Source organism: Rhyacophila brunnea, unplaced genomic scaffold (genome assembly GCF_057557595.1).
Source record: "Rhyacophila brunnea isolate RB1 unplaced genomic scaffold, BYU_Rbru_1.0 scaffold_15, whole genome shotgun sequence".
In the NCBI taxonomy this organism is placed as follows: Eukaryota; Metazoa; Arthropoda; class Insecta; order Trichoptera; family Rhyacophilidae; genus Rhyacophila; species Rhyacophila brunnea.
In genome coordinates, this window is record NW_028232806.1 from 4,361,747 (window position 1) to 4,505,925 (window position 144,179).

General features: G+C 34.7%; 3 protein-coding genes and 1 non-coding gene across 4 annotated transcripts; 2 read left to right on the top strand and 2 right to left on the bottom strand.

Moving 5' to 3' along the window:
* Positions 1-6,623: 6,623 nt before the first annotated feature.
* On the bottom strand, positions 6,624-10,438 carry LOC147074825 (SOSS complex subunit B homolog). The gene is made up of 3 exons (XM_085942755.1): positions 10,250-10,438; positions 9,052-9,268; positions 6,624-7,117 (listed from the first exon to the last, which is right to left on the bottom strand). Exons 1-3 carry the CDS (start codon positions 10,370-10,372, stop codon positions 7,089-7,091), a joined length of 369 nt encoding a protein of 122 aa, XP_085798881.1. The 5' UTR covers positions 10,373-10,438; the 3' UTR covers positions 6,624-7,088.
* Positions 10,439-13,213: 2,775 nt separating this feature from the next.
* On the top strand, positions 13,214-55,925 carry LOC147074826 (uncharacterized). The gene is made up of 23 exons (XM_085942887.1): positions 13,214-13,368; positions 15,002-15,166; positions 15,730-17,319; positions 17,673-17,776; positions 18,344-18,805; positions 28,591-28,801; positions 30,399-30,545; positions 32,312-32,473; positions 32,854-32,971; positions 33,478-33,633; positions 35,109-35,640; positions 38,000-38,140; positions 39,479-39,791; positions 41,179-41,286; positions 42,170-42,296; positions 42,516-42,631; positions 44,128-44,196; positions 46,170-46,285; positions 47,266-47,332; positions 47,880-47,960; positions 50,101-50,271; positions 51,130-51,304; positions 54,307-55,925. Exons 2-23 carry the CDS (start codon positions 15,069-15,071, stop codon positions 55,108-55,110), a joined length of 5,868 nt encoding a protein of 1,955 aa, XP_085799013.1. The 5' UTR covers positions 13,214-13,368; positions 15,002-15,068; the 3' UTR covers positions 55,111-55,925.
* On the top strand, positions 52,353-52,446 carry TRNAY-GUA (transfer RNA tyrosine (anticodon GUA)). Its single transcript has 2 exons — positions 52,353-52,389; positions 52,411-52,446. It is a non-coding gene; the product is annotated as a tRNA-Tyr (tRNA).
* Positions 55,926-64,983: 9,058 nt separating the features above from the next.
* Positions 64,984-115,774, bottom strand: LOC147074828 (prostasin). Its single transcript, XM_085943255.1, has 10 exons — positions 115,591-115,774; positions 73,678-73,906; positions 71,605-71,725; positions 70,953-71,066; positions 70,457-70,595; positions 69,763-69,883; positions 68,506-68,639; positions 67,775-67,888; positions 66,152-66,259; positions 64,984-65,141 (listed from the first exon to the last, which is right to left on the bottom strand). The coding sequence occupies exons 1-10, from the start codon at positions 115,772-115,774 to the stop codon at positions 64,984-64,986; spliced, it is 1,422 nt and encodes a 473-aa protein (XP_085799381.1).
* Between the last annotated feature and the right edge of the window lie 28,405 nt (positions 115,775-144,179).

Here is a 144,179-nt window from a genome sequence, read left to right on the forward strand (position 1 = left end):
TTGATAGGTAATAAAGAAATCCTGAATCCCGAGAAAAGATTCTCGAGATCCGGGATTTCCCGAAATGTTAAAAATTTCAATTCTCGAGATTCAGGATGGAAAATCTCAAAAATTTCTCCCAACCCAACTCTATACCCGCCTAAGTACGGTTCTGCATGGCACTCTTAGGCCGGGAATATACGGGCAACTTCGTGTTGCTGCTGCTGGCAGCAAACGAGCAGCCGACCAAGGTAACTCATGTTGCTGTGCTTGGCAGCAAATGTGTCAGCGGGGCTGGAGTTTACGAACGAATGTCGACTCATATCCAAAATGAATGTTGAAGGAGAAGCTGTTTTGTTTATGAAAGTGTTGTGCTTTGTGCTTTTAGTACGTAAAAGAAGACGTAGAAAAATTCGCAGATTTTGGATACATCCTATCATGTCTCAAAGGGCTGGACATGGTGAATTTCATACTCTATTTATGCAACTACGGCACATTTTACAAATAAATCACATTTTAGATTACAAATGCACTCATAGTTTTTTATGTCACTTATAAAAGCGCCCGTGTCAAAATTATTGTCGTCCATATTTGGCAAAAACTCGGACTGGAATGACGGTGCGCATTACTAGGCGCCAGGCGGTGAGAGAGGTAGGAGGGGCTGAGTTGCTATACTGGGCAGCCAGCGCTGCCGAGTGTATGTTTGACGCGGCGACAAATTAACTGCCGCAACTCGGCGGTTCCGGGCAGCGCGTCGACTGCAGCTGCCGAGGTCGGCAGCAGTGAGTTGCTGTGTGTGCGTCCATTATGAGTTTTGTATGAAAAATTGGGGTTCTCCGAGTTGCCACTGCCGGCAGCAGCAACACGAAGTTGCACGTATATTCCCGGCGTATTCAGTGCGTACAAAATGTGTATTGCCCAAGGGCAGCCGAATGCCAGTAAATATTTTTATTTTAGGGTTTTTAAAGAAATTTAATTATTAAAGAAATAGGTACTTACCTACCCTTGTTGATTGTTTTTCCCTTGTGCTTTTTTGAATATCATTGAAAATGGGGTGGATTTTTGAATTTCGAACTGGGTAGGCCCTGATTTCCCAACCCATAGAAAACTATCGCTTTCATATGAGGTCACGTTGCATAGTCAGAATTTTGATATTTTGGACAGTTTTTTAGTTATGTCGACATAGTTTTAGAGTCTATATTATAATAAATGGTAAAATGTCAAGATCCTTAGTTTGAGAAGGCCTTCCCACGGCAAAGTGCCTGTTTACAATCACGCCTACGGGCGAACGAACAGAGAGCTTTAGGTTCAGAGCGATTTTTTATTATTAATATTTCTCAACAAACAAATAATAATAAAAATCATTTTTTCTTCTTAAAAAATGTATTTCTCTTAATGAACATCAAACGGCGGCACTCATCTAAAAAATGTAATTATTAAGTAACAATATGAAGCCCTGTAGAAATATTAATTGCGCCCAAATCTTGTTTTTTTCACTTCTGTGATATTAAAACACCCACATAATTTCATATAATATATACCTATACATATGTATATAGCTGTGTGAGTCAGTGGCCCATGGCCCCCACCAGGGAACTCAGAAATAATGGGAACCGAAATACACAACGGGTAAGGCGATAGCAGGTAACCGACTCGAGTAATAGAATCCGGGTTAAACTTACTTAACTAAATTAAACACTCGTGTCTAGAATACGTTTTACGTCGAATACTGAAAACTGCTCTCGGTTTATGCATTTCCGCTCATTTAATGTTGGTGTATTACACACACTATTGCACGTGCATAATGCGTGCTTCATTTTCGTAGGACACTCACACATTCAAAAGCCTGCTTCACCATGCGGCGTATTGAATATAGCCTATTGGTATTCTATTTATTATCTGTTCTGTGGCCCCCACAAAGGGGGGGCTGACAGGGCTCTGGCCTGGGGGCCCGGCGTGGCGAATCGACCAAATAAGTGATTTAAACACACATCACAAATTCTCTCGAATAGTAAAAAAAAAGTCGCCTGCGGAGTTATTTATCTTCAATATTATTATTATTTAAAATTATGTAGTTGTACGATACAATTTTTAATTGTGTATCGATACTCAACAACTCCATAATTCAAATATACAAAAAACACTAAATGTACACATTAATTTTACCGAGTACACCATTTAGAAAACGCTACTGTAGAGTGTCACAATACCTTTATCTTTAGCGATAGGTAGGGGATCCGTCAAAGATCCTAGCCTGGGGGCCCGCTTCAGGATGTGGGGGCCATGGAGTGGCCCATAGATGTTGTCGATACAAAGCAGGCGCGCATACAAAAATGGTTTGGGGTGGGGTCCATTTCGAGGCGGCGGAGTTAACAATTAGTCAGGTTAATCAGGTGAAATTGACTTCCGAATTTACCCTGCCTACGTATAGATTCTCGTCGCTTCAGCCGCGGACCTTTGCACTTTTCCGGGTACATTCCCTATACCCAGACACTCCGAACTTTTGAGTAGGTATGTATAGTGATTAAGATCTGACTTGCGGTTATAACTACGAGTTAGTGTAGTGTTAAATAAAATTTATGCTGGATTGTGGTTTTTAAACATCCTACCTCCCCCCCCACTTTCCTAAAGCACATACTTTTACATTTATTTAGATGGATAGCGAATGAGTAGACTTCTCAACTTCTCACAAGTGTTGACCCCTCTCCTCTCGGCATTCAATGACAGTAACACGCAGGGCCTGTGTAAATATAAGACCTGGGTTCTCATGAATTGGTGTAATCATCATTCTCGTGGTGCAGTGGGTAAGGCGCTCGCCTTCCACCCGAGAGTTCCTGGGTTCGATTCCCGGTCATGACAAAAACATTTATGTGTTTTTCTCAAAGCCTGGGTGTTTGTGATTGTTCAAAATTACTAACAAACCATCTTGTACGAAAAAGCAAGGACATGGTTATTAATAATTCAAAAAAAAAAAAAAAAATCATCATTGCCATCTAATGTTTTCTTTAACCTTCTGACGTGATATGTCAAAAAGGCAAACAATACACACGGACAATAACGATCCTAATAATAATTATAACCGGGCCATGCACATTCGATAACCACTTGTAAATGCTACAAGTCGAAATAAATCGTAGGTGAGTACCCATAGTTCAATGGCAACCGCTAGATTTTCTATTGCCGCCATAACAAATCACTAATAAAATACTATTTTTTATGTTACAGATAACGAAAATTATTTTTTAAGATGATTGTGATGAAATTTTAACTCACTTTCACCAAATTTGCTATTAAATCATACCTACACAATTTCAGATATTTTATAGATAGAAGAATATTTCTTATCTAATACTTATGGTTTCGCTTCGGCAGGGTTTGATTAAATTTTACAAACTAACCAACAAGATCTAACTAACACCACTTGTAATATGACATTCTTAATTGAATAAAAACAAATAAGTATGACTGAAAAAGTGTGCACTATTTTTGTCAGATCGCCAATAGCATACGTAAACTATTATGGTTTGGTTGGGCAGGTTTTCATTGAATTTAAAAAAATAACCCGCACCATCTGCAAATTGTATTCTTAGTTCAATGAAAACAACAAAGTTTAGTGTGTACTATTTATGTCGGATCTCCAAAGCCTACCTCCACCTTTGCTACTTTAATGCAAGGTTCGAATCCTACTGTATTCTAGGATTTAGTATTTAAAAATTATGATAATCTTATACATTGGCGGCTTAATCCGGAAAAACCTAGCAGGTCAATTTTGAATATATTATTTTAATTTGCCTTTTCGTTGTATACTGAAAAGACGTATTGCAAATTGACTTTTTATACATTATAGAATAAGTGCTAGAAATTGTTATAGGTCGGTACCTACTAACCCTTCAAAAAATGTCCGTTTTTCATAACGCCAACCCATCGTTAACCGAAATTGCACACAACGCGTTTTATTTTTTGTAAATCAGGTCCACTTTTCTTTCTTTGCTTTTTGAAAAATCATCAATCACACGATTATAAAAATTGTCTATTTTTCCCACATATTTTTTTTCAATACTGAGCATTGCAAGAGCGGTCAGTCTATCCTGGCCCTATTGCGTAGAAAGGTTTTTATTCTTTTGAGAGTGGAAAAACATCTTTCACTTTCAACTGTTGTCATTGGTATGACGCAAATAAATTGGAGAACTTTGATCGACTCGGAAAATGTTTCGTTGAAATTATTGCTGAGTAAAAAATGTAGAAGAGAAACTGCACTAATAGCGCCATGCAAATCATCTCGTTGATAAAACACCAATAATTCATTTTTTAACTTGATTATGTTTATTTCTTCTAACAGTTTTACCAAATTTACTTGACGTGTGGGAAAATTATTTTTAAAATCAGTGTAATTTTCTTTATTGAACAAATCGGATATAATGAGATGATCGTTGGATGCAAATCGTGCTTCCATTTCCATTATAATTGTATCACAGACTTCAATTGCTACTGCGTGCGTACTAACTGCTTCACAAAAATGTTATAAATCACCAAAAACTCCTTATATATTATTAAAATAACCAAAGGCATTCGTCAAAACCTGTCAACGAATCCGAACCGCATACACAGTTGCGTCTTGAGACCAATTATCTAGTCAGTATTATCATTCTGTTTCATTTAATTAGGTGAAAAAATCTTTTGTCTCACACTCGGGCATTGCCGATATTACAGTAATTCACGCACCGTTACAAGCTTCGATCTCGTATTTTGTGTTATATCGATCTCTGTCTTATGTATGAGAAACGAGAGAGAAAATTTTATAAAAATATTCAATTTGGGTCAATTTTCAGACTGCCGGCGAACACAATATTTTTGTTCGGGGAATTATCGCCCAAACAAAAAAAGCCCAATATACTGGGTTGACACAATATCGCGCGCCCTATAATTTCAAATCCACCGATTATTATTAATATTATTATATATGACATTGCACATATTATTAATATTATTATGTCGATTGTAATGCCGGGCCCACACCGAAAACAAGTCGCGCGACAACTCGTTAAATTTTACGATAAGCATGATAATTATCGTAAAATTTCTTAAGCAATTATGATAATTATCGTAAAATTTAACGAGTTGTCGCGCGACTTGTTGCCGGTGTGGCCGCACTTTTAGGTATTTATTTTGGCAGGTCAATGACCGAATGACCTATAGAGGGAGCCGCCAGTGATCTTATATATATTGTAGGTACTCTAAAATCTAGTGTGTATTTTGTATCGAATAAAAAAGAATAATTGAATAAATTGTTTGATAGTATATAATGACGGCATATCAGTGGCGAGGGGTGGAGGTAGGCTGTTAAGATTCGACATAAATAGTGCACACTGAACTTTGTCGGTCATACTTATTTGTCTTCATTGAACTAAGAATACAATTTGCAGATGGTACAGAGTAGTTTTTAAAATTCAATGAAACCCTGCCTAAACCAAACCATTCTTCAACAAATATTCTTCTATCTACAAAATATCCAAAATTATGTATGGTTTAATGGTATAGTTTTATATTATATTTTATAGATAAACAAATATTTTTTGACTAGTATCTACTATGGCTGGGTTTAATTGAATTTTAAAAACTAACGAATCCTATCTACACATTGTAGTATTTCTTCAATGAAAACAAATACGTTTAACTGACAAAGTTTAGTGTGCATTATTTATGTCAGATCTACACCCTTCGCTATTGTGGCATTAATATAAAATTCGTGTTAATAATACCATTATCTATTTATTTAATAGCCTCTACAATCCAATATGGATCTTGACCGCCTCACGAAGAGGTTTTTTAACAAATTTTTGTGCTTCCACTGCGTCTTCTTCCTCCTTCTTTTCTTGACATTTTTGGGCGCATTGCAGATTTCTTGAGAATGACAGAGAGAGAGAGAGAGAGAGATTGAGATTTTTTCTCATATGCTTGTTTTCCAGGATGCTGGCATGACCTGACAAGATGCACATATACTGGCTAGCAATAGGGATTCTTGAAGACATCACATGTTGCCCACATGCTATAGCTAAGGAATGGGAAACAACTCAAAATTTGAAGGTTTTGACTAATGCCAGTCAATGTAGAAAGGTCTTTTCTTTATAATTCAACAAAAAAAATAATCAACAATTTCTTCAGCGGGTCATAAAATCGAATAACCCTTTCTAGGATTAATCATTAATTCAATTATAAACAGGAATGTCTGAGTTGATTATTTGTTAAACTGTGTGTATTGCTAAGTTCAATTGAACTAAATAAAAAATAAACACATTTACTGAACGACAAAATCTAGGCGATAACCGGTAGTCGCTGTAGTCGAAGTGTGATTAACTAAATAGGAGGGGCTTGTTAGTTGACAGTTTTAACACGTGGACAACTCTTCGATAACCGGACTTCATTGCAGTCGAAGTGCGGTTAAAAGTGGGAAGGGCTTATTAGTTCACAATTTTAACATGTTGACAAGAAGATCTTGTTAAACAGTACCTAAAAAATCAAGGTTTTAACATTGAAATGAGAATTTGTACAAAATTTTCAAATGCTATTGCTATATCTAGAATAAGGTATTTTGAGTTGTTTCCCTATAACAGTTGAGTATCGATGGTCAAAGAAAAAGAAGAATATTTTCTCAAGGTTTTTCAAAATGATTTATTTTCAAATAATATGTGTATCAGATTTTATTGATTTTGTCCTAATTTCTGTAAATTTCAAACATTGAAGAAATAACCAACACTTAGATACAAAATATGAAGTGTAATTATTAATATTTTTAAGATGTAAGTACTAATACTAATATTCAGTCAATATCGACAATTTATAAGGTACGATTCGGCTGTGGTGTTTGCACTTGTCGAATGAACACGAGTATCAATGTCCAGTAACCATATTACAAACTTAAGTCTTGCTAAAACCGATATCAAGTCATCTTGCAAGAGTGATAATTCATAAGTTACAATGTAAAATATCCGCATTTAAACGCCGATAGACAAACACAACCGATACCCGTAAGTGTAAGTCACCAAAAGGTTTTTTCTTCTGTCTTCCAAGATGTCAGTGGTGTATTACTTGAACAGACTTTCCGAATTGATTTAAGTTACCGGGAACATGTGGCCATTTACTGAAAGAATAATAAACACATTAATTTTGTTAAATTTTAAAATCGCTTAATTTTAAGCGGACAACAGCTATACCGAATCAAGGATCTACGAAACCTTGGGGTTCCCAGAAAAGTTTGCAAAAAAAAGTCGATACCGTAATAGGTATAACAAATATATGACGCGTCTAATTACAAAAAGCGACAAGTCCACAATTCAATATTTTCGGGAAACAACGTTTTTATGTTTCAAGCTTCAAATATTTGTTTTAACGTGAGATTATTTTTTTCGTTGTATTCTATGTCTAAATTAGAACCAAATGGCAATTTGTTTTAGCCGATAAACTCTTAAATGTAATAAATATAGGCAACATAAAATTGGACATAGCGCTACTTGTACCTCACTTTTTATTTTATTGCGCATAAGGCATATATTTCCGTGGCACTGTCATGAGTTTACCAGATGCTACAGTATGGGAGACGCGATTTCCAATATTGAACGTTTTCTTATTGGTTGACTTACGCGCGAAATCAACCAAGCTTTAAATAATATGAAACACGGACTTAGTACTTTTTGTAATAAATCGAGATTTAAAATATTTTTTTTCGTAGGGTTATGTCGCGTTTTGGAATTTATAGGATTAATACATATTGTGTAAAATTATACAAAGAATACGTGCGTATTTTTTTCTCGATTTTCACCAAATGCGGACTTATCGCTTTTTGGAATTCTTTTTCTTTCGACCATGTCCGATCCTAATAGGATGAAATGGGCCTCCACAGAGTAGAGGTTTGTATTAACAGATTTTGTTTTTTACGAGAAATGGATGTCAGCCACTTGCTCAACCTATTAGGTCCATACCCTGACTCGCACACAAATTGAAAAACAATATGTGCACTTGCCAGACCCAGGATTCGAACCTGGGACCCACGGCGTGATAGTCCAACGCTTAAGCCGCGTGGCCACTGTGGGCATTAAATTAATTAATTAATAATTTTTGGAATTAGACGCCTCATATAGTTTTTATAAAAACATGTTTTGATTTGCATTTGGGCTAGTATAGAATACTTATTTTTATGATTGATTTACTTATTGATTACGGTGGTACCGGAGAAGTAAAACGCATGGACCCCGTGAAGAAATTATGGTTGCTGAGAGCAGGGCCGGTTCTAGGAAGTGCGAGACCTCTAACTATGTGGTACGTATATTATTTTCTCCTCAATAGGGGTCGTATGCATGAGATTCCCAAAAACCTTATAGGCTATAAACTGCACGTTTGTATGCATGAGTACAAACGTAATTCGTTGTTTAGTGACGTCATCATGTGTCATGGTGTCCGTATAATGGCAATCTTATAAAATTTCATTACCCGATCAATAATTCAAAATTTTGAAATTGTAATCATTTATACCAATCACCGTATGACACTAATGATGTATCCAGTGTATTTGAGAGTTGTGCCTTGATTATTACAGTTATCTTACAATAATTAACTAGGTAGGTAGGTACCATAATATTTTTAAGAATGCAGAATGCTTCCAATTGCATATTTTAATGCCAGATACAGCAGTAGGTACCTATTTTTGCGGTCGTTTAGCGGAGATATTTTATCGTAATCTTACGTAAATCCATCTTATCTCTCCATGAGAAATATTGCGCTTTGTAAGCGAAATAGGTACGAGGCATTGTATCAGTTACCTACTAAAATGACATTTAAAAGTGACAGATGAAGCAGCTATTTTGAATGGTGTGTGACGTCAGATTGCTTACGTCATAAACAGTCCTATACGCTATATGATGGAAAATCGGTTAAATAGCTTATAAAGAATTTGGCAAACTCATACATACGGCCCTAAGTGGTTGATAATGGGGGAGGGGGGGGTTGCTTTACAGTCCTCTTTTGTAATGTATTTTAATTAAGTTTTGTTTTGAATTTAAATATTGCACAGATTATTACCAGTGAGATTAGGTTCGCTCATATTTCTCTGTTCATTAAAAGCCATACAGAAGTCGCCGACTTTTTGAATGTCCCCGCTTTTACCGGAGTATAATGTTAGTGAGTGTCTCCAGACAGATGCGTATCCTCTGGTCAGCCGGACTATATCTCCGGGAGCCAAGAGTTGACCGGCTACGTCCCAGACCGACACGTTCACGCATGCCGTTTGGTCTGCTACCTGTGAAAATAGTCATCCGCATTTGATAAGAGGCTTCACGTCTCCGGAAAACATCTCAACATCCCACACGTCTGATGGAAGCTACCTCCTCAGCCTGAACCTCAAAGATGCTATGTATCAGCCGCAGAACAGATTAATAAGATAGAAATGGAAAAACCAAGGCTTTGAAGCAGGATACATTATGACTGTCAGGCCATAAAATGACTGTTTTCAAATATGGAATGCGCGTTACATTTAAATGTAATGTATATTATTATTATACTATTGAAAACAACATATTCCTGAAGGGCCACCATGGATTGTAGAACTATCCTGAAAATGATTGACTTGAAGATTTTTAAAGAGGAAACCCATTACTTAAGTAATGAGTAAATGATAAATTATAGTTTCTCTTCCATGACAGAGCATAGAACTTTATCGTATAGATGTGTTAACAAGAGTTGAGGCAAAGCAATACTCACACAGACGCATTGTTTACAAACAGGATGTTTCAAATTTTTAAATCGACATCAACGTATACGCATGTTGTCCTCTTTTCGCTATAAGCGCAATAAGTAGGTGTAAGCAAGACAAACAGCTGTTTTTCGTAGACGTTGTGCAATGCCCGTTGCCTCAGAATGCACCAATACACACTTACTTTCGTATCTGTGTTCGCCTCAACTTTCATTGCGAAACCTTATTATGTAGTTTCGACAGACTGCTTTTACACAAGGGTTGGTTGTTAGGTATTTACCCAACCCATTAGGTGTATGCAGTGGACCGACAAATAGATTAAAGACATTGAAATAAACAACAGTCGAACACGCGACCCATGGAACAAGTGTTCTGGTCCTTAATCGACATCGGGCACATATGTAAGAGAAAATATTAATAGAAGTGTATCTTTAGTCTGAATCTCATTACATGTTCCTCAAAACATCGTCAAGCGATAGTAACGAGCAAGTAAATTTAATAATGTTCACGCTATTGTTGGATAGGTACCTTAAATGTTCTGACTTCTCTATTATCCTTGGTTATCGTCGGCGGACCCACTTCCAGAACGATAAATATAACATTGACATTCTTTAAGCCTGGTCTAAGATCTTTGATCAAAACGTATTCCATGTCATTTGGGTGAATCGGAGCAATTTAGCCAAAGAAATCGACGTCCAGTAAAGTCAAACAAAAGTGACAGATAATCCAAAGACAATAATAAAATTAATTAATTATTTTGCGAAATTGCCGTCATGTCATTAGTGGTGTGCACATTATTATTAATAGAGATGTGTAAAATAGTCGATTACATTTTATTACAAAATTCAGGTCAACATAATTATAATGTATTGATCCACATAACTTGGGGTCGCTAAAATTGTAATAAATAAAATTTGTGTCGTCTTTACACTTTTAAATACATATTCGCGATGTGCCGATAGTTATAATATAAAACTTCCGAGTAAAATAGCTTTGCAAAAGTATTGGGTAAAACAACTTTCAATAGAAAAATAGGAATTCCTAATTCTATTTGTAAAGTATTATTAATTCTTTCATATTATTACAATATTTCTTGCAACGCAGCACAAAGAATAGAGAATATTATGCAGAATCTATAGGTCCCCCAATATTTTGTTATATTTTTACTATCTATTTATTACAGTGGCTGCCGTATATACCTACCTACCAATTAAAAAAAATTATTTTAGTCAGGAAATCTTCTTTACTATTTCAATGTATAATAATATGAGTTACCAACCATCTATTATGTAAATAAATTCGGGTGATTATAAAACTTATTTACCCCGCGCATATTACCGGGATAATAAAAATGATTATTGTAATAATTAATAATCTTTTGTTATAGTAGTTACCTACGTAGTACCTAGTTCAAATGTAAATTTGTGATTATTCAGAATTAAATTACCTATATCATCAGTTTCCATATTATTATAATATTGTAAATAGGTAGTTTAATAAACAAACACAATAATATAATAAATAGGTACTGAGTTACCTACCTGTAAGCTAACAGTATAAAAATAAATATGCAATCAATATGACCTGACATACCCGTATAATTTTGCACACATTATAGAATTTAAAAATATTTTTTATTTCATGTAAAAACAGCGCTCGAAATGGAAAAGTTTACGAACCGGAGCGCTCGTCAATTTTTCTGAAGATATTTAATAGTCATTAAATCGTATGTGTATTTTATAAAAATAAGTGTGTTAGATTTTCTATTCTATGGCCTATCTAGCTCATACGGTCACCATATTTTTTCCACGAGACGGAGCGATAATTTTACAAATTTCAGGAGCCGAAACGGCGCTCCGGTGCGTTCCGTTCCATTTCGAGCCCTGTAAGTAAAAATATTCATTCATAATAATCGTTGAAGTAATCATTACGCCAGACCTCGTTATTGCTACTTTTCAGGTAGGTACCTAATCCCAAACACAAATTTAATTGATTGAAATATCACTGATCTATCTTGATAGGTAGGTACCTATCTTTAAATAAAACTTTCATTTATCTTTGAGAATAAATTATTAAATACGAAAAAAATCTTTTCAGCTTCATTTATATAAGTGTAGATATTAAAAAACATTAAAAATAGAATTTTAATGTACAACTTATTGAAAAACAAATTTTGTAGGTACATACTTTAATAATATAATAGATTATTTTCACAAGCTTATGCAAGCTAGAATTTTTAATATTGTTTTTACAATCTTTATTTTACACCAAAACTACAATTTACCTAATTGGGCTGATATAAATTACTTACGACTATTATTCTGTAATATACTTGGTAATGTTATAACTGGTAGGTACCTATTCAATTTATTAAGCGCTGCAACCAATGACATTAATATGGATGAATCATCTGGGGAAAAAAATGACACTCACTTTACTGTCGGGTCTGCCGAATGGCATAATCTGTTCTAACGCCATTACAATAAAGGTGATATTGTTATAAATTCCTGATGCTTTTTGTTGGGTCTGCCGAATGGTTCGGTTCGAATGGGCTCGCTCAAATGAACATTGACATTAGAAACACTGCTCTAACGCTATTACAATAAAGGTCATATTGCTATAAATTCCCGATGCGTGATATCGCATAATGGTAATTGCGTGACGTCTACCTATACATGCGAATGCGCGAATTTACTTGCTAGCTACTGTATTGAGTGCGTCGTCCATTAATAATGTCATTGGCTGCAACAGAATGAGGTTATTTCAAAATGTATATGATTATTAGATAAAAAAAATAATCTCATAAAAGATTTTAACACTAATAATTATTGAAGTACAGGTGATTAGCCGAGTATGGGTGATATTTAATTAAAAATATATTATTTTCATACAACATAGTTACATATTTATAATAAATGCAACTGTGTTGTATGAAAATATTAATATGTAGGTACCTACCTAACCAGTTTATTCCCAACATTTATATTTTTATTTTTTTAGTTTGATTTGTTTTACTTTAATCACTAAAACATAAATAAATATCAATATATTCGTGGAATAATAATAAAGCATGATTTCAGAACGAGACCTCATTTACAGAATGTTGATAATATTTATGTAAGTACCTATTATTTACAGTCGCATATTTTTTAACTTGAATTCGATTTACTAGGTTCGTGCCGGTGCACTTAAAATGTTGGTTCAATACTCAATAATTATATAACGCCAAATTGTGTGTCCATCTCTAATGTATTTTTGACGAGCTGTGTTAAAAATTGTCTTTGAATGTTCATAATTTAGTGATTCCAAAGCATTTGTTTCACAAATTGACGATTTAATTGGAATAAAAACTTCAAATGGTGTACATTTGGGGGTTTTTCATCACTTGCATAAGTAATTTTAAAGCAAAATCGATTTATATTAGTGCTGTGCTACGCTCGTTGAAGATTATCGTCGATTACTGTCGGCCATTTTGCAATGCTATACAACGCCACTGTGACTGGCCGCTAACATCTTTTCAACATGTCGCCCTACAAACGAAGAAAAGTTAAGCGCGTTCTCTCCTAAAATCGCACATAGTTTGCACTCAATAGCCTAACAATATTTCAATCCATATTGTTTTGGTTGGAAGTTTGAATTTGTGTGAGGTGTGTGATATTTTAATTATTAATTGCGACGTTAAATACTATGAAATTTGTTATCAGAATTAAGCGGAATCGTTGGAAGGGCGCTTATTCCGCAATGTCCGACGCCGTCGTGTAATATAAATAACGAGGTTTTCGAATAATATTCTGCTTGTCATAATCAATCCCAGTTGACCGGCGGCTGTCAAAAATGCTTTTGCAATTCTAATTCCTCGCGAACGTTCGAGAGTATTGTTTTGTATTCGCTAAATTACTCTAAAAAAAACGTTTTCAAGTCGTATACAATCACAATTTTGATAAGGACATTTCTAAAGAAAAAGAAAAGAAGAGACGCGTTATTTCAAATGTCGTTTGTGTCATAATATTGTAAATGCAGTGATTCCTGTTTTACAGCTATGCAGTGTGTATTGGATTTTTGTATTTTCATTATTTACGTAATGTGAATGTTTAACTGCAATCTAAATCGTTGATAAAAATTCTGATACCTATGTAATACGCTTATTCAATCTAAATGACATTACTGTTTTGTCCATTCACAGTGTATTATTAAACTTTAATGCATTCATTTATGTTTATTATATTAATAGTATTATTATAATGCATTATTAATGAGTTTACGAAGTCTAAATAGTACAAAAGTTACGTATTTTTCTAAAATGTCGAGCGTGCGAAGTAGTGACATCTCAAGTGTATGACAAAATACACATTTTCGTGTTTAAATTTCGAATAGCTAATCATTATTATTCATTTGTTTCATCGGCTACTTAGTTATCTTTTAAAATGGCCATGTATATAATTAGACCATACTAATTTTATTTATTGTATTATTTTAAATAGGTGTGTAACGTTTGAAAGTTAGGTTAAGTTTTTTGACACTTGGTACTGATTCAAAGGTATTTTTCAACATCAGTCTATTTATTCTACATTAATAGCGCCTGTACACGTGCATGGATTTACTGGCACCGATAGTGTGTAAATTGAACTATCACGATAATACTTAAATCATTTAGTGCTAACACCGCGACTGGCGCGTTTGGAGTAGTTGGCCATTAGATATAATTAACATGATATTTAAATGTGGTAATTAAAAGGTCAGCAGTGATTATGTTAACAACTGTTTCAACGTAATAGTGCTGACTGTCTGGTGTCAGCAGGTATGCTAGTATTGTTCTGCTATACACCCACCCACAAAGGCCGCGCGGTTTAAGCGTCGGCCTTATAGCGTCAGGTCCCAGGTTCAAATCTTGGGCCTAGCAAGTACACATATTGTTTTTCAATTTGTGTATGAGTCAGAACCTAATAGGTTCAGCAAGTGGCCGACTTCCATTTCTCGTAAAAAAAATCTGTTAATACAAACCTCTACTCTGTGGAGGCCTATATGATCCTATTCGGATCGGAAATTGTCAGATGTGTATTGATTATTTAAAATAATATGTATTAAATTAGTTTTTGCTAAAAACATTACTCTCTCCCTTAAAGTTGTGTCTTACTCCGCAGGGGCCCATTGTGTACAGGGGTGCCACGTGGCGTGAACATTACCGTAGTAGTCTCCATAATAATATTGACCGTTTTACCACTACCCTAAATATAACAATAGTTCTATGTTCCATCTGTAATGATAGTTTTGTATTTTCAGATTGGTGCATTGTTGGATAATTTCAAAGTGGCGTTAGGGGAGGCCAGGGCTCTCCGTTTGCGACGCCATGTCTCTCATTCTGTGCCTGGAGGACTCGGCAGGACAGGACACCGAACTAGAGGTCAATGAAGGAGATGATTTCGCTTCCTTCCTTCAAAAAGCAAAGTAAATATTATATATCGTCATATTCTATAATTGAAATATCGAAGTTTGCTTGGCTTTGTCGGTTCTGATGTCCTTGCAAACGCTTGCTGAAATAACTAAAAATGCGTATCATCGTGCATCCGTAGAATGTCAACATATTATCCACAACACTTGCTGGTGTAAACTTATTGCGTATTTTTGATTTACTGTTTTCAATTTAAAAAAATTGTTAGGAAATTTTGTAGGTTTTGAAATAATTTTTGACATTATCCTAGATCTTAGAGATATTCTTAACAGTTAACGTGGTAACATGTTATCCTTAATTTTTATTGTTCCAAATTAACACGGAAGCAATTCCATAAACAATGTTATTATCTAAAATAATTGGTAACGCAGTGATAATTCGTAACACGGTGAAAAGTTAGTACACATGTCGTGTGGAATATGCCTCATTTTTGCCAAGCTCGATTATGTTCGGTGTATGGTCGAATTCTGAGATGAATAAAAACATTCTATTACCATTGTGAATGTAAATTCATTGTTATTTTGATTAGGGATTATTAATCATACTAATTTATTTTTAGGGATATTCTCGGCTATGATGTGGACTTGGCTAGCATTACCGGGGATAAAGATGTCCAGTTAACGGACAACATTTACCAATTCCTCATCGCCAATGATGTTGAATGCGAAGAGATAGAAGAAGAGACAGCCCCCATAGTCAAAGAAGACGCAGTCACCCCGCGGAAACCGCATTCACTTCCAAAGGCAGTCGAGGAGACAGTAGATCAAGCTGGAACAGAAGTCGATAGCCTGGAAGAGGAATTAAAAGAACTCGAAAATGACATGAAAAGTACAAATTTTGAGACCGAGGACAATACGGTGGGGAAAGATAGCATAAGTGAAAAGCCTACTGATGGTAAGATATCACCGGAAGATTTGGATGAAGTGGAGGATGTTGAATATCTCATGGACGATACGGAAGAGGAAGAGTTACTGAACACCGTGGAAGATAAACAACCCAACGAAGATCCGGAGGAGTTTGCGGAAATCGAATATTTGGACGATGATGAAAATGAGGGACAGCTCGAAGAAGAAGAGATGGAAGTGGAAATGCTCGATTCCGAACTCGAGGAAGATATCATGCAAGATCTTGGTATTGGAGACGCGGGAGAAGCGTCCGAAGAACCACCACAGCAAAAGAGAAAAGACAAGAAGGTTTCTTTTTCAGAAATGGTCGGGTTGAATAATGAAATAGAAGCCGATAAAGCATTACTGGGTAGTTTGAACGATGAAGAGTCACTGCCGCCCAAGCCGGAAGGTAAACAATACACCAGGAAACAGTTGTTGGATATTTTGGAAGATTCCGCTCATGAAAATTCTGATGATGACACCGATTTGACGACCAGACAGAAGATTGCGAATCGAGGCAAGCGGAAAGTCGATTCTTATGATAAGAAAATGATGAAAGATCTGTTTTATTCGACGCCCGCCCAAGGGGAAAAGAAAAAGCGGCGCGTCAGTTTTGAAATAGATACAAAAAAAGCACCGCAAACGACTAAAATGAGTCGGGCACAGATGGAATATTTAAAAACGACCGTTCGACAGCCACTTATTGAAGTTATAAATATGTCACTGAGCGATATTAATTTATGCTTAGGTTCCATTGAAGAAATTCACAAGTTTATTGAAAGAGATAGCGAGTTTATTATAAGTACTAAAAGCAAGGCTACGCCCACAGGTGATGCGAAATATCTGCCATCCAAGTATGAAGACGTCGATAATGATGGTATATACGACTATCTGGACAGAGACGATGCCGCTTTTGATCCCAATGACGACGGTCTTTTAACTGTCATCAATGAGAAGCCCCCGTCAAAAAAAGTACAAAAGCAGAACAAAGAAGATGTGATTTCAGCCATTGGAGGTATTCAGCCTCTTCTCGGATCCACTACCCCCACACCTAGAAAGCGGGGTAGGCCGAAGAAATACGATACTGTGCCGACCGTGCCTAGGCCCAAGAAAGTCCGACAGGAGTCTGTGGAGTTCGATACGTTTGAGGATATTAAGAAGGAACCCTGTATTGATAGTGATGATGATGATTATGTGCCGGGTAAACACGTCGATTGGACCAAGAACAAGCCTAAAGGGAAGAGTGTGGGCTTCGTTTGCAGGTAAAAAAAAATATTAAATATTTTTTAATCTATAGCTGTTGGTTAAATAAAGGGATGTTATACATTGCATTGTGGACATATTTTACAATGTTTTGAAACAAAGTTCTTGTGAAATGTATCATTTTTAAGAATAACATAATAATATGTACCCTTTAAAACCTGTGTATGTAACCCTGACATTTTTAAAGGGATTCGGGTTCTTGGGGTGTCTTTTTCCAAAAAGTTTTTTTTTATTGGTTATAATATATTTTCTCAGAAGTATTTTCAAAATTATGTATGTTGAAAATTTTATTTTGTATGTTATAACTCTATGATTTTAAACTATTATGTAATATCATTATTGGTCTTTTTAGGATGTGCGGTGCTTATATGGCCAAACTAGGACAGGTCAACAGTCACGCTTTGTCACATAGATTACCAGGTCGAGCCGTATTCCCCTGCATTCTTTGCCCATATGGTGAGTCATGATTTTTGTCTATTTGTGTCCAAAGATGTTAAAGAATAACCCTGTGGATCAAGTCCTTTGTATTTCAGATCCATTTATTCTATTCATTCTAAGATCAAAACACCTTGCAATAGTATTTCAAGATAAAAGAACTTTTTTATACAATGAATAAATAACATGTAACCAACACAAGATGCCAACAGAAGCCTAAGTTAACCCTTAATAATCAATCATCAGTAAAAATTCCAGGTGGACCTTTGCCGCCTTAGGCAGACTCCTCCATTCTGTTCTCCGTTCGCTTTCTTCAGTTGATTACTCCCAGCGCTTGAAAGTTTTCTGGAGTTTATCAAGCATTCGAATTTGTGGACATTGTGGGCTTACTGCACTCCTTTCTGATCCACTAATTATGAAGCGTTTTGATATCACATGGTGGTGTGGTCTCTTGCATGTTCATCAAAGAGTTTTGAGGTCAAAATTGTAACGACATTGCCAGATGCGATCCTCTCAGATTGAGTCAAAAATCTTTGGCAAACTTCTTGACAATATTTGTGAATTAATTCATTAATTTTATCCTTTCAGGATATACAACTTACTCGGAGCTCTGTAAGCATATCCGGGAAGAGCACGATCCAAAGAAAATGGTGATGCCGAAGAAAGTCATCGGAAACCTGCCAAAACCGATGGTCGGCGTCATACAGACTCCCAAGAAAGGCAGGGGGCGCCCCAGGAAACTTACCGATGAGAGGCAGAGGCAGCAAGACGACTCCCTCGTCGGCAGAATCATCTCCAATTACACACAAGCCATGCCTAAGTACAACAAACCTAACTACACCACTAAAAAGCAGCAGGTTAATAACAATGAGTCTTTAATCGGCAAGATAATTCAACCTCACTTTAAGATTCAGCCCAACTTTGGTAACAATGATGACAGCGAAGACGTCGAGGACGTGGACATGCTGGAAGAATGGCTTGACGACGAGGAGGAGCTCTATATCATGGAGATGACGCAGAATGCTGTCGCTAATATTCAACCGAAAGCCGGTGAGTTTCAATTTCAATTTTTTTCCTTATGAAGGTCTTAAGCGTCAATGACATTGAGCTACTTTACAAGCTGCATGTTGGCGAATTTACAATCTGCTTGTAAACTCGCCCAGTGTCATCATCGAACAAGCTAACAAGCAGAATGTAAACAATCTACCGAGAAAAGTTGAAATCCGGTTAACTTTACACGCTACACGCTGGCGTGTGGGCCTACTGCGTCTGCACAGTAGAGCGATGGTAGCGACCTCCCGCTAAAAAAACGAACTACTCAACACGTCCTGTCAAAATAGTACCGAAAATGACGGTTTCAACTCGTTAGCTTGTTGGCTTCTGAGCGAGTGGAAAGCTTTGTGTGTCATCACAATCGCACTAGCTGACTCCTCGCTATTAAAACGACTCTTTGTTTAACCGTCATAGTGACTTGTTTCAATAATTATGCTATTGTGGAAAGTGGGAATATGCCTTTGTGAGGTTATATATCTACAATTTAAACGAGTATAGACATCTAGTAAAATTCAATAATATGTAGGTCATGCATAATGAATAATCTTATTATCTTGAAGTGTGCATAGCATAGGCAGATGTTGATGAGAGTGCCCCACTCCGCTTTCAGTGGGCCTTGCGACTAAGAAGAGAATAGCTGAGGGTTGAAAGAGTACAAGTGACTTATAATTAAAAAAATGATTTAAGAGCAGTCTTGACATTATCACTGATGTGTGCCTATTTATACCTAAACGAGGATTCAAACATTGTAAGGAAAGTTATAGCTATTGTATTTTCAACATTGAATTACGTCCCATAGACTGTGTATACAATGTTTTCATAGTATCATATCTAATTTGAATGTTTTTGTTTAACATGCACTCCTTCTAATACTAATAAACTAAAGAAAATTATAAGTTAATTTGGTCAACTTGGTTACCTATGCACTTGGATCTTTTTAATCTTCAGCTCCTTAATTGTATTGTCGTTTGACCATTCTATAAGTGGCTTAGACCACTTTTTTGGTTTCTCTTAATCGTATGAAATATGAATTGAAAACTAAAATACCCATTCAATTAGCCTCATCTACGATAACGACACATTAGAGATAAATATCGTAATTGCATCGATGTTGCTAGCAAAGTTTTTGCTGATTTGCTTTTTTTTCTTAATATAAAGTGTTTTTTGTAGCAAAAACTTTTATTTATTGTGTGTCAAGTGGAAATAGTGCATGGTTATTCATGAAGCAACTTTCAAGACAAATGGACTTCGCTTTGATTGCATTGCGAGAAGAGAAATAATACAGGGAGACTCCGCCGTTAGGAGAATATTATCCCAAGAGAGCCCGATTGACCGGCCAATGAAGTTATTTGTCCTGAAAGTTGCCCTTTGTAATTTTTCAGAGGCTGAGTACTCATCTGACCGGTCAAGGGCGGCGCTCGCGGGTAAACGTGGCGAGGATAATGTCTTTAAAACCGACGGCGGCCTTCTGGATGCTTCCGCTGACATCGTGCGGAGGATCAAGAGCGAACTGCTCGCCGACCGGGGAGAGTGTGAGATCAAGAAGCTCAATGTCAGCACCACTATCGGAGAAGACCACGTCAAGTCCATCGAGAATGACAGGATAGCGTTCATGAGCAGTATCAAAAAGATACCTGAAAAGGTTCATAAAGACCCGAAGAAAAATAACGGCGAAATCAAAATTGAATCTTTTAACAGTTTTCCTACTTTTGTGTCCTCCACCGTGAAAGAGCCCGTGCAGAAAGTTGAAAATCAAATCAAGGAAGTTAAATCTGGCAAAAGTATTATGGATATCGCGTGCGCGGGTATTTTGGATTTGGTCGACCCGTCGTTTTCTGCAGAAAATGTTGTCGACATGCCTTCCTTGGATGTGGACATCTCGGATACTAAAATCGATCCGAATGCAAACGTCAATTACAACTTGGAAGATGCGCTCATGGAGTCAAAACAGTACGATCCGTCCATTCTGTCCATCGAGGAAGACCCTCATGAATTCGGTTTAGATGACAACGTCGGTAATATGAACGCAGTCGGTGATGGTATCAAAGCTTTTGTTGATTTAGATACCGATATTGAAGTGGGGGAAATACGAGATGAAGAAATCGCGCAGCAGAATGATGTATTAGATAAGCTGGTCAATATGGCGGCAGATAGTCAGAGACTGCCTGAAATTATTACGCATTCCGCTGTCACTGATATGCCGAAGCTTGATGATTTAGAGAACGTTCCGGATGCGGAACTTGCTGATTATCAAGACGGGATGGAAAAACTTCCAGAAGCTGATATTGACAGTGACAGTGTCCAAGGTAAGGAAGTGAATGTTGAAAATACGGAAAGTTCAGTTGATATTTGTAATAAAACAAAATCTAATATTGACAATGAAGACACTTTAATGGATGGCGACACTGAATTAACGGTTGATGGTGAATCTTCGCCGATTCAATCAAACTTCGATGAGACAGAAGGCGTCGCGCAAACTGCTGAGGAAATTCTGCAAATGGATCAAGAACCGCGCTGTGAAAATGAATCTGAACATCCGGCGAGTGATCAGGATAAAACGGTGGAAGATGATATTGATGAAAAAGATAAAATAAGTTTTGTCGACGAATCTGAGAAATCTGCGGAGGTCGATGAAGTTTCAAATGTCGATATAGATATTCCAGATCAAATGATGCCCGAAGATGTGTCGGCAATGGACGGAACTATGCTATGTATTGACGAAAATGATGACAAAATAGAATATAATGATTTTGCCCAAGGTTCAAAGGAATTGGACGGCATGGGAGAAATTTCTGATGAAAAATCATCCGATAATATATGTCTCGATGATAGCTTGTCTAAACTCGGTAGCATGCCCAGCCTGCATGTTGACAGTGACAGAATAGACGGAGAGAGCTCGAAGAGTGAAGAATCAGTCAACGTTCAGAGGGACGATGTAAAAGAAACGGATGAGAGCTCGCATGAAATTGAAGACGCAATGTCCAAACTTCACGGAGATACGCTTTCCATCGACGACGAAGAGGACAAAGTAGACAATCTTATTAGCAGGGTCAGTACTGAAAGTAGTGAAGAAGCTTTTCCAGTTAGTGACGATATAGTTTCTTCTAAACTCTGTTCCAGTGACGTATCGCATGACGCCGATGATATCGTTTCATCTAAACTCGACGATCTGTCAAGTGACCGTGACAATGTCGCCATGATGGAATGCGAGAGCAAAGACGATAGAGAAGAACATGATGTCAAAACATCAAAACATCAAAATTCGGCATCCAAACCTGCCCAAGTGGAAATATCAAGTGATGACGACATTGTAACAATGGATTATGATGATTTCTCAAATGAACCCATTTTGGAAAGTGGTGAAAAATCAAAATCCGACAACATCGGTGATAAAAAAAATTCCAAAGATAACAAGAGTCGCTTTAGAGAGTTTTCAAACTCGTCAAAAGTCAGTAGAGATATTGAAGACAGTGACATTTCCATCGGGCTGGAGTTCGACTACGGCAAACACCAATCGAGCAAAAGTGTTGAAGAATCTCCGTCCAAACCTATTGACAGTCACGTATCCGACGAGGACAAATTAGACTATGAGGAGTTCAGTAGTGAACCCAACGTTCCGAGCGGTGCCAGTGGCGATGATCGGAAGACGATATCCGACGAAAGTTTAGTTACGGCCAAACTTGACGATGGATTGGTTTCAATCGACGACAGTGATGATGTTATGGATTTTAATATCTCGAGAAGTGAATTGAACATCGGCGATCAGAGCGTCTGAAAGGAATCGTCGTGCAGTCAGCAGATGTGCCTCGCCGCTTCGTGATAATCAAAAGAGAGTCTTGATTAAAACGATTATGGATTTTATTATATAATCTAGAATGATTCGTTGTTGAATTATGTTTAGAAATTTTTAATATTGAGACAATTTGATTGGAATGTTTAATTATGTATTTGTTTTGAAGATATGTTTGACAGATTGGGAACAAAAGTCATGTAGTGAACGAAGATTTAGTACAAATTAAGTCATATGATTCTGTGGGCTAGCCAATATGTCAATTGTTCAGGATTTTTTATGCGGCATAGTCAGATTATGAATTAGGATTCTGCTTAATTGAGACACATCGGGACTAGGCCATTTTGGCCCAATTAATCGAATTCCACGTAAAATTAAATTAATATTATTAAAAATTAAAATTAAAAAAAAATAAAATATGTACGCATTTTTCAATGCCTGTTTGATGTAGTGCAAGGACCCAATTGGTTGGGCAAATAGCTAACAAGCATTTATAATCTCTGTTGATATGCTCTGCAAAGGCCCACTATGCTCTATCGTAGCGAACATGGTAATTTACATTTTTTTATTTGAGTCAAAGATGCTGAAGGAAACTTTCTCCAGCGCTCCCAGACTGATGTTTGAATTAGTTGGAAGTCATCTCGCATTGCAAATTCAGTTATAGCAAACTATACACTATTATCATATCGCCCGCTTCTGTCAAAAACCACAAGCATTAAACAGTTTTAAGATCAACTGAAATTGTCAATACTTACAATTATTATTAAATGCAGTTGCTGTCAAGCTATGTTAAACTCTGTAAGATGAATTTGATACGAATAGATGTTATTGTTTTATTAACATGAGCATTTCTGTTACAAAACATGACATTTAACTTGTGAACGGACCACGATATGTAGCTATTAAATCAATTATAATGCAAATGTCTGAAAAGACAGTTTGCATTGATTATTGTACATTGTATGGCAGCCAAATACACTGAACTATAATTATTTTGAATATTTAGATGAACGACCACCAGTATCTTACTGTCAACAGTGTCTTACTGAAATGTCAACTTCCAATGATAAAGATGGAGGATTATAAACAATAAACTTAAAAAACATATTAATTTTGAGTCGCTACCAATTCTACCACATTAAAATCGTCCCAGAAACAAAATCAAGTGCTTAAAAAAAATCTCTTCTCTCTTTTATTCACTAATTTATTTGATTTGTTTTACCTGTTTATTTTTATTCTTATTCATCAGGCTTTGTTCTCTCTCTGTCCAAGTTTTATAAAAATGACTAAAACAACTTATCATACCAAAAGGCAAAAACGATTAAATCAATTGCCGCAAATTTCATTAATTTATATACATATGTATGTCATATGTGAGGCGATGTTTCTGTTGCACTGAGATGGTAAGCTTTACAATTTTGTATTTTGTTAAAAATGTATAGAATCAGCATATTGATGATTATTTCAAAAATCTAACGGAAAGATTGTGGGTAAATTTACTAGATGCAGATCTATTCCAGCATTATTAACATTGAATTTTGTTAATAAATATACTTTTGATATATTCCAAGAGTTATGTATCCCGGGTTATTAGATATCAAAAATAAAATTCAGTAACAGAGCTTCCGGTTAACTAGCTATTATGTCCACATAATATTTTCAAAAATTATAATGCATAATATTTACCTTGCATGGACGTTATTATGTGAACATATTATATTCATATTATGATATTATATAATTATACGCAATATCGGAATCTGTCGATTCAACTCAGTTAATATTGCAAAAATTTTAACAGAATGGCGACATTGCAGCAGCATCAATCATGTTTAAATAAATCAGCATGTTTCTTGATTAGACGTCAAATCAATTATTTAGCACAATAGTTTTGTGGATTAATCAAATATCGAGATAATTTAGCAAACGTTGTATTGCGGATACCCTCCGGTACCAGCTGAAATTTACACCTAGAGCCGTGTTATCCGTGCTATCGATAACCCTTGAACACTGAATACACAATTGACACAAAGTTGTTATCTTAGATCACGATTAAAATCGCTAATAACATATTGTTAAAGTGTTACGCAGTTGGAATAAGTCTGCTGGAGCTGTAATTGTTTTTTTTTTATGGGTATGTCATATTTTGATCTATGGATACATTCGTCCAATTTGTTTGTGGTAAATTAATGGAGCTATTTGAAATACCGTGAATGTTATAGAATCGAATATTGGGAGTTTGATTAAATATCTTTTTGTACATAATATACATAATTATATTATAGCCCTGTAAACTTTAAACATTATGTAATCTTATAATATTACAAATGGATATTTATGTTTTTTTGTCTTGGAAAATAATTCTGTTGAGAAGAATTATTGTCAGCTGAATCTTTTAAACAGTAAATAAAGAGTCAAGTATACCTATTTAAGGATAAAATATTTTCTATAAAATTTAACAATATATTATATTTCACCGGTGATGATTGTATTTTCACTTTTATTTTAATTTTACTTTAGGAGTACCTACTTATAATGTTTCTATTATATTACAAAAAATAAAAATGACACCAAAACCAAAACAAAAAAAGAATTTGCTTGTTTTATTTATTCATCATTTGATGAGTCCATAGTCCCGGTTCCTGGTGGAATGATTCGGTGCAAAGTAAGTATGTATATTGAATGCAGATGTTGGAATTTCACGCCTCACATTGCACATTCATGTTTGAGGATATCTAGCCACAAAATTCAAACCTGGGACCCATAGATTTATTAGCTTCCGGCAATGTTCTAATGTTGCGTGTACAAAACAAATCGGGATGTACACTGTAAATAGGCAGTGTGAGATAATATTATAGACTGTCATGAAAAAGCCAGAATTGAAGTTGCGTTGGGGATGTCATATTGAAACAAAAAGGATTGATGTTGGAATCAGTATCAGAAGAAAAGTATCAATGGTTTTTTGATATTGTTAGGTGAAGAGTTGCTAGATACATGAAAACTTTCTAGAGGCTGTCATTCATACCTATAAATTTTCAAATGAGAGAATGTTCTGAGGCCGTAGGTTGCGATTTTGAATCCCGTATTTTGTAAATTCAATACTCGTTTGAGCCCAGAGTATGAAGCAGTAGATTGAGAAAAGGACTAATAAACATATCTTATAAAATATCTGTTAGAAAACCTCGGGAGGGAGCCAAAACCCACATTAAATATAGCAAATGGTAGAGAGTGATATATTTAGTGGGAATTTTCCATTGCTGGTATTTTTAGCCCAACAAAAGTGTGATTAAATGTTACTCACAACCAAAGACCTCTTCTCTACCAGATGCGGCTTAAATATATAATAAATCAAGCTGAAAACATAAGGCTCCTGAATAAATGATTAAATTAGCTGCAAGTCGTTTCATTTTGCGAATTAATTTGTATCAAATTTCATTCTATTGTACCGCACGCATCTGTTGAAAACAGCAAGCAAACATTACATAATTTATTAGTCACTCAAAGTGTTATCGACGATTATTGCCCGGTTAAACCCCGAATCTTGCATTTGTTAGGAATGCATGTTATTGTTTTTAATTTTTTACATAGGTACTTCGAACATTTCGTGTTTGACTTGTTCCAGAGCCAAAATAGTGATTACAACATACAGTCGAACAGTAAAAAATCCAAGGTTTGTGAAGTCAGTAGGTACCTACCAGCGTTCATTGCAATAAACAACTTCTTTTGTAGTTATGAATGCCATGCTTGTTTCGGGGGAAAATTCTAATTGTGTATTTTTGTTTGAATTACGACTTTTTGTGTTGTGACCGCTCATTTAAAAATACCTATTCTCTGATGTAACGAGTAACGCTTATAATGATGTACTTCATTATAATGTATTTTGCGGAAGAATTGACCACATCAATTAATTATTGTATATAAATAAAAATACAGTGGATTAAGTAAGTACTAAAACAATTAAAATTGGATTTTCACATATTCCGTCATACACAAGAACACGAGATAACAATAAAAAATATGCTGCAGACATCTGGGGACGGTTGCGGTTGACAACGTGAGCAGTCAGTGACAGCCGAATTTTTTGTGGGAAATCGAACCAGTTTATTTAGAGTAAACAAAACCGTTCATTGTTCTTGTATTCCAGTGTGTACATGATTCCGCACAAAAACGATCAATCCAAAACAATATGGCTAACTAGACTAGATAGAATATATAAAAAAAACATAAAATATCTTGTCAATTTGCAAGCTCATCACTGATTTGGATGAACAACATGTACGTCAACTGCTAAAGATACAAATGGCGGGAATAAATAGTGTCGCCACGTTTAAATGCATCAATGCTGAAAAGTAGCGTTATCTTGAAAACGGTGTTCTGAGATATTGGCAGTTAAACATTTCAGTTGATTGTTGTGGAGATACCTATTATCGAAAATATTTAATTCTGATGAATAAAGGTAGTTTGAGTAATTGAGAATACGTTTTATTAACCGGTTAAGTGCCCAAAGCGTCTTTGGACGCCCTAATTATACCAATTCTTATGTTAATTACTATGAATTAACTAATTGCGGCATAGAAAGGATTAAACAAAAAACTTTATTGGATAAACCACCATATTTTTATAATAAAATATACGGTAACAATTTTAACGCTGTTTTTCCGTATAACATAAAATAATCGTACAACTCTGATTTTGATGGTAACATCCTTTACCCTAAGTTTTTAAGTGAATCACTTGAAATGATGTCTTCATCATGAAGTCCATTTTTAACATTTATTGGGATAAACTCCAATATACTTTTTATACCAATCAGCACTTTGTTGGCTTCACAAAAGGCAAACAAAACAAAATGTCTTCTATTTTCTTTGCATCCTGTTGGATTTTATTTCCCAAAACTTGGAAAATAAATGAATACGTGTATTAATTAAGGCGCTAAGTACTAAAAATATAAAAACTGACATTTTTATAGAAAAATGTTCTACATACCAACGCCAATAACTTCAACTATAGTCTAAGTGCCTCAAGCAAGTCAAAAAAATACAGCTAAATAATTAAACCTGTCGATGTTGTAAGTCCGTTGGCGTGTTTTATTTATAATGGTGTAAGTAGCACTGCAGTGGTCAACTGCATTCAATATAAAATAGCTGACGATGGTGTGTTGATACTTGCGAGTTCTTAATACCTAAAATTATAGAAGCTGCCGTGATTGCTTCACACTGTAAAACTACATTTTTCAAAAGTCTGCTTCATTAAATTTTACTGCAATGACTCGGTATTTTGTAACTACAGGCAATACTACTTTTTGGTACTTAGAGCCTTATTTAATACACGTATTCAAATTATTTTGTTCGAAGGCTGAAAATATTGTATTGCACAATTTTTGACAGCGCTTACCCACACACACCTAACTATATTTTCTTGATAATCTTTCCGTTAAAAGTTTCATAACTTTGACAAATATTCCTTTTTGACATAATAATTAGTTTCATTAATGACACGCCTTTTTTGAACAAATAGATTCAGATTTTATACTCTGAAGAGTAAAAATAAATTTATCGCAATAACAAATGGAAATGACGCGACCGTCTGCAAGTACGAATTGTGTGTATGTACTCACTATGTTGTGTACAGCATAGATATTATGGTGTACGGATAAACAGCGTACCCCGCGCGGTCAGTTTGGACTACGTACTGAATACTTATATGTAATATCAAAGTAATATTTAGTGAATGCATGCATAGGTGTATGTCTCGAATTTAAACCGATTTATCGAAAAACAGCGTTATCGCGATATCGCTCGTTTTTCGTATATGGGCTCAATTACAACAATTATTTATTTTCAATTTCATTAACAATTCAAGTTCCATAATACTTAAATTTTTATGATGATCCCTTTCTTATAGTCCAAGCTCTATGTTCACTATGAAGGCGACTTGCTGTTAATTGTATTATTTATTGAATCATACAATATTTTGATTCATGCTTTTGCAGTAATGCCTGAGGTCACAATCAAGAACGAGCCGTTTGAAGATTTCTTCAACGCCTTGGAAGACATGGAGGGTGTGGGAGACGAAGAGTGGCTTCTGGATGAAGATCAGTTGATGGCGGACCTTAAACTCGAAGTCGATTGCGATGAGAAACCTGTTTTGAAGAGAAGAGGACGAAAGCCCAAGCCAAGGAACTTTGTGTGTAATGAATGCCAGTGAGTATTTTAACCGACTTTGATCAGGCGTTAGGCCCAAATTACATGAGCCGACTCCCACCGACTGTCTTGACTCAATCGAGTAAAGTCACTATGATTCATTTCGTCAACTAGTGATAAAATAGACATTTCTATTATATCCCAATTCAACTCGATAGACGTGAGAGATTATCTTGAAGGCGTTAGATTTGTCTCCGACCGTCCTGTCATTGCTGTTATTTTTTTTAATTTTATTTATTAAGGAAACAAACAGTTACATTTTGATTACAAAAATTCAAAATATAATAATGAAAAGTTATTGCAACCAGCAAAGTTTCCATGTATACATTATAATATAGTTAAGCCTAACGAGATAGAGAGTAAGAATAACATAAATATAAAGAAATTACATAAGAAAATTACATAAGAAAAATGAGGAAGGATAATAAATAATTAAATTATATACAAAAAAAAGTAACAAAAAAAATATAGGTATATATATAAGTATATATATCTATTTATATAAAATTTTGGAGATAGTGCGTTTAAATGAAACAGGTGAATTATTAAAAGGATCAATGGTGGAGAAATACATATTATAATTTAAACAAGAGCGCCGAATAAAAGAGTTTTGTGCATAATTAGAACCGCTACGACTGATATGGAACAAAGTTTGGTTTCGCGTAAATCTTGATGGACAATGGAAACCCACCCTTTCGAGTAGGTTTGGCGAGTCAACAAAACCATTGATAATTCTAAAAAGAAAATATTGATCAGATATAGAACGTCGACTTTCCAAAGATGCTACCATAAAAGTTGCAGCGGTCGAAATAGAATTAGATAAATCATAACAGTAAGCTTTAAAATTGACATGCTTACGAAATCGCTTTTGTACCGTTATGTCGACATTCGATACTTACTTTTAAATACTATCAGTAATACAAGTAAGAATGATGGAATTCTCATTTATACTGTGCACACCTCAGAGCAAGAATATAAAGAGTGTGTATTGTTCAGCTATATGTGTTTCTTGCGTATAACGCACAGCAGAACTTAAATTTTATTATTATTAAGAGCATACTTCAGTGAAACAGCAAATAATTTTCAACAATACGTGGGACGTAATTATATTTTGTTAGTCACGCGTCGTTGGCACAATCTGCGCGTCGCGTAGTCACGAACTTTTTAGACTATGCCTAAGCTGAAGTATAGCCTTAACTTGAATATGAAACCTTATACATACCATCATTTTGCTTCTCGGTACGGCTACCAAATTTAAACACAACATAGTTAACCATATTTTCTACTAAATTAACTGAAAATAATTACCACTAACTTTATATTTAACACAAAAACAATAAATTGCAGCAATATGAGCTCGCAGTTTTTGAATGAATGATATATAGATAGATTTCGTATCGTACATAATTAAAAACAATAGCACTGCTCAGATCCAACATAATATATTTCTTCTAATCCCATAAATGCTTTAATTAAGGTCTGCATTTAGTATAGTTTTTATTGTAACTCTCTCTCATATACCTGATAACCTGAACAACATTCACTTGTTTTGTTAATGTGGTGGTAATATAGAAATAATGTATTATTTTTCTTACAGTCGTACATACGAGGATTATGAGCATCTCATGCGTCACAAATGTGGTGGTGGGGGCGGTCTGGGAGGGATGCGAGCAGCACAAGGTGCATTCCGGTGCGCTCTTTGTGGACAGGCCTTTCCTACCAGAAAGAGACTCGGTTTCCACAGGTAAATATTTTTACAATCTTACTCGGTGTCTTATTTATTTAAAACAAAACATTGTGGACATAAATCAAAATTCAGGACACTCACAATATGAGATTTACATTATAACACAATATTACACACAAGAGAGAAGTAGAAAAAATAAAATACAAATAATTATATTATACAGTAAAATAAAGTTTCAAAAACAAAATACATAGCACATCACTTAAAATATCTGTCTTTGGGGAACGCATTGACTAGTTTTGCACTCCTCGCTAATGGTTAATGATAAGGCTTGACACGAGGAAACAGTTCTGACCCAGAATAGGTCATGGCTGTGATCACGTAGGTAATTGACAGGCGCATATAAATTTTAATTCTTTAGAGCAGTGCTCCGCAACCGGTGTGCCGCGAGACGATGCTAGGTGTGCCGCGGTGCAATAGTCAAATTTTCGTACAAGGCTGGTAATATATCTGAGCACCTGCATGAACTTAATAAAACAATGCAAGGTCAGAATGAAAGTATATTGACGTGCTATGATAAATTAGAAGAAGTCAAAAATAAAATGGAACTTTGGCAGAAGGAGTTAAGACAAGGATCTCTACAAATGTTCCAAAGGAACTACCAAACCACCATTGAAAACAAGCAATTAAATTTGGATCCGTCTCAAAAACATTTAACTTTGCTGCAAAAGAAATTTCATCAGTACTTTCATACAATAAATGCGACAGGATACGAAACCCTTTTGCAACCAATGCCGAAAATTCTATAGAGGCGCTTTTCCTATAAATTCGAGAGGAATTTGTTGAATTGATAAACGATGGGACGCTAAAACTGAAGTTCGCTGATGTTCCATTGGCTATTTTCTGGATTTCGGTTAGTAAAAAATATCCTCGGATTTCCGGCGCTATTTTACTACGCTGTAAGTATTAATATTTTAAAACATGTGATTGTAGGACACAATTTATTATTATTGTATCAACACTCGACAAATAATTATTCCTAACCCGACAACTAACCATAATTATATAAATAGAATATAACCATACAAAAAATCGCTAAACATAAAATCAATACCATTAATTTTACCTCGAACACTATTTGAAAAACGCTATTTTGGAGTATCACACTGTCTTTAACCTTAGCGATAGGTAGGGGGGCCCACCGAAGATCTTGGGCTGGGGTCCCCCTTCAGGATGTGGAGTCCATGTTTTGGTGTATAAATTGTTTTACGTGTGGTATGCCGCGGAATTCTGGGAAGACCTTTGGTGTGCCATGGGTTGGAAAAGGTTGCGGAGCACTGCTTTAGAATGCCAGTATCGGAAACCATCCCTCGTGATAGCAAAAGCAGAAGTGTCCTACGAGATTCAAGAGAGTGAAAAGTGAGCACGCCTTGAAAAAAGGTTGTCGGAAAGTAATCATTTGACGAATTATTGAAAGGAAAGTAGTTATAAAAATCGGTGTGTGTACTTATGTACGCGCGTTAGAAGTTATACTTCTTTGTCGTAACAAAACAAAAACAAAACTTGTGATAACCTAGATTCTTCGACTAGCTCTAATAACACGATATTGAAAACGGATTCAGCCTTTTGGGTTTTGGTTGTATGTATAGGGATGAAAAGTGGTAAAATTTCCAATATCACTTCAGTCTTAGCAGAGAAGACAGCACTTAAAGAATTTAAATAAAATTATAAGTTGCTTATGTGACCATCGCTGTTTCTTTCCACCAATTATTAAAAGTAAAAATAATACGATTATATATTTACATATTTTTGTTTCATTGTAGAACGTTCCATCAAGCTGAACTCCTGGGCCGTTCTCTAAAATGTAAGGATTGTCCCAATGAAGAGTTTGTCTCCGAGATTTACCTCTACGACCATCTAAACAGTGAACATAATGTCAATTTCAAATGTCTCGAGAGTGGCTGCGGGAAAGAGTTCCATTTGAGGTTAGAAAACATCCTGGTTTAATAAGATTATGATCGTAAACGCTGATTGTTTATTAAAATTGTTGATTTATTATTTAAGGCTACTGTACATGTTTGGTAGTAGAGATATCTAGATGAACTGGATTACTGGAGATGGAGAATAAATGATACATGTATTTTATTTACTGAGCATTCAAAAAGGAATATTTTTTAAATTTGAAGATAAACTTAGATAAACATTTTTAGACGTAAAACTCTTTTAGTATATTTTTTATTAAAAAAACATCAATTCAATAATAAACAGTGTTGTTAAATTGAAATCCTTTATATTTATATCTAATCCACCTGTCGATGACGATCTTACACTCAATCTTAATGAATTTATTTTGCTTTTGGTGCAGATCTTCGCTAAGGGCCCACGGCAGAATTCACGGCAAAAGAAGATATCACTGTGAAGAATGCGGTAAACAGTTCTACGACATGCAGAATCTGAAAGAACACAACATTACTCATCTTAAGGTTGGTAAATTACCATTTATATTCGTGTGGTGTGCGAGGTAAATTACCTATTTTGCTCCTACACCGAGCATATGAAAATCCACATTGCTAAAGATATAATACTTAACAGATAAGTTTTATCAGGAATTGTCGTTTGTTATTTGTCAGATAGCTTGATCCGTAGTGTCTGTAAACCATTCTTCTAAAATTAAAAATTCTTCTTCTACCTTGATAGATACCATACCTAAACGCCCACGGTGGCCGCGCGGCATAAGCGTTGGACTATAAAGCCGTGGGTCCCAGGTTCGAATCCTGGGTCTGGCAAGTACACATAATATTGTTTTTCAATTTGTGTGTGTCAGGGTATGGACCTAATGGTTGAGCAAGTGGCTGACATCCATTTCTCGTAAAAAACAAAATCTGTCAATACAAACCTCCACTCTGTGGAGGCCCATATGATCCTATCAGGATCGGACATGGTCGAAAAAAAAAAAAAAAAAAAAATGATTAATGTCTTGTCATTACAGATCAAACCATTCCAGTGCCACATCTGTTTGAAGTTCGTCAACAGGCGGTCTCGTCTGCGCATGCATCTACTCGCCCATGAATCTAGGCCTACAATCAACTCCGTACTTACCTGTAAACACTGTCGTGTTGCCTTCAAGGATGCACAAGATGCTGAGGTACATAACACTATAGTGCGAAAACATCTTCTCTACGTGTTAAAACTGTGAACTAACATGTTCCGCCCATTTTTAATCGCACTTCGATTATAAACTAAGAAGCTCCTCCCATTTAATCACCAACAACGCTTCCTTACATAGCCAAGAAGATGTTTTCACACAGTAAATTATCTTTCTTTATAGAGTTGATAGAGCAAGTTGAAGGACTGCACTAACGTATTGCTAATTCAATTACCCATAATTCGAATTATACTGTAATTTGAAATTTTTACAATTGATTCGAATAGATGTACACAACTCGCTAGGTATAATCACTGTAAGCTTGTTATATATCGCGATTGGCTAAATAAAGATTAAAATTTATTATTTATCACCAGCGTCGCTAACTTTTTTAACGTTTTTCTTGCCAGATCTTGCAATTTTAAATAGGCATCTAGCTTGCAAAATTCGTATCTGGCATATGGCGTTAAATCCAGCACTTACCAGCACCGCAAACAGCTTACAATTTCTCATAATAAAGCTAGAATATCATACCAGATTTTCTTTAAGGCGAAGTCACTGAGCCTTTTTTAAAGAGGCACCTAGCGGAAAAATACGAAGCTTGCAATTTGAGACATTTTTTTGATAATTTACAATTTCAACTGTATTAATGAATAAATATGTATCTGAAAACATTAAAAAAAAAAATATTTTTTATTTTAAGTCAAAGATAAGCTTGCAATTGTAAAAAATGTAATAAAATGTGAATTTGATGAATCGGACCGCACCCTATTATTACATATTTTATGGTCATATTTATTATTAAAATTTAGTTTATTAAGTTTTCTAAGCATCACCTAAGAGATTTTTGACTAATTCATAGTTTTAATATTTTTTATATCTCTTTTAAAAAACATTGATTTTTATAAAAAATATAAATGTGTATAACTTGAAATCCTTTTTATTTGTATTTTTATACTATACACATTTGAATACGTGTATTAATTAAGGCGCTAAGTACCAAAAACATAAAAACTGACATTTTTATAGAAAAATGTTCTACATACCAACGCCAATAACTTCAACTATAGTCTAAGTGCCTCAAGCAAGTCAAAAAAATACAGCAAAATAATTAAACCTGTAGACGTTGTAAGTCCGTTGGCGTGTTTTATTTATAATGGTGTAAGTAGCACTGCAGTGGTCAACGGCATTCAATATAAAATAGCTGACGATGGTGTGTTGACACTTGCGAGTTCTTTATACCTAAAATTATAGAAGCTGCCGTGATTGCTTCACACTGTAAAACTTCATTTTTCAAAAGGTCTGTTTCATGAAATTTTACTGCAATGACTCGGTATTCTGTAACTACAGGCAATACTACTTTTTGGTACTTAGAGCCTTATTTAATACACGTATTCATTTTATAAACATTTTTTTTTATCTTGAATTAATAAATTAATAAATTTGATAGATTGATTTAACATTTGCCATTTTAGGACCATGTTCATAATTCCGAAGAATGCCGACGGAAGATCGAATCCAAAGAAGTAATTGGCATTGAACTTTTAGCGGCGGCTCAAACAATCGACGAAGAGAACTTACTCTTAACTCTGGCCAATCAAGCCATCACTAAAGAAACTGAGAGAATCGAAGAAGATGTGGATCTGTCGAAGAATGCTGAAGATACCCGAGAGGTAACGCTGCAGATTCGAGAAGACGCCGTTAACATCGGAGAAATCTCGGAGGCCGTAGAAGAGGTTTTAAAAGAAGTGGAAATGATGGGAAACGAAATGTCTGTCCAGGATAAAACTGAGGATGTGTCGGTTGCCGATAAAGAGAAAATGGACATGGTACAGGCTGAGGAAGATATTGCTGAACATACCGATCAAGATAAACTAACAGAAGAAGATGTACAAGGTGTTAAAGATGAGGATTGTGACAAAGTTGATCAGATAGTCTGCATAACAGAGGAGCAGATTAATAATGATAAAGATGATGAAACGATGCCTCAAGATGATAACGATTCAGGTAAGGAATAATGCTTATTATATGTTTCTGAGACTATTGGATTGTATTTACCAGTATGTATATTATTTTTGTTTCGTGTTTTTAATGCCTCTTAAATTTATGCATAAAGTCAGGTGACTATCATTATAAAAGTAAATGTCAAACTGACAAAATAGATGGATTACTGAGAGAGTACTGTATAATATAAAGTACTCTCTCAGTAATACGCCACCCCAAAAACCAGACAAGTGTCTAATTAGTGAAAACGACAGATTATAGTGCATACATACAAAATATGGTAAAAATTAAAACAGGTATTTCGTAAAAAATAGTTTTTTTGAGAAATTTGTAATAGCAAATTACGGTTTTATTTATAATCAAAATCAAGTATTTACTAAATTATACATATTTATAAACTAAGTTTATTAACTAAATACGAGGGTGGGTCAATAAGTCCTTAGAAAAGCCGACAGGTGGCGCGACTAATACTGTAAGCGGTTTGTTTTCATGCAGCGGCACTACCGATTCAGTATGCTGCGAAGTTTCAATCAGATTGGTCGGGTTGTTGTTTTTTATTTTCGTACATTTAAAAAAAAAATTTGCTTGTTTACAAAAATGGAGAAAATTGAGTTTAGAGCTGTTATTAAACATTTTAATATAAAAGGGTTAACAGCAAAGGAAATAAAAAATGAGTTGGATTTAGTTCACGGCATATCTGCTCCTTCACTTGCAACTATTTATAACTGGTTAAATGAATTTAAACGTGGTCGTACATCAACAAAGGATGAACCACGCTCAGGACGTCCTGTAGAGGTGACTACACCAGAAATGATCAATAAAATCCACGATATGGTGTTAAGTGACCGAAGATTAAAGTTTAGTGAGATAATTGAGGTTACAGGGATCTCAAAAGGTAGCGTCATTTCTATTTTACATGACAAATTGGGCATGAAAAAAGTTTCTGCAAGATGGGTGCCGCGTTTGCTCACAGTCGACAATAAACGCAATAGGGTGGTGGCCTCTAAAGCCCTGTTGTCGCTCATGCAACGCAATCCGGATGAATTTTTTCGTCGCTTTGTGACTGTAGATGAAACATGGATACACCACTATACTCCCGAGACGAAAGAACAGTCAAAGCAGTGGATTGCGAAAGGCGAACCATGTCCAAAGAAGGCGAAAACCGTAAAATCAGCTGGTAAGGTTATGGCTACTGTATTTTGGGATGCACGTGGAATTATTTTCGTTGACTATTTGGAAAAAGGAAAAACAATAACAGGGGATTATTATGCATCTTTATTGGACCAGCTAAAAAACGAAATTGAAGAAAAACGGCCTCATTTAAACAGGAAAAAAATCCTCTTTCATCAGGACAATGCCCGTGTTCACACATGTTTACGATCAATGGCTAAAATTGAAGAATTGAAGTTCGAATTGGTCAACCACCCACCGTATTCGCCAGATTTAGCCCCCAGTGACTTTTTCCTTTTCCCAAACTTAAAAAAATGGCTAAGTGGACAACGTTTTTTTTCAAATGAAGAAGTCATCGATCGGACAAATGCTTATTTTGAGGATCTTCCGAAAACTTATTTTTCTGACGGTTTAAAAAAAATTGAGAAACGTCTAACCAAGTGTATTGAGCTCCAAGGAGATTATGTTGAGAAATAAAAAAAAAATACAAAAATAAAAACTGTTTTGATGCTTTTTTCTAAGGAATTATTGACCCACCCTCGTATTAAACAGTAAATCACTTGACACAACCAGTTGTTCAGTGAGGCAGATATTCTTGAATGGCTTTCCCTATGACCGAAAGCTTCATTTTGTAAGTCCCGGTTGCATTGGAGTACGGCATAATAAAATTATTGTGATGCAGTCCTTGGCCACTTTCCTCCCTGGTACATTACTTTATACGCGATGAACGTACGTTTTACGAAGGAGAAGTTTCCATAACAAACCCGTCTCATCTGCATTGTATACTTGTACGCGGCGGACTACTGAATTTGACAATCGAATACCGCACGAATTATAGAGCTTGATTTTGTGCTTTCAACTAGTAAAAATAACGGCGGATTATAGTAGTTGTTTGTTACTGAGAGTGTACTGTAGTGCGCTACGCGCAGCCAGTGGCGGGAGTTAACACCTTTGATGCAATAATCTTTCTCCTCAATCGTTGAGTTGGATCTGGCTAAAATATTTCATTATCTCGATCGTGCCAGACGGTTGACCTGTGAGAGTCGTCGACCCTGTACTCTGATTTGGGTATTACAACAGAGTGGAGTCAATATAATTAAAATAAAGACTTTTTGAATACCATCGCGCAGAGAACTTGAAACGATGGAAGGTGAGATTCACACAATATCGTAAAAGTCATTTTCAATTGCAGGTATTGGGATTCAGGAAAAGCATACAGACAACGATTTGACAGGCGTGGTGGCTTTCTTAGGGTTAGATCACCGAAATTTCGAACCAATCCCTCCGGCCAAGATTGCTGAAGAAGTCAACCTCATTCTGAATTCGGTTGAAGGTGAGGATATCAAATATTTAATCAAACAAAAATAAAATATGACTTCATAATTAATAAAAAATATTAATGTTATGATATTAAGTACATTTCCTGTTCAAGATTTCAGTATTTTAGTAATTAATTTCTTTCTCTCTATCTCTAAAATGTGCGTATTAGATGATAGTGTAATTATTATAAATTTGTATCCATATTTTTCGTAACCTGGAGCACTACAACCTCTCGCAAGAAGAATGTATCTCCGCATTCATTAAACTTGGAATACTGCGATGGGCTGGCCATGTAGCAAGAATGGACAGTGTTCAACCGCCGAGAGGAATCCTGACTACGAGACCGGATGGTTGGGGGTCGACTGGTAGGCCTAGATTTTGGTGGTTGGGCAGTGTTCGCAAAGATGCTAGTACGGCCGGCGTAAACACCTGTAAGGCGCCGGGCACATACAATCGGGCGTGCGGGGCGCTCGCGCATATTCAATGTGAATCATCGAAAATACAACGTGATCAAATATGGCAGAGCACACTGGTTTTGACGAAGCGCTGTGCCCGCTCACCTCATGATTCACGAGTTGTTTGGCTTATAAGCGGGACGAATTAACGAAAATACTACGTTGTTAAATATGTCAAAGCCCATTGAACACGGCAAGCAAAAGGGGCGCGCGCTGTTTTATTTTATCCGCTTCTGGACGCGTTGTCGATAGACGGGCGCCTCCATTATTTTAATAACAAAGAAGTTATTGTTTAGTTGCTGGGTATGCGATATATTGCTAGTAGAATTATGTCATCGTGAATATGAATTACAAGTCGCCGAGAAATTAAATAATAATTTTATTGCTTTGAAAGGCGCTGAAAATAATATTTATTTTGTGCTTCTCGTGCCTCTTATTACATAGGTGAAGGGTAATGCGCGGGTGGGAGGAGTGTCATTTCGGTTGTATTTACGCTTCATGGGCCTACTTCGCAGTGATCCGCCCCGATCCGACGCTTTTGGTGGGCTTTATGCTTAAGGCACTGGCCCCAGATAGGGTGGGGGGGGGGGGTGGCCTATTTATGGTGGGTTGTTGGCCTATTTATGAGAATCCATAAGTCATATTAGTTGCCAAATTCATTTTATTAAAAATCCATTTGTTGTGTCAATGAGTTCTTATTTTTATACACAACGGATTTTTGTTTGGGAGGTTATTGTCCTAGAACCGATAAAATATGTACATAATGGTCATATTATGTGGATACATTATGTAGTTTGTATTGAACCACTAAAATATATGTATGTATACTCTTATTTGATTTTACCTTTACTTCAGCAAAATTATAATATATGTTATAATTTTTCTTTCATTCACAGAGCCTGCAGTCAAAACTAACGCGGAGTCTGATATACCTAGCTTCATTGTGAATCCAGAAGATGGCACTATCTCGAAAGTAATTCCCGATCCTGTCGTAAAAGCGGAAACAGCCGACATGACCAATATGCCCAATTGCGAGGAAGAGTGCGAGGACGCAGTGGAAGATGACCCCGACGAAGACTCGGATGTATTAGATTTTAAAAAAGAAGTCAAGACCGAGACGGAACTATTGTCGGAACTCACTCCCCTGGCGCGGATATTCGTTGAAGCTGTCACCGTTCAGATGGTGTATCGGTGTGAATACTGCGAAATGTAAGTGGTCAATGATGGGCTGAGGATTGAATAAGTATAAGCGACATATTGGTAAAAAATTAGTTAGGAGCAGTTTTGACAACACAGCAAACTTGTTTATAATTTTTTTAACAACAAGTTAATAACAAGTTATTAATAATTAATTTGAACATTTTTCTTTGACCATGTCCGATCTAATAAGATCATATGGGCCTCCACGGGGTGGAGGTTTGTATTAACAGAATTTGATTTTTATGAGAAATGGATGTTAGCCACTTGCTCAACCTATTAGGTCCACACTATGACTCCAAACACAAATTGAAAAACAATATGTGTATTTGCCAGACCCAGGATTCGAACCTGGGACCAATGACATTATGGGGCCACGCTTAAGCCACTCGGCCATCCTGGACGTATTTATTCAACAAATTAATAATTCACAAGATTTCAGAATGTAACATTCTTCATATTGAACATACATAATTTAGAAACACCTACTACAAATAATCTTCGAAAAAACTACAACGCCTGACGGGACATGATTCGTACCCATGAACTTTACCAATTAAGCCACAGATGTCTTATCTAATTATGATAAAATAAACTAATAACTTTTACATCTTGAAATGCTTATCAAATTGCGTTAATTTTTGACTATCGGCTTTTGTGTTTTAAATGTATCGATAATGAAGTGTTTTATTTACTAACAGACGTCTGGACCACTCCAAATTTTAGTTATAACGTACTTGTACTTGCTAATAATTTAATAAATATTTGAGGTGTTTTCAAATTATGTGTTACACGCCTGACGGGACATGATTCGTACCCATGAACTTTACCAATTAAGCCACAGATGTCTATCTAATTATGATAAAATCAACTAGTAATTTTTACATCTTGAAATGCTTATCAAATTGCGTTAATTTTTGACTATCGGCTTTTGTGTTTTAAATGTATCGATAATGAAGTGTTTTATTTACTAACAGACGTCTGGATCTCTCCAAATTTTAGTTATAACGTACTTGCACTTGCTAATAATTTAATAAATATTTGAGATGTTTTCAAATTATGTATACTTATTTATACATGGAAAAGGATTTATATATGCATTATTATTTTCATATCTAATTTGAATGCTTTTGACTGATACATTATATCCTTTCAAACATTAAAAACACTAACAAAATTAGAGAAAATTGTAACAATATTTTTTCTTGTAATAATAATGGATCATTTGATAACAATACCTAATTTACAGAATGTCGGAAACAGTTATATAAGAATTTATAATCGCATATGTATATAATCTATGGTGGCAATATTCTATATTGGAAGTTGCCAGAACTCATTTTGGATTGTAGTGGCAATTATAACTGGATTTGATTATTTATTTATTTTATAATTACAGGGTATTCAGTCAAAAAGATGCGCTGAACTCTCACAGGATCGACCACGAACATATTAAAAATCCTTTTATCTGCAATATATGTCATGTCTCCTTCTCCACTTACGGAAGGTAAAATTACAAATAATTTTTATATCATATTCCTATTTTTTCTTGGATGTCATTTCTTAAATTTTTTGTTTTAAATGAAAAATAATTCAGCCCGGTGTGGGCCCGGCCACCTCCAACATCCGTCATCTTCTTTTCCTTGCTCTGGAATACCACTTGGACACACTGAATGTCTGGAGTTACTTTTCTACTCCGTCCAGCCACGACTTGTGGTGTCCCAGCGCGTCGACCCTCTGCTTTGTCGATGTTAAGCACTTCGACACTTATTTGTCATTGACCCATTCTATGTGTCTCACCCATCAGTTTTTGAATTTTTATGAATTTCACGATATCCAGCTCTTTACAGACATTGTTTTATGATTAAACTGGCGCTGCCATACTGAATTTTCACAAATTGACCCAAGTATCAAACATCATCAACTTCTGACAATCAGTAGAGCACAGCATCCAGGTCAGACTCAAATGATGCTGCGTTCGGACTGTGTTGTATAACCTCTCTTGATCAATTTTTATCCCTACCTCCATGAGGTGAACCTTGGTTATCTAAGTAACCTCACTGAAGATGGGTAACCAATCCTAATGGACAGTGGTAAGCAGTGACAGGATAGAATGGTTGACACCCTCAACTTGTAAAAACAAACTTGTTATGAAACCTCATACAGAAAGATAATTGAGTTGACAACAGAACATAAATTTGGAGTAATCGTGACGCCATCTATGAATCGAATTGAATGATTGATGAATCCCACTCGTTTCAAGACTTATTTTAGGATTCTAGTAGAAATGTTTCTGAGACTGTACCAAGTTATGACATAATTATTCAAGATAGCGTAGAATAAAGTATCTCATTTTTTTCTACACATAATCATGTTTATTTCCTCATCAGATGCAAGTCTCATAAAACTACTCATGGGTATTTCAAAGCGACGGAAATGCAACGCGACATGGAGAAATCTACTCAATGCGTCAGCGGCTACGAGGCGTTTCCCGTTGTGAAACATTTCTTATGCGAGGTGAGTCATCAGTAATTTAGTACAGTAAAACTGTGTTAATTCAAATTCTCATACTTTGAATTTGTCAATAATTTTTGACCCTGGATAATTCGAAATTAATTTGTAATTCTAAATTGTTTTTAAATTAATTTTATCTTGCTGCACACTTATCGATCGCTCACAGTTGACAAGCTATTGTTTAGAGCGATTGGGCTTAGATTTGATTTTTTTGTTTGACAGATCTGTAACAAGACATTCCTACATTGGACTTATCTCCAAGTTCACAGGAGGCACAAACACACTTCTTCCCTAAATGCTTTCGTCTGTAAACTCTGCGGAGAAGAATTTTCTGAATGGTAAGAACCAAATTTTATTTAATTTAAAATCTTGTTGGCGCCAATTATCGTGGTGTAAATCCCATCCCATATTTCCACCCTACCACTACACTCATTGTTGTCATCCAGGCACTTTAATCAATTAATGACTGACTGTTCAACCGTGTTTGCAAAACCCTTACTTACCCGTAGACGACAAGAGCGTCAAGACTTGTATTAGTGTCATGTACATGTCATCAAAGCAGTAATTCAATTATGAGTTGCGGTTCGACTAACACTGTGTCAATCACCGTAATTTATAAACAATCGTAAACTCATTACCCATCCATCCATCACAAGTAGGTACAGTGTAACTGCGAGAGTGATTGTAGTTGTGTAAGTACGTGAACACGGAACCAGCTCCAGTGCTTCAGCCATTTCAACATTAAAGGTTAGTGCCTAGATTGAATCCCTGTGTAACCGCCCTTCCCCAACATCCAAAACCCCTCTTCCTACAGTCTACTGAAAATCGTCACCAATCTATTATATAATAATTTGTCAAATGGATTACGTTGGCATTCAATATTTATGTTTTCACGATATGGACATAATTAGCTCTCATGTTTAATCTCATTTTAAAACATATTTTACTATCGGTGCAATGAAATTTTATAGAAAATCACTCACAGTAAACTAATGATATTAATTTTATATTCGTAACGGTTCAGCGACACTACAAACATTTTGGAGTTGTTTATATGTATTCCTTTAAATGTAGTCCAAATCTTTATTCAATGCCATATTAGTTTGTTGCTATAATTCAATATTTTGTGTTCAGTTCTTTGATATATGAAAAATTATGATCATCTTCATATTGAATGTTTCTATCTATCCTGAAGACCCTGTGTCATCCCTAAACAAAATGCCGCCTCATTTTTTTATACAGTATTTTTTATCATCCTTTAATGGCTAAAATATCTAAGAAACATGTTGTGTAGATACATTACTACTAAAATATAAACCACAAAATCTAATTTAAATGCCATCTCTGCTTCAATAGACAATATTGCGAGTCCACGGTTTAAGTTACATTTAAAAATACACCTGACAACTTCCAAAACTCGCTAGTGACTGGCAAAAATATTTGGATAAATTTTAAATTAGGTAAGTATGCACCGACCTATAATTTGAAAATCTGCACGTGTCATTGCTGGTCATCAAGGACGTGACCTCCAAGGACAATGGAAGTAAACTAGACATCGCGAACCCGACAAAAAAATACAGTCCTGTAAAACCTTGTATGTTACATTTTGTTTCCAACCAGTGTGCTGATTTTTGTAATGGAAAGATATTTCCGTTATTACTAAGTTTAGGTAGCTATTTCTATATATATCTAATGATACTCCTTGATTTGCCGCCCTTCGAGTAACTGCCACCCCCAAGCGACGCTCAATCTGCCTACCCCCACGAGACGTCACTGTGAAGATCCCCTTTTTATGTGCTTCGTATTTTAACATGTTTTTTTTTTTTAAATACAGTTGGATGCTAAACCACCATCGAAGAAAAATACACGCAGACAAGTTGAATCTTAGGGCAAAGAGTGCCAAGTGAGTACTATTTAAAAAAATATATTTCGTATCCGATAAGTCCTACATATTCTTCGGTGTTTTGTAAAAAGAGCGAATCAACCATTTTGGCGAAATCGAGATTTTAATGAAAAAACAATATGTAGGTACATCACTAGCTTTGTTGTGTAAAAACGGCGAATTTGTATCTTCACAGAAAAGTACTTAAAGACGATAATCGTAAGGGCGAATATCCACTTAGTGTTACGCATAAAAAGCGAATGTGACGTATTAGGTCTTTTAAAATATTATATTATAATGCATATCATAAAGACAGTATTCTATCTAAGATTTATTATAAACTTGTTAGATATTTATAATCATCCACAGGTAATTAATAAATAAATGTCAAAAGTTAAAAATCCTCCTGGAAAATAGCATTTTGGTTAATTCACCCTTTTTACAAAAAAACGACGATATGTGCATGGTTGTCACTCCCGTTTACATAATGTAACAGTGGCAAAGGGTGCAGGTAGGCTGTCAATATCCGACATAAATAGTGCACACTAAACTTTCTCAGTAATACGTATTTGTTTTCATTGAACTAAGACTACAAATTGCAGATATTGTTGGTTAGTTTTTAAAATTCAATTAAACCCTGTGAAAACCAAGCCGTAATAGATAAATAAGTAGTGAAAAATTATTCGTCTCTAAAAATATATAAAATTGTGCCATTAAATCATATATAATTTAAAATATTTTATAGATGGAAGAATATTTTATATCTACAGTCGAACTTGGTTATTACAAGGAAGATAAGACCGACTGAATTTGCTCGTTATAAGCATTACTCGTTATATCATTATATAACATTTTTCGCGCCACGTTCTATTTAAGCATAGAACATAAAAAATCGGAAAACCATCGTAAAAATCCCCGAAACAAGCATGGCATTCATAAACTACAATATAAGTTGTTTATGGTAATGAAGTGCTGAGCCGCTGGCGCTGGTAGGTACCTACTGACTTCACAAAGCTTGACTTTTTTACATGCAATTTCAACCATACACGTGGATACGTTGTCAATGTTGTCGGCGAAAACACCAATTAGGTACTTAGACACTTAACTAGTGTCATAAACGTAATCCGATCCCGGCGGCGTTGGTCTAGTTAAATGCCCGGTCGGATTTTATTGCATAGGGTCGAAAATGTTGTTCGATTCGACGAATCGAAAAACGATCGACACATTAACAGTTTTGCTCGGTATACCCGAGAAGTAGCTCATTGTAAAAGTGATTAAATGTATGGAGAAAATCATTAACTAAAATGTCAACGAATGTTTCCTCATTACATCCGAGATCTCGCTATTTCCGTGATCGTAATAACCAAGTTCGACTGTATTATATAGTATATTAAAATGAAATTGTCCCTAACTATTTCAACTTTGCACCACAACGCAATATGTATCTTGGATGCCCTCAGCCATGGCCCCCATATCCTGAAGCGGGCCCCCAGGCTAGGATATTTGACAGCCCCCCTACCTATCGCTAAAGATAAAGGCAGTGTGACACTCTACAGTAGCGTTTTCCAAAATGGTGTATGCGGTAAAATTAATGTGTATATTTAGTGTTTTTTGTATATTTGAATTATGGAGTTGTCGAGTATCGATACACAATTAAAAATTGTATCGTACAACCACATAATTTTAAGCAATAACATTATTGACGATAAATAGTGATTTTTTTTTACTATTCGAGAGAATTTGTGATGTGTGTTTAAATCATCTATCTGGTCGAATCGCCACGCCGGGCCTTTCCTGAGCCCGGGCCCCCAGGCTAGAGCCCTGTCAGGCCCCCCCTTATGGGGGCCATGTCCTCAGCTTTCCCCACTGCTTTACCTTCAGGGATGGTGTGGTAAATTTCCACACTGTCCAAGTATATCAAAATAAAATTCATCAACTTTCTCAAAGTAGATTTTAATTTTAGTAATAATTTTTATTTCCATTTATGATTACAGTACTAGTTATAAATGTGCCGATTGCGGGGAGGGCTTCAATATGAGAAAGCAACTCGCCAAACATCGAGACATCGAACACGGAGACAATTCGTTACTGCAGGACAAACTTAAGGCTGGTAAGGACATCCATTAAATCTTCTGAATTATTATTATTAATGGTGGCCCAGCCCTGTGTGGGCTCTGGCTGCCTCAACATTGTCAGTTGGAGGTCCTTTTTTACTCGATCCAGCCACCAGAACAACAGTCTTCTGGCGCATCATCGTCCCTTAAGCGTTGTCGACATTAAGCGTTTCGATTATTCATTGTTTCTTTGACCCAGCGGACTCTGGATCCCTATAAATTTCTCAATATCCAGTTCATTGCACTAACTTTACAATTCATGATTAAACTCACGTCGACATACTCCATTTTCACTGATTGGTCTACGTATATTTCCGAATACCGAATCAGAATATTTTGAATTATTCCAAATTTACTAATGGATTATAATTGAAATATTGTATAAAAAAGTAAATTACTATTATGTTATTGTAATCGTGTCGGTAAATTTGTACATATGTAGTTCGCCGTATCAAACTTCTCCGTGAAATCTTGTATCGGAAATATATGGTCGTATATTAAAAACTGTCTAACCTCTTTGGGTCGTTGGTACTGAGATAAAATTCATGTCTAAATAAAACACGGTTCTTGTCGGTTTACAGGAAGCCAGCGGCAAACAAATTTTGAAAATAGCCAATATACTGGATTATTTCTTAGGTATGGTTAGGTTAGGATTTAATAAAATTGAAACATTGTCTGCAATGCTCCACGAACAATGCGTAACTGCTTCATCTCGGTGCTATAGAGATGACCGTATAGTACATGTTATTTCTTTCCGATAAGAAAGCTCACGGCAAACTGTGCTACAGTGAAATGTAATACGTACAATTTACATGTAAACTATTGTAATAAGCTTTATTACGACGGTTCGTTGTCAATCATTCACTCAATGCATTAGGTCTTTGCTTTAAATCAAACATACGTTTAAAAAATTGAGTTGAGTCATTATGAATGTGTGGAGTATCTCGTGTCTCAGTTGTGGTATTTTGAATTTCAGGTCCTTTTGCTTGCACAGAATGTGAAAAAGTCTACCAAACCAAAGTTGGATTGGAGGGGCACACGAGGTAAATATATTTAAAATCCTACTGATCAACAAGTGTCCTGTGTGGGCTTATGAAACAGCATATCGTCGCCGTAGATGTCAAGGGAGCCAGTCCACAAAATCATAATGCTGAGAAACAGGCACTCAAAGATTTTGTGTGACAAAAACAGTAACATTTTGTTATTGAACTTTTTTGTTTTTAAAGATATAACGGTGAAACTTTCAATATAGAATATACTTTGTGGTATTATCTTTTTATTATTTTGTACAAATAACTAAAAAAAATAGTATCTTAGAAGTTATGTGTGTTATATCTCTTGACCACTGAATATTGAAATGTACAGTTGGCACACGTGTGTGGTAGTCAGAAAAGTTTTGTGGCTTAAATCCATTGACCACTGCATCTTTAATGATTTTAAAATGCTTTTGTGTACTTTACTCATATTCGCCGAATTTGTGGCTTGGCTCCCTTGACATATACGGCGACGATATATAAGTGCTTGTAAAATAATGAATGCCATATCAAATTATGTAACAATTTTTTAACATGGTTTCTTTTTGTTTTTCAGAGTTCATAATGGCGGTGTCTATTTGTGTGCATTATGCGGCAATGGCTTCGCACACAGAGCCGGGTTAGATACCCATCACAAGTATGTATAATTTAAATAAAATTTGATAGTTATACTTGGATCCTCGATTGCGTTTGAATTTTTTGTATAACAACACTAAGGCTTCGGCCACATAGGTAGGTGTTTCGCTAGTGCTGAGCTAGGTGCTATGCTTGTCTACTAAAAAAATTACTGTCACATTGCACTCCTTAGGTACAAATTCATTTGACATTTGGGAGCGCTCAAGTCAACAACGCTATGTCACTCTCAAAACTAACCAGAAAGCTACCTACTTCTCACAGAGAATTTAAGTTTAAAATTTCGATAGTCTCAAATTCGAACTTGTTGGGTGCATAATGTCAATTCATCCCATGAGTCATAACCTCAAAATATACGGTGTTTGACGTTTGTCATACTGAAGAAACATCTGCCATCTTGAAAAAATCACTAGGTGACACAATAAAAATAACCATCACGTTTGTTCGCCGGGAGACTCACTAGGTGACTAATAATCACGTAGCAAGGCGCAAAGCGTGCAGTGTGGCCATTGCGATAGTATAGTGTGCGTCCGTTTGCTAAGATATTAATTTCTAATTTTTTTTTTTAATTTCAATTTATTTTACATATTGTGGACATTACAAATTATAAGTTTAAGACGTTCACAACATGACATTTAGAAACAAATTTAAAACAGTTTTATGTACATAACACAAGAGATAGATCAGTATTAAGTTATTCAACAGTATAAATGTGTACATACAAAAAATATTAAGAATATAGGTACAAGGAAGTACACCGGATGAGTTAAGCAGACCCTATTTTAAGAATTTAAAAAACAACGTCCACATAAATTCACCCTCACGTAAGTGTCACCTAGCACGTAACCACCAAGCAAGGCACCTGCCTATGTGGCCTTAGCCTTAATGTTCACGATTCCTCAACCTTTTTATTGTGGTTAAATTGTTAGCCATAGAAATATTTATACTCTGTACATCGGCGCATTGAAAGATGGCGACCTGTTTTGACGTTTCATTATTATGTGTAATACTCTAAAACTCCGTTAATTTAAAATTGAAGGGACAGAAAATCGAAAAACAACTCGGAATTACAAAATTCTAAATAAACTTGAAAAACCTGTTCCAATTTTGTAAAATTGTTTGAAATCGCTATAAATTGATTTTATGAATTTTTGCAAAAAATTTGAATTACGGCGAATTTCGAAAAAACCGTGTTGTATTAACAGGGATTTACTGTACCTGATTTATGTGATTGTTCATCTAAGTATTCGTAATTTTGATGATTTGCTCTATTTGACTGCCTAATCTATGTACAAATAATTGATGCAGACTGACTTTTCACAGGTAGTTTTAGTCACATTTGTATTATAATGTGAATGTTTTAATTTCGGTCGAAGTCAGACATGTTTTATATTCGAAATGATGAAACAATACCATCTATTCATAAGAAATTCAAGTTTCAGGGTGTATCATGCAGATTCTGCACATTTAATAATGTTTGAAATTGATTGATGGAGTGAATCTATAATTACTGTGTTTTTGTGGTGAAGGTTTTCATCAATATCTTTGGATCCCCCATATTATTATCAAAATGTTCAAATATTCTGCACATAAAGCATGTCTGCATAAGCAAAAGGTACTGTGGTAAGTCAGAAATAATTTTTTTTATTCGGGTCTAGGACGATTTGGCACCGGACAACTGGACGCAACGGAATTCGAAAATAAATAGACGTTAGGTACTATAGGTACTTTAAAAGAAAATATTCAATATTATCATTTATACTTCAATGATTATATTATGATTTAATAGTTGGTAAGAATGTAAATATGCAGACGTAAACAATGATTTAATCGTGCATATGTTTAAGTTCCAACGAAAAAAGAGTTTTTTATTTTATATAAAGCCTTAGGCATGGTAATTCTCAATCCGCGATAAAGAATACATTATGTTAAGAGTAAAATGAATTCAAACTACTAAGTAGTAGATAGAAACTGATTAAAATACCTCGTCTACACGTGTCTACGACAGTGCGGCGTCCAATTGTCCGGAGGCCAGTCATCCCATTCCCGTATATTCACATTACTGGTGACCATCAGTTAGTTTATGTTGGTTACAACTATTTTTACACAATCAGATGGTCTGATTAATTGATTTTGATGTGCAGGAGAGTTCACTTGCGTGAACAGCGTCATCCATGCGCCATCTGTGGGCAGTGCTTCTTCTCCACAGCGGAGTTGGATGGCCACAAGCGCTGCCACACGGGAGAGAAGCCCTTCGCCTGCAACTACTGCTCCATGTACTTCAGAACCAAGGGGCGGAGGAACGAGCATCATAGGTAACTTGTGACACCATTCTCTGTTATCATACGCTTAATTCGAAATTTTTGAAGTTACAAAATAATTAAAAACTGTTTGGCCTGGCGAATTCATTAACACTTCATAACTACCGCTCCAGTTAACATGGCATCTCTAGACACATACAACTTTGCTATACAAATACATGCACTATGTACGATATAAAAGTCCGATAATACTATAATTGTTAATATACGGAAAAAAAGTTGGCAATAGATGAAATATAGGACTAAAGATGTTTGGGAGAGCTAAAAAAAAAGCTTTCGTCAGTTACTTTACATCTGAATTTTGTCTAAAAAAGGTCTCGTTAATCACTTTACGTGTAATTTTTTGAAAATGCCGAAAAGTATTGGTAATTCAACGCGTACTATAATTTTTGCCGAAATACTATAATTTTAGAGGCTATGCACTATAATTCCACTTTGTAAATATGGCAACACTGGTCAGGATATAATATGTATGACATATAAGATGTTTAAATTTTCAAGTGTATTTTCGTAAATAATTTTTATTCTTTCTCTTTCTTCTATTCTTATTCTTTAATTTACAGTCAACGTTTAATGCACCGTTGCCTGTAAATAAAATATTCATAAAAATGTCTTCTTTGAATGAATAAGCATTTTGTTTGAAATATTCGGGGATTTGTTTTATTTTATATTATCACCCTAATAACGAAGAAGTCATAGCAATAAATGATGTTATAGATTTACGAATTCGTAATTCATAGTTCGAAATTGTCTGTACTGTAATAATTTAACGAGATTCTACTGTATCTTGCCTACGGATGAATACTACATTCATTTACATTCACTATTCATAAAGTATCAATTTTATTCCAGAATCCATACTGGGGAACGCCCTTACCCCTGCGACATTTGCGGCCTCGCCTTTAGAAGATCTCATGCGATGAAAAATCATCGTCTCATTCACACGGGAGAGAGACAGCACAGATGTCCGCACTGCTCTAAACTGTTCCATGTCAGATCCAATCTCAACACTCACATGAAGCAGAAGGTGAGGCAGTTTTGTTTTTGTCTTTGATTAAGAATCATTACATCATAGTCGATTCAATTCTGGATGAAGGTCTTGTCTAGCTTCTTCCACTCCTATCATAGGCTTTTGACTTTTCTTTCTTTCTTTCGACCATGTCCGATCCTAATAGGATCATATGGGCCTCCACAGAGTAGAGGTTTTTATTAACAGATTTTGTTTTTTACGAGAAATGGATGTCAGCCACTTGCTCAACCTATTAGGTCCATACCCTGATAGACACAAATTGAAAAACAATATGCGTACTTCCCAGACCCAGGATTCGAACCTGGGACCCACGGCGTAATAGTCCAACGCTTAAGCCGCGCGGCCATCGTGGGTGATTTTTACTGCCATATATTTCTTGTGGAATTTTATCAATTTATCCATCCGGGGGCTTTCTATTTCATTGCCTCGTTTGCTTCTTTTTCTGTTTCTTTTGTGGTCTTCCTATGTCGTGACCAACATGCACCTTTCCATTCCACTTTGCGCTACTCTTTATTATTGATTCTTTCCTGTCGGCCTACGGCCTGAGTGGACAGTGTTCGGCAGGGCGTATAACCGTGTGTGAAATGTTTGTAGTCAATGTGTTTTTGGTTATACGTTTGAGTTGCGCACGCCGTTCACGCCCCACCGAATGTTGTCCACTCACACTGTACACTTTGAGTCAGCTCAAGTGAAACATGAAAAATTACAGTATGTCTAAAGCAACCATCTAATCTTAAATACTTGTGACCATACTATTAAAACTAAAAGCTGAAAAGTCTAAGAATATTGTCGACTCCCCCTATCCAATCGACAATCTGCTGATCACTATTATAGACTGTAGAGCAATTAATGTCTAAATGAAAATAAATCACTTCTCTGCGTGGTGAATATAATTTATCATTTGGATAGATAAAAGGTTATCAATACGTTAACATTAAAGACATTACACCTCTTGATAACCTGTTTAACGTAGGCAAATTGACTACCTACCTATACATAATTTGAATAACTTAATCTATTGGAAAACTTTCTCAAGAAACGTACACCGTCGATAGCTCAGTTGGTAGAGCGGTGGACTGTAGAGTAAAACATAATACGTTGTTATCCATAGGTCGCTGGTTCAAATCCGGCTCGACGGAATTTTTTGCCATATTTTACAATAAAAAGGGATGAAATCTTATTTCAAAAAGCTAGCTACTAATTCAAACACAAATTTGAATCAAGAACGTTCTGCACGTTATTAACTGCGAAAGTTTACTGACATACAAAAAGCCATACATTTCTGTTTGAAATCGCTAATGTTAGTATATTGACCGATCTAAATCACAAAATATGGCCAAATATTGCGTTCACTTCTGAAATAATATTATTTAGTCATTTTCTCTATTGTTTAGGTAATTTGTGAGTACACTGGTTTAGACAATTGAAAAGCTCCCAAACATTCAAATAGTGTGAGTAGACAATTGCTTTAGGTTAAAAAAAATCGGTGTGTGTACTTATGTACGCGCGTTAGAAGTTATGCTTCTTTGGCGTAACAAAACAAAAACAAAACTTGTGATAACCTAGATTCTTCGACTAGCTCTTAATTATCTTGTTAAATTACACACTAGAAAAAGGACCGCTTATTGGAACGCCGTTGGTTTATTTCTATACACTTTAACTTATATTACTAAATTATATAATTATTTATAGTTGTTTTTATTTTTAAAGTAACAACTACCACTATGACGTTTAATAGTTTGTTTACGTAAGGAATTGCAAATGGCCGACAATAATAAATTCGCTGCCTAGGCAACGGAACAATTCTAAACTATAATATTATACTGTATAATCGTCACGATTGGAGTATCATACTGTGGCGTAATGGTAGTGCGTTCGGCTGATAACCGAACAATCGGTGGTTCCAATCCAATTGAGTGCGTTTATTTTTGTGTGAAAAAATAAATTATGTGTTACATGTCACACGCCAAAAATACACTCTGATCTGATTTTCCAAATGCGCCTAAAGAAGTATAACTTCAAAAACCAATGATTGAATCGATCCTTGCAATAATGTTTATACTTGTAATTATAACATACTAGATCAGTGTTTCCCAACTTGTGAATTGTCACACACTGGTCTGTTGCGAGGATAACTCTGGTGTGTTTTGTGTTTTTTCTAAATGTGCAAATGTGTTATTATTTCAATTGATTGAACAATTTTGGTGTGTTGCGAAATCCTAGTTAGTTTTGAAGTGTCTCGTTAAGTTGAGAAACACTGATCAAATGAATTAAAAAAACATATGATTATTTTGAAATTGAATGTCGGATTGTGTTCAGCTCGCGGTCCATTGCGTTTGATTTTAATTTAAAAAAAAAATCTACTGTACTAAAAAAGCATTCCAATGAATATTTTATCTCATCACGAAAATAACGATAAGAAACTGCGATTAGTTTGCATTTAGTACAAGAATGGTCATTACCATAATAGTATTTTGTACATTCTTACATCCGTATGCTAGCATTGATAAACGATTTCGAATCCTTTCATTAGTAGTTTTGAACAGTTATAACCAGTAACAGTTTTATATATGTGTAGGCTCAGGGCACTGGTATGTTTATTATAGGCCACCTTGTATTAATTTTGTTTGTGTGATAAACCACCTTTGGGATTTAAATATAACCTGGTTTCTTAAAAATATTCTTTGATAGATTTCTTACGAAACTTTCTTCGAGTTGTGAAAAATATATATAATTTTTTAGAGTTTTTAATATTTCATGATGAAACAACTGCCTCATTTCCTTCATGGAAAACTACCACTGGCTTTAACGATAGAATAGGTTGTCATCAAAATTGGTCTTTCGTTTTAGTTTTATATCAAGAATTCACAATAAAAATTGTAAATATTATTGCAGCTCTTATAACTTAATTTATGCATTGCAATCAAACAAGCCATACTTCTTATTATCACCTCTTGATGTATTTTGCAAGAAAATCTAATCCCAATGTTGTTTTTCAGCATCCTGGACAATTCCTTGTCCTGGAAGTGGAAGGAGGTGCAGAAGTCAGAGCGGCTCTCGAGGAGTCATTAAAGGAATTGACAAACAAAGATATCAAGATGGAAAGCAGACACCTAGACGATTCGGAGGAGGTCGACGCGCCCGATATGATCGTTGAAGAAAACGTTGTTATAGAAGAAGAAGACGAAAGTTATACTTACGCCTATAACCAAGAAGAGGAACCTGACGAAGAGAAAGATAGCCAAGACAATGGGGAAGAGGTTTACGTAAGTTACGAGGAAGAAGAAGGCGAATTAGTCGAGAAAGAGAACACTTCTTACGAACCGGTTGGCGAAGAATTATATATTTCTTACGAACCTGAACCGAAAGACGGTGCAGAGTTGAGTGTCGAAGGGAATATTGAACAAGAATTGAATGTGTATTACGAAAAAGATGCCAACATTGACGAAACGGAAAGCGGAGAAATTTACGCAGAAAACGTAACTGAGTCTTGTAACGATAATATGTACATAGTGAGTGATGTTAATCCGACTGATGAGGCTTATGTGGAATTTGAAAAGGCAACGGAAGAGCAGGGGGATTTTGATTCTGTGATTTACGAAGGCGACGATGGCGCCGGTTACGAAGAAGGCAACGGCGAGATACGCTATGAGGTTCATGCCGTCGCACAGGGAGACGATGGCAATGTTACGTACGCTGTTAAATATGTCACGAATGAAAGTCACCACAATGTTGCAGACGTGACTGACGATCAAGCCAATGGTACTGATTTGGACGCGTCATTTGACGCTTTAGAAGATTAGAAGAATTAGGTAAATGTGTTGCCAGATATTTGACATATCAGGCTTCATGCTCGTCATTATTTCAGTACCATGTTGGTAAATTGTTATATTGCCGTGTCTGTGGTCAAAGTTCTCATATTGCTTAGCTATCCTGAAATCAGACTATAGTAGGTATCTCGAAAAAATGCAGTTTTTAGTTAATTATAGATATTGTATATACCTTAAATCTATGCGAATTGAGCAAAAAGTCTATTGTATTATGGTGAATCAATGGTTTAGCCGTGGCTTGAAACTTTTTACTTTTGCTCAGTTCTGTCAGTGTGGTTTCCGACGTCTTTATTTTTCTTTTGTCAAATTACCTCTACTCTATGTATGTTTTATAGCTAAAATCTTTGTATTTATTAATCACACAACTATGTTTCTTCTGGTTCTGGGTCGGCGATATAATTACGTCCCAATCATGTCAAAGTCACCAATGTGCAAAATGACGCTTCTGAGATGAGAGAAGTTTAAACATTTTTGGGAATCCATTATCCTATCCTAGGATTATTATGAGCCTTACAATTTTGATTTATATAATAATATCACATTAATTTAATGTATATCAAAATTTAGAGCATTTTTAACCAAGAAAAGAATAATTAGTACATTATAACCTCGATAATTTGAAACTCGTTAAATCATATTTCCAATTTTTCGTCAATTTTAATTCTCTTTTCAATGTGTTTAGGTGGGTACTATTCTTCTTAATTATCTATATAAAAGTTTTAATTGAATTTAAATTCTTTTGCTATATTAAACAGCATGTGTTTATGTTTTTGTTGCTTTGCTTTAAAGCAGGGGGGGGCAAACTTTTTGGATGGAGGGCCAAATTCAAGAATTAAAAATGAGCGGCGGGCCGCAAGTAAAATGCCATTTTTAGATATACACTATTTATTATCACGAAAAATAAACATTACAAAAAATTAATGAGAAGAATTAAACTGATGTACCTTTTTTAACATTTTTTTAAATTCAGGTGTTAATTTTGTAGTTGATATTCTCAAAGCTGCTTCTAAATGGGCATCGGAGATATTTGATCGTAAAGAATTTTTATTGAGGTTCATGATCGAAAATGTTTGTTCACATATATAGGTTGATCCAAAAATAACGAACATTTTTCTTTCATAATCTTTAAGTTGGTCGAAATTGTCTGAATTAAGGGCATTGTAAAATTTGGAGATTTCTTCACGACGATGTAATTCTCTTAAATCAGTGTCACACTGCAGATCAATAATCTCAAGTTGTAGCTCTGTCGGCACACTATCAATATCTATTGAAATCGATGTTCAACGTAGAAAATAGTGGTTACATAGTGTGACACGAGACGCAAGGAAGACGTAATGAGATAATACATTTACGAAACAAGAAATTCTTCAAATTTTAATCTATTGTCAATATTTTTTAAAAAATATATAAAAAAAAAGTTATTTGTAATCAGAAGTACAATTAATGATGGCGGGCCGCAAAAAATACCCGGCGGGCCACATGCGGCCCGCGGGCCGCAGTTTGCCCCCCCCTGCTTTAAAGTATAATACAATTGTAATTATTTCTTGGAGGCAATTAAAAAATAAATAAGAAAAACTGCCCCATCTAACCTTTTGCCTACATAGCATATTGTAAGATTTTGATGGTGCGGCTTATTCAATGGTTAGTACTCGAATGACTATATCATTTCATATGAAACTGGTATCAATGTTATTTATTTATCGTCATAGTTACCTTGATACTAGCATTAAAATCATCAGGCGTCGCAAGGCCCCCAGTTTTATTATAATTTTTGGTACAAGTTGGTTATGGGGAAGCCAGAGGAAAACACATTTTGAAAATAGCCGATATACTGGATTATTTGTTAGGTTGGGTTAGTTTAGGTTAGGTTTTCATTCTTGAATTCATGAATTTTGCCCAAAATCGGCTTTGACAATTAGCCCGGTTCCCGCCTGTCTTCCCCATCATGGACTAAAGTTTAAATCTGCTGCTGCACCATGCTGTATCTTGGTATAGTCCACGTCTTCGCTATGTTATAATGTTCTTTGTAACAAATTTTGCGCCTTTATTACATGATAGCGAAGCTATGTATTAGAATGTACCTAAAACCAAAGGCTCTATCCATAGTCATACTTATGTATATAATAGGCTTACGCATTATTGTGCGACACATAACTCAGAATGAGTTACTCATTCCTTATCGTGGAATCTTTCTTCTAACCTAAATACCGGAGAGTATTCGAATCTACTCTTAACAAAATAAAAAAGTGGCGTTTTCATGTTATTTATTGTTTTTAATAAACTAGCTATTATATAAATTATAAGTATTATATTATATTATAAGTATATAGCTTTCATAATATTATTTGGTTATACATAGTGTCGACATCTATGCATTTGGACCCTAGTGTTTTGTAGTCATATTATAACTGTCAATGTATAGTTATGTCACAAAATTTATCATCACAACAATGTTAACAAAATACTATTAATTAATGTGTTTATTGTTTTTTATTTTGTCTTCTGTAGAAGCAATGAGAATTTTAAGATATACAACTTAAAAATATAGTTATTTAAAAAAAGAGAACATTTCGAGTGTTTAATCTGCAAACCAGGTAACTCCACTTATGACAAAAAATGAGATTTTGATGGCATTATGTTATAAAGACTATGTTTTCTATGCTCACACAAATTTTCAAACTCCTAAACCTATAAATAAATGTGTTATCATTCTTCAAACAGAACTGCCAACTGCAGGTGCCAAATGTCCAATATCATACATGAAACAACTCTGCTCTTTATATAAATTTTCTTTATATGTATTATATAAAAGGAAAGCAAGAATAGAGTATTAATTCATGGTTCAGCTTATTTGTAAATAAAAAGCGTTATCAAGTGTATTTTTGGAATTCTCTGCTCGATAGTTAAATTATGAAGTATTTTCTATTTCCTGAATAATTTACTCAAATGCAGTTGGCTGGTTTGCAGATTAAACAGTATATTTGTTTAATTTATTGTATATGTGCTGGAAACTTGAAAAACAAATGAATTATTGATCAATAATTATATTTGTACCTGAGAGTCAGTGTATTGTATTTCCAAGAAGAACCCTTTCGATAAAACGAATGACACTTGAAAACCTCGTTAATACAAATTCCACGGGAGCGAAAAACGAAAAAAAAAAATATTACGGAATATGAATTATGAATTTCATTAATTATCGTCAATCATAGATGTCCCAAACAAATTTCTGATATAATTCTTTCAAATTAAAATCTGTGCAAATACCATGGGTCACTAATGTATTACTTGAAGTTACCAAATACCATGGGTCACTAATGTATTACTTGAAGTTACCAAATACCATGGGTCACTAATGTATTACTTGAAGTTACCAAGTAATTTACGCAGGTATTTACCACTATGTGTTGAGATAGAATTTAAAAAAAAATACGAAATATTTGTTATTTTTCCAATTTGTTAACACAATTTTATTGTTTGGCATTAGTTCTCTAGTGAAACTACGTGAAAATCCAATAAACAATCAACAATTAAATACCTACAGCCCTGAAACATGTGAGTTATTGTTTTTCCTTTAAGGTGTTAACGGGTCATAATGTCAAGTTTATTTTTATTACTTTCATAAAATAAGAATTTATGATGTTTTCAAAAAAGTCTGTCGCGATTTTCAACAACTGGCTCATGAAATAATGTGCTTTATTACGATTTGTTGAATATTTTCGAATTAAAGGTATGGTTTTATTGAAAATAATGTTCAAGGGATTTTTTTTTTGCGAAAATTTCGATTTACGGCAAATTTAGAATTATCCGTGTTCTTATTAACGAGGTTTTTCTGTAATGTCTATGGAGTTTTGGCTTTAGGAATTTCAGGTTTCTGTTATGAATAGACTTAAAAAATATGATACAAAATCTCCACTAGACATTTTCTGCAAAATGTAACATATTGACTCTTTAGTACTGATATTATAACTTTCGTTATCTCTGTATAGATGGATATATTAAATAGTGTGCTATATTTGCATTATTATTATCTGCGGATTACTTATTTCTTTGCAGCCATAAGTATGCTTTTGAGAAACACAGATATGCTGTAGGGATAACCCTCATATGATTGTAGTCCAGTGCGTAAGGCGCTGGCCTTTTGTCTGGGGGCTTCGGATTTTAGTCCCAGTGAGGTCACAATATATTTATTTGATCTTCTCAAAGTCTGGGTGTTTGTGATTGTTTCACTTCTATTACTAACTACACTACTGTCATTGGGCATCATGGCTTGTTGTAGTGTTAAAAAGGATATGTATATAATATCGTCTCTGTTCTGGCAGAACACACTAACTGGAGAATACTAGTTTTGAGTAATTTGACTTTGAAGTTGTTAAAATGTTTAAAATAATGGTCAATCATGTGAGTTTATAAAGTAATCGTTAAAGGGATGACTTCAAAATAAAGACTGTTTATTTATTAAGAAGGTTTCCAGACTTATGTCATTTTTTCGAATTAGTGTTTTCTGCCAGAACAGTGACGATATATTATATTCTTTGAGGTAAAAATTTATGGAAGATACCATAAAAAATATATTCACTGTAAAAACTAGGCGCATCGCCTCATAATTACAAGAATAAAACCATGTTTACAAAGTGACAATTATTGTATATAAATAACCATCTGTCAACGGTGGTTTTGGTCTTCTGCTGTAAACTTTTGGATTGAAACGCTGCTGTAATTATATAAAATGTAAAATAAACCGTGCCAAGTTAAAATCGTTTGGTATTTATTAAAATATATTAATATTATATTATATAATTTTTCGGTCACCTAACTTTAACTCAGTGGTTAACTCAGTGGAAGTATATCTGTGTTTCATAGACGCCTACCAGCAAGGCTGTTCTAACATATCACTTACCTCCAAAATCAATAAAAACAGTGATAAATATATTTCGTATTCCAACAGTTCCTGGGATATGAATCGTCATTTCTGATCTTTTTTCACACGTAGGCGTACCGACTTCGCTTATCACTTTGTGTTACCAATTATTGTAGATAGAATATACAGAATTGCCCCGCTTGATATCTATGTTATTTTGGATTAAGAAAAATAATGGAAACGTGTTAGCACGTTACCTTGGTAGAATAGAAGTCTCTACATTTTTATATTCTTGTCAATTGTAACAGCATTCTAAATTTTCAGCATTATAATCGCTTAGTCTGTAATGTACAAAAATATCTTATTTTTACGCGTGATGAGCTTTGTATATTTATGTATGTATAGGTTTAATCTCTTACAAAATGATAAAATTATTATAATGTTTGTTACCTACAGTAAATATTGTGATTTTTGAAATAAGGGATGTTTCGAAAGGATTTAATATTAGTAGACTTCAGGCGATGTGTTGATTTGCTGGAGTATCCTTGGATAGGATGATCGACAGATATGACATAGCTGCAGGACTACTTTGGTTGATTGTTTAACGCCCGCGATGGACGAGTGGCTTACGCATCGGATTTGTAATGTTGTGCGTCCCAAGTTCTGGCAAATACACATATTATTTATCAATTCGTGTTCGGAGTCAAGAGTATGGACCTAATAGGTTGAACAAGTGGCTAACATTCATTTCTCATTAAAACAAAACCTCCACTTTGTGCATCTTATTAGAATCGGACATGGTCAAAAGTAGAAAAGAAGGTTGATTTTGTTTATGCTAATGTGATGGCGATTGCAAATGACTTTCCTAAATTACTAAAAGGGGTGGCAACACGAAACATTTTGGGAAACTGAGGTGGCTTATAAAGACATTCTAATAATGGTTTTTTCAAGCTTAAAACCACTGGGTTATATTTTTTTTTAATTGACTCGACAATCCTGTGGATCTGGGCCGTCTCACATAACTGATTTTTGTTTTACGAGAGATGGATGCTGGTCACTTGCTCAACCTATTAGGTCCATAATCTGGGTCTTAACGCATGTAGAACCACGAACCGACAACACAAGCCTGACGCGTAGCCGTAATAATTATTTAAAACGCTATTTAATCAATGTTAAAAATTGCATGTTCAATTCTTGTAGTAAATTTACCAATTACTCCCTTAATTACTGTATTGTCAGTTCGTTGAATGCATTTGCTTTTTTGATATATGCATAAGCTGAAGAAATACGTACAAATCAACGCATACGTCTAGAAGACTATTATGGAGTGTACCTATATTATTACTATAACAATCTGTATATTTTAGTTATTTAAAATTATAAATTCTCACTTTATGAAATGTATAAAAATTTTAAAATGAGTTTTTTATAAATAAAGATACCTATCAAAATTGATTTCTTTTTTATTTATTTTCAAAATTTGGATGTATTCGGTGTACGATGAGGATTTCCAGAGCCGATCATAATATAAATGGGAAAGTTGACGTGCCAATAAATTAAGAGAACTTGTAGCTACTATCAAACGCAGAAAGGCAGCATATTTTTGAGCCAGGGTATACAAAATTAATGGGAACTGGCTTACTCTACTTGGTGTGGTAGCAGTTTTGAAGCAAGGCTCACTTTTTACAGGCCATAAAATCAAGGAACACAAAGCGCACTGACTATCCTAAAATATTGAATTCACGTTTCGTTTACTTGACGAGCAGTAATGCATGTTTTGCAGTGGCGAAGAGTGGAGGTAGGCTGTTAAGATCTGACATAAATAGTGCACAATAAACTTTGTCAGTCATACGTATTTGTTTTCATTGAATTAAGCCTACAAATTACGGACGGTGTTTTTTTTGATTCAATTAAACACTGCGACAACCAAGCCAATAGATAATAGTCAAAAATTAGTTTTCTATCTGTAGAATATCTAAAATTATGCCTTTAAACCAGGGGTAGTCAACTTGTCCCTAATTAATCTAATGTAATTTCATCAGACTTCATGCGTCTATGTATGCAAATTATAATAAAAAAGATAGATTTAACTACAGTAAGTTGTTTCATAAAGATTTATTCTGCCAAACTTAGCGAAAGTCTGACATCAAATATTTGGTAGGTAATTATTATTATATGCTTTAAGTAATTCTGCTTTATAATTTTTTTTATAAAGTAAAGTTACTTCCCTACTTTATAAATCACCATTACTGTGGAACCTGTGGGCGGTTAGAAAATTTTACTACTAACAGAGATACAAAAGTGGGCGGTAGGTATACAAGGGTTGATTACCCCTGCTTTAAGCGATGCATAATTTTGGATATTTTATAGATAGACTAATATTTTTTATCTACTTTTGAATTACCAATAGATACCGCCATGTGTATGGAATTGCTTCCGTGTTAATTTGGACCAGTAAAAATAACGGAAACGTGTAACCGTGTTAACTGTTAAGATTAACTATGCTGGCATCCTAAATAGCTACAGGATACTTGCATGACCTTTCAACACAAGTAGACTGGTCAGCGATGAGGATTTTTGGAAGCAGCGATTGCTGTAAACATATGTTCCATTAATCAGAGGATGTGGACAACGGGGAAGAAAATTTGTTTATTGTGAATAAAAGTCAGCGTGTAATAAATAGTTTTTTTATTAATAATTAATATTGTTTAAATAAATTAACAATTTCACTACAGTTAAAAGAGATCATGGATTAATAAATATTATTTTTGTCTAAAACGATTTAAAATTGTTTACAAAAATAAAATAAAAACACAAAAAATAATATCAAAATGGTAATAAATATTAAGTACATAATTATACAAAATGATGTTAGCTCAATAAATAATAACATAAAAAAAATTATACGACAGACTGAAATTAGGTATTAAAAAACGTTTTACTACATAGATGCAAGATTTGAACGTCTTCATAGTGAGGCAAACAAATCGACAACATCTTTAAATGCTCTTAGAGCAAGGGCTCTCAACCTTTACCTATTGACATGGCCCCCACATTCTGAAGCGGGGCCGCGAGCTAGCATTTTCCAAAAATGGTGTTTGAGGTAAAGTTAAGGGTAGGTATTCATTGTATTTTTAGTGTTTTTTTTTGATCTTTGAATATCTACATCTACTTGAATAATTATGGATTGTCTAATATTGAGATATTCTAAAATTGCATTGTACAACCAACTATTTTAACATGTTCATATACTCGGCAACTTTTTTGTATTAGAGCAAATGTGTGATGTGTGTTTATACGTTGAGCCCCCAGGCTAGAGCTACTTCAGCTACTTGTGGGGGTTAAGCCTAATGGTGACATACCACGCGTACATTCATTTACTGAAAATTGGAATGCATTTATTTGCAATTCGCTACATAATCCCTTTTCTATGAGAAGTTCTCATAAAACGTAGGTTGTGATTCTTTTGACTTTTTTCGAGACCTAAATTGATAACGAGAACCAAGATTTTCTGTTTTTTTTTCTTTTACATCATCCAGAAGAAATCAAATGATTACATCTACTGCAAAGATGTAAGTGCTTTTTTGGATCCTCCACGACTGGGACATATCTAAATATTTTTTACCGAAAGAATGTTTCACTACTTTTTATGTCTGTTTAATTCAGAGTTCTTGTTCCAGAGACCATGTCCAATCTAATAAGACCATATGGGCCTCTACAGAGTGGAGGTTTGTATTAACAGATTTAGTTTTTACGAGAAACGGATGTCAGCCACTGGCTCAACCTACTCGTATTAGGTCCATACTCTGACTTATACACGAATTGAAAAACAATATGTGAACTTGCAAGACCCAGGATTCGAACCTGGGGTCCACAACACCATAGGCCAACGCTTAAACCGCGCGGGAGACTGGGAATTCAGAGTTAGGTTAGGTTAACAATTATTTCTCGTAAAAAGTGTCTTGATATAACCTCCACTCTACATATCGTCTCTGTTCTGGCAGAACACACCAACTGGAGAATACTAGTTTTAAGTAATTTGACTTTGATGTTGTTAAAATGTATGAAATGGTCTATCATGTGAGTTTATTAAGTAATCGTAAAAAGGATGACTTTAAAATAAAGACTGTTTATTTATTAAGAAGTTTTCCAGACGGTAAAGTTTGAAATAAGGAACATTTTGGTATAACTAACTCAATATGGCATTTTTTCGAATTAGTGTCTTCTGCCAGAACAGTGACGATATTATGTCCATATGCGAAAATGCCAATGTTTACATATAAAGGAATGGACAAATAAATGGTTGATTTGAGATTATTACATGCACAATGTATTTTTTTTCTCGAAATTCTCGAGAAAAAATGACGACATTTCATAATAATATATTTTTGAGAAACGACAATTCCGATTACAATGATTTTATAGGTAGGAATTCATAATTTCTTATTAGATTTCGATCACAACATGTACTTTGGCATCTGCAACCCTTTTTATAGAGAGAGTTATTTTTAATAAAATTATTATCCCCTCAAGTGTATGAGAAATTAATGTATAATATTTATCTCTAAATAAATAATTAAAAACTTATGAAAGGAAATAGGTAGATAATATAAGACTTGGTTATCCGAGTCATATACGTAAATGTTAAATCCCTATAATGTGGGTACAAATTGTTATTTTAATATACATACAATATTCTTTGCTTTCTGGATTTTTGTCATATTTTCATTAGTCACAATTCCTTTTTCTTTTTAACAATACATCAAGCCAGCCCAATAGTGAAACAATCAGAGAAACACCTAAGCTTTAAGAAAATCAAATGGATGTATTGTGATCTCACCGGACGCCCCTTCATTGAATTACAAGAGCTCATTTCACTCTCTATGTACCGTAACCTAAGCAGGAAGCTACCGGTCTACAACAGTAAACATATTATGTAAATGTTTTATAATATCTAATTTTGTCTGTTATCAATAATCAGTCACTCATCGCCTAATCATATGTCTTATCCAATGGCTGGTGACCAGGACGTTGTGATATATTCCTGGCTGATGATCCACCCCGCATCCGAAACCGGCGCTTGTTATCCCGACGAGGTAGTACCGTCCGTCTTTCGGCACTACGAGAGGACCTCCAGAGTCACCTGTAGACAGACATCAGTACATTTGAATTACGTGCAGTCAGTGTTGTAATGCTAGATAATATAGTGTCGAGTTGCAGTTTTTTTTTTTAACAAATTAAAGAAACCACTACAGAAAATACAAACAGATCCTTATTATGAAATGCATAATATGTCAAGGCTTCCTTGCTAACTTACGACATGTTAAGCATAATAATGGAATTAATAAAATTTTACATTCTCTATAAATAATTAGCTTGGATTGATCGACGTTAGTCGAACATAACAATCGGTGTGTTGAATAATATAATACAGTCGAACTTGGTTATTACGAGGAAGATGTGACCGACTGAATTTGCTCGTTATAAGCGTTACTCGTTATATCAGAGAATATGTATTTTTAAATGAGCGGTCACATAACACAAAAAGTCGCAATTCAAACAAAAATACACAATTAGAATTTTTCCCCGAAACAAGCATGGCATTCATAACTACAAAAGAAGTTGTTTATTGCAATGAACGCTGGTAGGTACCTACTGACTTCACAAACCTTGGATCTTTTACATGCAATTTCAACCATATGCGTGTATACTGTTCTAAAACTAAAATCTTTCTAATACTAATACTAAAATTCAATATTGTCAGCGAAAACACCAATTAGGTAGGTACTTAGACACTTAACTAGTATGATAAACGTAATTCAATCCCGGCGGCATCCTGCCTAGTCAGATTTTATTGCTTAGGGTCGAAATGTTTTTAAACGATCGACACATTAACAGTTTTAAGAAAATTTTTCACGATATTTTAGCTCGGTATAACCGATAAGTAGCTCATTATAAAAGTGAATAAATTAATGTATGGAGAAAATCACAAACTAAAATGTCAACGAATGTTTCCTCGTTACATCCGAGATATCGCTATATCCGTGATTGTAATAACCTAGTTCGACTGTATTATGCATACATGAAATTTTAGTCTGGTTCTCTGTTCATGGAAGTGTGTAGATAGGGAATGACCAAATGGGAGTGTATTACCTAGACAAGCATCCTGATGGCCATCAGAATGTCCGGCGCAGATCATTTCCGAATGAATCTCCACTGAAATCTGTTTGCTCTTATGCCAAACGATGCATTCTTCGGTACCTGGAAGCATAATGATTAAAATATTATTACTGTAATCTTTCGACTTCCCGCGCATCTAGCAGCACAAGGCTGCTATCGGCGATTATCGAGGGCTGTTTATCATATTTATCTATTAAGACGGTCAATTGTTACAATAAGTTAATCGTCTAAACCAGGGATAGTAAACCTTTTTATACCGACTGCCCACTTTTGTATCTCTGTTAGTAGTAAAATTTTCTAATCGCCCACCGGTTCCACAGTAATGGTGATTTATAAATTACATAAGTAACTTTACTTTCAACATATTTGGATATAAGACAGGCATTTTTTTTATTTTACCATAGGTTTTCATATCCACCACTATCGAAATTATGTTCACTTTATTCATCATACCTATCTAATTTCTAACAGTTCTTCTTGGCAAGTTGTATCAGCCACTTCAATATTTTCGGTAAAAGGATTTTTCATCCAGTCATACACCTTCAATTTCAAATTATCTTCAAATCGTTTTTCCAAGTCCAATTTAAGTTCTTTGAGGTGGCTACTGAATCTGTCAATATCCTCTGAAGTTTTTATAAATGGAAATTCAGGAAAGTGATGAAATTCTCTTTTCAATAGATTATAACGAAAATGTTCAAGTTGGTCAATATTCTATATTTTATTCTATTATATATTCATATTTTCTGAAATTTAAATTGTCACAGGAAATTTTATGAAAACACAATGAAAATGTTTTTAAAAACCCTACCGCCCACCATGGAAGCTGGAACGCCCACTAGTGGGCGGTAGGAACCAGGTTGACTACCCCTGGTCTAAACTGTGAAAAAGTGCCATGTTTTAACAGCACCTCTATTGGCGAGATAGACAGTTTTGAAGGCTAACTTATTGTAACAATTTGTTATTATACACAATACATAAATATGATAAACTTCCCTCGATAGCCGCTGATAGCAGCCTTGTGTATAAAATAGATGCATTGGTTACCTTCCAATAGACGGCAGAGAGATATGAGATGTGATTTGATTGCAAGGGTGGAGTGTATGTCGGATGTATTTATATAATTTAGAATTTTTTACACTAAACATAAACTGAATTACAAATTTAGAGGTAGGGGTGTAGTTGAACATTCATCTAACACCTAGATAGTATAATTTATTGTTTTTATTAGTTATATTATGTGACCATCGTTGTACTCAGTGTTGGTTGAGCCACCACTCTGCGATCGGGAGGTGTCTGTTGGTTTTTTGTCGAACCTTGCTTTTTTCGAAACCGCGGGAAATACAAAATTAAAAATTAAGCGGGCTGTTTTGGTTAAGTACTCCCCAAACACAGCACTACATTGACATATTTAATTGTGCGATGTTTTAATTATACACTAAAGACCCACAGGTGGTTAAATGTCATGAACATGTGTAAATTTTGGAAAACCAACCATTTCTCGGCCTCAATTAAATTTTGTCTAAAGCCTAACTTAAGTGGACTAATTATTTTATAAGGGCAGTAGATATAGACTACTTATTTGGGTAAGGTACTTACTGAGTATAGGAACTACTGCGGATCTCAACCTGTGAGTCCCTCTCGGAGCCCCTCCATTGCCAGTGCTTCCCCAACCGGCAACTAGGGCTTTTCTTCCGGCCAAGGAGTCATCCGGAGACCAAAAGTTGTTTGTTTCTTCCTGTAAATTTATAGACTATAGATAAAGAAGAAAGAGGTGTGTATATATCAATAGCGAAGGGTGGAGGTAAGCCGTTAAGATCCACCATAAATATTGCCCATTAAATTTTGTTAGTCATACGTATTTGTTTTTTATGAACTAGGACTACAATTTACTACAACTACGACTTTACAATGACTGCAAATTTTAACTTGGCTTTTAATATTCACTGAAGCGCTTTCCAAATTGAGCTATTAATGGCGATCGGCTTTTGTATTTTAAATCAAAGTACGTATTACTTTTAATTACTAACCGATGTCACTGATCACTCCAAGATTTTTATGTGACTTTTAGTATGACTCCTTTAGCATAGTGGTATATGTGCGTGGGCGCGATACCCGAGGAGAGATGCAGGTTCGATTACGTTTTTCAAAAAGGTTTTTTCTATTGGTTATAATATTTTTTCTCAGAAGTGTTTTCAAAATTATGTATGTTCAATATATTTTATATAGGTATCGTCACCATTTAGGCAACTCATTAAACGTTGTGTATATTTATTTTCAAAATGTTACCTGGCTAAGCCTATATCTCCTATCCGGAGTAGCCCACGTTGATGATGGAAGGCACACTGGAAGAACATTGAAGCCAAGAATCGCAGGCCTGGACAGCATCAGTAGCGCCAAGTCGTAGCGATCCGGTTGGGTCACTCTATATCTGAACAGGGGGTGAATTATCTTCTCGACTACCCTGTATAGAGTAAAAGTACATTTTTATCATTTTACTTGTTATAGACGACAATCAGGGCCGGATTTATATTTGAAGGCGAGACGTTGGGCTAATTGTAAGTACGTATTGAGGACCCCGAAATATCTCACCTCTTTATAATCAGTACGTATCTATGAACACTGATAGTGACCCCTTTTTGTGGTAGCCAAGTAACATGCGACCCTTTTATTTTGTGAATTATCAATTAATTATATTAATCATCATACCTAAAACATCAAATTCCATCTCACAGCCAAATAGTTTAAAATGTTTAAGTAAAATACCGCTGGCGACTTCTTTTACTATTGGAGCAAATTTGTGGTGTAGGTATGATAATTTCACTGGTCGATCAACGGCGCTGGGCCCCCAGGCTAGAGACCTGTCAGCCCCCCCCCTCCCTCTTGTGGGGGCCTTGTAAACTCGACATCTAAACTAAATTTTTAAATTTTTAAATTAATTAACTTGATCTTTGATTTTAAATAAAAAAAAAAATATGATGTTTTTATATAGATACTGTTACACCCCCGAATGGTCCCAGTTTTGGGAATGTCTCTGTGTATCTGGAGAGGCCCGAGTCGGTATCAAACCAACAAATAGTAAGGGTTGATTGCGAAAATAATTAAATAATGTTAAATATCTGACCAGCAACAAAAAATGAATGCCGTTACAAAAAAAAATACGAACGGCAACGCCGCATTTGTACCACTCGTAAGCGGCCGTTAGTTTTAGCGCAAGAGAAGCATTTTTGACAACAACGCAGTAAGCAGTATTAACCTCGCTATCCGCCAAAATTAAATTGAAAAGAATTTGTATAAAAATGTAACCATTAGATAATATTAAACGTAAATACATCTCGCCGTTTCCAACACAATTCCGGTGTGTTATTTGTCCACCTCCAAGTCCTGAATCCAGACGAAAATCCATACCAAGAAACAAAGTGACAGCGTGCTTCCCACTTTCGAAAATGGAGGGAGATGACAGTACCTACTTTTTTTTAAATATAAGCTATCAAAAACATGTCTCAAATTGCAAGCTTCGTATTTTTCTGCTGTGCGCCTCTGGTAAGCGGAGTATTCACCTTAAGGTATAGGTACAAACTGCAAACCTGTGTTTTTCAGCCGGCGGAGCCTGGGCCCTGGTGTCCAATGCGCCCAGCCAAACGGCGATGTCCCTGTAATGGGCTCTTTGTACGCAGTGAGCTGCCGTTGCCACAAACCATCTGGAAACTAAGAAAGAGACTATCATAGTTTATGGTGACTTTCATCCACATCCATCGCAAACCAAGCCCTGAGCTTTACCGAATAATCTACTAAGCCTAATTAATACATTTACGAATTACCAGGAAATTTTCCTAATAGTTATGCCTTCGAGGTATTTAAACTTTGTTAATACTTCCTTTACTATAATGTCAACTTATGCGGTGTCCACATTGGACCCCCGTTACTTATTTCCGCTTCTGTTCCTTCCTTGCCGCACGTGACCCTCTGACAATGTCTTAAATATAAGACTAACCTAACCCAACCTAACCACGTATTTTATTAAAAAATATAACAAGTAGTAGGTATCTACATAGTAATTCGCAATTCAAAATATATACAAAAGTATCGATTGAAAATCGGTTAAAAATATCTGTAAATTTGTTTGTGGATGTCCTGCTGAGTGGACGAAACCGGTCCTATTATTATTGATTAAGGAGTATTATATATATACCATACTATGTTTTATTTCAATTAATACAATGCCTTTCCATCACGAATTGACAGTTAAAATAATACATCGATGTGATAATATTTACTTACCTAGAACACCCCCACATTGATAGTCTCCGATTCTGATATGCGCCTGCCAAGGAAACTCTGCTAGTTGTGCAGCTCGCCCACCAATTATTCTCTTTTGAAGAATCCTGTCTGATCCTCCGGCGACTCCGCAATCAGACTCCTGAAAGACAATACTATACGGTTCATTCGCCTATTATCCAAATTTAATTATTTAGAATCTATATTCTTCTTCAACCATATTTTTAACTCCTTAGCGGCTTAATTCGACCATAGTATGCACACCACATGACGCTTCAAGAATCCCTGTTGCTCGCCAGTCTTCAAGTGAATCCCATCCACTCCGCATCGAGTTGAATGTTGCTCCAGCCATTTCCATTGGTAAGGCGAGCACTATTTCCAATCCAAATAATCCACAAAGCAGAAGGCCAACGGACTGTTCAGCTCATGGCTCTGCTGGAGAAGACATCGAATGTAGTAGATTTGGTCCGCACATGCTCGTTCGGGTAAAGAAACCGACCTGTTTTTTTTCGTGAGGACCTGCATTATCGAGTTCCTTATTCTCATCAAGAAGGTGTTTGTCGATATCTTTCCCAGAACGCTGACTAGCGTAATGCCTCGGTAATTGTCGCAACTAAGAGGGTTTAAAACAAATTTTAATGCACTTAGATCGATTTCATCCTGAGTTCCCCAATTATTGTTTGCTATAGCCACTGTTTGAAAATAGAATTCTACTACCACGATTTTCTCAATTAATCTGTACATGGCCCCACACCTTATAGCGGCCCCCCCTACCCATCGCTAGGGTTAAAGGCAGCGAGACGCTTTACAGAATCGCTTTATAAAAATGTTGGAATTAAGGGTATTATGTGTATTTTTAGCGTTTTTTCGTTGAATAAATCCACTTGAATTATGGAGTTGTCGAATATCGCCACACAGTAATCAAAAATTACACATAATTAGATATTTTAAAATGTGAAGATTTTAAGAAGGCGACCTTTTTCCCATTAGGGCAAATTTGTGATGTGTGTTTATCTCTTTTATCAGATCGACCCGTTACGCCAGGCCCCCAGGCTAGAGCTCTATCAGCCCTCCCTTGGGGCGGCAATGAATCTGTACCTATAACATTTTAAATACGGAAACATCGAAATAAAAAATACAATTTCTCTTACGTCATCATAATCATCGTCTATTCTTCTCCTGAAGACATTGCTGGCGATCTGAGGATTCCGTCTCCACGTTCCACCAGATGTGTCCAGAGGATCAGACTTGAACAGTGCTATTTGTGGCGGGCTGCAAAGAATGGTTGATTGATTAAAATAAATAATCAATTGATACGATACATGGACAAATTTTTCAATGATATTTATAAAACTGCAATACTTCTTCAAAATCCAATTAAAAATTGCGGTATTATTAGATTAAATAGAGGGTTGGCCGATTGCCGGAAAATTTGCCAATTGAGGGTGGGCAAAAGCTGCTGTATATAATTTGTCACACACTAATTTTTACTTTGTTCGACATCACAAGTTTACGACAAGGGTCATTCTAATAGTTTTGTCAGCGGAACCAAAAACATTTCAGGCAAAATAAACAACGATCGTCAATAGTATTTCTCGCTGTTATTATGAATAACAATCCAGGGCTCGAAATGGACCGGAACGCACCGGAGCGCCGTTCCAGTTCATAAAATCCACAAAATTATCGCTCCGTCTCGTGGAAATATTAATTTGACCGTCTGAGCTAGATATTTCATATAATAAAAAAAAATAACACACTTATTTTTATAAATCACATTTACAATTAATGTAGTATAGTATAATATAGTTGATATTTTAGTAAAATTATCGAGCGCTCCGGTTCGTAAAATTTTCCATTTCGAGCGCTGTAACAATCTATCGTTCTTTAGCATTAAAGCGGTTAATTCCTGCGATATTGTTTGAACCTCAGAGTAATAATATAAGGAGAGTGGGTATTGTTCGCCAACATGAATCCGTGTTTATTGCGTATAACGCACAGTAGAACCTCAATTTTATTAGTATTAACTTAACTATGAAACGTTATACCATCTTGTTGTTTCTCAGAACGGCTACCAAATTTAAACGCAACATAGTTAACCATATTTTCTACTAAACTAAAAATTTACCACTAACTTTATATTTAACACAAAAACAATCAATTTTAGCAACACATGCTCCCAGTTTTTAAATGACTAGTCGGCCAAATCAATATTTACCGGCGACGTGTATAAAAATATTTAATTCAACCGTAGAAATTCTTTACTCTAACGCTTATTGCGGAGATAATAATATTATAAGCGTTCCGAATGCTTTCTCACTCGAACTTATGGTTCGTTTTTGTTCAGAGCTTGGTTTGAACGTTTTTATAATGTTGTGTATTTGGATAATATGTACCTAAGCTATTGCAAACAATATTATATTGATACAAATGTTGATTTTAATAATTTTCACTATTTACTTATTTTCTTTATATTATTTTCATGTCACGTTGTTAATGTTTTTATAAAAAGTGTAGTGTTCGTAAAAGTCGAACCACTCCCCCATCAATTTGCTCAGGGATTCCAATACCGAATGAAAATGTCATTACCGGTTTTTCGGTATTTCTTATTGAATACCGGTATTTCTTAAACATTAAAAACAGAAGTAGGTGCTTATTAATAAAAATATAGCTATTAAAATCTTTAAAAAATATTATTTTATAGCAAAAACCTACATTTATTATTTTGACATTTAAAATATGTATTGATCATAATTATAGAACTAGTGATTTTTACATATAATTTGAATAAATTGATAATTTTAACAAAAGTCCTCAAAAGTGTATCAAGTACAAATAAGTCCGGCTGCAGGAAAAGCTTCTTCAATTCAACGCTTGTATAGTCATCAATAATTATAGAATAATTTAACATTTTTGTCATGGATGTTTTCTATTTCGAAATAATATTATGATAATTCATCGCGACAGTTACTTTATAATTAATATATTTGATGATTTTTTTTTATTATTTTTACATCTCTGTTGGATTCACTCAATATATTTTCATTTTAGCAGCACATAACTTATAATTCATTTTCAAAAACGTAAACGAGTGTGCTTTCTTAATACCGCAAGTTCCGGTATTTTGGATTTTTAAACCGGTATTTCGGTATTGATAAACAGGAATACCGGTATTGCAATCCCTAAATTTGCTTATACACGCCCGCTTCTCATCCATTACACCTTACCTGTTATTAAGAGTGTAGTCTTCTCTATACCCCTCATCCAACTGGTTGAGGAGTCCACCCTCGGGAGCGGGTCCACAGCAGGTCAAAAGCCAGGATGGGCCACATGTCTCCGCGGGGGCTGTACTTCCACCTCTGGCCCAGCAGGACAGTGACAGAGTGCATGCCCTCCGTGGCAGGCCGGGACAAGCACCCCATCCTAGGGCTTCGCGGAGTAGACGGCCAAGAATACCTAGAATAGTACATAACTTTTGAGAGAAGATAATATATTAAATTGAATTCCATTATAACACAACTCGTGGCTTCTTGGGATAATAGCCCAAATCTAGCGGCCTAAGAAAGAATCTATCTTGGTTTTTAGTTGTTTGTTGTTGTAATAAATTTTGCAGTCATTTTAGGATCGTAAGTATTTAATTAAAGCCATCAAACACCAACATAGGTTCACTGGTTTTCTACTATGGGATTATATACATAAAAAATATTAGTAGCTTATTGGGAACGGTGATTAATGTTATTATAAAGCTGGTAACATTATATGAAGCGTTTTATTTCAGCGAACTTCCTGGCAAATAGGTACACATTAGATATTTATTTTATTTAGATTATATGCTTAGATTATAGAAAAATATAGATAGAGCTATTGCAAGTGTTTGTCCTTCAAAACATGATGAACTTTTCACGCACTTGGATCGCACGCTTCCTCCGCGACCCTTTCCTGGGTTATTCGAAAATATATGTGACAGTGTGCGTGTCGTAGTGTTGCCAGTTATCGAATATTTATTCCAAAGTTATAATTTTACAAGCGATGTTTTTATAAATTATATTGTGGCAACACTGGCGTGTTGGCTATGCACTTGGTACAACATTACTCACTAAAATCGGCTCATGCGGAGGGCTTGATTATATGTGAAGTTTGTTATGGATAAATCGGCAATGCTAAAGCACTTGCACTTGCAACAAACAAAAAAGGGCTCGAAATGGACCGGGGCGCACCGGATCGCCGTTCCGGGTGGTAAAATCTGCAACATTCTCATGGAAAAACTATTTTTACCGTTTGAGCTAGAATGCCATATTATAACAAAAAACCTAACACATTTATTTTTATAAAACACACATAAAATTAGATAATTATGTTAATATTTTCATAAAATTAACTAACACCGTCTGTAAATTGTATTCTTAGTTCAATGAAAACAAATAAGTATGACTGATGAAATTTAGTGTGCACTATTTATGTCGAATAATAACAGCATACCTCCACCATTCGCCACTGCATCGTGGGCTATATATTTTTATAGTTTAATTTTAATAGTAAGAATTTCTCGTACTGAATACATTATTATGTTTACTCGAGCTGCACTTCGAGTACGTCTCGTACATGAGAATTATAATACAATTACTTGCCAAACTGCAGATGCAATTAAAAATATAAACAATAAAACTTATTCAGTCGGCGTGTGTTATTTTAAATTATAATTGTGACCTTTTTAAAATCAGAGGCGTGCCACGAACTTTCGCTTCTCATTAAGAAAGTAACAAAACACCACGCTAATATTATTTAAATTCAAGTCACAACTTTGACCCGATTCGAGACAAGACACAAGTAGCATAGCATTTTGATGTTAATTTGTCGACTCTTGCTCGTGTGCAGGTAGATAATGCCCCTCGTTGGAAATGCCTAATGACTAATGAGTCATGATTGTTTTGAATTTGATTAAAAAAAACTAGCTATTAATATTATGGTAATTCAGGTTAATTTTATTGTGACACACTACAGAACAGATAATAAATAGAATTTTGATAGGCAATAGTCAATATACTACATTTTGATGCAGGGGTGTCCTACGAAAATACATGAAACGGTATTAGTCGGTTATGGGGAAGCCAGGCGGGAACCGAGCTAATTGTCATTGCCGATTTTGACAAAATTCATGAATTTCATTAATGAAAACCTAACCTGACCTAACCTAAACTAACACAACCTGACAAAAATAATCTAGTATATCGGCTATTTTCAAATTGTGTTTGCCGCTGGCTTCCCAATAACTAACTTGTACCCACAAAACCCCCCTTTCAAACTTTAAAATTCTACATAAAAATCGAATTGCTCTTAAACTTCTCTAAATTTCAAGCTTTAATACACATATATTCAGAATTCGCACAGTTTTCTTAAGTTTGTACGATCTCGACTAAGTTACATTTCAGTAAGAATACATGTGTTCAAATCTGTACAACTCGCCAAATGGGTTGGGTCATTCCTGCATTTCACCCACAATAAATAGGCAATATTCTATACACTAAATTTTGACGCAGGGTTTTGAATGTGTGAGTGTCCTACGAAAATGAAACATGTATTATAGACGTGCAATAGTGTATGTAATACAACAATATTAAATGAGCATCAATGCATAAACCGAGAGCAGTTGTCAGTATTCGACGCATGACGTATTCTTGACACGTGTTTAAGTTTATCCAGGATTCTTCCTTACTCGAGATCGGTTACCTGCTTCTCCTTACCCGTTAGGTATTTCAGTTCCCATTATTTATGAGTTCCCTGGTTACGGCTCAAGTTTTTCGTATGGATTTTATGCAGTGCCGAGTTTATGGACGCGGAGGCCTGAGGCCGATTTTGAGGCCCCTCATGATACAAAATAAAAACCATAAATTACAACCACCTACGTATCTAGTAAAAATAGTAACGTATCTCTTCTCAATAAAATTATTTTTGAAAATGACAGTGGTGGACATCTCATGCATATAGGTATCCACAAAACATCACTAGTTTCATACAACGGATCCATATTTTTGATTCTCTATTTTGTACTAGTTTTAGATGATCAAAGACGCTATTAGCGATGAAAAGGTTGGACGTCACTGCATTACATTGTAATTACTTTTGATAGGTTTTTTTAATGTACTTATGTACTTTTGCGAATGCCTGAATCTTCAAACTGATAAATATTATTTAATGCGAAATGCTGTAAAAATAATAACTGTCATATTATATTTAATGGACAGTGGACTGTTTGCAGGCACGCACACAGACAAATGGTTTCAAGGGGGGGGGGGAATCATTTATTTTTTAAATATCCATAATATTATTATTGAGTTTTAAGGCGGTGGTAAAGGGAGCGGGATTAACAAAATCTAGCAGATCTACTGACTTCCAAATTTATTCCACCTACTGCTTATAGCTTATCGTCGTTTCAACCGTGGAATACCGCAATTATCCAGATACATGAAACCGAACGTTGGTTGTCCCAGATAGTTGCATCAATTTATGAGTGCCACGGGTCTTCCAGTGGCTACAAGCCCTGCGTATCGTATAATTCTAACAGGAGTGGGTTCAAACAGTTCATATACTGTTCGACGGCCAAATCATCCAGGTCATGATCGTCAGTCATGAGTTCCTGAGGCCCTGGCAAAGAAGAAGGAGATGCAATATTCCGTTCACCTAAATTGTATTTTTTTCAGTTTCTAGGGTAGGGGGGGGGGGGTCCGTACCAGAAAACCCCACCCTTGTGCGCGCCTGACTGAGAAAATATAAAATTGTGTTGAATAGATTGTCGTTTCGTGACGTTAATAATCCAATATTTTCTACAGTATAATAAATTTTCAATCCGTAAAAACTACCTCGAGAATAGTTTAATAGGGTTTAGGACGATTCGGCGCCGGGACAACTGGGCGCTACGTAATCGAATGAAATTCGAAATTGTGAATTATAGGTACTAAGAATTAAATATGTACACGTAAATACACGTAAATAATGATTTAATTATACACATGTTTAAGTTCCAACAAGAAGAGAGTTCTTATATTTTTATATAAAGCGTCAGGCATTATAATTATTAATCCGCAATAAAAACATTATGTTAAGAGCAAAATAAATTAAAATTATTAAGTAGTAGATAACAACTTATTAAACTGCCTCGTCTACTTTCTTTATTGAATATATCGATAGTGCGGCGCCCACTTGCCCTGGCGTCCAGTTGTCCCAGTGCCGTTTAATATTTAATCATACCTTCAAGAATAACGTTTTTTCAGGGTTTCATTCATAATATACAGGTAGACTCTTACTCTATCTAATAGGGAAGGCTTTCTTCAACGTCTTTGATCAGCCTGGTTGGCGTGGGAAGCAATCGACATGGAATTATGACTTACAAACGCCTCGAAGTCCCAAGGATATGAAAAAAAGCGTATTTTTACAGTCTAGCATAATATGTATTCTTTACGCAAAAAAAACTTATTTAACTGGGAGAGAGGAATACACTCATAACATAACTGTGTGCCGTTTAGCGTTTGTGTAATTTACTGCCCACTTTGTATATTATTATCTCCTACTATTTTAGCCTTGAAAATTAGTTCGCGTATAGCGATTTGGAGTATTTTAATGGAAATACGGGAGCAAGGAAAGAAGATCAAAAGCAATCAGCTCTGAATACAAAAAGGCACAGATATTTATATTATTATGTTCTTCTTAGTTTGGATTCGAATCCATCCTTGCGATTTTATGTGGGCGTATTCTGTTTTTTTTTTTAAGTTATACTTCTTTTGGGGCGTGAGTAGAGAGTGAAATTGAGAGCTGCGCGCGCACACCGTTACGAAAGTGCGCGACAGTATAAAGTTAGCTGTGAATCAGTCAGCTGTATACAAACGTTTTGTTTTTTTTTGTTACGCCAAAGAAGTATAACTTCTAACTAATTCATAGTTTTAATATTTTTATATCTATTTTAAAAAACATCGATTTTTATAAAAAATATAAATGTGTATAACTTGAAATCATTTTTATTTATATCAAATCAATTATTTTTATAAATATAAATAAAATATTTATATAAAAATAAAAAGGATTTCAAGTTATACACATTTATATTTTTTATAAAAATCGATGTTTTTTAAAATAGATATAAAAAATATTAAAACTATGAATTAGTCAAATATCTCTTAAGGGGGGACATGCTCGTCGAAGGTCAAAATTGAGTTTTTATTGTATTTTCAAACCATGATCCTGGAGACTCCTTAGACGTTGTAGATAATCTATTTATATAATTTTGAAGCCTTATTATCCTTTATAGTTATTTTAAACATTTGATGACTGCATAAAGTATTTTTGTTACATAAAATAGTATTCTTTTAAACCTCTCGCTCTAATGTTTTAGAATATAGTCATATTTCGGTACAGAACTGTGCAGTGGTGTTAAGATTTTTTACATTTATTAATTTTTAAACGCATTTATAAAACCATTAGCATAATTTATTACGAGATAATTTTTGTAAAATATTCACGATAAAAAATTATATTGATAATCTCTGTGATCCCAAATTTGACAAGAATTAGGCATTTTATTATTCAAAAAATCGGCAAGATTAACACATTTCAAGATGATTCTAAAGATATTTATTATAAGCTATGTCTTTGAAAATTCAAGTGTGATAAACATCTTATGAATAATGATTGCTTTATAATAATTATTGACCTAAGAATAAGGTAGTGTTTTTTTGAAATACGCCATTTCTATTGTCATTCCCCAGTGGTTAAGCTACAACATACGGCCGTAGCCATAAATTGACAAACTATAATTGAAGTAGGGAGTAAAATGATATTAACGCGCGTGTTTGAACATGTACCGTTTAAAAAAAAAAATAAAAAAAAATCGGTTAGGTACATGTTCAAACACGCGCGTTAACATAATTTTACTCCCTACTTTAATTATAGTTTGTCATTTTATGGCTACGGCCGTATGTTGTAGCTTAACTACTAGAGAATGACAAAAGAAATGGCGTATTTCAAAAAAACACTACCTTATTCTTAGGTCAATAATTATTATAAAGCAATCATTATTCATAAGATTTTTATCACACTTGAATGGTCAAAGACATAGCTTAAAATAAGTATCTTTAGAATCATCTTCAAATGTGTTAATCTTGCCGATTTTTTGAATAATAAAATGCCTAATTCTTGTCAAATTTGGGATCACAGAGATTATCAAAATAATTTTTTATCGTGAATATTTTACAAAAATTATCTCGTAATAAATTATACTAATGGTTTTATAAATGCGTTTAAAAATTAATAAATGTAAAAAATCTTAACACCACTGCACAGTTCTGTACCGAAATATGACTATATTCTAAAACATTAGAGCGAGAGGTTTAAAAGAATACTATTTTATGTAACAAAAATACTTTATGCAGTCATCAAATGTTTAAAATAACTATAAAGGATAATAAGGCTTCAAAATTATATAAATAGATTATCTACAACGTCTAAGGAGTCTCCAGGATCATGGTTTGAAAATACAATAAAAACTCAATTTTGACCTTCGACGAGCATGTCCCCCCTTAAGTGATGCTTGGAAAACTTAATAAACTAAATTTTAATAATAAATATGACCATAAAATATATGTAATAATAGGGTGCGGTCCGATACAACAAATTCACATTTTATTATATTTTTTACAATTGTAAGTTTGTCTTTGACTTAAAATAAAAAATATTTTTCTTTTTATTGTTTTCAGATATTGTAAATTATCAAAAAAAATGTCTCAAATTGCAAGCTTCGTATTTTTCCGCTAGGTGCCTCTTTAAAAAAGGCTCAGTGAAGACTTCGCCTTAATGTATGAAATAGAAGCAAAATAAGAACCTCTGGGCCACTGATTAAGTTAGCTACAAGTGACTTTGCATTGCATGTTAATTTGCAGATAACTTCACACTACTGCAATGACATTTATTTATCAATCTGCAGATCGCATTACAAGACAATCAGTCACGGTGAGAAGATAAACAACAAATAATACTGCACTTCAGCATTATGATGTATTATTTAGTTGAAAGATCATCTTGAAATTGTGAATACCGTTTATAACTGCACTCGAGTAAGTATCACAATAAACATAAAATGGCAGCCATTGTGAGCACCTAAAAATCGGTTATGGCAACTGGAAACTGAGCGATGTTAATATTTGTGTAGGTAGACCAACTTTGAACTTAACCGCTGGATCGGCCACGTGCATAGAATACCGGAGAACATACCGGCAAGGCGGGCTATGTACGCAACCCCCGATTGCAAGAGAAGACCTAGACGGTCGAAATTGAGATGGCTGGACTGTGGCCACGGGAGATTTAAAAATGCTCGGTCAAAGCAATTGGAGAGTGTCGGCACTGGATCGTCCAGGGTGGAGGAAGTTTTTGAAGGAGGCCAAGACAGATCAAGGGTTGTAGTGCCATAAATGAATGACCAACTTAACCATACTTCATACGTTAGCTAAATAATTTAAAATGTCATAACATAAAAAAATAACGTATAAAGCTACTTTTGAACATAAATAACTTTGAAAACACTTCTGTGAAAATATATTACTTATAACAAATAGAAAAAATCTTTTTGATAAAAGTAAGACACCCCGCCGGAATCGAACCTGCATCTCTCGGGTATCGCGCCCACGCACTTGACCACTTTGCTTAAGGAGTCATACTAAATTGCGACAAATTTTAAATCCTGGCTTTTAATACTCACTGAAGCGATTTCCAAACTGAGCTACTTTTAATTATAGTCGAAATTCTTTCGACAAACCCATTTTACCACTTTTTATTAGCTTGTATTCTTGTTTGTCCAGTACAAATTTTTTCTTGTTTGTCCAAGACAAGATTTTAACTAACTTCTCGACTAGCTAGACATTTGAAACTTTTAGAATATATCATCACACGATGACAATGCATTCTTTTAATACTTTTAGCCATCTTTAAGCAGGATTGAATTCATTTTCAGTTAATTCTGTTTTGTATGGAAAGTTATTTCGGAAAAAATCCGTAAAAAGTAAAACACTATTATTGGTTGCTAAGGGGGTCCTAGAAACTAAATTATTAAGATATAGTGCGTTACTATGGAAATCAATATGAAATGTCAAAATGACATTTCAGTATTTTATATTTATTCAGTATTTCTATCAAGTACAAAAAAAGTATTTATTAATACATATAATAGTCAAGTTTATATGATTTAACAGAAAATTTAAAAACGTGGTATATAAAAAGTTCTTTTTATCTTGTAATTATTTAAAAATTATGTTCCATGTTTATAATATTATCTAGAAAGACTTATATTAACGTACTAATCTACGTCACGGCCGTCGATTAAATAAATAAAAGGGAGGCCTTTAGATTCACTAGAAAAAAGGGGGGGGGGGGAGGAGAAAAACAAGAGTACCTCAAATGGGATCTAAACGAACCTTTTATAACTATTGAAGGTACAAATAAAAATCAAAATATTGTCTTCATACTAAAAATTCAAATTAATAAGTTTTATGGCAACATTCCACGCATACAAAATATGCTGCTCTCATTTACAATACTTTATTTAAAAGTTTACCAAGGCTTTGACTCGCTGTCATATTTCTTCATCTCATCTCAGTGAGGGTACGTCGATCATGTCTTCCCTCCAATTCTGTTGAATGATTTATCTGAGATCTTTTGTCCTTTCTTAGATGCCAATACATATTTATGTTTATCTACGAAGACAGTTTCAAGTCGCAACTACTGGTATACTCCCTATCGAATCGTTTCTTCGAATGAGAACATCAAATCTTTTACAATGATTTTCTACATTTGGACCTCGACGAAACTTTCCAAGATGCTCTAATATAAAAAGCCTGACATTTAAATTGTTGGATCAGAATAATAAAATAACACAATTTTTATAAAGCCTGAAATGCAGTGACGTCCCGTGGGGGTAGGCAGATTGAGCGTCGCTTGGGGGCGGCAGTTACCCAAAGGTAACTTTCCAAAAAATACAGCTCATTGGTTGGTTGAAAACAGTTTTAATAAATAAGTTTTAACAGGACTTTATTTTTTGGTCGGTTTCGCGATGTTTAGTATACTTCCGTTGTCCTTGGACGTCACGTTCTTGGTGAATAGTAATGACACGTGCATACCTAATTTAAAACTTATCCAAATATGTTTGCCAGTCACTCACTTTTTGAAATTGTCATGTGTATTTTTAAATGTATCTACCTATCTGAAACCGAATACTCACAATATTGTCTATTGAAGTAGAGATGGCATTTAAATTAGATTTAGTGGTATACCTATATATTGTTAGTAATGTATCCATACAACACGTTTCTTAAATATTTGAGTCATGAAAGGATGATAAAAAGTACTGTATAAAATTTTGGCGGCATTTTGGCACTGCCTAGGGGCGGCATCTTGTTTAGGGACGTCACTGTTGAAGTGGAGATGTTTTGAATGATATACGTCAGTTATTCAATCGTTTTTTCATTAATTTCATATTATATTTTATTCTGGTTTATCATTTTATGTTTCCTGGTAGTTTTAAAGTTCCGTAGTGTAACCATTTGCCCGTGAGGCGTATTAATTATATCAAACACGTTGACATCACTAAAACCAACCCCGAAAATGTTAGAGTTCTCCCTGTAATCGTCCCTCCCTGTATCCAACGTCAATCTGCACCCCGCGCGGAGAAGACGGATCAATAATGTCAACAGCGATACGATATGTTTTGGTACAAGATGAAAAAGATAAAAAGACACTTTATAGAAACAAAGTCACCTGACCGTTATACCTGTCACCCGAGATGACTGACTGTCCGTATATTAAAACTGAATTACCGTTCGAGTTCGTTAATGGATGAAGTCAGCAGAGCTTTTATCCTCCGATGCCAGTCTCGAGTATCGTACTCGGAAAGCATGGTCAATTATAGTTAGGCCGCGGCACTGAATTGCAAGTTGCGATCAGTGACATCCCGTGGTGGTAGATAGATTGAGCGTCGCTTGGGGGCGGCAGTTACTCGAAAGGTGGCAAATCGAGGAGAATCATTAGGTATATATAGAAATAGCTAGGTACCTAAACTTAATAACGAAAATATCCTTCCATTGAAGATACTCTCGTTTACTTCCGTTGCTCTTCGACTTCCTTGGTGACCAGAAAAAATGCTAAGAATTACAGTCTGATTATTAATCAGTGCGCATTGAAGTTGCGTTGGCCGTCAAAACTAAAGATGCACCCCCTTTTAGAAAGCGTTCACCTAACGCTCCTGATCCACGATTTTAGTCTATATCGATGCGTCGCGCAGTCATTTTATTAGTTATCGATTTAATAATGCTTACCTTTGCAATCTCAGGCTAAAAATATCATTACAAAATATGTTACCAAGATTTGTGAAGAAGAAAAGCGACACGGATCGCCCTTAATTCCTCAAGATAGAGCAAATTAAAGTATAGCAAAATGAAATGTAAAAGGGCGGACGTGCTCAGCGTGGGTCAAAATTGAGCTTTTTTCTATTTTCAAAGCATGATCCTGGACATACCTTAAACGTTGTAGATAATCAATTTATAAAATTTTGAAGCCCTATTATCCTTTATATTTATTTTAGACTGCATAAAGTATTTTTGTTACATAAAATAGTATTTTTTTAAACCTCTAGCTCTAATGTTTTAGAATATAGTCATATTTCAGTACATGCATGTGCAGTGGTGTTAAGATTTTTTATATTTATTAATTTTTAAACGCATTTATAAAACCATCAGTATAATTTATATCGACAATTGAATTAACGTTTTACCAATTATTTAATTATGAAACAATGATCATTTTCTACAAACAGTTTACCATATTACATTCGAAATATGAGCAATAACTAGCACTGCGATCGAAGTTTACACTGTAGTGCAGCAGCCTGGTTATAGTGAACCTTGGTGTAAAGTTCTCAACATACTTCCAACCAAAGTAGGTCGTACTCAAGAAAATGGGGTGAAATGCAGGATCTCTAATGACCCAATCCGTGTGGCGAGTTGCACAGCTTTGAACACCTGTTTTATGCAAGGCATCCCCACTGTAATGCAACTTTGACGAGATCGTGAAAGTTAAGAAGCAGGGTAGATTTTTAAGGTTAAGTACATGTAAATTGTATGTAGAGTAGCCGTCACGTAACCTTGCCATTTGGAATAGATTTTTTTTGAAATAAAACGTGATTAAACCAAACTTGGAATTTACTAATACAATTATACGGTGTACGTGAGTAAATCAATCGAGTGCCTGGCTTTTACTAATACAATTATACGGTTGCGTATACACACAAATCCTTGTCACTGTGTACAATGGCAAGGTTACGTGGAGGATACTCTAAAACATTTCACCGTGGCACAGTTCGCCGTGAGCTTTCGTATCGGAAAGAGATGACAGTATACTATAGGTACGGTCTCCAATTTTATTAGATTCAATATGAATCTTAATTCAATTTTCATAGCTGATTTTGGCAAAATTCATGAATTCAAGAATGAAAACCTAACCTAACCTAACAAATAATCCAGTATATCGGCAAAATTTGTTTGCTGCTGGCTTCCTGTAAAGTGTAAACCGACAAGAAACGTGTTTTATGTAGACATGAATTTTATGTCAGTACTATACGACCCAAAAAAGTTGGACGGTCTTTAATATACGGCCATATATCGTCTATTCAATTCTAAACTATCCTAAACGCCAAATCATACAATGTGAAATTATGAACCTATACTTAATTCGATTTAGTTCTGTAATATCGAAATATTAAAAAAATATTTTTTGTGTTTCAAATTACAATAAATTTTGGGGAATATTTTCCAATTTCAAATTTATGAAAAATTTAATACATTGGCAAATAATGTCACTTAAGATACTTAAGGAGTGGCATGAAAATAATTGTCTCTTAAATTCAATATAATCCTATGCATTTGGGTTTATACAGAAATGTTGGAAATTTCGTAGAGAATCGATTTATGTAATAAAACGTATTTCGAAAAATTGGCGTTTATGATAGTTTAGGTTATAGTAGTTTAGGAATTGAATAGACGATATTTCCGATACATTTCACGGTGAAGTGTAATACGGCGAACTGCATACGTACAAGTTTCCGGACACGGATTTTTACAACTTCTGGAGTGATACATTGAATGAATTACGACATAAAGAAGAAGATGTGTGTGTTAAGCTTGAGATTGGGAAAAGTTCATGGTACAAGTCGGTTATGGGGAAGCCAGGCAGGAACTGCGCTAATTGTCAAAGCCAATTTTGGCAAAATTCACGAATTCATGAATGAAAACCTAACCTAACCTAACCTTACTTAGCCCCTAAACAAACTCAACCTAACAAATAATCCGGCTATTTTCAAAATGTGTTTGCTGCTGGCTTCCCCATAACCGACTTGTACCAAGTTTATTTTTAATTTTAAGAGCAATTTTATTAGATGTTTATGTTGAATTTTAAAGTATAAAGGAAGAGGATTTGTGTACCCAACTTAAAATAATACAAATTAATGAAAAACACCGATAATTCTAATTTTGAAATCTAGCAAGCCACCACTGGCATGATGCGACAATGCAATTAACGCATCGAGTCGCGGTTTCATAAACAATTAGAGACATCGAAGTGACATCGTGACTAACCGATAGACGATGTCGCGTCGCGTCGCCTGCAAAGCAAACCGCCATTGTCCGCCCCACTTGGGAACCGAACCGAGTAATATGGGAACTCGCCGTGGGATTTGGGACAAGAAAATTTAAAAATCGCACACTGGCATTGTTTGGAAATAGAAAATTGTTTTCGCAGACGATTTTCCCATGTTAGTTAAAACAATTTCATCACTTATTTGTTTTCTCTTCTCTTTGTTTACATGTGTGGAGATTTTCTGAATGGATTATTTATTTTTAGTGTTAATTTCTTTATACAATGGCGAGAGGTTTGTGAATTGAATTTTAAAATCAAGGTTGAATTTCCATTTTCACCCTATTTCCACTCCCGAATGAAGCATTCATAATATATACACATTGTTTGACAATTATTATTTGAATTCTAATGGATTTAAGTTTTCTACTATTCCATTTGAGTTTTACATTACATTTCCAGTTTCCATTTACAGTTTTACATTTCCATTACAAATGGAATAGTACAAAACTTAAATCCTTTAGAATTTAAATTCAAATTTCATCAAGTACCTTCGGTCGATAGTATTACTAAATTAAAATCATTATAATTTGACATACTGAGGAGTGAACACGGCGACAATTTTCTTTGACGCAATCGATTCATCAGAAAATTTAAAAAGGGACCTCCAAATACCACAATCTAAAATAAATGCGTTGATTAAAAATAAAAATATATTCTATTAATACTATTCACCGAAGGTACTTGATGTAATTTGAATTTAAATTCTAATGAATTAAAGTTTTATAGGTAGGTACTAATCCATTTGAGTAGTTTTTTGCGACCCGGGTTTCGCCTTTCGGCATCTTCAGGCGCTGTGTATACTCATCAAAGGCTAACACACACTGACAACGAGCACTAATAATTCTTACTTATATACTAAATCAATACAATAAAGTAGGTAAAAACAACATTACCTACCTATCAAGACAAGGGTCACAATAAAAAATATAACAAAAAAATTATGAATAGTTGAAGTGTTAGTAAAAAACCCCTATCTTTTTTAAAAATATATTAATTTAGAGTCACAAAACAAACGAGTAGCTATCATTCATTAATATAAAATTCATTGACGTTCCGTGGGAGAAGGTAGGTCATGCGCTGCTTAGCGACATACATCTTTGATGGTGGATTTTGTGGAGGTGAATTTATTTAGGCAATTCCACTTGAATAAATCGAATGCTTAAAGTCAGACAACGTTATCTACAAAAAAGTGTTTTTTTTTTTTTTGAGATAACGTTATTTTACATTTATGGCTACATTATAGTCAAACAACGTTATGTCAATCTTTTCTAATTTCTTATTAAATCGTCAGTAAAGTTTAACGCTAACTACATAAGTTACCCTTGTTTTCATATTTTTTAAAAACTATCCCTATAAATTTTAACATCATCATAAGCAAAATAAATGTACAATACACAATAAATTATAAAATATTAACATTAGGTTTTAAATAAACATTTCCCTTGTTGGGTTACAAGAATCTAAAATAACGATTTTTGGCACTTTTATAGATAGTGTTGTTTGACACTAAGCCCTCGAAATTACACCTCAATTCAGAAGAATTTTAAGGAACAGTCGTTAGTTATTCGCCCAACGTATTACACCAAACACACGTCTTTATTATACAATATAAACGAAAATAAAATATGTGAAAGTAAATCTGAAAAAAAGGGTTACTAAGACTAATGATAAAATATCGCAATGCAAAATCATGTGTAGCAAACGTCACATTATTATTGATATCATCTGTAATCATAGTTTTTAGTAATTTTTATAACTCAAAACGTACACATCGTCGGTGTTTTGTAAAAAGGGCGAATCAACCATTTTGGCGAAATCGAGATTTTAATGAAAATACAATATGTACCCCACTAGCTTTGTTGTGTAAAAACGGAGAATTTTTATCTCTACAGGAAAGTACTTAAAAACGATAATCGACTAAAATTAAATTAATTAAAATTACGAAATAAAAAGCAAATGTGACATATTAGATCTTTTAAAATATTATATAATAATACATATTATAATGACAGTATTCTTTCTAAGCTTTATTATAAACTTGTTAGATATTTATAATCATCTACAGGTAAAAAACAAATAAATGTCAAAAGTTAAAAACCCTCCTCCTGTAAAGTAGCATTTTGGTTAATTCGCCCTTTTTACAAAACACCGACGACATATTGTTTTTCAATTTGTGTATGAGTCAGGGTATGGACCTAATAGGTTGAGCAAGTGGCTGACATCAATTTCTCGTAAAAAAACAAAATCTGTTAATACAAACCTCTACTCTGTGGAGGCCCATATGATCCTATTAGGATCGGACATGGTCGAAAAAAAATATTGTGTATAGATATTATACATAATACTTGGATGTGTTATTTAGATGGCAAATCTCGTAGAATGGATCGTACAAAATGCACTAGGTTTATTTGTCAGAGCTGTACCCAGATAAAAACGCCTAGCAATGGTGTTATAAAAGTAAAAAAAAAAAAAATGTTTTTATATTTATACCTGCAACATTATAAAATACATTTGCTAATAACAGGACGTATGTCGTCTTTACATTAATACAAAAACATACATTATTAATTTATTGTTAGCCTTTTCTATGACCCATGGATTCAGAGACAAACCCTCTAACAACAAGGCCATCGTGGGTGCAATCTCTAAATAGGCAAAATTATAATTACCTACACTATTTTTAATTAAAATGAATAAATAATAATACATAAGTTTTCAGAATGTAGCAATATTTATTGAAAATATATACTTAAATTGAACATACATAACTTGAAAACTAACCCACTAGAAAAAATCACATTTGAAAAAAAAATATGACGCCCAACGGGATTTGAACCAGTATATCCATTAGTATCGCGGCACTATGCTTTAACCAATTAAGATTTGATAGACATTTCATGTACGACCTACTAGTTACAATAACCGTAATGAAGTAGGAAGCCCGTAGCTTATTTGGTTAAAGCATAATGGCGCGATACCAGTGGATATACGGATTCAAATCCCGTCGGGCGTTTTCAAATATGTTTTTTTCTAGTGTGTTAAATATATTTGAGGTGTTTTCAAGTTATGTATGTTCAATACCTATATAGAATCTTACATTCTCAAATCTTGTGAATTATTATTCGTTGAATAAAAGGAATGGTTATTAAAAATATACTTATATGTACTCAGAGACATACTTATTAGAAAAATATTTCCATGGACTTGGACTTGAAGCCGTAACTATTGTAATCCACTTGCTGTGATTGCCGATTAATCATGCCGAAAATTCCTAACAATTTACAAATGAGATGCTATTTTATTACCACGTTTTTCTTAGCTCGTATTCTTGTTTGTCCGGTGGTTGTTTATCCAGTACAAATCTTGCAATCGATTTTTAACAATTTCCCGACTAGCTAGACATTTGAAACTTTTAGAATATATTATCACAACACGATGCCAATGCATTCTTTTAATATTTTTAGCCATCTTTAAGTAGAATTGAATTCATTTTCAGTTCATTCCGTTTTGTATGGAAAGTTATTTCGGAAGAAATCCGTAAAAAGTAAAATACTATTATTGGTTGCTAAGGGGATGGTCCTAGCAACTAAATTATTAATATATACGCGCGTTACTATGGAAATCAATATGAAATGTCAAAATGACATTTCAGTATTCTGTAATATTTATTCAGTACCTATTTATACCAAGTACAAAAAAAAGTATTTATTAATACATAGAATTGTCAAGTTTATGATAATGATTCAACAGAAAATTTAAAAACGTGGTAAGTATATAAAAAGTTCTTTTTATCTTGTAATTATTTAATTTCAATATAACTTTACTAGAGATATTATACTTTTGTAGTTTTGAATAAAGAATGTTATATTGTTAAATATTATACAAATTTGATAAACACCTCAGTGGGTCTATTCTATTCTATACAAGGCGGCTATCGACGGTAGTTTATCACGTTTATGTATTGAGGAGGTTAATTGTTACAATAAGTTAACCGTCTAAACTAAACTGTCAAAAAGTGTTTTAACAGCCCCTCTCTTGGCTGTGTTAACTGTTAGAGCGAGATAGACAGTTTTGACAGTTTAGACGGCTAACTCATTGTGATAATTATACTCAGTATATAAATATGGTAAACTACCGTCGATAGCCGTCGATAACCGCCGTGTGTATAGAATAGACCTGCAGGTACATAGTTGGTAGAAAATATCTTTTTGAAGAAATACGACGCCCAACGAGACTAGAATTTGTAACCACTGAATTTGCGCCAATATGCTTTGCTAGCGTTCGAAATGGAAAATTTTACGAACCGGAGCGCTTGATAATTTTACGAAAATTTTAATAAGTATACTTATCTAATTCGATGTGATTTTTGTAAAAATAAGTGTGTTAGATTTTTATGTTATATGTCGTATCTAGCTCAGACGGTCAAATTATTTTTCCACAAGACAGAGTAAAATTTTTGGAGATTTTATGAATCGGAAAGTTGCTCCGGTACGTTCCGGTAAATTTCGAGGCCTTGCCTTGCAACGTATTTATTAATATACAGAATGGTACATTCTTAAATGTTCTGAATAATTTAATATTCGTTGATTAAAAGAAATTTCTTATAATGTTTTATTAAATCTTGTGCATTATTAACTAAACAAAAATGGTGTTAATACTATCGACCGAAGGTACTTGATGGAATTTGAATTTAAATTCTAATGGATTTAAGTTTTGTACTATTCCATTTGACTCATTTTTTGCGACCTGGGTGCCTGTCATTCTATATATTATACACTGACTGTTAGTGTATATTTCCCTTTTGGTGAGTGTACATAGTGCCCGAAAATGCCGAAAGGGGAAACGCGGGTCGCAAGACTCGAAATGAAATAGTACAAAATTTAAATCCATTAGAATAAAATTAGTGTGATTAAAACATAGGTATACAATGAAAACAAATATAACATCTCACCTTCAATGGCATCAGTGTGATGTATCAAGATGGCGAAGACAATGACAACTCTCGTCGCACTAATTCCGACACCTTTCCCACACCCCTTCTTCCTGCCTCTGCATCCATTGTTAAAGACATTTCCAAAACTATTGTTTGTTACATTTGAGCCGACCATCTCTTCGATATGATCGAATCCGCGACGTCGATCGTCGGCCGAGCGACATTCAATGTCGACTTTCTTTTTTTTCATCTCGCGCGAGTCCTTTCCATTTTCAAAAACAATTTTTGACTCCGGTAGGTCATCAAAACACAACGATTTATCATCGCAGACTATTTTTTCATCTTCTTGTCCATTGTCGCGTACTAATTTTGTGTCAATAAAATGGTTAAAATGACATTTCGCTTTCTTTTTTTTCAATCGGCGGAAATCCTGTTCGAGTATTACTCTATCGATTCTTTTGAGCTCTGGCAATTTTTTATCATCTGTCATTTCAGGGTCAAACGTGCATAAATTATTAACACTCACGTGGCTATTAAATTGCTGTTCATTAGCATAGATGACCGCTTTATTTTCTCTATGCCCGAAACCATAGAGAACAATACGCTCGTAGTTATTAAAAGTATTATTTATAAATTTATAACCGAGACAATACAGAAGGTGACGTGATATTGCAAATTTAAATATTTGTTTCGTATATTTCTCAGATTCAAAAAATCCTCCGCAAGAAGTTACATATTGTATTTTGAAACAACATTTGTTTCTTTTCAAATAATCATTTTCTCTCACAAAATTATCAATATTGTTAAATTCACAACAATTATAATTATACACGTAATTTACATCATGAATATTAATAATAATAATTGTGAGTTTATTTCCCAACGTGCACAAATTTTTAGCCGCGGTTTTTGAAAGCGCATCATTTTGGACATAATTTTGATAGTAGTTGTGTTCATATGAACTTGATCGATTAAATGTTTCATTTTCATATTTTTTATTGGAAAAATTAAATTGCTCAAGAATCTGTTTCCAATAATGGTTGTATCCCGTTTTATCAAAATTTTCCCAATATATTTTTAAAACCCAATTTCCTTTTTCGTTTTCAACTGTAATGCAAACAGCGATACTGTTCCCACAACCATGTAACGGATTCAAAAATATCAAATGAAAATTAACTTGGTTACTAAATACTTCTCCAAATTTAGTTATGGCGTTGTCGGGAACTCTCCGTTCTTCTTCATTATGTTGTTTTGTTATTTTTCTTGTATCATGGATCTCAATCATGACTGTTAACTTGGTTTAGTTGAAATTTCACTGGTCATCATCAAGCACTTAAATTTTATTTATATATTATTATTTCCACTCTCACTTTACGCCACTGTGAAAGATAAAGATAATTTAGATTAAACAATGGTAGATAGAAAAGAAAAGACACAATATTTGTTGCATGACGAAAATATCTATAATTCGCAGGCATCTAAACAGACTTTGATTTACCATGTATAAGCTAAATTCATATATATTTAATGTGTACACAATTTTTGACAGTGTGTAAAGTATTCGGGACCGTATATTGGTCGACGTATCAGTATAAAATAATATGAAGTTAATGAGGTGTCAATTGATTCCTATGGAGGGATTTTTAATTAATTAAAATTTATATCGATATGATGCAGGTCTAAACCAGTTGTTTAATACTTGATAATCATTTGGTCAACCCTGCGAGCCGTGACTGGTGAGTTACGAATTGTAACATTGATTAACGTTTTATTGTTAAAAAATATAAGGAGCGCAGTGCACTTCAGTATTAATAGAACAGCCGCCACTGATCTTCGATATCCAGGTAAGTATTAATAATTGAAGGCGTCCTCCGAAAAAGCGTATACATGCAAAAATAAAATTGTTCAGGAGAGGAAAAAAAAACGTTTTATTCGATCATGCGGACCTTTGGAGTATATCTGTGATAATAATTATGTTCATAAAAGCACTCTATATCATTGACAGATTTTCTTTTTATTTTGGATAATAAAATAATCATATAGACCCCTCTTCTACGGTAAGCATTTTAGTATTGCTGATATCTCAAAAACTGTGGCAGATAAAATAATAAAACTTTTCAATAACGTGAGCAATGGCTATATAGACCCATTTTAGTCAAAAATCACTATTTGACATAATGTATTATAATTATAGACCCCTTTTTGGGGGACGCCTTCAATTATCAAAGCCCCCAGATTTTCAAAGTTACATATAAATGTACAGGTCATAATGAGGACATAATTATTTTTTATCCCTATTTTAAGTCGATTTACTTTAATGTGAGGTTTTACGGTTAAGACTGACATCTACGATCTTGTTAGGGAGTTTATTAAATACGAAGGTACCTATCTAACAACATTAAGAAAAACCAATGTACGTAATCCAGGCCAAGATTATATTATACAAGGGTTTGTCAAACTTTTGCTTTTGCATAAATTTACGTTTTATCCATTCCAGACATTCAGCATACATCCATATCTTTAAACATTCCCCTTCGCCCCCCAAATATGACGATGCTTGTTTATTTGTCAGTTAATTTGTATGAACACGTTACAAATGTGCTTATACACTTGCTTTTCCCTCCACCGCCCGTTATGCAGGCGTATACCTAGGCGTAAAAAACGTTAGGCGCTCTTCAAAGTTGTGCCGAAAGTGTCCCAGGAGCAACTTCCCAAAACCTTGGTTGGCGTGCATTAGAGTCTGCGTAATTCCTACTATAATGGTTAATTCTCGATGAGAAAAGACCTTCTCGCTTGCTGTAAAATGCCGCAAACTTTTTAAAAGCCTCGTATGGCCGACCGGTCACACTGAAGGTCGGACCGACTTGAGATGATCTTTCCTTTCAACCGATATATGGGGACACTCCCGGAGGATGTGATCGGCATCCTGCAATTAGCCACATAAGCAAGTCCGAGATTCTATTAGACCAAGCTGACAGAGCTTGGAGGCAAAATCACCGTGTCCGGTTAAGAACTTAGAAGTCCAATGGTCTGGAGTAAATCTGGCTAAATCCATGCACCACTTTATATTAGGAAAATAAACAAATGCGTTTGTCTTCCCTTGGAAGAGGAGGTATTGTATTTATACAAATGTCTGTTAACATTTCTAAACAGTTTTCATTCAACGTTCATTTGTTTACGAGCAGCTGTTAGTCTGGACTAAGCAATTTATAGTCCTATAGTATGTTTGTGATTAGGCTAAATTCAAACTATTCGCAGTTTCTCATCGTTATATTCGTGAAGTGACAAATTAATATGATTTGGAACGCTTTGATTTTAGATAGCAAGCATAGAGTTTAGTAGCGTTTTGTAATTGTACTGTAAGGTATTTTTTTAAAATAAATATTATTCTGTCACTTAGCTGACCGCAGCGTCACGAAGACGTCATAAAGTCCAAGAGGCAATCGGCAAAAACAAATGAAAACATCCATTAAATTTTATATGAAAATACTGCGATAATCTATGCTATTTTAATGATGATTGATCAATAATTTGCAGCGGCGAGTTTATTTGATGCAGATGACACAATAAAATTAATTTGTCCAAAGATTTGAAAGGGGGCCTCGAAACAGTTTTACACAGTCATATAATTATTAAATCACACAACACTATTTAATGTTTTAATAAACTATTTCTATTATTTAACGAATAATTCACAAGGTTTGATAATGTAAAATTATAACATATATTATTAAACATACTTACATAATTTGAAAACATCCCATGCATATACCTATCTTGATTTAATATACATAAAGCGATAGCCAACATTATAACGCAGTCTGATAAGGATTTCATGTAAGAACTATTAGTTAAATTCGTCGTAATTAAGTAGGATGCCCTTAGCTTAATTGGAAAAGCACACTGGCGCGAATATTGCGGTTACAGGTTCCGTCGGGTGTCGTATTTAAATTTTTTTAATAATGAGTATATGCATGAGATGTTTTCAAATTATGTAGGTACCTATTTACAAACTTCAATGATTTGTATTTCTCACTTAATTGGGTATAAAATATTTCTACGAGGCCTGCAACTAACATCAAATGTGTTCATAAGTCATAACATAACCACTCAAACATAATAATAATATATACGTACTTACTTGAATACAAAACATAAACCTCTAAATTTATTTATTACGAGCCATCACTGTCATCCTGAATAATAATTATTTTTTAATAAAAGTGTATGATTTAATGTATTCCTTTTATTTATTTATTTTTTGTGGGGGGGGAGGGGGGGTCAACTCAATTCATTCAACTAATCACGCTTCTAAGCCTGCCACTGACCAATTGAGATATAATTATAAATATAATACAAATATAATGAAGGAAACTCTCTTTTATAATATAGTGATGGAGTTTAGATATTTAAATGTAAAAAGGACCTCTCTGGACTTCGGGGTCTATTCATTGTCATATAGCCCCCGAAACGGGGAAAAAAGTTTGTTATTCTTTGCATAGAAAAATGTTAGTCATGACAAACTATGATTTGAATTAATGAAAGCACCAGGGCTCGAAATGGACCGGAACGCACCGGAGCACCGTTCCGGTTCATAAAATCTTCAAAATTATCGCTCCGTCTCGTGGAAATATTAATTTGACCACCTGAGCTAGATATGTCATATAATAAAAAATATATATAAATATTATTTTTTATAAAATACATATACAATTAGGTAACAACCTTAATATTTTCATAAAATTATCGAGCGCTCCGGTTCGTAAAATTTTTCCATTTCGAGCGCTGGAAAGCACAGAAGGCTACAATCATTGTACTAACTATGATAATATTATGAAAGAAGCTTATTCACAATAACACAGACACGTATTTTACAATATATCAGTCATCGTAAGTTTTAGTTTATGTAATTGAATAAAATATAATATATTTACTAAAATCATTTAAAATATATTTTTTCGAAATTTTGCCGCCCCCTAAATCGTGCCGCTCGGGTGTGCCGCTCGCACCCCCAACACCCCCGTTTGGCGCATCCCTTCGAGATTGTTGGCAACGCTTGTAATTTCAGTGATCACCATCCTCAGTAACGAGTGCTATGAAGATATTTAGTGGCTTGCTGGGACACTAGCCCCAGTCCAAGGGCCCCATCTTGGCCTCATTCGCTTTTTGCAGTCATCTTTGGACCCGGCTTGAGCGACAATATTATTGAAGCAGATGACGCAACCGATTCGTCAGACGATTTAAAAGGGGGCCTCGAAACAGTTCGTACCCGTCATACAGTTATTTAATTATTTCAAAATCTTTATAAAATGCGCATTTCACACAAATTGAGTATAAATATATATATAGTTTTTTGACCATGTCCGTTCCTAGAAGATCATATAGGCCTACACAGAGTGAAGGTTTGTATTAATAAATTTTTGTTTTTACGAGACATGGATCATAGCCACCTGGTTTTATTTGTTATTTATAATACATAATATATTTAATTTGTAATATAATATATAGACATTTTCTTTATATTCTTTTTAACACTACAATAGGCCTAGAGGCCCAATGACAGTAGTGCTGTTTAACAGTAGTATATTTAGTAATAAAAGTGAAACAATCACAAACACCCAGGCTTTGAGAAAATCACATAAATATAATTATTGTGTCCTCACCGGGTATCGAACCCGGAGCTCTTGGATGAAAGGCCAGCGCATTACACACTGCACAACGAGAGCTCAACCTATTAGATCTATACTCTGACTCCAAATACACAATGAAAACAATAATATGTGTATTTGCCAGACCCATGATTCGAACCTGGGACCCCACTACATTATAAGCCGACGCGTTAGCCATGGTATAACAAAATCTCTGCTACTAACATCAAAATGGTCTTATGACAAAACTATTCAAAGATACATGTACTTGTACACAAAAAATCAACTACTAATATTATAATAATGTGTCATTAGTGATCACTGTTGTCTGCATTTTGCAATAATAGTTTGTTGGAGAAGATATACCTACATGGTAATTTTTTCTAGGTACGTTGGTAATTGGAATTTGTATTTTTTATTAAATATTTATTCGTAGGGGGGGGCTTAAAATCATGCCTTTTATTCAAACTAACAAACACCAAAATATCTTCAGTGGTTTTCGTATAAATTTAAAATAAAATACGGAATTATTTAAAATATTAGCATATTTAGAGTAAATAATATTCACAAAATACGGAACGTTCCACTTCATGATAACAGAAAAAAACAACAATTTGCAAATGGCTTTGTTGTAAGGGTAAAATTAGTAAGTATAGTAATATTATGTACCTATTTAAATAAAACACTGATAAAACCTTACAATAAACACTTGTTTATAATATGATAGGAATCACTTAGACAATTCACCAGCACAACTCGATTTATTCATAGACGTTTTGTTCCGTTGAACTGTCAATGTAGTTTTTTTTTTGTTTCGCGATATTCGATGTCAACGCGCGAAGTGTTTTCAGACGCGAAACCTGAGCGAGGCCTTCTCCTACCTGCCGACTGAGAAGTACTGCCGAGCTTGAACTCTGGTGAGTGTCGGTACCTTTCGTTGTTTTTGTCAGGTGTCGAGAAGTAACAATGATTTTTTTAGAGCGCTATTATAAATTTAATATTAATACTATCGACCGACGGTACTTTACTAATAATTTGAATTTAAATTCATTAGAATATAAATTTAATGTTGACGAACGGATGGAATCCCTGGATCGACCGATCGTAGAGTATATGCTTCATAACTTTGCACTCCGGCTCTAGGATGAAAATGATGTAAGTAATATATTTTAAAAATATTTTTTATACTTACATACATTATCTATTTATTTATTTATTACTATATATTATCACAAGTGAATATCATTTGATTTAATTTTAAGGCGATGTCTTTACCTACCAGAGGCACCTAGCGGAAAAATACGAAGTTTGCAAATTGAGACAGTTTTTTGATAATTTAAAATTTCAACTGTATTAATAAATAAATAAGTACTTATCTGAAAATATGAAAAAGAAAATTATTTTTTATTTTAAGTGAAAGATAAACTTACAATTATTGTAAAAAATGTAAGTAATAAAATGTGAATTTGTTGAATCGGACCGCATCTTATTATTACATATATTTTATGGTCATATTTTATATAAAAAATTATTTTATTAAGTTTTCTAAGCATCGCATAAGAGATTTTTGACAAATTCATAGTTTTCATATTTTTTATATCGATTTTTATAAAAATATAAATGTGTACAACTTGAAATCCTTTTTACTCTATAGTATATCTAGATGTTTTAAACTTTGTATTTTCAATATAAAGAATGTTATAACATTGTAAAATCATAATAATAAATAAATAAATAAAATAAGTAGTTTTAGGGATTTATATATATTTTGAATATTTTATAATTTACATTTTATATTTTATTTAAAAGTAAAAAGTGGGTCACGTGTCAAATTCAAATTATTTTTACATGCAGTGAACGTTACAAATTAATAATTTAAGACGTTCACAGCATGTAATTTAGAAGAAAATAAATATCAATAAAACAGTATTATAATATATATATAAAATAGAAATAGATCAGCATTAAACAGTAGAAAAGTGTAAATACGAAAAATTATAAATTACATACAAGGAAGTCATACACCGAATGAGCTAAGCAGACCCTATTTTAAGAATTTATAAAACATTGCCCACCTATACTCATCCTCACGCAGGTGGAGTATGTCAATATCCGAAGTGATTTGGTTGAACAAAGTTATTGCCCTCCCAATTGGCATTACCAATGGCAGGTTAGCTCTTCACCATGATAGAACAAACAACGGATGCCCTCGATTCCTAAGATTATTATCGGTGACACACAAGCCAATACCACAAGAATGGCAGAGCTTACATTTATTGTCATGTAAGTGAATGCTAGTCTAAACAATATCACAAAATTAGTTGAAATTGTTTTCCCATTATTATTGTGATTTTCATTTTTTTCGATGATCGCCGATCTCTGACTTATAGCCAAAACCCGTTCGGAGTATGTATCTTTGTGGGGGGGGGGGGCAGAGGGGGGATTTGGAGAGTGACGTCACGAGTTGAAGAAAGTTCGTCGCCGGGAGTGAGTAGCCGATTCTCGAAGCGCAGTGAAAGAAGTAGGACCGCCCTACTAAACTTTACTTTAATCCATCTCACGTATAGTTCAATTGACAAGACGTGAGCGGTGATACGCGGTAATATTGTTAGACGAATAACAATATATTATGTCGTAACCTTAGACTATAGATACATCTAGACGCCACCCGTTGCATTGCTAAATGGAGCCGCGTGCCTTGCGTTTGGTTTGTGGGCGAGCGAACGCATTCATCTACAAATGTTCGAGACCATAGACCATTTCGCTAGTGCTCGCCCAAAGTGCTCGCAATAGACGCTCAGAATTAAAATATAATTTTCTATTTTTTTTACGTTATATAGTATTTTTAAGCGGTCAAAATGCAACCATTAGATAAAGATATCCATAATTTAAGTTATTTTAAAGAAACACTAGGTCACTGGTATTAAAATATATAATAAAATACAAATAAATTATCACGAACATGTATCAACTTACCTATGAAACGTAATACCATCTTCTTGCTTATCAGTACGGCTACCACATTTTAAGACAAGATACAGAACCATCTTTTCTACTTAATTAACTAAAAATATTTACTACTGACTTTATGTTTAACACAAAAAATATCAATTTTAGCAACACGAGCTCGCAAGTTATCGACGCTATTTGAAGCGTTTCGCCCCGATTTGATGGCGATACTTTTGGAAAGTAACTCACACATATGTAGACCTTTTATCTTACTCTAGCGCGTGTCGCAGAGATTTTAAGGGTGCCGAATACTTTCTCACTCGCACTCATGCATCGTTTTTGTTCAGGCCTTGGTCGTAACCCACAAATTATATATTTGATACAAGGATCAACAAAATATGATACCTATACAGTGGCAAATTCAACATAAATAGTGCACACCAAACTTTGTCAGTTACATTTACTTGTTTTCATTGAACTAAGACTACAATTTTTAGATCGTGCTGGTTAGTTTTGAAAATTAAATTAAACCTTGTCTAAACCAAACCACAATAGTTCAGGTAAGCTATGAGTGATTTGACAAAATATTGCACACTTTTTCTGTCATACCTAGTTATTTGTTAATCTTTAAAATAAAAAAAATATCACATAGATACCGTTTTGTTTTTATTTCAAATTAAAAATTATATATATCTTATTAAATAACAATTTAAATATCATCGCAATATGGTTGTAGTAAAAATTAAACATTTGATTGAAAATGTTTAAAAAAAACACCACAAAAATAAAATTACAACAACCACCTGTTTGATCTGGTGTATTAATTGATGAAACTGGTTCGGGAAAGCCATACATGCACCATGACTCCACAATGTGCTTCATGGTTTGAACCTCACCACACTCGCAAATTCGCAACTGTTTCAACCTCACTTATGCACCATATAAGCACATCTGAAATGCTTACAATGGATTCGATTCGAACATTATGCTAATATATTTGCGTGGAAGCCTAAGTTATGAAGGTTGTCCAGCGGTTCCACAATAAGAAAGGAGCGACAATTATTAAGTCAGATTTCGATATGATAGCTTTCCTTCTTAAATACATCTGAGCATTAAAACGGAAACGTAGATATTCAATATATCGACCAACCATGCTGCCAGAAAGGCAATAGGTGGAGAGTTTCGGCAACGTAGAGTACTATTTTCGTATTTTGGGGAACTATTAATAGCAACACAATTGCCGTAAAAAGTTGCTCGTTTACGAGCCCCTATAGACAAATAAAATAATAACAACAACAATTTTTCAATAAGCATTTTTACTGAAATTAATCAAAAGTCATCTCTCGCGCGTCTGACTTCACGCCCAAAACAACACTGACGCCACCAGAATGATTGGGCCGCTTTCAGCTTGGCTGGCCGTCAGCATACGAGGCCGGAAACCTCATCTGGCGGCCTTGGAAGGTTAATGGTTATGCCTCGTAGTCATTATTTCCCGTCCACCAAAAGGTACGAACCTATGATTAACACTTATGCTGGAATTCAAATTATTTTTAATGGGTAACAGATTGATAGTGGATTGTTTGTTAGGCATTTGGTAGTGAAGTAATAGATGGATCCATTCTCAAGTCTTGACCTTCATTGAGCTATAATTTTTTGACCATGTCCATTCCAGATGGACGTGGAGGTATGTGAGCAAACATGTCTCTCTATGTAACCGACTTTGTTTTTAAGAATAATCGTAGTTCGTCATTCTCCAGTGGAAATAGAGCTGTGGACAGTGACGTCTCGAGGGGGTTTGAAGGTATTGCGTAGCATAGGGGCAGCACATTATAAAGGGTGGCGAATGAAGGAACGAATACAAATATTACAACTTATATGATCAGTGGCGGTTATCAGTGAAGTACCGTGGGGGTAGTCAGATCGAGCGTCGCTTACCCAAAGGGCGGCAAATCGAGGAGAATCATTAGGTATATAGAAATAGCTACATAAACGTAGTAATAACTGTCCATTAAAAATTTCAGCACACTGCTTAGAAACAAAATGTACTACAAAAGTTTTAACAGGACGTTATTTTTTGTTGGGTTCGGGTGCATACCTAATTTAAAATTTATCCAAACTCGCTAGTTTTGAAAGTTGTCAGGTGTATTTTTAAATGTACCTATCTGAAACCGTAGACTCGCAATATTGTCTATTGAAGCAGAGATAGCATTTGAATTAGATTTAATGGTATATATCTTGTTGGTAATGTATCCATACAACATATTTCTTAGATATTGGAGTCATGAAAGATGATTATAAAAAAGACTGTTTAAAAAAATGTGGCGGCATTTTGGCACTACTTGGAGGCGGCATTTTGTCTAGGGACGTCACTGGCGGTTTTCCACAAAGGATGAAGGATGCGGTCGTTTCGTTAATGTGACATATTAAACTATTTTGATTATCAAGAGTTTTGTACCACTCCATAGGGTTTGCGTTTAGTATTGCAGGACTTGCATTTCGACATTTTCAATATCAGAATGATATTAATAATTTCACTAATTAAACGATCAGAAACAATACAATTTAAGTATAAATCAATGACGTCCTGTGGGGGTAGACAAACCATGCACTATTTATAAATATGCGGCAGATAAAGCATGGAAAAATATTAATACATCTTTGACGATATATTTCGTAAAAAATAGTTTTTTTCGCCTGCAGCGCTGAATAACGTTTCATACCCAAATCTTTAGCAATAGTTCGTATCAGATATCTAAATACTGTTATCGCATTTATCCGTCTAACGTAAATTGGGAGGTATATAACAAAAAACTCATACACTAATATTTTCTGACAATTATCAACATAGGCCCCACATCCTGAAGCGGGTCCCCAGGCCAAAATTTTTGGCGGGCCCATCTACCTATCGCTGAGGTTAAGGGCAGTGTGGTGCTCTAAAGTAGAGTTTCCTAAATTATACACGGGAGTTATCATTTAAGTACATATAGCAATCATCATATAGGTATCACCATGGCCCCCACATCCTGAAGCAGGTCCCCAGGCTAGGGTGGTTGGCGGCCCCCCTACCTATCGCTAAGGGTAAAGGCAGTGTGACGCGCTGCAGTAGCTGCCTACGCGGTAAAGTTAAGGTGTATTTTTAGCGATTTTTGTATTTTTAATATGTACGTCCATATTTTGAATTATGGAGTTGTGGAGTTTCGTCACACAGTTAAAAATTGAATTGTACGATCAAATATTATAAATTATTAATACCATTGAAGTAAAATAGAGCCGCAGTCGACCTTTTTATTATTAGAGTAAATTTGTGATCTGTATTTATCTCATTTATCGGGTCGACTCGCCACACCGGGCCCTTCCTGAGCCCGGGCCCCCAGGCAAGAGTCATGATTATCGAGCCCTCCAGTTCATAAACTCTTATATTTCGAGCACTGGCTGACTGTATTACAGATACATACAGGGTAAGTGTAAGTTATCAATCAAGTTTTTTTGCACCGTCGTCTCTGTCTGTATAGTATGCCCCGTTATCTCGAAGAACAGCTGTTCCAAATAAAAATTTCCGTTACCTGCAAAAGATGTACAATTAGGTGTGCTTAAAGCCAACTCAAATAAAATAATAAAAATAATAAACTCGAGTTATTTATTTGTAGACATTCCAAGAAGTCAGTAGGTGATGATGATTGATCAAGTCTTCACCCGAAAGGCGATGGGATGTAAGTAAAAAATTATTGAAATATATTTTGATGAGTTTTCTTGAAGGAATGACGTCAATTGATTTTTTTTATATTATTAATAGGTACTATCGACCGAAGGTACTTGATGGAATTTGAATTAAAATTTTAATGGATTTAAGTTTTGTAATATTCCATTTGAGTCGTTTTTTGCGACCCTGGTTTCGCCTTTCGGTATCTTTAGAGACTGTGTACACTTACCAAAAGGCAAATACACACTGACAACGAATACTATTAACTCTAACTTATATCATCATCAGCAGGGGTCAATCCACTGCTGGATGAAGGCCTCCCCAAGCTTTCTCCAACTCTCTCGGTCCTGTGTCGTTCGCTGCCACGTATTTCCGCCGAACTTTAGCAGTTCGTCAATCCAGCAGCTTTTAGGGCGACCCTGTGGCCGTTTCGTACCCCTTGGGTACCATTGGATGACGGCATTTGTCCAGCGGCCGTCCTTTCGGCGAGCAATGTGCCCCGCCCATCTCCATTTCAGCTGTTTGGCAACGTCTATTACATCGCGTACTCTTGTTTGCTTCCTAACCCATTCGTTTCTCTTACGGTCCTTTCGCATGATGCCGAACATGCACCTCTCCATGCCTCGCTGTGTGACTCTTAGCCTTTGGACATCTCTCGTGTTGAGGGTCCACGTCTCGCAGCCATACGTGAGCACGGGTAGCACACATTGGTTGAACACCTTACGCTTAAGACATAATGGTAGGTCACTCTTGAAGATACTATTCAGACGTCCGAAAGGATTCCATCCCAGCTTTGTTCTTCGAGCAATTTCATCGTGCATGCTTCCGTCTATGGACACCTGCTGTCCGAGATAGACGTAGCTGCTGACTTGCTCGAGTTGGGTGCCAGAAATATAACTTATATAATAAATCAATAAAATAAAGTAGGTAAACCTACCTATTAAGTCAATGATCACAATACAAAAAATATAACAAATCAATTATGAATAGTTGTAGTTTTTGTAAAAAAAACCACACATCTTATCAATAATAAATAATAGTACACTCGATAAGCTTATAATAAATCGCTAAAACCCAATAATAGGTCGTTGTTATTATAAACAATAAAAATACTACACTCAAGAGGTGTAAAATCGTCCATTCTGGGAACAATGGCAACGCATTGGAAATTAACTGAGTTAACTAATGAGATATATCTTTGATATTAGTCTTTAAAAGTTAAACAATTAATATTCAATATTATTCTTACATTATATCGATTAGATACAATACTATCGATTAGAATTTATTTTTATAATTATTTTATTTAACTTTAAAAAGTCTAATTAACCAACTAAGCCCGGGTCTTAATCAGATTCATCCCGATGTGGAAAAGGCGGCATGAAGCATTTGCAATTATTATTGTTAATGCTGAGGATTACGAATGAGCAACTAACAAAACTTAGATCCCTACAGACTTCAGTCATACGAAAGATGTAATTACATGTTACTAATAATTTACATTTTTAAGTACTTTAAATAACCAATCTTCTTCTTCTTCGGCCATATCCGACCCTCAATTGGAGCACATGGACACCACGCGGCGCCTCCTAAGAATCCCTGTCACTCGTCAGTCTTCTTGATTCGTTCCAGGTCAAACCAGCATCCCGTAGCTCCGCCGTATACACTATATAGATAGTATTTAGCGGGCTTTCAATTTCAATTTATTTTTAACATATTGTGGATATTACAAATTATATGTTTAAGACGCTCATAAAATGACATGAAACATTATTATAAATTAAAAAAAAATGGAATAAAAATGACAATATAAAAAGAGAACATAATAATAACATACAAAAGCAATGAAAATACAATTATACATATATTATAGAAGTTCAAAGAAGTACATCGAGTTTCTTAAGGGCCCACAAGCGCCACGTAGGTCAACATGGAGATTTTGTTGTATTTTCAGATCATAAGCCTGGTCATTTCTTAAGCGTTGTAGATAATCAATTTATAAAATTTTGAAGCCGTATTATCCTTTATATTTATTTTAAGCATTTGATGACTGCATAAAGTATTTTTATTACATAAAATAGTATACTTGTAACCTCTCGAACTAATGTTTTAGAATACAGTCATATTTCAGTACATCCATGTGCAGTGGTGTTAAGATTTTTGAGATTTATTAATTTTTAAACGCATTTATAAAACCATCAGTAAAATTGATGTTAACATTATATAGTGAAATATTTACGATACAAAATTATATTTTTAATCTCTGTGATCCCAAATTTGACAAGAATTAGGCATTTTATTATTCAAAAAATGGGCAAGATTTACACATTTAAAGATAATTTTAAAGATACTGATTATAAGCCATGTCTTTGACTATACAAATGTGATAAACATCCTACGAATAATGTTTGTTTTATAATAATTATTGACCTAAGAATAACGTAGTATGTTTTTGAAATACGCCATTTATATTGGCATTTCCCAGTGGTTAAGCTACAACATACGGCCGTAGCCATAAATTGACAAACATAACTGAATAAGGGAGTAAGATCATGTTAACGCGCGTGTTTGAACATGTACCTAACCGAAAAAAACGATTTTTTTGCTTACAACGTTTAAGGAATGCCCAGGTTGGTTCTGCACCTTGGGAGAATAACAACTGGAAGCCGGCTTGAAGAACAGGCAAGCCAGGTTGAAGTTATCTTCTGGCATACTCAGCACGTGGCCGAGTCAGGCCCAACGTTGCCTCTTCACTCTAAGTGTGATGAAAGGCTGCTTGGTACGCTCTCTTGTCTCCTACGTATCTAAAACCATTCTTTATTTATTTAATTCCAGGATAAATTTACAATTTTAATAACCGTTATAAAACGTGCGTTCGTTTCCATGCGAGTGCGTTAATACTACCCCGTAACGTTTTTTAACAGGTCGTAGGATCAGAGCAAAGAAGAAAAATAAAATGAGAGAAAATAAGTGAAGAATAACGGTTGAGCTAAGCCAGAGATGGGATCCTGACATGTTTTTTAATGCACTAAAAACACAGTCATTTAATATTATTTTCATAGGATCTCAAAACTCTGGTCTTTCATTTTTATGTAAGTGCTTCCTATACCTACCTATAAGATATATTGTCCTGCTAAAATTAAAAAAAAATCGGTGTGTGTACTTATGTACGCGCGTTAGAAGTTATACTTCTTTGGCGCTACAAAGCAAAAACAAAACTTGTGATAACCTAGATTCTTCGACTAGCTCTTAATTATCTTGTTAAATTACACACTCAAGAAAAAGGACCGCTTATTGGAACGCCGTTGGTTTATTTCTATACACTTTAACTTATTACTCAATTATATACTTAAGTAATCATTTATCGTTGTTTTTATTTTTAAAGTAACTGCCACTATGACGTTTAATAGTTTGTCTACGTAAGGAATTGCAAATGGGCGATAATAATAAATTCGCTGCCTAGGGAACGGAAAAATTCTTAACTATAATATTATACTGTATAATTGTCACGATTGCAGTATCATACTGTGGCGTAATGATAGTGCTTTCGGCTGATAACCGATTAATCGGTGGTTCGAATACAATCGAGTGCGTTTATTTTTGTGTGAAAAAATAAATTATGTGATACATGTCACACGCCAAAAATACACTCTGATCTGATTGTCCAAACGCGCCTAAAGAAGTATAACTTAATATTAATGTCATCACGGTGTGTCGACAGTAACATTATGTTGGTTAATTTGCAAATATTATCATAGAATGGACAGTAGGTACGTACACGGAGGAGACGTGGAAGAGCTTCCACCTTTGAAACTGTAAGTCACGGAGATGTTAGCCAAGCGGGGGTGTTAGGTGTGTGAAGCACCCGAGCGGCAAGATTTAGAGGGTGGCAAATGTACAGAAAATACATTTTATAATACCTAATAATTATTATTAAAAATATAATATATTCAATTCGACTATGTAAACTGAATCTAATTTTAAAATATAGGACGTATCTAACTACACAAGGTGGCAAATGAAGAATTAATGCATAATATATTTAAACATAGACACATAATAATAATTCTATTTATGACTAATGAATAATAATCTATAAATATATACTTACTGAAAAATATTCTCTCAAAGTCTTCGTATAAATGGTTCGTATTCATGATATTTATGATATTAACCAAGTCATTAAGTTATATGTAATATTATAAAAAGAGGATTATTATAATAAATTATTTTAAAGGATCTCCAATTTTATTAGATTCAATATGAACATTAATTCAATTTTCATAGCCGATTTTGGCAAAATTCATGAATTCAAGAATGAAAACCTAACCTAACCTAACCCACCTTAACCTAACCTAATCTAATAAATGATCCAGTACTTATATCGGCTATTTTCAAAATTTGTTTGCCGCTGGCTTCCTGTAAACCGACAAGAACCGTGTTTTATTTAGACATTAATTTTATCTCAGTACTATACGACCGACGAAGAGGTTGGGTCTTTAATATACGACCATAATAGTATATTTCCGATACAACATTAATTCACGGTGAAGTGTGCGAACGGTATTATGTACAAATTTCTGGACACGGTGTGGTGAGGGGTGGTTGGTTTGGAGACGATTCAATTCAATAATTTTTTTAACATATTGTGGATATTACAAATTAGAAGTTTAAGACGTTCACAACATGACATGAAACATTATTATAAAGAAGAAAAAAATGAAATAAGTATAAAAAGAGAACATAACATAAACATACAAAAGCAGTGAAAATACAATTAAGACATCTATAGAAGTTCAAAGAATAACACCGATTTTGCTAAGAAGACCCTATTTTAAGAATTTATAAAATAGCGTCCACCTAAACTCACCTCACGCAAGTGGAATACATCGATACACGAAGCAATTTGGTTGAACATAGTTATCGCCCTCCCAATTGTCTATGTTTGTGTTGTTAAGCTTCCACTTATGAGAGAAAATAGTAATTTATCAGTTTGGTGAACACAGTTTTAGTAATGGCAGGTATTGAGCCTAATGACTAACCAATACCTACTTTCTTGTTAAAATCTTTTTTGGAAATTCTTTTGTAAACTGTAGGTAATTTTTCTAAGAATCGTAATTATATTATGATTTTAATGAATGCTACCGGTCACCGCCATCTTTAGATTAATAGAGCCTGAGCATAACTTTGTGCACAAGCAACGAGTGGTCCACTTTTCAGCTGTCAAAATCAGATCCCAGATTGCTTGAAATATTGATTCGCCCTTTCTTATAAATAATATACATTCCTGTTATTCATCAGCTGTCAAAGTCAGACTAGTCCTTTACACAAAAACTGGTGATTATATCGATTTCCAAAAAATATGTAGTTTTGATCTACGCATTACATATTTTGTAGAAAGTGTATTAATGCTTGTGTATTATTTATCATTTAACTCATCTATCCAAATCAAACCATTCCCTACAGGGAATTCAGAAACAATGGGAACTGAAATACATAACGGGTAAGGCGATAGCAGGTAACCGACTCGAGTAAGGAAGAATCCGTGTTAAACTTACACACGTGTCAAGAATACGTTTTACGTCGAATACTGAAAACTGCTCTCGGTTTATGCATTTACGCTCATTTAATGTTGGTGTATTACACACACTATTGCACGTGCATAATGCGTGCTTTATTTTCGTAAAACACTCACACATTCAAAAGCCTGCTTCAACATGCGGCGTGTTGAATATAGCCTATCGGTATTCTATTTATTATCTGTTCTGTGATTCCCTACCACTAAATCCAATGAACTCCAAGGTCTCCAAGATACGTTAAAACAATCTGAAAGAATACTCCAATAAGTGAATACGACAAACGCGTCATTATGAGCACTCTATAGATAATTACAGGCAATGACAGGTCATTCATAGACAACGGGAGAGGCGAAAAGTAGGACCAGTCGTGTAATGTATTGGCTTCCTTCTTCAGTGGGCAATGTACTGGTCCAAAACAATTACATTTCGAAATACCTCAAGTGCATAAAATTCACGGGAAGTCATAAGAAAACGGTTGTTTAGTCGAACTTAATAATAATCGTTTACGATTGCCCACTGTAACTAGAGAGTTATCCAAAAATACATTGCTGAATAATATTTTAAATTCCGAATTTGTGACTAACTTCCAATCAGTTGAATTGACTACATTCAAAAACGATATAAATAAAGTATATTTTTTAAGCCCGATAGGCTTGAAATTGTGACAAGGTTTCACAAAGAATTAACTTTTAATACTTAAACTAATTATAATTGATTTGAGTTTTGTACTATTCCATTTGAGTATTTTTTTGAAAACCCGGGTTTCGCGTTTTGACATCTTCAGGCAATATGCGCACACACTAATGACAGGTACACACTGATAACGAATGCAGTTAATTATCGTTTATATTATCAGCGCTTGAAATGGAAAACTTTACGAACCGGAGCGCTCGATAATTTTACGAAAATATTAACAAAGTTATCTATTTTTTGTGTATTTTCAAAAAACTGTGTTTGAGACGGATTGATAAATTTGGGGATTTTATGAACCGGAAAATCGCTTCGGTCCATTTCGAGCCCTGATAACAATTTAATACAATAAAAGAAGGTAAAAACCTTGTTATCTAAGTAATGGATCAGATTTAAAATAATGTAAAATATTAATAAAAAATCGATAGGTAGTAAATGACTTATATACTTTTTTACTAGATGCCTTTATGGATACGTCGCATTTACTATCGAGGTTTCTTTAAGGATTTTGGCACTACTTAATGCTAGTCAAATGAAAACTGTGCCGGCTGAAAAAGATGTCTTATTGAAGATAATAGGTATTGCTGATTCGAATTTGGCCAGGGCCTATGAAACCACCTTGCAAAAAACCTGGAAAATTCTTTATAGCGCAAGGCGGTGATGATTCTGATGAATATTAAATTTCGTCGTATTCATTGGGAACTGAGAATGACGATTTATAGTCGAGTTTTTCTGAGCATATACTTATCTTAACTTATATAACTGCAATCGATGGATCTGAAAGTCACCGTTTATTATTTTGATTCGTTTTATTACATCGATACAGAAATTAAGAAGTGCATCTCTTCCGGCCTCGTTTGCCATGGTCCCTGAAAGGTCTCGAATGTCCGCATCTTCCATCTGCAATAAAAAAGTTCAGATTGTGCCGCCCCTTGCTAAAAATTGGACGATCAACGAGTAAATGTAGGACATATTAATATATTCAATTCATTTCATTTTTTTTTCAAAGGAGGCGGACCGTTCTACGACCATGCTGACGGCATGGTAAAATTACCGCAAACAGTTCTTGGGGTTTTTATTTTTTATGTTTTTTATTACATCAATAAAAAAATATTGTCCACTAATATTACATGGCAACATCAATATTATCTACCTCTGTGACCCCTAGAATCTTCCGATATCAATTGTCAGAATGGGTTCCTCATATTTTGCATACGAAAATGCTATGGGCGCCTAATGTATAAGGTACAAGCACAGAACAGATAATAAATATAATTCTGATAGGCTATATAGTGAATAATAAATTAGCTGTCTTCGAGCGCAAAATACTCCGAAAAATCTTTGGACCCACATTGGAAAATGAGAACTACAGAATAAAAATGAACCACGAGTTGGAAGAGGCGATTGAACAGCAAACAATCATAAGATACTGTAAGTCCCAAAGACTACGATGGGCGGGACATGTGGAGAGAATGCCTGAAGTTTGAGCGCCAAGGATCATGACAAAGTGGCTACCCCAACGGAAGAGACCCAGAGGCCGTCCAAGAAGGAGATGGGCTGATGCCGTAGAAGTGGACTGGCTTCATATAGGAAGACCCGGTAACTGGAGAGGTGTGGCGAGAGACCGGAGTGAGTGGAGAGCGGTTGTGTAGGAGGCCAAATCCCACCCCGGGATGTAGCGCCGTGGATGAAGAAGATATAGTGAATATACCAACACAGTAAATTTTGACGCAAGGTTTTGAATGTGTGAGTGTCGTACAAAAATGAACCACGCATTATAGACGTGCAATAGTGTGTGTAATACACCAATATTAAATGAGCGTCAATGCATACACCGAGAGCAGTTGTCAGTATTCAACGTTTGACGTAGGTATTCTTGACACGTGTTTAAATTTATCCCGTATTCTTCCTTACTCGTGATCGGGTGCCTGCTTCTCCTGACCCGTTAGGTATTTCAGTTCTCATTATTTCTGAGTTCCCTGGATACAAGCAGGGTACACAAGTTTAGTATACAGACCAACAAAGTTATCTAAAGAATGGATGGGGGAGCCACTGTTGAAAACTACCACCGCCATCTTTAGATTAATAAAGCCTGAGCATAACTCTTTGCACAAGCAACGAGTGGTCCACTGCCATACTATTTATTGATAACGTACTTGCAAGCAGAGTTTGGTGACCGAAGAGTATAAATAAGTTATTAGTTATTGTCGTTTAGAATCGACTGTCGCATTGACAAACGTCCTAGTGTATTATGATATTATTATACAGAAGAAGTTTACAATTATTAATAACATAATTATAACCACTAAATCAGATGAACTCCAAGGTCTCCAAGATACGTTAAAATAATTTGAAACTAAGAATACTCCGACAAGTGAACACGACAGACGGGTCAGTATGAGCACTCTATAGACAATGACAGGTCATCCATAGTCAACGGGAGGGGCGAAAAGTATGACCAGTCGTTTAATATATCGGCTTCCTTCTTCAGTGGGCAATGAAACTACCCAATCAGGACTCGCAACTGGACAGAATCTGTCATTCGAATGACGTTTTGGAAAATGGCGTCCATAGTTTCATTTTTCGACCGTTCTTTCGATAAGTTTGTAGGACTGTAATACGATGTGTTCTTATTATTATTTGGATATGCTCGAGGCCGCACTAGTTTCAGTGGTCGATCTATTCTTTGCGATTGCACCTAGAATAGATTTATCATATTAATAACATCATAACAGTTTTTTCCTTTGAAAAATGTGCGGTTTTTGAATAAATACATTTTTATTTAACAAAATACGCTTAACTATCTCACCGTTACGAATTAACTAATAACAATAATTGCTAAATTAACGTTGTTTTCTTGATAATGAACAATCATTATTAAGACATTATTCATCATCTGCGTTTAGAAGAATACCTCAACCGAAACACTAATTTATATTATACATACAATGTAGTATTCAGTGGCGACGACTCAATGGTAAACTTTTCTTTGAGGATAATAGTTGCCTTCTTTGGTAAAATAATCTGGACCCCATTCTACATTAGTGGTCGGCAAACCGTGGCTCGCGAGCCACATGCGGTTGGCCCCTTGAGTGCGGCTCTGCCTCAAATGCCCTCTGCCCTATTTGACATGGTTACAAAGAAGAAGCAAACGAAAACGAATGACGAAAACAGTGAAATTAAAGTTGAATTGACCGAGACTTTCGCGTTTATGCCTATCGCTGCTATCGCTATCGCTATTTTTGCTGTCGGAAAAAATAGGCGCATAACACGAAGTTAAATTTGGAGGGCCACTTTACAACTAAACACGCGTCATTTAGCACTAAATATCCTGTCGGCGATGCAAGACAGAAAGTAGTTGAGGAACCTTAGAAGAGTCAAGAAAAATCAAGTTCTGTATTTAATTACTGAATACAATCTTCCAACAATGTTAATATTCTATGTTTTGTGGTTAGTAAAGAGATTTCTAAGAGAGGAAATCAAGAGCAAATTGAGAAGTCGTCTTATTGATGAGAACCTGGAATAGTGCTTAAAATTAAAAACATCAACATACAGACCTGACTTACCCAAACTTTTCAAGGAGATGCAAGGCCATTATTTACATTGAGTGTTTGTCAGTTAATTTTTATCAATCATCAATTAAGTATGATATCAAGTTTTATTCAGTGTACTTACCTATAGTTTAATTAATACTTACATTTTTAACTAACGTTCATAAAGTTAATAAACAGTGTACCTACTGTGACACCCCCGTATAGTCCCCATTTGGCGATGACTTTGTGTATCTGGAGAGGCCCGAATCGGTATCAAATCGGCGGGTAATATGTTGCAACGGCCAAACAATAAACACGCGAATTTCGTCCTCCGTAAAATAAATTATTAAAAATGTAACTATTATATAATATTAACTTAAATATACTCGTACCTTGCCGTTTCCAAAACAATTCCGGTGTGTTATTTGTTCACCTCCACATCCCGAATCCAGATGAAAAACCAGACAACAAAATAAAAGTGACAGCTTGTGTTTTCACTTACCAAAATGGAGGGAAATGACACTACATAATATTATATAATTTCAGTTTAAGAAATTCGGTTCTCGAAAAAAAACGATCGTTGAACTGTTGATATATGGCTCTGTTGACTAATGAGTTTGCCGACCGCTGATCTACATCAATCTAAAAAACATTTTTTTGTGAATGGTTTTATTTTATTAAATATTGTTTGGCCGCTAAAAAGCTTAAAAACTAAAAAAATATGTAATGTGTATATTATTTTAAAATTAGGATACTTTATTGATATGTTTGCTTTATTATTATGCTTAATATTTCACCGGACTCGCAGGTATGGTATACGGAGAATCCCTATTTCATCAAGTTGTCTCGGGTATGCCCTTCCATGGTTTTCAGTTTGTTTAGGGCTTTTCATGTACGGTACCCGAGGCTGGCTCCGGGTGGGAGATGCTCTGTACATTAAACATTTCACCGTAGCACAGCTCGCCGCGGGCTATCTATCGGATAGAAATGACCGTATACTATACGGTCCTCAATTTTATTAAATTCAATATGAACATTAATTCAATTTTTATAACCGATTTTGGCAAAATTCATGAATTCAAGAATGAAAACCTAACCTAACCTAACCTACAAAAGAATTCAGTAGGTATATCGGCTATTTTCAAAAATTATTTGCCACTGGCTTCCTGTAAACCAGGGGTAGTCAACCTTTTTATACCTACCGCCCACTTTTGTATCTCTGTTAGCAGTACAATTTTCTAACCGCCCACCGGTTCTACAGTAATGTTGATTTAGTAAGTTTACTTTATTAACTTATGCGAGGGTGATACAAATAGTATATTTTATGAAATTTAAATTGTCATGGGGAATTATATGAAAACATGAAAATGTTTTTCAAAACCCCTACCACCCACCATGAACGCTGGAACGCCCACTAGTGGGTGGTAGGGACCAGGTTGAATACCCCTGCAGTATAAACCAACAAGAGCCGCGTTTTATTTAGACATGTATTTTATCTATAATTTTATTTATTGTATTTAATACTATACGATTCAAAGAGGTTGGACGGTCTTTAATTTACGACCATAATATATTTCCGATACAAAATTTAACGGTGAAGTGTGGTATGACGAACTGCATACGTACAAATTTCCGGACACGCAATCGCCCCCCTCGCAAAATAATCTCGACCCCATTCACCTACATCATAATTTTTTTTCGAATGGTTTTATTTTATGGTTTGTTTGGTTGGTTTGGTTGGGAATGGTTTTATTTATTATAATATGCATATTATTTAAAGATGAGGACACTTTATTTATTCTTATTACTTATTCGTGAATATTAAAAATATTATTTTAGTTTCTAGGTAGGATAAAAAATATTCGTTTTTGAAATCTTGAATAATATATTCAGTAGGTATTTGTTTAACGCATATTTGTCTTCTTCTTCTTCGTGTCGGGTCTTCAATAGCTACAATTAGTCGCTCCAGAAGTTGGCAAAAGCCACACTATTTTCCTCGGCTTGTAGGATCTCGTCGAAATTGCAGCTTACTGGGAAAGCCTTGATTGAAAATAAGTAGTATTACATGCAAGCCTTCCGCATGAGCCGATTTTAGTGAGTAATGATTTACCAAGTGCATAGGCAACACGCCAGTGTTGGTATAATATAATTTATAAAAACATCGCTTGTAAAATTATAACACTGGAATAAATATTCGATATCTGGCAACACTACGACACGCACACAGTCACACATATTTTCGAGTAACCCAAGAAAGGGTCGTGAAGGAAGCGTGAAGGGGGCGAGGCAAGTGCGTGAAAAAGTTTGTCATGTTTTGAGGGACAAACACTTGCAATAGCTCTATCTATATTTTTCTATAATCTAAGGTTACATCTTGTATTTCACCGCACTCGTAAGCTTGGTCTTCGGAGAACCCCCATTTCACCATGTTGTCTCGGATACGCCCTATCATGGTTCTCAGTCTGTTTAGGGTTTCCATGTACGGTACCCGAGACTGACTCCGGGTGGGAGACGCTCTGCTGGCTTTACCCAATCTTTGAGACCCGCAGGAGCTAGGTTCGCTTCCCATGCAGTTTATCTATATTATTCGGGTGGGACGGTCAAAGATACAGTGGTCGCCATAAAACTTTTTCTAGATTTTCTGGAAATAACCAGATTGACTTCAGGTTTTTCCTCCAAGCTCTGACAGCTTGGCCTGATAGACTCGCCGACTTGCTTATGTGGCGAATTTCAAGACGTACAGGATCAAATACTCTGGGAGTGTCCCCATATATCGGTTGACAGGGAAGAGCTTCTCAAATCGGTCCGACCCTTAGTTGGACCGGTCGGCCATTGCGACTTGGTATCTACGAAGATAAATTTCTCCCTATCTATCGCTGAGGTTAAGGACAGTGTGATGCTCTACAGCAGTACTATCCAAATGGTATTCGAGGTAAAATTAAGGGTATTCCATGTATTTTTAGCGTTGTTTTGTATTTGTAAATAAATCCACATGAATTATTAAGTTGTCTACACTCGTCACTATATGAAGCATTGATCGCGTCCCCCTTTTATGGTACCTAGCTAAGTAACATGCTACACCTCGCCATATTATGGGATTAATAGTCATTTTTATTAGTCATGAAACATACTAAAAATAATTATAAAATAAAATTCTGCACGTGAATTATCATTTAATTATACCAATCTGCACATAAAATTGCATTGCATAACCACATATCTTTTTTTCTATTAAGGCAATTTTTTTGTGTGTGTTATCTCACTTAACTGTTCGTCCCGCCGCGCTGGGCATTCCGTAAGCCCGGGTCTACAGGCTAGAGGCCTGTCAGCTCTATGAGATGAGGTATCTATTTATACACAAAAAAATAAACCACCAATAATCTCCAATAATATTTTGATAAAAAAAATTAAATAAGTATATTACTATTTTTACTGGGTATGTCGGTTAAGCGTCGGCCTATTATAGCGTCGTGGGTCCCAGGTTCGAATCCTGGATCTGGCAAGTACACAATTCATATTGTTTTTCAATTTGTGTATGAGTCAGAGTATAGACCTAATAGGTTGAGCAAGTGGCTGACATCCATTTCTCGTAAAAATAATATCTGTTAATACAAACCACTCTGTGGTGGCCCATATGATCTTATTAGAATCGGACATGGTGGTTGAAAGAAAGAATGTCGGTAGTTGGAATTTATGATTTTTATTTTATTTCGCGCTTAAGGGTCCTCAAAATCAAAGTCCAAGGCCTAAAACCCGCCGCTGTCTCCAAGGAAGATATCTCTGGACTCCAACGCCTGCTTCTCTTTAACGATAGTCAAAGAAACAGTTTTTGTTTTAGTTACCTATATTATTATCATTATAGATATAGATAGTAGGCAAGTGTTATAGTATAGTATTATAGCCAAGTATTAAGTTGCTCGCGTCGCGAAAGTGGGTCGCCGACTCGAAAAGTCGAAAACAACAAGACAACTACTAGCCCCCCTCCACTTTACATTAAAAATAGATAGACCCGTGAATGCTGACCTCTGTTTTACGTGACACATTAATTGATTGCAGTTGCGAATACTTGTTATTCAATTCTTAATCACTTATCTCAAGGATAGAAGACGCCCAACGACCCAACCACCCGATAGTGTACTATTCAAGATACAGAAAGAGAGAGTCTGGCTGGACCGTAACCGGGGTCCAACAGGGCTCTATCCTGGGGCCCGAGGCTAGAGGTGGTCCTGCGTGGTGGGTTGACCAGTCAGGTGAGATAAACTTACTTGAATAATATTTACATATTAAATTTAAGGCTGTACGATGCAATTTGATGTGATACGACGATTAAGTATACATTTTATAATTATTTTTAATGTATTTTCTGACTAATAAAATGGCTATTTATCCAATATGACGAACAGTCGCATGTTATTTAACTACCACAAAAGGGGGTCGCAATCAGTAGATACTTTATATTATAATGTCAAGTGCCGACAGCTCAATAACTCAAGTGGATTTATTTTTACCCAGTTGCGGGATCAAATCCGCAACGTACGGCTTAAAAATGACCAATATACAAACCAGGCTACTGAGGATGCCAAATATCTAAATATACACATATTATGTCAATATTCAACAAAGATTAGTGGGTATTTTTGTACCTACTATTAAGGGTTATACCTACACAGAATTAACATGTTAATCGATTAATTTTAGTATAAAAAACCGAATTTTGTCAAGGCCAAGATTTGATTTAAGCTGCATAAATGAAACAAATATATTAATATTATATTCTGAAAATCATAAAATGTAAGACCCTGGTCGTTAAAAATGTTGGGTTGGAGCGGAACCTTTTTTTAGGTGCTCCGCTCTGGAACCTATCACTTGCTCCAGGTCTACTCCGGGTAAAAAGGTTTAATATTTAATATATGTACCTACACAAATGTTAAAAAATAAAAAATAAGTAGTTTTGAAACAAGGTTTATTAGTCGTCCTTTTCATTATTAATTCTTTTAAACAAAATCCGAAAGAAAATCGTCTTTCATTATTTGCTTTTTCTATCAGAAAAATGAGGTTATTTAATACTCGGTATTTTAAATAATTCTAGTGTTGCAAAGTGTCAAATATAATATTTTCATTTGGTCTTACGACGAAAATTTAATAATAAAAAAAAAACATCCGGAGCAGTGGAGCACTACAAATTTTCTGTGCTCCGAGTAAGAGCCCATTGGTCCACTGCTCCATGCTCTTGCTCCGAGTTCCGTTCCAACGCTCTGGATTATAATTACTTTCACAAAAAAATACATACTTCCTCCATGTCCTCCGTGTCATGTAAATGGGTTTAGATCATAGACTATAGATACATCTAGACGCCACCTGTTGCATTGCTTAATGAAGCCGCGTGCCGTGCGTTTGGTTTGTGGGCGAGCGAACGAATTCGTCTACAAATGTTCGAGACCATAGACCATTTCGCTAGTGCTCGCATTAGACGCTCAGAATAAAAATATAATTTTCTATTTTTTTTACGTTATATAGTATTTTTAAGCGGTCAAAATGCAACCATTAGGTAAAGATATCCATAATTTAAGTTATTTTAAAGAAACACTAGGTCACTGATATTAAAATATATAATAAATATACAAATAAATTATGACGAACATGTATCAACTTACCTATGAAACGTAATACCATCTTCTTGCTTATCAGTACGGCCACCATATTTTAATACAACCAATGACATTAATATGGACGAAGCATCTGGAAATAAAAATGACACTCACTTTTTTGTCGGGTCTGCCGAATGGCATAATCTGTTCTAACGCCATTACAATAAAGGTGATATTGCTATAAATTCCCGAAACTTTTTGTCGGGTCTGCCGAATGGTTTGGTTCGAACAGGTTCACTCAAACGAATATTGATACTAGAAACACTGTTCTAACGCCGTTACAATAAAGGTGATATTGCTATAAATTCCCGATGCGTGACATCGCATAATGGATATTGCGTGACGTCTATCTATGCACGTGCGAATGTCACTATGGGCGAATTTACTTGCGTCGTCCATTAATAATGTCTTTGAATACAACACACAGATCCATCTTTTCTACTTAATTAACTAAAAATATTTACCACTGACTTTATGTTTAACACAAAAAATAGCAATTTTAGCAACACGGTTATCGACGCTTAGTTATGCAATAAGCTAAGATTTGCCGGCTACATCGTAGCAAACCATCTCCCAGATCTGTAAACCTTTTATCTTACTCTAGCGCGTGTCGCAGAGATTATAAGGGTACCGAATACTTTCTCACTCGCACTTATGCATCGTTTGTTTAGACAATTCGAATATGCATAGAAATGATCGACCAACTCTCAAGAGCTCAACCATAAATAATGTCTGCTCCATACAGAGAGGCAAGAAGAAAGTTATCGAATATAAAAGAAACGCTGAGTGACGTCACGGATGGCTTTATGTCCAGATGCGGCGCGTGCCAATGGATTATTACTACCATATTTTATGTTTTATTAGAAATAAATAATATGAATATAAAAATAACACCGTCGTACTTCTGTGGTTAAACCATAATCAGATTTCTCTCTAATAGATTATAATAAAACAATAGTAAAGTTAGTGTTTAGGTCTGTGGGGTGAGCCGTGAGCCGTGACCTAGCGTCTGTTGATTATGAGGATACAGTGTAGCAATCCAATCAAGTGTCCAGCAATCATACAACGTCTAGCGCGTAGTCGGTCCTCAAAGTCCAGTGCGTAAGGCGCTGTCTTTCATCCGGAGGCTCCGGGTTCGATCCGGTGACGTTACAATTATATTTGTGTGATTTTCTCAAAGTCTAGAGGTTTGTTGACTTTGAAGACGATAGATGACTCTCAATCGTCTTCGATTTTTCAGTGTATTTATTTATTATAAATTAAATTATTAACTTGAAGATCTATTTTTCTTAGAAGGTAGGCTTTAAATAATCGCCTACTATGGAGCCTTCGCCATTGATGTACTCCACTTGCGTGAGGGTGAGTTTAGATGGACGCTATTTTATAAGTTCTTAAAATAGGGTCTCCTTAGCAAACTCGGTGTACTACTTTGAACTTCTATAGATGTATAACTGTTTTTTCACTGCTTTTGTATGTTTATATTATGTTCTCTTTTTATATTTCCATCCTTTTTATTACTTTTCTTTTTAATAATGTTTCATGGCATGTTGTGAACGTCTAAAACTTATAATTTGTAATGTCCACGAAATATTAAAAAATAAATAAATTGAAATTGAATTGAATAAAATTTTGATGGTTTGGGTTAGATTAATTTTACAACGTTTTTATTAGCTCGCATTCTTGTTTGTCCGGTGGTTGTTTGTCCAGTACAAATCTTGCAATAAATTTTTAACTAACTTCACGACTAGCTAGACATTTGAAACTTTTAGAAAATATCAGCACACAATGCCAATGGATTCTTTTAATACATTTAGCCATCTTCAAGCAGAATTGAATCCATTTTCAGTTAATTATGTTTTGTATGGAAAGTTATTTCAGAAAAATCAGTAAAAAGTAAAAGACTATTATTGGTTGCTAAGGGGGTGGTCCTAGCAACTAAATTATTACTATATACGTGCGTTACTATGGAAATCAAAATGACATTTCAGTATTCTATATTTGTTTTGTTTGATTGTTTTTTATTTACTTCATATCAAGTACAAGTTTGAGCATGTTGAGCATAATAATTCAACAGAAAATTTAAAAACGTTCTATATAAAAAGTTCTTTTTATCTTGTAATTATTATATTTACATCCCTTTTATTACTTTTCTTTTTCTTTCTTCTTTTTAATAATGTTTCATGCCATGTTATGAACGCCTAATTTGTAATGTCCACAAGAAATTAAAAAATAAATAAATTGAAATTGAATTGAATAAAATTTTGATGTTTTGGGTTAGGTTAATTTTCCTATTTTTTTCGTAGAGTTGTGACTATGACATATTATGTTGTATAAGAAACACTTAGATAATTATATAATTTAGAAGTCCTCTATAATAGTAGAATAACTAAACGTTAGAATTATGCAGATTGCGATTTATTTTACTGCGCACGAATTACAGAGAGTAAATTTAAATGTTATTACCATTATTATTTCCAACTGCTCTTACATGAAACCTATTTCATCGTTTTCTCTTGCTCAACGTCGCTCTAACTACCTATCTCATATTTTCTGTCAAAACTATCGAACTTCACGTTTATGTGGATTGTTTATAGTAGAGTAGGTTTTCTTTAGATAAGACCATATTCATCATAGTAAAATATATCAATATTAACTCTTGTGGTATCAACGAACCTTCCTTGTCAAATTGTTAATCTATATCCGTTTCTGCACTGTGCCCACGTAGGAAGTCGCTGGTATCTCTTCGCCGCCATCTCAAGGCCGGCCAAGGTTGGCTGCCGCTGGTGCTCCGTGGGCATCATCACATCGATAGCGACGACGGTGATCATGCTAATTGGTCACCTCCGGGCGACAAACTTAACACGTTTTCGATGGTCTACTTGGCCCTTTACCTACATTTAACTGTGACGATTTTTACTTTTTATTTTTACGTCTTTAATTAAAATAAAACGTAATATGTATAATGCATTTAGTTGTAATAAATATACTATAACCCAATCTGGGTCTTGGACGAATTCAGTGCTCGAAATAGAAAAGTTTATGAACCGGAGTGCTTGATAATTTTCCGAAAATATTAAAGTGTCGGAGTTTTTTTTTGTAATATACATTATATACCTTCAATACCTTAGACCAGGGGTGAAAAACCCTTCCCTGTCGGAAGGCCGCATTCATTTATCTTAAATCAAACAAGGCCGCGTTTAAGAAACATACTTAAATGTGCATGCACAGTCATCCCTCAATTTACGCGGTAATAGGTTCCAAAGGATTTTTAAAGATTTTTTTTGTTATTTTAAAAAAAATGCGGTTTTTTTATTTTTCTCGACCGCGTAAGTAGAGGGATGAGTGTACATTATTTTGTAAACGAAGGAAAACAATGAAATTAATTAATTATTTTATTTACGGGTTTACCCTTTGAAACATGGGTGGCCAACCTTTTCAGCAGCCGGGCCAGATTCTAAAAATGAGATTTCCTACCAGGCCGCACAATCGCTTTTTTTATTATACAAAACAAAAAAGAAATATATATATTAATAAAAAAAAAAACAAAAATGAGAATCAAACATATTTATTAGATTAGACTTTTTTTAAATAATAAAAAATAAACAAATAATATAAAAATAATAAATTTTAGCGAGAAGTTTGATTTTGTGTGGCAGAACTAAGTGCATCAATATCGATATCGAGTGAGGTTGTTCCTACAAGCAAACAATTTTCCAAATGCACATCAGTGATTCTTGTTCTCATTCGGGATTTGAAGCATATTTCATCCGACTAAAAAGCTGTTCACACGTGTAAGTGTTTCCAAATAGCAAAGTCATCATTAGAACATGTTTGTAAAGTGCAGAAAATGTCTCCTTATCCGAATATGTTTTGTAAAACTCTGCTAAACCAACCTGATGGAATTTCTCATTTAACTGTTCATCGCAACATATTTCACAATGTTCCATTTGTAAATTTCCCGGTAATAAATTCACGTCTATGGAGAATGGCGTTGCAAATGCAGCAAAAAGCACACGGTGCTTTTTAAAATCTTGAGCTAATATCGAATCTTAATTTGCGAAATCAGCACATCTAGCGGCAGCATTTGATATTATTTTTATTTTCTCACTGCTCCACGGGCCACAAGTTAACATCCAGTGGGCCGCGGGTTGGCCACATATGCTTTAAAATTTATACACCGGACATTCTAATATACATAATATTTACACGGATATTGCAAATATTTAAAATTAATAAAAAACTATTTATTAATTTGAGAGTTTTTAATGTCAAGTTTTTAATGATTGGGTTGTGTCTGCTTTTTCTTGGAAAGCATTGGAATATTTGGTTGCAACGTAGAGGTCCGCAGTTTCAGTGGTTGATCCTCTAAGTGGGTATCTGTCAATCTTCATCGTGTCTTGATTACGGTTAGATAGGAGCATGTAGATTCACTGCAATATGTGGTTGAAAAGCAGGAAGGTAATTTACGAGCATGTTGCCGAAGGCGTGGGTATTCTACGGCATTTTTCCATATTTCAATTAGATCTTTGTTAGTATTTGAAAATATCATCTACTGAGAGCTCAATCAATTCCATCTGTAGCTCTTTAGGTGCCTTGATGACATCAACTAGATGAGGCTGAAATGCTAATTTCAGTGCAATTTCATGTGTCGCAAAATTGGTAAACCTTTTATTATATTCTACAATGAATACGCCAATACGCTGCGTATTCTTCAAATAATTCTAATATACAATTATTCTGCTCATCAATGATCTTCGCTAACTAGGAGAAATATTCATCTGAAATTTCTTTTTGAAGAAGAAGTGTGATTAAAAAAGATAGCTTTTTACGAAATATCTGGATTTTTTCCACATGTCATATAGACTTAGTTTTACCTTGCAAGGAAATATTCAAGTCATTTTTAGGTACAGTTCGGTTATGAGGAATACAGCGGAAAACACATTTTGAAAATACCCGATATACTGGATTATTTGTTAGTTTGGGTTAGTCTAGGTTAGGTTAGGTTTGGTTAGGTTAATCTAACAAATAATCCAGTATATCGGGTATTTTCAAAATGTGTTTTCCGCTGTATTCCTCATAACCGAACTGTACCCATTTTTATTAGATAAAAAGTTATATAAAAATAAAATAATTAATTTTGTAAAATTTTGCTTTAGTCAAAAGACCGCACTTGAGACCCTTAAATGCCGCAGGTTCGTCACCCCTGCCTTAGACCATTGATGCAAAAACTGCGGCCCAGAATAACAAGTACTTCATCACCAATATGTAACTATTAAATTATCCCCATATCCCTATCAGCTGGTTGGGCCGACTTCAGCATCTTTTCCCTTTCGGAGCACATTCTCGGACATTCCCAGAGGATGTGGCTTGCATCCTGTAGTTCTCCGCCACATGGGCATGTTGGTCGGCTGACAAGTCCAAACTCAAAGAGCTTGGCAGCGAATCCAACGTGCCCAATCAAGAATTGACTGGTGTCATTGTCAAGAGTCAGATTGGTTATCTCCAATCGCCATTGCACATTATAGGAAGGAACAAAATACGTGTGTCTGCCCTGCGACTGAAAACTACTACTTTTTTTATTTTAAAACACGCCCTCCGAACCAAACCGGCTCCGCACCACACTCGGTCTTAATCGAGCATATCACGAGGCACTACGCTTGATGTGAAGAATTTGTACAGTTGTTTATGCCTGGTAATGTACCAGGAGCAGTTACCCGAGACTGAGGTCGCCACGCTCTCAAGTGAGCATTGACTGAGTTTACTGATTTTACTCTAACGCAAAGTGCCGGGGAGAGAAAAGGCACAAGGAAATTAACAAAAAAGAAAGGAATTTAATAATTATAACAAAAAAACGAAGCTAATCATACAGATCATAAGAGATCTTCACACCCGCATTAAGACGCCGCAATTTTTTGAAATGCAAGATACTACTGAATTTCTTTATAATTAGATAGGGCGCACATAGCTTAGTTGGTAGAGCACATTGACGTAAATACAATGTACGTAGGTTTGAGTTCCGCTGGGCGTCGTATTTTTTCAAAAAGATTTTTTCTAGTTGTTATATATTTCTCTGAGGTGTTTTCACATTATGTATAGAAATTATATAATAATATATATTTATACAATGTTATGGAAGCTATCATACATAAGTATAGTGAAACGATTGATGATGATGAAACTATTAAATCTTTATCATATCATTAAAGTGAAGATAAATATATTATGTATTATAATCGAACACTCATGATTGTCATCGATTTTTACTTAGGCATACAATATTCAAATAGAACTGTCAGTACATATTATTATGAAATGATTGTTATCAAAATATTATCGGGAATATTAAGTGGAGAATCGTTTATTATGTGTATCTAATCAGGAGCGGACTAACGGGGGAACGGGCCTCTTTATCAGATAGTTTTCGTAAGTGACTGAAAAATGTTTTTCAAATATTTTTGCATACTGCGAATATCGTGGTAACTGAGAGCTAATGTGTAGTAGACATGCGTCATTCATGTATGACTGACTTGAACCGTGTGAGTCAGATTCAGTGTTGCCAAGTCAAAATTTAAAATTTCAGTAGATTTTGACAAAAAAATTCAGTAGATTCTATAAAATATCAGTAGATTTTGGAAAATGCAATATATTAGATATGATTTAAAATATGGAGAGAACTCACATTGTGCATATAATGACTTTCATGCACTTCATAATAATTATGATCATATAATAATTATTATTTTCGTAAGAACGTCAATTTTAAAGCTTACTGTTATGATTTATCTAATTATATTTCGACCACTGAAACTTATATGGTACCATCTTTGGAAAGTCGACGTTCTATATCTGATCAATATTTTCTTTTTAAAATTATCAATGGTTTTGTTGACTCGGCAAACCTACTCGAAAGGGTGGGTTTCCATTATCCATCAAGATTTACGCGAAACCAAACTTTGTACCATATCAGTCGTAGCGGTTCTAATTATGCAGAAAACTCTTTTATTCGGCGCTCTTGTCTAAATTATAATATGTATTTCTCCACCGTTGATCCTTTTAATAATTCACCTGTTTCATTTAAACGCGCTATCTCCAAAATTTTGTATAAATATATATTATCTTCTTCTTCTTCCACGGCGCTACATCCCGGGGTGGGATTTGGCCTCCTCCACAACCGCTCTCCAGTCACTCCGGTCTCTCGCCACACCTCCAGTTACCGGGTCTTCCTATATGAAGCCAGTCCACTTCTATGGCGTCAGCCCATCACCTTCTTGGACGGCCTCTGGGTCTCTTCCGTTGGGGTAGCCACTTTGTCATGATCCTTGGCGCTCTAATTTCAGGCATTCTCTCCACATGTCCCGCCCATCGTAGTCTTTGGGACTTACAGTATCTTATGATTGTTTGCTGTTCAATCAGCTCTTCCAACTCGTGGTTCATTTTTATTCTGTAGTTACCATTTTCCAACGTGGGTCCAAAGATTTTACGGAGTATTTTGCGCTCGAAGACAGCTAATTTGTTTTCCTCGTTTTGAGTTAAGCACTAAGTCTCATTATAAATTAGAAGTTTACTTCTTCGGCCTAGAATTTTCGACCCCACCAGTCGCTTGCAGGCATGCCAGCATTTATTCCCGGAGATAAGGCGGATTTTTATCTCCTCTGCTGTCTTATTTTGGTATTTAGGCAAGATCCGAGATACGTGAACTTGTCCACTCCTTCATATGCATGCTGTCCTATGTCTATATACTGCAGCGGTACCTGATCGCGTGTGCTGACCATATATTTAGTTTTTGACTGGTTTATTTGCAGCCCAGCGTTTTCTGCTTTTATTTTCATAGTTCCACCATGGTCGATCATCCTCTGTTTAGATCTGCTTGTAATTACTATGTCGCATAAGCGCACATCTGCGTTGTACTGTTATCTACCCATCCGCTTATGTTGGTTTCACGAGCTATGGATTCCACCACAAGGTTAAATACCATAGTGGATAGCGCACCCCCTTGTCTCACACCTGATTCGATTTTGAAGCTTTAAGTTTGCTTATTTTGCACAGTGACAACTGCTTGAGTATCCGTCAGTGTGGTCTTTATTAGCCTTACTAGTTTTAAGGGAATTCCCAGTATTTTTAGGCTTTGCAGCATATTATCCCTATTCACGCTGTCGAAAACTTGTTTAAGATCAATGAACAGGTGGTGGAGTGTAAGGTTGTATTCGTGCGCTTTCTCCATAGTTTGCCTCATGAGATGGATGTGATCTATGGTGGATCTATTTGGTCGGAAGCCGCATTGGTATTCTCCCAGGATTTCCTCACCATAGATAATTAACCTAAATAAATATAATATACTTATATTTTTTTTTATGTTACTTTTTTTGTATATAATTTAATTATTCATTATTCTTCCTCATTTTTCTCATGTAATTTTCTTATGTAATTTCATTATATTTGTGTTATTCTTACTCTCTATCTTGTTAGGCTTAACTATATTCTAATGTATACATGGAAACTTTTCTGGTTGCAATAACTTTTCATTATTATATTTTAAATTTTTGTAATCAAAATGTAACTGTTCGTTTCCTTAATAAATAAAAAAAAATAGAAAAATAACAATAGTAAAACTAGGTATTCAGTAGACATGAGCCTTTTGTAAAATAATGCTTCTTGTTATAATTGTTCAACTTCGCTAAATTTTATTTGTTGATATGTCATTGATTAGTAATTAGTATATTGTTATAAGTATGTAAAACAATACCTAATAAATAACATTATTTTATTAAAAACAATGATGATGTCAGTGGGTAAAATGGCACTCTTGAGTAGAGTTACAATACTTTCTTTGTCCATTTGGAAGCGTCATAGATAAAAAACGCGTGCGTTAATATTTTTTTTAGTTTAATATTGAAATAATCATCGATTTACAAATATGGAAAACACAAAACATCAGTAGATTTTTTGAATTTTGAAAAAAAAATCAAAAATTTAGTATATTGGCAAAAAATATCAGTAGATGTACGTATTACATTTCATCGTTGCACAGTTCGCCGTAATCTTTCGTCGTGGTCATCTCTATTACATCACTGAGATGAAAAAAATACGCGTTGATCATGGAGCATTGCAGATAATAATGTTCCAATTTAAACCTAACCTAACCTAACATAACTTCACCTAACCTAACCTAAAAAATAATCCAGTATATCAGCTATTTTCAAAATTTGTTTACCGCTGGCTTCCTGTTAACCGAAAAGAACAGTGTTTTATTTAGACATGAATTTATCTCAGTACTATACGACCTAAAGAGATTGGACGGTCTCCAATATATGATCATATATTATTTCCGATACAACATTTCAAGGTAAAGTGTGATACGGCGAACTGCATACGTCCAAGTTTCCTGACACGTGTTTTAATGTGCCAGCCAACGCTCTGAAGATAGGAGCGAGTCATTGGGTACTTCGCGAACGCTGTGAAAGCAGTAACGAGTCTGACGGTACACAGTGAACGCTCTGAAGACAGAAACAAGTCCGAACATTGTGCAACATTCGGAAAACGCAATTTAAGGCTATACCTCAGTTCAGGCATGGTCTAAAAAATCGTGGCTAGGCGATGCGCGGATTGTGCAAATGACGCGTGCCGAATGAAATATAATTTTTCATATAAATCCAACATGCGTCCATTTAATGTTCTGTTTATTGTTCTATTAGTAACAATAATAATATATTCATTGACATGTTTTCTTTTTCAAGTAAATGGGTAACGCTTTTTAGTCATCTGTACACGATTTCAGAATTAGTACCCCCGTCGCCATCACGAAACAAATTGACGTGTTCACAGCTCGACGTTCGCTCTCCGATTGCCAGCGAGTCCAAAATTTCGTCGCACCTATAGTTGAAAACTATTTGCCATTTCACTGAAGTACCGTCTTAAGATTTTCCACGTGCTTGAAAAGGTGAATTGGTTCTGAAATTTGATCCATAATGTATGAGCCGTTATGTTTTAAAACATTTTTTTCGATAGGTTTCGGTGGTTATAAGTTATAGATAGAAGTTGTGTGAAACATGAAGTATATAACTACGTATTTTATAAACTAGATTTGGACCATTCGACTGTTAAAAAGAAAAATGATTTAATTCACACAAATCAAATTTTATAGGTTGCAAAAAAACGTTTTTGTTCTGATTTTCGGTAAATGTTAAAATAATATGCAATATACATACACACGAATATAATTATTGTCGCGTTTCCCTAATTTGATATTAATTATTGAGGAAATTAAAGAAAAACAAATAAAAAAACATTTAATTGTCATGCTAATAGTATCTAATGGCCATCTAATGCCGACACAGCAGCCGTGTTGCCAGCACTGTATGAGTTTAAAAAATCTGAGAAAAATTTAGATATTAGTTCGGCATTTGTAGCTAACATCCTTTCCAACAGATGCGGACATTCGAGACCTTCCGGGGACCATGGCAAACGAGGCTGGTAGAGATGCACTTTTCAATTTCTGTATTGATGTAATAAAAAGAATCAAAATAATAAATGATGACATGTAATGATGATTCATGCCTTTCAGATCCAGTGACTGCAGTCATACAATATAGGATTGGTATATGCTCAGAATATCAGTCATATGCGACATTTCTTTTACCACGGGAAAAACTCGGCTACAAATCACAGTCCTCAGTTCCCGATGAATACGACAAAATATTCATCAGAATCACCACCGCCTTGCGTTACAAGAATTTCCAGGGTTTTTGCAAGGCGGTTTCATAGGCCCTGGCCGAATTCAAATTAGCAATATCCGATGCGGGTAGAAGAATAGTTTTCAAAAAGGCATATTCTCTCAGCCGGCACAAATTTCATTTGACTAGCATCAAGTAGAGTAGTTTGCGTTTCAAAGTCCTTAAAGAAATCTCGATAGTAAATGCGAGGTGTCCATAAAGGCACCTAGAAAAAAATATCCTTTCAAACAGTGTCGTGTATTTAACCGTGTTCAACGTTATTATCCAATAAAACTTATTTTGAAAAAACTGAGGATTAACTCATTTTTCGTTTCTACATTCGATTATATTATAATATGTAGAGTTATCGGGTTTTGGAAATAAACGTTGTTGATGTATTATGTTGGTGACAGTACCTTCATAGTAATAGGTACGTGACATTTGTACTTGTGGATGTAGATACTGCACCCAAGTGAGAAGACGCCTGCAGCGAACGCTTGTCAATAAAGCTTGCGTTATTTCCAAAATATCCACTCCCTCTATTTGATCTCAAACTACAGACCACGTTGAGAAGACTGCCTTTACATGTAAATTGTACGTAAAACATTTCATCGTGGCACAGTTCGCCGTGAGCTTTATTATCGGAAAGAGATGAGCGGTATCCAATTTTATTAGATTCAATATGAACATTAATACCATTTTCATGGCTGATTTTGGCAAAATTCATGAATTTAAGAATGAAAACCTAACCAAACAAATAATCCAGTATATCGGCTATTATAATATATTTTAAACAACCTAATTCTTCCCCTCCCCCTCCACCTCCCATCGTCCACCATTTCTAAATCACATGTTGTAATATTTCGGTTACATGTAAATTGTTCGTGAAACATTTCACTGTGGCATAGTTCCCCATGTGCTTTCCATTAGAAAGAGATGACCGTTTACTATACAGTCTCCAATTTTATTAGATTCAATATGAACATTAATTCAATTTTCATAGCTAATTTTGGCAAAATTCATTAAGTCAAGAATGAAAACCTAACCTAGCCTAACAAATAATCCAGTATATCAGCTAGGTATTTTCAAAAAAAAATTTGCTGCTGGCTTTCTGTAAATTTTAAGCTGACAAGAACCGTGTTATATTTAAACATGAATTTTATGTCAATACTATACGAACCGAAGAAGTTGGACGGTTTTTAATATACGGACATATATTTCCGATAAAAAATTCACGGTGAAGTGTGATACAGTGAACTGCATACGTGCAAGTTACCGGACACGGCCTAAGAGTGGGCGTCTGAGTCACGGGTGTCAACTATAGCATAAACATGGAGAAGTTTCATGGCGCCAACCTTAGCATTGAGAATCTTATCCGAAGTGGATCAATTTTATTGTCATCATGGGAAGCCAATCTAGTAATGGAGTGTCTCGAAAATTGAGTAAGGTTAGTAGAGCATCTCCCGCCTGGAGCCAGTTTCCACTACTGAACATGGAAAGCTCTTAATAGACTGCGAATTATGGTAGGGCAAACCCGAAACACTATGATAAAATTAGGATTATCTGATGACCAAAGCTGCAAGTGCGATTAAATGCAAAGCATGGAACTTTTATTAAAACGTTTTTATTAGGTCGTATTCTTGTTTGTCCGGTGGTTGTTTATCCAGTACAAATCTTGCAATCGATTTTTAACTAACTTCCGACTAGACATTCGAACACGATGCCAATGCATTCTTTTAATACGTTTAGCCATCTCTAAGTAGAATTGAATTCATTTTCAGTTAATTCTGTTTTGTATGAAAAGTTATTTCGGAAGAAATCCGTAATCTAATCCACTATTATTGGTTGCTAGGGGTCTGGGGTCCTAGCAACTAAATTATTAATATATACGTGCGTTACTATGGAAATCAATATGAAATGAGAAAATGACATTTCAGTATTATTTTTTGATCGTTTAGGCTAGTCAAGTCAAGTTTATATGATTAAAAACGTTGTATATAAAAAGTTATTTTTATCTTGTAATTATTATTATATAATTTAAACGAGATCCTACAAGTTGAGGAAAATATTGTTACGATTTATAATTTTTGCACCGTTTCATGTAGCCATCAAAAACATACTATTTTCTCAATACGTTCCTGTGTAAACCCATTATCAAAATTTATAGTGGTTATATTCGACATTTATTTTCAAATCTAGAACAATAAAAAAATACAATAGTAATAACACGTAACAGACTTGTTTTGTGTGACATATGACATATTTATACCCGTATCCGGAAAATTGTAGGTAGAAACCGATGACCGTACAGCATTGAGATCAAATACATGTTTAAATAAAATACTCAAAATAGATACGTATTAAAAACCACCGGAATACAAGGAAAAGACAGAATAAAATAGGTAGGCAAGTGAATAAATTAGAAAGAATCATATGGTACCTATATATTTATGTAAAATTCTGAACGTTTCAAAAGTAGTTTACTATGTCGTAGCTCGTAAGTAGGGAATCCAATCCCGAGCCAAATTTTTGATCCCGGGATTACAATTATTTGACGATCCCGGGATTGGAATTCCTTACTCGTAAGTATCAAGTCGTAGGTACTATCTGATAATAATGGAAGCATTATAATCAGATTTATAATACCGATTGTTATCAAATTAATGTTTTTATTGGCTGTAGGCTGTATAGACGCATCCTCAAAATTCCTTGGACTGACCGGGTGACAAATGTTGAAGTTCTCAATCGAATGGGGAAGGACGGAGAAGTTCTACGTACTATCAAAACCAGGAAACTACAATACCTCGGCCACATTATGATAGGACAACAATACAGCATTTCCCAACTTGTCATTCAAGGAAAGATTAATGAGAAGCGTAGCAGAGGACGGCGCCGCATTTCGTGGCTTCAGAACCTCCGTGATTGGTACGAGTGCAGCTCCACCGAACTGTTCCGGGTAGCAGACGACAAAGATAAGATCGCCTTGATGGTGGCTGACCTCCGCTAGGGGATGGCACAATAAGAAGAAGAAACATTAAAATTTATTTTATTAAGTTTTCAATTTTTCACCATGTAGATTTTTGACTAATTCATCTTTTTAATATTTTTACAACGATTTTTATAAAAGTATAGATGTGGATAACTTGAAATCCTTTTTATTTGTTAAAAAAGTGTTTCCCAAAGTGTAGTAGGCATACCCCCTGGGGTACGTGAAGAGTTTGGTGTGGGTACGTGCTGCACCGGGCTTTGGCTGGGCCTGGTGCAACAAGCATTAAGAGGGAGAGGCATGCCAGCAGAGATTTCGGGATTACAATTATTTGACGATCTCGGGATTGGCATTTTTTCGATAGTTAATATTAAATTTTTATATACACAAAAAAATTTGATAACATCGTTCAAAAATTAATAAATTAATAATTTATACTATTTAAGACATTTATTGTTAATATTGTGCATTTTCAATCTTGAAAAATACATAAGTGTAATGGAGTAAATAATATTGTAATATAAATAATAATGTGAGAGTAACTATTTATTTATGAAAAATAACAAATACAAATACAAGTTCAATTAAAATAAAAAAATAACATATTGTGTTGACAATAAATACAAGCTAACATGAAGTGTTAGTTTTTTTATTTTTTTCTGATGTTGTTACGATTGCGTAAGGCAGCAAAAAATGGTTATATATTTTCCAGTGACTCCCCCTGTAATCAGTGGGTCTCCAGATTAGCAATTTTTGGTAGAAACGTCTAACTAAATGTTTCTTGATTTATTTATTCTATTTCTCAAATTCATATCATGAAAGTGCGAAACATTGCTTTTTTCCAATCTTTATCATTTTTATTAATTTATGTGAAAAAATAAAATGAATTGGTAACACATGGGTAATAAATCAACCTTCATTCAAACTCAGTTTATCTCTAATGTAGTTATATGTTATTAAAAGTATTTTTTTTGTTATATTTTCGTTTTTATTTTATTTTCCATAAAAATTGATAAAAAAATTAATCCCGAAAGTTTCGGGATTATGTTGACCAATCCCGGGATTCATAGGTATCGAAAATAGTTCGGGATCCCGGGATTGGAATCCTTACTCGTAAGTATCAAATCGTACTATCTGATAATAATGGCAGCATTATAATCAGATTTTTAATACCGATTGTTATCAAATTAATGTTTTTTATTGAAACTAATTAAATTGGAACATAACTATCTGCAATGCTCGACGAATAATTCGTCATATTTTGATCTCACTGCTATACGGCCATATCTTTACGATAGGACAGAGCATGGTGGACTATGATACGGCGAAATAAAATACGTACATTTTATATGTAAACATACCTATACATCACACTAAATATATTATATCAGTTTCGCAGTGTAATTTTTTGTTTATTTATATTACGTCTATTACAAAGAATTTTGACTATAAATAAAAGGAATTATATACAGAGGGTTGGGGTAGATCCTTTTTTGAGTTGCTCCGCTCCGGGACCTAATATTTGCTCCAGTTCCAGGGTCTGCTCCGCTCCGGTTAAAAAGATTTATTATATTATGTAAGTATAAGTACATAATATGTTAAAAAAAATAAATAAGTTGTTAAAAAAGAGGTATATTATTAGTTATCTTCATTATGCATTAAAAAAGTGAGGTTATTTATCACTCGGCAGTGTTGCCGTATTTAAAATAATTTCAGCTTCAAATATGTATAATATTTTATTAGATTTTAGAATGAAAATTTAATAATAATAAAAAAACATCTGGAGCAATAGAGCACTACAAGTTATCGGTGCTCCGGCTCCGCTCTTGTTCGGGTAAAATCTCATTCCTCCACTCTGGTTTTATATTACGTTATTTATTATCCAACGTAAGTTTGGATGACACTTTGAACATAAAATATTGCTATTATTTTCATAGCAAAGTACATAATTGGATTGTTCAGGCCTTACTTGTACCCATTCAAATGGCAATTAACATATTGAAATGATATTTTTCATTGCATAAAAATAGTAGATCGTTTGAAAACCATCCCTCACAAAGCCTCGTTTTTTAAAATAGTTAATAATGGCAGAAAATTTGACGAATTATGCACTTTTGTATTATGGCATGAAATTTGGCAATTTTAAGCCTTTTCAAAACTTACTCAGGAACCCCTAAATTCCGAAATGGCGGAGAAAATTTCAATTTTCTATATATAATATTATGGTGTTGAATACTAAGTCCATAAAATACCAAGATGGCGGCCAAAATCTCAATTTTATTTAATTGCTGTCCGGTTTGATTGACTTCAGTTTATACATGTTTTTGCATTGTCGAATACAAATTCAAAATTAATATTGATATTTATATAATTGTAAGCACATAAAATACCAAGATGGCGGCGGAAAACACATTTTTTTTTTATATTCATTAAATTGCATGTTTTTATAAATAATCACACCCTTAACTAAGTCGATTTAGTCAACACAGTTTCCTATGCACTTCTGTTCATCCAGTTCTTCAATTATTGTTCCACTAGAAAAGGCACTAGAAAAAAAAGAAGAATGATAACTATATTTCCACTCAGAATCGATCCTTAGATGTCATGATTAAAAACATAACGCATACAAAATGAAAAAGAAATATTTTAATAAAGTTGTTTATTACTAAGAACAAACTATTCCTCTACACATATACTGTGCCACCTCTATCATCTCGATAAATCAATTCGCTCTGTCTCCTTTCATCGCGTTCTATGTTTCGCCGATGAAACGAGATGGAGCTATATTGTTTCTGTGTATCTCTGAAAAGTGAGATGTATAATACTTCAGCGTTATACAATTTCTTGTCTCGAGTTTGCGTAAGCTTTTCCCGAGCGACTGAAAGAGATGAGAATAAAATCATCTCGATGTATTGGACGCTGAGGAGTTAACTAAAGCACGGTTTATACGCGAGATTTTTCACGATGCAGAAAACATAAATGTATCTACAGTATAACCTCGTTTTGAAGTGCCCGGAATTCACGTTTTCCCGGCAATTGCGTGTAATTTTTTCAGTCCCGATGTATTTCAGTTACATTTAATACCCGCATTTACGTTTTTCTTTCCCGCGATTTACGTCGGAAATATTAAAAATATGCGAGTTACGCGCGCTTCTGAAGAACTGTCTGATGAAGAAGAGGTTGATATTCCAACAAAAGAAGAAGCAATGAGGTTCACCGAGGGTTTAAAAATATACTTTACAAGCTTTGATGGTATCCAAGATGACACTTTTAAATGTTTATATAGTCTTAAAAGAGAATAATTACATAACAAAAAAACAAAAATGCAAGAAACTTATATACACGATTTTTTCAATAAAAATTTAAATTAAATGTTGTTTTTAAATTAAACGTTATTTTTTTAGATACATAAAATTTAAATGTTCTTTTTTTCAATACCCCCCTTTTACATTTTCCCTCCAAAAAGGTTTTTTTTTCAGTCCCTTAAAAAACGTAAAATAGGAGTTATACTGTATATATAAAATCATGGGAGTTTTCCATATAATAGCACATATATAGCATATTTTCATAGCTTTTTCAAATTCAGCATTTATATACAATTTATTAATTCTACATATTTGTCAAAAAATCATTTTAAAGTCGCTTATGAGTCTTATGACGCTTAAATACTTCATATTTTGATACTGTTCGACACATCGAAAAGCAATTACACAGCAATATTGTGAAGTATTTTTATTCTGGCGGTCATTCTCAAGACCGTATTGAGGTTACAGCCCAAAGATCTCCGCCAAAATGGGGTGAAATGCAGGATCTCTAATGACCCAATCCGTGTGGCGAGTTGCACAGCTTTGAACACCTGTTTTATGCAAGGCATCCCAAACTGAAATGCAACTTTGACGAGATCGTGAAAGTTAAGAAGCATGGTCGATTTTTATGGTTAAGTACATGTAAATTGTACTAAAACATTTCACCGTAGCAGAGTTCGCCGTGAGCTTTGTATCGGAAAGAGAAGACCGTATACTATAATACGCCATACGGTCTCCAATTTTATTAGATTCAATATGAACATTAATTTAATTTTTATAGCCGATTTTTTCATGAATTCAAAAATAAAAACCTAACCTAACCTACCTTACCCATACCTGACCTAACAAATAATCCAATATATCGACTATTTTCAAAATTTTCTTGCCGCTGGGTTTCTGTAAACCGACAAGAATCGTGTTTTATTTAGACATGAATTTTACTTCGGTAATATTATACGACCCAAAGAAGTTGGACGGTCTTTAATATACCACCATAAATTTCCGATACAACATTTCACGGTGAAGTGTGATACGGCAAACTGCATACGTACAAATTTCCGGACACGTAGTTGGAGAGGATGCATATTATACATCATTTAAATGATTTAAATCACCCATCGATTTACTATATGAAGTATAAGATGTGAAATCGTATGTGAAAAACCGCTCTAATAATGCAGTTTAAGATTACATTCAGAAAGTTAGCAATCCAAAATTATAGTCTTCGATTTGCTTAGTTATTTACTTCAATCTGTCATGTCAATTTATTTTATTAAGTTTTCAATTTTTCACCGTGTAGATTTTTGACTAATTCATCGTTTTAATATTTTTATATTTATTATAAAAAACATCGATTTTTATAAAAAATACTAGCTGACCCGGCAAACTTCGTACCGCCTCAGAATCAATAATCTTGTGTTAACTTATTAGCTGAATTAAATTCAAATTAAAGTTAAAATGAATACTCAAAATGAATAAGTTCAATAAATGCGCAAAAATCAAATCAAAATGAAAAGTATTTTAATTATATTGAACTGTACCTACACACACACTGTACACACACGATGACCGCGTGGATTAAGCGCCGGTCTATATCTAGTGTCGAGGGTCCCATGTTCGAATCCTGGGTCTGGTAAGTTCACATATTGTAATTCAATTTCAATTCAATGATGACTACCGAGCCAACCTTCAGTCGTAAATTGTGCGGTGGCAAGCCAGGCAGATCCAATGAGTTTAAAAATTCAGTTGGATAGTTAGTTGCTTCGTCTTCGTTTGTTACACAGTCGATAGATTTGAAGGAATGCAGTGGACCAACGATTTGATGTTGAATTGTGAAGTTTAAGTGATCCACATCTTTGTTCTTTACCGCAAGAATGCTCGTTCACTCAACCAATTGTCATCTTTGTGATTAGCAATGATGTTCGGTAACACTTTGTTGATGAGTTCGTCCTTAGTTGAGACGAAATTGGAAAAATTCAGCGAAAACGAAATCAATCCGCTCGATTCATCGACAGGAACACGGCCGTTACCGATAGTCAGCAATTGCTTGGATAAATCTTCGGCAGATGGATCGTTTAGCAATGCAACTCGCATGTTTGTCGTCAGCTGAAGTTTCTTCACATAGCGCCACAGAGTCGATGATTTGAGGCAAGCATTTATTTTATCAGCAGCGGTCGATCTTGGAATGACTGGTAGTGTTTGGCGAAAATCGCCAGACAGTAGAATCATTGCGCCTCCAAAACTTCTTGAGTCATTGCGCAGATCTTTCATAGTTCGATTGAGTGCTTTTAATGCGCGTTTGTGCGCCATTGTGCATCCATCCCAGGTGATGATTTTACTTGCTAACAAAACTTTGGCCATTGCTGAGTATTTCGCAATGTTGCATGTCGGTTTTTCAGTCGGCAATTTCAACGTTGAATGAGGCGTTCGGCATCCTTCTAACAACGTGGCCGCTATCCCAGAAGAAGCAACTGCTACAGCATTTTCGGATCTCGCACAAACAGTAGCCAAAATCAATGACATGAGGAATGTCTTCCCAGTTCCACCGGGCGCGTCGAGAAAAAATAAGCCACCATTTCCATCATCAATTGCCTTCATTAACGTATCGTACACTTCCTTCTGTTGAGGGTTCAACAGTGGTACATTCATTCGAACTGATTGGTTCAATGCATCTCGATCATATTCACGATCACGTTCCAATTCTCGATTGAAAGCGTCGTTCATTCCACGATGTGGCGTTGGCATTCCTAACTTGACTAAAAAACTGCCGCACATGAGGTAACACGTGTATTCGATAAAAAGCAAAGTCTGGTTATGTATCTCCTTATTCTCCTAAAGATCGGGATTACCTGAACTGACACAAATTCGATGTAAAATGTCTTCTGACATGTCATCCTTTCACTTGTTCCATAGTTCAGGTGGATTCGATGGGAAGCATGCCGAAATAATGATATCAAATAATGTGCGTATCTGACTTGGAGATGCAGAAACAATTATTGCTTCAGCGATTGTCATATCTCAATGAATATCGTTTTCAAGCAAATTGGCTGTTGACATGAAGCACGAAATGTTGGGCACACTACACCATTGACAGTTAGACATTTCAACTATCATTCTTTCTTTTGTTTGTTTGTTTCTTGTTTCTGTCATGTATCAGAGATGGCGTTGTATACGGATTAAAATTTTTTTGTGATTTTCTTTTATTTTCGATTGCGCGTTCATTGTTCAAAATGTCAAAATGTATGAGAAAATAAATTTTCTTCATAATTTTTTTCCCGTGAATTTTTCAGATGTTTTAATAGTTATTCTGCTATTCGGGGCTGAGACAAATCCAACAATGCAAAGATCGTAAAAATCGGTCCAGCCGTTCTCGAGTTATAAATGGTGTAACTAACCCGACTTTCTTTTATATATATAGATAAATGTGGATAACTTGAAATCCTTTTTATTTGTTAAAAAAGTGTTTCCCAAAGTGTAGTACGCGTACCACCTGGGGTACGGGAAGAGTTTGGTAGGGGTACGCGCTGCACCGGGCTTTGGCTGGGCCTGGAGCAACAAGCATTAAGGGGGAGAAGCATGCCAGCAGAGAACCTAGCGGAAAAATACGAAGCTTGCAATTTGAGATTTTTTTTTGATAATTTACAATTTCAACTGTATTAATTAATAAATATGTATCGGAAAACATTAAAAAGATTTTTTTTAAATTCAAAGATAAACTTACAATTGTAAAAAAATGTGAATTCGTTGCAGGGTCACATCTTATTAGTACATTATATTTTATAGTCTTATTTATTATTAAAATTTAGTTTATTAAGTTTTCAATATTCTGTCGTGTAGATTTTTAACTAATTCATCGTTGTAATATTTTTTATATTTATTTAAAAAAAATCAATTTTATAAAAATATAAACGTGTATAACTTGGAACCCTTTTTATTTATGTCAAAAGGTACAAGCATTTTGATGTGGAATCGCATATCAGATTAAAATTAATAACCAGTGAACCAAATTACAATGATCTGACGTATCAACAAAAACAATTTCATCCTTCTCATTGATCATAATGAATGTTATTTATTTATGAATTTTATTTTTCGTTTATTATTATTTTGTTTATGTTCTAAAAAATGAAAAAAAAATATATTTTTGATTGTTTAAAGTTAAAGTATATGCATTTTTTTCGACGAGGGGTACTCAGTGTTACGAAAATTGTAGAAGGTGTACACACAGGTGTCGAAAGGTTGAGACAAAAAACCAAGTTAAAGCAATACGAATAATATTTTCAAGACAATTTACTCAACTAAGATCACCAGTATATTTGTTCAATCCACATTATCATAATTTATTGTAATATATATTTTGTATTCGGAACCGACGCCGTTCGTTATGAGGCCGCCTCAAGCGGCGTCTGTCTCCCTCTCCAGGCAAAAAGGACGCCGGAACATTAAATCGCTTGCCCCAGTACCCAGTTCATTTTCAGCCGCCGCGGAGCGAACGCGCGCGTCTCCTCCCTCCCCCGCACAACCACCGGTCAATTTTCACTGTCCAAAGGACAATAATACAAAAGCCGAGAGCCAGTTTTCCACCGGCGAGTGCCAACCGTATGTGAAAGTGCAAGAAATTCTGTGAAAATGATAATTTCGTTCGCCGAAGAATTTTGATGTTGTGTACATTTTTTTTGACGAGTTGAAAACCTAGACTACGCACGTTTTTGAAAATTATATACCAGGGTAATTATTATTTTATCAATTTTCAAACAATAAACCTTCTTTATTAATACTTACCATGTATAAGAAAATAATCTTTTTTTGCATATAAATATAAAAGAGGCTTCATTTATTTTATTTTAATATACAACCATTCACTTTTCTCTGAAAATACAACCGTAGACACACGTTTTTTGATATACATACGTCTCGTTTTAATTTTAAATATATATATTTATTTAATAGATATCGGTGGCGAAAGGTGGAGGTAGGCTGTTAAGATCCGTCATACATAGTGCACACTAAACTTTGTCAGTCATACGTATTTCTTTTCATTGAAAAATACTACATTTATTTTTACAGATGGTGTTGGTTAGTTTTTAAAATTCAATAAAACTGCGAAAACCAAGCCATTATAGATAATAGTAAAAAAATACTCGTCTATCTATAAAATATCTAAAATTATGCAAATAAATCATAGATACATAACTGTCGATATTTTATAGATAGAATAAAATTTTTTATCTATTATAGTTTGGTTTAGGCAGAATATAATAAATTAAAAAAAAATGTACCAACAATATGTGTAATATGTATTCCTAATCCAACGAAAACAAATTAGTATTAATGAAAAAGTGTGTACAATTTTGTCGTATCGCCCAAAGTATACAAAACTATTATGGTTTGGTTTAGGCAGGGTTTAATTGATTTTTATAAACTAACCAACACCATCTGTAAATTATTGTAGTCTTAGTTCAATAAAAAAAAATACGTATGACTAACAAAGTTTAATGTGCTCTATTTATGGTGGATCTTAACAGCCTGCCTCCACCCTTCCTTACTGATAGATATAAATAATATGTGAAAAATTAATATGTACAAACTTTTAAGTATATATATATATATTATATATTTTGCAATAGGTACACAGACTTTTGATTTCAAGATGCAATTAGTAAAATAGCACGTAATTTTATATACGTCTCAGTAAAATAATTCTATTCATAGTATTTTGTGTATATTATTAAACACTATGATTAATTAACAGAACAGTCTAAATATTAATATATATTGTTTTAGTATATATATTTTCTGGTTATTTTCAAAACATTTGCTTTTAATTTGAAATAAACATACATAGACACTTAACTATTTTTAAATTATATACCTACTTACGGTAATAATTGTATCACATAATTTAATTACTATTATAAACAAGGCATTTCTGAAGAAATGGGAGGCTGGGGCAACCCGTATTTTTGACGTGTCCGGAAACTTCTACATTTGCAGTTCGCCGTATCACATTTCACCGTGAAATGTTGTATCGGAAATATATGGCTGTGTATTAAAGACCGTCCAACTTCTTTGGGCCGTATAGTACTGATATAAACTGTCGGCTTACACTTTACAGGAAGCCAGCAGCAAACAATTTTTGAAAATAGCCGATATACTGGATTATTTGTTAGGTTAGGCTAGGTTTTCATTCTTGAATTCATGAAAATTGATATAATCTTTATATTGAATCTAATAAAATTGGAGACTATAGTATACGGTCACCTCTTTCCGATAGAAAACTCATGGCGAACTGTGCCACGATGAATTGTTTTACGTACTATTGTACATGTAACCTATTTTTGAGACTCCCGCTTCAAAATAAAATTTTAAACGCTAGTTTGTAATTGTGGTATTACATATTACTATGTATATAAATGCAAACATTGATTAAAACAACACAAGCTTATGGCGTCCCGACACCATTAAATTTAGTTAGAATCGGTATTGTTGATTGTAGAGATTCTAATCCATTAAATACTACCCATAAAACCGAAATGTAATAAATAACACTGCTTTAATCGATAATTGTATTATAATTACAATTATACTTGTCATATTATTATGCATTGTGAAAAAGTTATGTATATCTTATACCAGAGTTAAAATTTGAGCCCTTGGCAGCCTAACATTTTGCCCCACTATGATATGGCCTGCGATTTTACACTGATATAAAAATAATAAACGATTTGCTTGTGTTTCTACAAAAGATCTGAGGATTGATTCTAGAATAAAGTAATTTATTTATTTAAGAAAACAAAACATTGTAGATACAAGTTCATGAGATTTACATTATAACAAATTAATATTACCCTCACAAGAGAGAAGAAAAAGTAAAAAAAAAACATAAACAATTTTATATACTAAATGTATGTCTTTGGGGAAGGCTTTGAATAGTCTTGCACCCCACACTAATGCTGCCTGATAGACTTGACTCGAGGAAACAGTTCTGATCCAGAATAGGTCATGGCTGCGACCATGTAGGTAGTTGACAGGCACATATACATTTTAATTCTTCAGAATTCTAGACACCAGGATTGGAAACCATCCCTCGTGATATCAGGCAAAAATGTCTCAAGACCATTAAGTGACCTACGAGAGTCAAGAAAGTGAAAAGTTAGCACGTCTTATAGAAAGGCAGTCGGAAAGTAATTATTTGATAAATTTCTTTTAGACGCGCTCTAAAATAAGCTTGTAGGAAACTAGTAGGAATTCAGATGATAAACCCATATTTAAGAATACTACGCACTAACTAGAGTGTACGTATGACATTTGGTTTAGTTTATCTTGTCGTATGATGAATTCTAGAAGATTACTTACACGTAGAACTTTTGAAACTACTGTAGAAGTTATATGCGAGTGAAAAGAGTCAAAAATTATGCCAAGATCGAAGAATAATAGTGTCGTTAATATATATTTTATTTTAAATAACTATCTTTATTCTTAACTTTCTTCTTTAAGCACTACGGTGCATGGTTGCAGCATCAGTCTCGTGCGGCTCCGTCTCGGGACGGAATGAGCACTTAAAATCACTTCTTTCAGACACGTTTAAAGCGTCATAGAAAGCGGCCGTGCATATCCACGGTTGTGCATATATGACGGGTGGTGGTGGGCACTTTAACGTATACTATTTAAATACTGCGTCTTTTTTCTTCTTTTGTATGGTAATAAACATTTTTTTAGTCTAATAGGCCATCCATGGACTGAAACCGTATGCGGTTTGGAACCGTGTGCCATACTAAGCTTATATTTTGTGTTCATGGAAATATATTTTCACAAGTATAATATTATAAGCATCTGATCGTGTCCGTTTATACCATTACACTTACAAATTTAGTGAAAATATATTTTCATGAACAAAAATCATAAGTTTAGTATGGCACACGGATCTAAACCGCAAACGGTTTCAGTCCATGGATGGCCTCTAAGTACAAAACACTGATCAAAGAATAATAAACAATCAATGACGGTTCATCACACCTGCCAATTACTGAAGTAATGCGCAATAAAAATAAATGGTTATGAGAGATGTTGTAGTAAATAATATGTGGTGGTAAATAATGCTACGAAACGATGCGGTATGTACTCAAAAGAATGAGTTTAAAAGGCGACCTAGGAATCTCATTCAAACTGAGGAAATTAATAGGTACTTGAATTATTTGGCAGTATAATGTGAATGAAAAATACCTATAGGTACACTGCTTGAGTTAATCGTGTAGAATTGTAGATGGAAACCATGTTGAAAACGTATTGCTTGGCAGTATAATCAGCGTTAGCGATTCTACCAAAG

Bases quoted from the DNA above. Each gene is read 5' to 3' on its own strand.
- LOC147074825 (XM_085942755.1), bottom strand. From the start codon at position 10,372: ATGGAATACGTTTTGATCAAAGATCTTAGACCAGGCTTAAAGAATGTC. The intron at 9,269-10,249 runs GTACCTATCCAA...CTATTTTCACAG, and splicing joins GAGAAGTCAGAACATTTAAG to GTAGCAGACCAAACGGCATG. The intron at 7,118-9,051 runs GTAATAATCTGT...TTATTCTTTCAG, and splicing joins GAGCGAACCTAATCTCACTG to TAAATGGCCACATGTTCCCG.
- LOC147074826 (XM_085942887.1), top strand. From the start codon at position 15,069: ATGTCTCTCATTCTGTGCCTGGAGGACTCGGCAGGACAGGACACCGAA. The intron at 33,634-35,108 runs GTACATAACACT...TTGCCATTTTAG, and splicing joins AGGATGCACAAGATGCTGAG to GACCATGTTCATAATTCCGA. The intron at 47,333-47,879 runs GTAAATATATTT...TTTGTTTTTCAG, and splicing joins GGATTGGAGGGGCACACGAG to AGTTCATAATGGCGGTGTCT.
- LOC147074828 (XM_085943255.1), bottom strand. From the start codon at position 115,774: ATGGGAAGCGAACCTAGCTCCTGCGGGTCTCAAAGATTGGGTAAAGCC. The intron at 70,596-70,952 runs GTCGGTTTCTTT...ATTGTCTTTCAG, and splicing joins GTCCTCACGAAAAAAAACAG to GAGTCTGATTGCGGAGTCGC. The intron at 65,142-66,151 runs GTAATACACTCC...GTCTGTCTACAG, and splicing joins CCATCAGGATGCTTGTCTAG to GTGACTCTGGAGGTCCTCTC.